The sequence below is a fragment of the Molossus molossus genome, unplaced genomic scaffold, assembly GCF_014108415.1.
Source record: "Molossus molossus isolate mMolMol1 unplaced genomic scaffold, mMolMol1.p scaffold_m16_p_2, whole genome shotgun sequence".
Classification (NCBI taxonomy): Eukaryota; Metazoa; Chordata; class Mammalia; order Chiroptera; family Molossidae; genus Molossus; species Molossus molossus.
In genome coordinates this window covers 104,248,163-104,383,476 of record NW_023425355.1, presented here as the reverse complement: position 1 = coordinate 104,383,476, position 135,314 = coordinate 104,248,163, and the positions used below count along the sequence as shown (strand labels likewise).

The 135,314-nt window shown below is 50.5% G+C and overlaps 11 protein-coding genes across 19 annotated transcripts in view; 4 read left to right on the top strand and 7 right to left on the bottom strand.

The window, feature by feature from the left end:
• CCDC120 (coiled-coil domain containing 120) overlaps window positions 1–5,474 on the top strand; it is a 9,910-nt gene extending 4,436 nt beyond the window's left edge. For all 3 annotated transcript variants that reach the window (XM_036270669.1, XM_036270670.1, XM_036270671.1), the window contains 6 exons: window positions 37–313; window positions 661–723; window positions 961–1,135; window positions 1,271–1,369; window positions 3,101–4,018; window positions 4,515–5,474. In XM_036270669.1, the coding sequence (XP_036126562.1) occupies window positions 37–313; window positions 661–723; window positions 961–1,135; window positions 1,271–1,369; window positions 3,101–4,018; window positions 4,515–4,629 (1,647 nt within the window). In that variant the 3' untranslated portion in view covers window positions 4,630–5,474. The remainder of the gene's footprint in view (window positions 1–36; window positions 314–660; window positions 724–960; window positions 1,136–1,270; window positions 1,370–3,100; window positions 4,019–4,514) is intronic.
• Window positions 5,475–6,156: 682 nt separating this feature from the next.
• On the bottom strand, window positions 6,157–9,311 carry PRAF2 (PRA1 domain family member 2). Its single transcript, XM_036270677.1, has 3 exons — window positions 8,746–9,311; window positions 7,473–7,690; window positions 6,157–7,024 (listed from the first exon to the last, which is right to left on the bottom strand). The coding sequence occupies exons 1-3, from the start codon at window positions 8,922–8,924 to the stop codon at window positions 6,885–6,887; spliced, it is 537 nt and encodes a 178-aa protein (XP_036126570.1). The 5' UTR covers window positions 8,925–9,311; the 3' UTR covers window positions 6,157–6,884.
• Window positions 9,312–9,407: 96 nt separating this feature from the next.
• WDR45 (WD repeat domain 45) lies at window positions 9,408–15,809 on the bottom strand. 4 transcript variants are annotated; one of them, XM_036270674.1, is made up of 11 exons: window positions 15,711–15,809; window positions 13,097–13,168; window positions 12,899–12,973; window positions 12,705–12,809; window positions 11,664–11,772; window positions 11,447–11,541; window positions 10,856–10,935; window positions 10,535–10,743; window positions 10,354–10,455; window positions 10,101–10,246; window positions 9,408–9,857 (listed from the first exon to the last, which is right to left on the bottom strand). In XM_036270674.1, exons 2-11 carry the CDS (start codon window positions 13,149–13,151, stop codon window positions 9,748–9,750), a joined length of 1,086 nt encoding a protein of 361 aa, XP_036126567.1. In that variant the 5' UTR covers window positions 13,152–13,168; window positions 15,711–15,809; the 3' UTR covers window positions 9,408–9,747. The 4 variants fall into 4 exon arrangements, with proteins under 4 accessions (XP_036126567.1, XP_036126565.1, XP_036126568.1 ...); XM_036270672.1 differs by having other exon boundaries at window positions 15,696–15,805; XM_036270675.1 differs by having other exon boundaries at window positions 11,664–11,769; window positions 15,696–15,805.
• Window positions 15,810–26,181: 10,372 nt separating this feature from the next.
• GPKOW (G-patch domain and KOW motifs) lies at window positions 26,182–36,471 on the bottom strand. The gene is made up of 11 exons (XM_036271723.1): window positions 36,289–36,471; window positions 34,915–35,069; window positions 34,691–34,815; window positions 31,726–31,835; window positions 30,752–30,965; window positions 30,081–30,213; window positions 28,146–28,272; window positions 27,831–27,954; window positions 27,668–27,737; window positions 26,825–26,910; window positions 26,182–26,729 (listed from the first exon to the last, which is right to left on the bottom strand). Exons 1-11 carry the CDS (start codon window positions 36,462–36,464, stop codon window positions 26,595–26,597), a joined length of 1,455 nt encoding a protein of 484 aa, XP_036127616.1. The 5' UTR covers window positions 36,465–36,471; the 3' UTR covers window positions 26,182–26,594.
• Window positions 36,472–40,860: 4,389 nt separating this feature from the next.
• Window positions 40,861–44,803, top strand: MAGIX (MAGI family member, X-linked). Its single transcript, XM_036271399.1, has 6 exons — window positions 40,861–40,909; window positions 41,722–41,868; window positions 42,882–42,964; window positions 43,045–43,281; window positions 43,392–43,563; window positions 44,290–44,803. Exons 1-6 carry the CDS (start codon window positions 40,861–40,863, stop codon window positions 44,595–44,597), a joined length of 996 nt encoding a protein of 331 aa, XP_036127292.1. The 3' UTR covers window positions 44,598–44,803.
• Window positions 44,804–47,763: 2,960 nt separating this feature from the next.
• On the top strand, window positions 47,764–50,666 carry PLP2 (proteolipid protein 2). The gene is made up of 5 exons (XM_036271448.1): window positions 47,764–48,006; window positions 49,084–49,236; window positions 49,343–49,438; window positions 49,937–50,027; window positions 50,249–50,666. Exons 1-5 carry the CDS (start codon window positions 47,911–47,913, stop codon window positions 50,269–50,271), a joined length of 459 nt encoding a protein of 152 aa, XP_036127341.1. The 5' UTR covers window positions 47,764–47,910; the 3' UTR covers window positions 50,272–50,666.
• Window positions 50,667–50,793: 127 nt separating this feature from the next.
• Window positions 50,794–60,434, bottom strand: PRICKLE3 (prickle planar cell polarity protein 3). 2 transcript variants are annotated; one of them, XM_036271445.1, is made up of 9 exons: window positions 60,327–60,434; window positions 59,095–59,180; window positions 58,191–58,374; window positions 56,111–56,224; window positions 55,654–55,791; window positions 54,744–54,947; window positions 54,467–54,653; window positions 52,358–52,657; window positions 50,794–51,475 (listed from the first exon to the last, which is right to left on the bottom strand). In XM_036271445.1, the coding sequence occupies exons 1-9, from the start codon at window positions 60,366–60,368 to the stop codon at window positions 50,904–50,906; spliced, it is 1,827 nt and encodes a 608-aa protein (XP_036127338.1). In that variant the 5' UTR covers window positions 60,369–60,434; the 3' UTR covers window positions 50,794–50,903. The 2 variants fall into 2 exon arrangements, with proteins under 2 accessions (XP_036127338.1, XP_036127340.1); XM_036271447.1 differs by lacking the exon at window positions 60,327–60,434 and having other exon boundaries at window positions 54,744–54,845; window positions 59,095–59,157.
• Window positions 60,435–63,326: 2,892 nt separating this feature from the next.
• Window positions 63,327–74,370, bottom strand: LOC118635607 (synaptophysin). Its single transcript, XM_036270250.1, has 7 exons — window positions 74,313–74,370; window positions 73,079–73,144; window positions 71,665–71,789; window positions 68,623–68,818; window positions 67,767–67,958; window positions 66,216–66,546; window positions 63,327–63,437 (listed from the first exon to the last, which is right to left on the bottom strand). Exons 1-6 carry the CDS (start codon window positions 74,346–74,348, stop codon window positions 66,220–66,222), a joined length of 942 nt encoding a protein of 313 aa, XP_036126143.1. The 5' UTR covers window positions 74,349–74,370; the 3' UTR covers window positions 63,327–63,437; window positions 66,216–66,219.
• A 4,288-nt stretch (window positions 74,371–78,658) lies between these two features.
• Window positions 78,659–104,324, bottom strand: CACNA1F (calcium voltage-gated channel subunit alpha1 F). The gene is given in 48 exon segments (XM_036270251.1): window positions 78,659–78,953; window positions 79,225–79,422; window positions 80,005–80,117; window positions 80,236–80,363; window positions 80,462–80,584; window positions 81,514–81,683; window positions 81,912–82,046; window positions 82,293–82,423; window positions 82,602–82,703; window positions 82,952–83,054; window positions 83,245–83,341; window positions 83,642–83,769; window positions 84,008–84,167; window positions 84,568–84,659; window positions 84,919–84,984; window positions 85,316–85,444; window positions 85,651–85,671; window positions 86,498–86,581; window positions 86,816–86,926; window positions 88,500–88,658; window positions 88,756–88,957; window positions 89,682–89,828; window positions 90,960–91,012; window positions 91,099–91,206; window positions 91,621–91,708; window positions 91,791–91,897; window positions 92,042–92,101; window positions 92,560–92,689; window positions 92,863–93,019; window positions 93,464–93,533; window positions 93,721–93,766; window positions 94,658–94,739; window positions 94,854–94,974; window positions 95,067–95,274; window positions 96,159–96,384; window positions 97,137–97,297; window positions 97,414–97,440; window positions 97,612–97,705; window positions 97,809–97,901; window positions 98,148–98,338; window positions 99,313–99,416; window positions 99,527–99,723; window positions 100,327–100,479; window positions 100,591–100,733; window positions 100,989–101,128; window positions 101,334–101,439; window positions 102,590–102,839; window positions 104,273–104,324. Coding segments are annotated over 48 exon segments (5,970 nt in total). The 5' UTR covers window positions 104,298–104,324; the 3' UTR covers window positions 78,659–78,722.
• Window positions 104,325–106,682: 2,358 nt separating this feature from the next.
• On the top strand, window positions 106,683–120,341 carry CCDC22 (coiled-coil domain containing 22). The gene is made up of 17 exons (XM_036270715.1): window positions 106,683–106,873; window positions 107,967–108,144; window positions 112,667–112,799; window positions 113,580–113,686; window positions 113,833–113,899; window positions 114,001–114,179; window positions 116,397–116,591; window positions 117,162–117,224; window positions 117,310–117,429; window positions 118,004–118,123; window positions 118,210–118,326; window positions 118,417–118,518; window positions 118,602–118,709; window positions 118,982–119,077; window positions 119,315–119,374; window positions 119,454–119,528; window positions 119,972–120,341. The coding sequence occupies exons 1-17, from the start codon at window positions 106,824–106,826 to the stop codon at window positions 120,083–120,085; spliced, it is 1,884 nt and encodes a 627-aa protein (XP_036126608.1). The 5' UTR covers window positions 106,683–106,823; the 3' UTR covers window positions 120,086–120,341.
• Window positions 120,342–120,966: 625 nt separating this feature from the next.
• On the bottom strand, window positions 120,967–134,296 carry FOXP3 (forkhead box P3). Of its 3 annotated transcripts, none has more exons than XM_036270931.1 (12): window positions 134,141–134,296; window positions 127,597–127,828; window positions 126,971–127,075; window positions 126,746–126,884; window positions 126,296–126,383; window positions 126,122–126,226; window positions 125,131–125,218; window positions 124,843–124,923; window positions 123,703–123,853; window positions 122,998–123,074; window positions 121,478–121,579; window positions 120,974–121,311 (listed from the first exon to the last, which is right to left on the bottom strand). In XM_036270931.1, exons 2-12 carry the CDS (start codon window positions 127,804–127,806, stop codon window positions 121,162–121,164), a joined length of 1,296 nt encoding a protein of 431 aa, XP_036126824.1. In that variant the 5' UTR covers window positions 127,807–127,828; window positions 134,141–134,296; the 3' UTR covers window positions 120,974–121,161. The 3 variants fall into 3 exon arrangements, with proteins under 3 accessions (XP_036126826.1, XP_036126824.1, XP_036126823.1); XM_036270930.1 differs by lacking the exon at window positions 134,141–134,296 and adding an exon at window positions 134,015–134,119 and having other exon boundaries at window positions 121,110–121,311; XM_036270933.1 differs by lacking the exon at window positions 126,971–127,075 and having other exon boundaries at window positions 120,967–121,311; window positions 134,141–134,184.
• Window positions 134,297–135,314: the final 1,018 nt, after the last annotated feature.

The window sequence follows — 135,314 nt, the reverse complement described above, 5'->3', positions numbered from 1 at the left end:
TTGGTTCTATCCCACCCTCTCTCGTGGGCCCTGCAGGAGCTGGCTCTCGAGGCTCTGGAACGCGAGGTGTCAGTACAGCAGCAGATCGCGGCAGCTGCCCGCCGCCTGGCCTTGGCTCCTGAGCTGAGTGCCGAGCAGCGCCGGCGCCGACGCCAGGTCCAGGCAGATGCCCTTCGGAGGCTGCATGAGCTGGAGGAGCAGCTCGGGGACCTCCGAGCCCGCCTAGGTCTCCCGGTGCTCTCACTGTCCACAGGGGCAGTTATCACCACCCAGGGTGTCTGCTTGGGCACACGTCTCGCTCAGCTCAGCCAAGGTGAGCCAGGCCCTGTCACCTCACCAGTGAAAACAAGGGAATAGGCATTAGTTAAGGGACTAGGTAGGGGTGGGAGAACAGCCAGTGAAAAGTGGGTAGCAGGTAGAACCTAAGGGACCTGAACATAAGAGGAGTGTAGGTTAACTGGCTCTGTGCAAGGGTGGGACCACTGGAACTGACCTATAGGCCCCAGGAAAGTTTGGAGCCAAGTCTCTGGTGGTCTGGGATTCAGGTAAAGGTGGATTCTTTGGGAGGGTACAGGGTAGGGAAGAGACTGGCCAGTGGTATAAGGGGATGGCCCCAGGCCCGGCATTGATGGGCCAGGGTCTCTCCCTTCTCCCTTGTAGAGGATGTAGTTCTGCACTCGGAGAGCAGCTCCCTCTCAGAGTCTGGGGCCAGCCATGATAATGGTGAGGACCCCTGTCACCCAAACCCATATATCCTTTGTTGCTTGGCCCCTCCCCTCCCCCTCCAGCCTCTCCTAAGCTATGTCCTGTCCTCCAGTGGGGCTCCCCTCTTCACTTTCAGCCTGCTCAGCCCTGCCCAGCCCTCTGTCCCTCCCTGCCTCCTTAGTCCCTGCCCTTTGCTTTGCCCACAACCTATCTGACCCCCTCTCATTGAATTCTCCCCAACTTTCTTCTACCTAGAGGAACCTCGTAGCTGCTTCCCTCTGGCTGAGCGCCCCTCGCCACCTAAGACCTGGGACCAGCTGCGGGCAGTATCTGGGGGCAGCCCTGAGCGGCGTACCCCATGGAAACCACCCCCGTCAGATCTTTATGGGGACCTGAAGAGCCGACGGAACTCTGTGGCCAGCCCCACCAGGTAAGGGCAAGCTTCTTTCCTCCTTTCCCCATGAGCCAGGAGTAGGGTCCTGAGCCTGGGCTGGCAGGAGAGGGTCTGCTGGTGGGGACAGTCTCTAATGTGGACCCCTACCCCGGCCTGCTTGTCTCTGTCTAGCCCCACACGCTCGCTGCCCAGGAGTGCCTCCAGTTTTGAGGGGCGAAGTGTGCCTGCCACCCCTGTCCTCACCCGGGGCACTGCCCCCCAGCTCTGCAAGTAAGGGGATTAGGGGGGTGGATTTGAGGACCAGAGGAGGGAAGCATTAGTTCTAACTGGGAGAGCCCCGGAAGGTGTGGCTTAGTTGCTTGGACGTTATTACCGTGCACCAAAAGCTTGCCAGTTCCATTCCCGATCAGGGTACTTGCCAAGGTTGCGGGCTCGATCTCCAGTAAAGGGCAAAGGGCGTGCAGGAGGCTGCTTGTCAGTATTTCTGTCTCTCTCTTTCTCCCTCTCCCTTCCTCTGTCTCTAAAAATCAATAAAATATATATATTTTTAAAAGTTCTAACTGGGAGAAAAAAAAAGTTCTTACTGGGAGAGCATTACCAAAGGGTGTAGGACAGGAATGGCTGGGCTTTGAAGGGTGAATAGGAATTGCTTGGTAGAGAAGAAAGAGGTGGGGATTTGGGAGCAGAAGCCCAATGATTAACAAGTCATTTCCCTCCCTGGCTGGTTTGGCTCAGCGGTTAGAGTGTCGGCCTGTGGACCAGAGAGACCCGGTTTGGTTTCCACTAAGGGCACGTACCTCTTTTGCAGTTTGTCCCCTGCCCTGGTTGGGTCGTGTGGGTGGCGACCAGTTGATGTGTCTCTCTCACATTGATGTTTCTCTCTCTTCCTCCCTCTTTCCCTCCCACTCTATCTGAAGATAAATGCAAAAATGTCCTCGGGTGAGGATAAAAAAAAGACTTTTTCCCATCTCTGAATCTTGGTCTCCTCATTTGTGAAATGGGAATAATAATATCTGCTCTTTGAAAGGGATCAGTGCATTGCATGGTATCAACTTATTTAATCAACACAGGATTCCTATGAGGAGGTGCTATTGTTATTCCTTTTTTACAGATGAGGAAACAGGCACAGAGAGGTTAAGTGACTTGTTAGTAAACCAAAGACCTGGTATTTGAACCCAGACAAGTTTGACTCTAGAGTCTGTGCTTTTAATCACTCTACTCTACCGCTTCTTTTTAAAAAAAATGTTTTTATTGATTTTTTAGAGAGATAGAAACATCGATGTGTGAGAGATACATCAGTTGGTTGCCTCCCACACGCCTCCTACTAGGGATCGAGCCCACAACCCAGGCATGTGCCCTGACCTGGACTCGAACCGGGACCTTTCAGTCCATGGGACGGATGCGCAATCCACTGAGCCACACCAGCTGGGCTACTCTACTGCTTCTTAAATACTAAGTGCCTGCTTTTCTCAGGCTGTGAACAAAACAAAATCCTGGTCATATGGTACTTGTATTCCATGATGGTGGCTAGTGGGATGATAGTTTGGGGTGGTTCATACACATGGGGGAGGGCGCAGAGAATTGAGGAAAGGCCTTGAATTCCAGGCCTAAGGATTAGTACCTCATTGTGGAGGAGGTGGGGAGCCACAAGAAGCACCTTAGCAGGGGTTGCTGGTCAGATGTATTCGGAAGAACCCTCTTCTGGGCCTTCCCCTGCCAGCATTTCCTCTCCAGCCCTACACACACTGACATCTTCCTTGGCACTAACAGCCCCAGGCCCACCATATCTTTTTAATCCCTCAGCCCTCCAGTCTGAGACAGGACCTCTTCTGCCCTTTACATGCCTCTACCTAACACCTTTATACACAGTTTCTAATCCTGGGTCCATTTGGGGGACAGGGAGGTGAAGGCTCAGAGAGAGGTATGGTATGGACTTAAGGCACTCAGCCCATCTGCCTATTTCTGACCTTCCTCCCATAACCCCCACCTCCTCTCCCCCAGACCTGAAGGCCTCCATTCTCGCCAGTGGTCTGGCAGCCAGGACTCCCAGATGGGCTTTCCCCGAGTGGACCTGGCCTCGGACCACCGCGCCTCGCTCTTTGCAGCTCGCACCCGCCGCAGCAACAGCTCTGAAGCCCTACTAGTGGACCGGGCAGCTGGGGGGGGAGCAGGCTCCCCACCTTTGCCTCTGGCTCCCCCTGCCACTGGTCCCCCAGTCTGTAAGAGCAGTGAGGTGCTGTATGAGCGCCCCCAACCAGCCCCTGCCTTCTCCTCCCGCACAGCTGGTCCCCCAGATCCTCCCCGGGCTGCCCGGCCAAGCTCAGCTGCCCCTGCCTCCCGTGGGGGCCCCCGGCTCCCACCTGTGTGTGGGGACTTCCTCTTGGACTATTCCCTTGACCGGGGCCTGCCCCGAGGAATTGGTGGGCCAGGCTGGGGGGAGCTGCTGCCTGCAGCTGAGGTCCCAGGACCCTTCTCCCGCCGGGATGGGCTCTTCACCATGTTCCCAGGCCCACCACCTGTGTATGCAGCGGACGGCAGTAGCCCCCTCCTCCGCAGCAAGGACCCCCACACCCGTGCCACCCGCACCAAGCCCTGTGGCCTGCCCTTGGAGGCTGCAGAGGGTCCAGAGGTGCATCCAAACCCTCTGCTATGGATGCCCCCACCCACCCGTATCCCTCCAGCTGGCGAGCGCAGTGGCCACAAGAATCTTGCTCTGGAGGGGCTACGGGACTGGTACATCCGGAACTCCGGACTGGCCTCGGGGCCCCAGCGCCGGCCTGTGCTCTCCCACATGGGCCCGCAACACCCACCCTTCCTCCATGCCCGCTGCTATGAGGTGGGCCAGGCGCTGTATGGGGCCCCCAGCCAGGCACCCCTCCCGCATTCGAGGAGTTTCACGGCGCCCCCTGTCTCCAGCAGGTATGGGGGGTGCTTTTACTGATGGGAAGGGGTCTCTTGAGGTAGATGGCAAAGGTCTCCAGGCTCAGGGGCAGGTAGTGTGAGCGTTAATGAGTTGAACCATAAGAGTGCTAGCTGCAGCTTTGGCACAGGGTCACTGGGCCTTGCCAGACCTACATTAATTAGTCCATGGGGTCTTGGTGGAGGGGTATCCTGGGCCCTGGTAGCAGCAGTTCTTTACTAAGCTATAGAAGAATTTTATGTTAACAACGAGTGCATGCCAGCTGAAAATGAACCTTGGAACCAGGGTACTGGGAGGAAGGGACATCCTGTGCCCTCGCCTTTCTCTCTCTCTCTCACCACGCCCCATGCCTGCGAGCCTCAAGGTGCTGTCCTGTGCCTCCCTCTACCTCTTTAACGAGCCTGTTTTCCTCTCTCTTTCTGTGTCTTGTACGTTTTTTCCTCTCTTCTCTGTCTTCCCACCCTGTCCTCCGGATTCCTGCTACCCCTTCTAAAGATACTACGCGGACTTCCTGTACCCCCCGGAGCTGAGCGCTCGTTTAAGTGACCTGACGCTAGAGGGGGAGCAGTCCTCCAGTTCTGACCCTCAGACCCCAGGGACACTGGTCTGACCCCTTCTGATATGCCCCTTGTTGGCCTGGGCATCACTTCAGTCTGGGGAGCACACAGCTGACCTCGCTGAGCCCTGGGGTATGGTTGCTCTTGGTCCTGGGCTGCGGGGGTGGGGGTGCTCCAACCTGATCTTCCAAGGGCCCTGGCTCCCTGTGGGCCGGTGTCTGATGTCCTGCTTCTCCTCTCATACTGTGCTGGGAACTGGGGGCCCTCAGCCAGCTTAAAGAGGGGGGTGTAATGGGGGCTCTAGGCCCCTTCCTCCATTTCTGTTTACAGTTGTGATTTAGGTTTTCACTGTCTTTCCCCAACACTAGATGTTTTATAAAAGGGAAACTGTGATCTCATCTGGTTGGGTTCATTCCTGTCCCATGCCCAGCCTGTTCCATTCAGGAACCCCCTCCATGAGACGGACCATATAGAGTCACAGGGTCCTGTTTGGGGCAGCTAGGGACTCTGGTGTGAACAGAACTACCACCCCCTACCAGGGCTGTTCTTGGGGAGGTGAGCTCTCCGCCCACATTTGGTGGGGGGCTTGGGTTTGTTTTCCCACCCCAGGGGTGCAGGAAGGAGCCCCAGTCCCTGTCTGCCTGTCTGTGCCCGCTTCCTCTGCCCCCAGAGTGAGATGGCCCAACCTTTGGCCTCAGTCTCTACCCTGACTATTCCTACTCTGGAGGCTCCACAGGAGGGCCCAAGGACAGAGCTATCGGGTGTGTTATGTCCTGGGATGCTGCTGTGGTGGAATCTGGCACCTGGTAGATGCCAGTAAAATCCTCAGGTGACGCCTGGCCACAGGCTGCGTCACATCTTCCTTGACTTTCCTTCCACCTACCACTTTTTAAACAAATCTACACAAGGTGTGTTTTCTATGATACCTGTCTGTGACTTTCTGGAGCTGGGGGTCCCCATACCCCCTTTACCTGGTGTTAAACTTTTCTTTTTGTATCAATGAATCTGGGCCCAAGACACTACCCACACTGGAAGGGGATTTCTAGAATAAATGTGTCAATTGAAACCACGTGTTGCTCTTCTCCCTGCCTTGCCTTGGGGCACACACTTGTAGTTAAGACCAGATATGTTTTTATAATACCATGTTATGAGAAATACAATACTGTGGAAACAGCCTGTAATAATGTCATCTGCTCTGGCTTTGTTTTGTGATGTGGGGCAACTTCTTTGCCTGTCTCTCTCTCTCTCTTTTTTTTTTTTGGTGGTACGTGCCCCTAGCGGGAACCGAACCCAGGACTCTCTGGTCCGCAGGCCACGGCTCAACCGCTGAGCCAAACTGGCCAGGGCTCTTTGCCTGTCTACGGTCAGATTTCTAGCCAATCCTGAACAAGAGCCCTTAGTAATACAAATGATAATGGGAACACTGCATGCCCTTAACTACCTGTGCATTAATGCCAGAGGTAACAGATTCCCAGAAGGAGAGATCACCCCATCAGCCCACATATTTGACAGAGAGACCCAGTCAGAAAGAGTCTAGCATAATTGAAAAACAGGCCACTATGATAGGCACAGTTGGCTTTGAGCGATGTAACAGCCTTTATTGTTGCAACAACACTGATATATATGCCTCATTCCAAGTCAGGGCTACCCTTACCCCACCCCGTGGTCCTCACCACTGTGAAACTTGGTGGGGGGGGCAGAATCCCTAAGCAGAGCAGGAGGGAGGCGAATGGAACTGGTGAGTGTTGGGGTTACTTGGGACCAAGGGTTCGACAGTATCAGGATAACTGACTTGCACCCAGAAGGGGAATGAGAACACTTGGGTCCTGAGGCCAAGATTTGGCAATGCCTTGTTCTGGGTTCAAAGCTAGGGTGTGGTCTGGAAAAGCCTTGGTCCAAGGTTCAAGATTTGAGAATGCTTTGGTCCCACACCCCAGCTTTGGGGCTGAGCATGGGAGACAGGTGGGTTCCAGATTAGGCTTGGGGGGAGTGTCTCCATCCAGAGTTTGAGGTTGGCCATGGATACTCAGGTCTCCAAGCCTGTTTTGAGATGGATGTGGGTGGCTCTTTGTCCCAAGTTCAGGGCTAGGGAAGACTCTGGTCCCTTAGGTTACGGGGACTAGGTATAAGGGATATCCCAGTTTTGGATTTAGGGGCAGGGGCAGGGGCAGGGAAGTGTTACAGATGCCCTGCTTTTTGAACTGGGCAAGGGGCTGCTATTTTAAGGGCTGGGAAAGGCTCTGAATCCCAGTTATGGGTCGGGGTTGGGGGAGGCATTCTCCAGGTCATAGGTACAGATACCAAGGCCCTAGGATCCAGCCTCCTGCTCTTGTCCCAGCGCCTCCAGTAGCAACCCCATTGGCGTCCGCTTGAGACCGATGCTTTCTATCTTATTCTCCAGCTTGTTCTTTAGGTTGCGCAGGCGCAGTGAGGCGTGCACCAGGATCACTGTGGGCAATACCGAAAGGAGTGGGGTCAGTGGAATGGAACATCAGCCTCTAGCCAATAGCAGTCCACAGAAGGGAACTGGACCACAGGCAGGCGGATGGAGTAGTCCAGTGGACAGGATACCTCTGATCTTGAAACTGTGGCCAAGAAACGCTTTGCAACAGGGGCATGGCCAGGGGGCGTGGCCAGGGAGGGCGCGGTGACCAAGACGTAGCTGATGGAAGGCACTTAATACCAGGAGTGAGGCCCCAAAAGGCAGTATTAATTAGAGGCGTTCCCAAAAGGGGGGGGGCGCTAAGCCAGGGATGGTGCTTTGTAAAGGGGTGTAGCCATGCCCGCCGGGTCTCCTAGCTCCCCCTCCGCCGGGGAACCAGGGCAGGGTGGGCCAGGCGCCACGCGAGCACGCTCTGGCCTTGTTTCCCGATGTCTCAGGGTAGTGGAGACTCACGAAGCACGGGCCCAGCAATGCTGAACAGGAAGGTGCAAGCGCCGCCTACCGCCCAGAGAACCAGGAGGCCAACGGCAAGCACTGCGGCCAGGCAGGCTGCGGGGTGACTGCGGCGGCAGCGGCGCATAGCAGCGCGGCTCTCAGCCGCCCACACCAGCACCCCGAGGGCCACCGCCACTACCAGTGCGCTTAGGAGGGTGTGCAGCGGGCGCACGTACCTGCAGGGACAAGAGAACTAAGCTAGTCAGCCAGTCCTGGAGAGGGCCGTCCAGACCAGCGTGCATCCGATCCCAGGCCCTAAGAGCTTTGGTCTCTTCTCTCCAGACCCTACAAGCCCGGCAAATACTCCCGCCAGTCCTATTTCCAACAAATCCACTCTCCAGGGCTTCCGACTCCCAGGAGTCCTGGACTCCCTTATAGACTTTTCAATCCTACAGCCTCATCTTCCTGAGCTTCAGGCCCTCCCATCCTGATGGGCTCCTTCCCTGCTCTTTCCTTCTGACCCTACCCCCGAAAGGCCCCACCCCATCCTGCCTCCAAATCCACCCTTTGAGCCCAACCAACCCTTGTAAATTCTTTTTCCTGGTCTCTGGTCAACGCATTTCCCTCTCTCCGAGCCCAGGGTCCTTAAAGCACCCCCCACCCCCCGCCCCGGCTTTAGATCCTACTCTCAACTTCCAATCCCACCCAGATCCCTCCTCCCGGTTCTCCAACTCTTTCTGGTCTCAGGCCTTCTGTCCCTGGGTCCTCCCTCTTGGCTCAAGTTCCCTAATAAGTACCTGCTCCTACTGCGTTCCAATCATAGACAGACACCTCTCCAAGCCCAGATCCTCCACAATTCCACCCTCTAAATCCCTCAACTTGACTACAAGGAAATCTCTGTCCCTGCCCTAAGGCCTCCAGGGCCGCCCCACCACCCCCAGACACACTCACGTCCCACTTTCAAGCCCTCCTTATCTTCAGGTCCACCTCCCAGCCGTTTCATCTTCAGTTCCACATTCTCCATTCTCCTCAGGTCTTCCTTCCAGTCCCACTAATCCCCTCAGCCAGGCTGTATCCAACCCCAGGCCCTTATAACTAGGTCCCAAGTCCCCACTCCCACGGCCCTTAGGCTTTCTATCTCTGCTGAATTTGCCCTTCCATGCCTTGCAGCCCCCCTTCACCCCCACCCCCCGTTACCCTCCCCGGTTCTCAGAATCCCGCGAGCCCACCCTCCATGCCTCGCAGGCTTCCCTGGCCAACTGGCGCCTCCCTGCCTCCCTCCCTCCCTCACCCAGCCAGAGCAAGACCGAAGCCGAAGCAGACAAGGTAGTTGGTTTGGTAGTAGAGGAGGTTGTTGATGACACGGTGGCACCATCGCTGCGGGTCGCATGGATCCGGGGCCGCCAGACGCGCCGACCCCAGAACGAAGTCATCCAGGGCGCGTAGCGGTGGCAGCCGCACCTCCGACATCCTGCGAGTCGTTGTAGCTGGACCAGCCAGAAGAGCAGCCGAACTACAATACCCGTTACACCCCACGCCACCGCGGCGGACACCGGGAAATGGAGTCTGGGCTGAGCCGCAGCAACCCTACCCACCCAGGTGGACGGCGCAGGCGCAGCAACGCACGTGACCGGATGCAAACGCCAGAACAGGAACTGCCGGAAAATTAAGTATCGGCAGCGGAGCGAGGCGTTGCCATCCACTCCCAGGTGGGGGCGCCAAGGGGCCCTGTTCCGGGCGGCGCTGGCGGCGCAATTAACAGTAGCCCTAAGCAGAGATGATGGCAAGGACTGTCAGAAGGACCACAGCAGGATTTCACCTCCTTCCTGTCCAAGAGGGTCACACCTTTCCTGGAAACTCCTGCAGTGCCTTTTCAGTTTCATTTCCCCCAGGCCCCACCCCCGAGGTCCAGCCATAAGTGCTATTAAGGGCTTTTTATTCAAATTCATCATCAGAGTTTGGCTCTTTCTGAGAAGTTTTCTTTTTTTTTTTTTTTATCCTCACAGGTTGGATTAGGGCATCCTCTCTGGGTCTCTAGTACTTTTCAGATTGGAAACCCCAGGGCATCTCCTGCCCCTCTGGGTCCCTGGCCTGGCCCTGTGGGCATACAGTCCTTAAGGACACAATCAAGAAGTGCTTGGGAGAAATGAGCTGTTTAGGCATTGCTCTGCGTGGAGTGGAAAGTGGGCACCTTCCCCGTTAGTGCTTGCTGGATGGTGGCTTCCAGCACTCCCACCCCCATAAATGCTTTGCACTTTGCCACTGCAGGTCCCTAGCACAACCCACAGGGTCCTTAAAAGTCATCATCATCACAGATGTCAAGGTACACATCGAAAGCCTCTCTGTTGCAGTTTCCATCAGGAGTGAAGACATATTTGTGGAAGGTCCCATCTACACAGATGGCTGGAGGAGGGGGGAAGATCAGTAAAAAGTTAGAGGCTGCCAAAGCCACACACTTGAATCCAGGTGTCCCATGGCCTATAGTCTCCTTCCAGGCCTTTTCCCACATGCCATTCCCCTCACTGATAACAGTTGAACCACCCATTCTAGTTTGTTCAGGTTTCCTATTTCCTAAAACTCTTTCAGGTCCAACCTGCAGGCCTTTGCCCATGCAATAACCCCCAGTCAAGGGTTAGTCCCACTCACCAATTACAGAGTTGACATTCTTGGAAGTGTTTCGACCAAAGGCGCAGATGCAGGCTGACTCAGCAGGCACGGTGAAGCTTGCCAGGCTCCACTGAGAGTCCACGTACTGTCCAATCATAGGCCCGACCTTGCCCACTCGAGCCAGCCTGTAGGCAGCACTGACTAAGCCCAGGTGTGGTACATGGGCAGGGGAATGGAGACATGGCAGGATGGGCAGGGGGTAGGGGTACTCATACAGAGCGAGGGTACTCACGCAGAGCGGCGGTTGAGGCGGGTATCCTTGAGAGCAAAAATATGAACCGTGCCCTTATCACTGGAAGCGCACAGGAAGGAGGAGTCATGGCTGAAGTTGATGCTGGAAGACAGATCAGCAATGATGCCCACATGTAATGTAGCATGGAGTTGTTGGCCCACCATGCATACCCTGTATTTACCAGTAGAGAGTGGCGGGGTCAGTGCCTCGGCGCAGTTCCACCAGTTTCTCCTTGGACTGTGTGTCAAAAAGGCGAATAAGGGTGCCCTTCTGGGAGGCTGAGGCCACTACGGTACCTGGCTGGTTTAGGGACACACAGGCCACATCGCTCTGATGTGCATTGATGGTAAACGGAGCAGATGAAGTGCCGGGCTTTGTGCTTGCCAGGTCCTATGGTGGGAAGGAGCAGTTTGGGCTTGGGGTAGTATGGAGGGCAGGGTCCCAGAGTCCACAGGAGAAGTAGCCCACCCACCCACCCACCCCTGCGCATTGGACAACTCACCACAAGTTGCAGACTCCCACACTTGTGTCCTGGGAACACTAGCAGTTGTTTCTCCAGGCTGGGGCAGAGGTCACAGAGCCCTAGGGTGTGAGGATGAAGTGGGGGTGGGTTGGTGAAGGGGAGACAGGGGCCAGGCAGTAGTCAGGCAGGGTCTCAGGATGGACAGAGCTGGATAAGGGCTGGTCTTTAACCTTCCATGATACATGTTACCCAGAGAACCCTCAGGGTGCTGCCCTCAGTTGTGCTCTCCACAGGTGAGGCATATTCCCTTCTTTCCTATGCATCTGTGGCAGCCCCAGGAGGCCCAGGGATCTCTGACACACCCACCCATGTGCTTACTAGGTGTTTTTGCTCTGCTATCAGGAGCACCCGGGGTGGGGCAGAGCTAGTAGCAGAAAGAGAGAACTGGTAAAGGGATGGAAAGATGGGGAATATGTGCACCTCAGGCCATCTGAGCATCTCTGTGCAGACTCTCCCTGCCTCTCTTTTCCCATTTCTCTCTGTGTGCCCTTCCCATTTTCTCTTAATATCCTGCCCTTCACCTCATCCATTGCCTCCTGCCCTTATTCCTGCATATCTGGGTCTTCTCACCCTTTGGGTTGTCCCGGGTGTCAAACTCAAACAGCTTTCGGGGATTGTCGGGGAAGGAGTACACATAGATGCGGTTCCTCAGCACAATCACGATTCTGTGAGCATCACATAACACAGGACAGTCGTGAGGAGAGAGCAGATGCCCAGGCAGAACTAACCCTCTCACCTACTGTGGGGACCTCCTACCTCCCCCAACCCCAGTCCACCTCAGGCTCACTTGTCATGGCGCATACGCACAGCCAGCACTGGCTTGGTGAAGGTGAACTCCAGCACCAGCTTGTCCTTGGAGTCCTTGCCTTCCCGAGCATCGTCCCAGATCAGCACTGCTGGGCAGATAGGTGTATTGTTGGGGCCAAGGTTTAAGGTGAAGGACAGCCCTGCTGACACAAGACCCATCTCTACTCCCCATGGGACCTCAACCCACTTGTTTAACCTTTCACTAACACCCAGTGTGAGCCTCACACAGCATGAGCATTTGTGGGAGTGATTCCTGAGAGAATGGGTTCTAGAACTGTTATACCCATTTACAGGTGAGGAAACTGAGATTCCAAGGGATTGATTATTTGGCCAAGGAACTCACAGCCCATCAGCAAGCAAGCAGGGACTTGCACCCAGGCCTGTAACTTCCTGTCACTATTTCTGCCTCCAGGGTCCTAGTCCCTGCACTCCTGAAATTTGTGAGAAATCCTAGGCTCTGTAACTTGCCTAGGCCAAATCTTGCCATGTTCCAATGGGATCAACAAAAACTCTTTAAAACAAGATGGTGCTTGAGGCTCATGGCGAGTGATCACTGGGGAGACAGCTTCAAGATGTTAAAACCTATTGGTTGTATGACCTGAGGTCGTTCAACCTCTCTGGGTCTCAGTTTCTTCATCTGTAGAAACTGAGTGGGAGTGATTCTTGAGAGAACAGATTCTAGAACTGTTATACCCGATATAGAGTATACTGCATAGAATTACTGGGAGGGGTAAATGAGTTAATACATGTAAAGTGCTTAGAACAGTACCAGGCTGACAGCAAGCACCCTATAAGTAAAGACATGGCATGCAGGAGGCAGTCAATTAACATTTGTTAAATGAAGACAAAACACCAAGCTTCTTAGGCTATAAGACCCATGACTTCCAAGCTGTAGGCTTCACTGTGTAACTCTAAGGTGCTCTGACATCTTCATCTGCCAATACCTTTGGTTGCCTGGGGGAGACCAGGATTCCAGGGAATCTGGTCTGGGCCAAGGGTGGGATGAGATGAGGGTACTTACCTGAGATCTCTGAGAACTTGGGGCTGCTACCACCGCCCACCAGGGCCAGCAGGTTGGAGCGGTACAGCATTTCCACCAGGCCCATGCTGCCTACCTGCTCATGGTCTAGACAAGAACCAGGGTGTCAGCAGGAATGGGAACCAATGCTCAGCCTGTCCCTTCTGCCCACTGCCTCTCTCCCACTGATGGCTCACCCAGATGCCCCTTCTCCATCAATGGCTCCACGTTGTAGATACGCACGCCTGTCTCCATGGCACAGCAAAAGCAGCCTGGGGAATGGGAGGAATCCATGCTGCCTCAAAGGAAGCAGCTAGGGCTGCTTAACACCCACCTCTGACCATTCTCTCCCTTCCTCCTTCCCTCCCACAGGGATACAGGCACAAGTCTCTCACTTTGGTCTTGGTTGAAACGCAGGCTGGTCACTCCTCGAAGTGGCTGCTGAGTCATGATCCAGGATTGCTGCCCTGGACACAAATGGGGTAGGGTTGGAAAGAGTCCTGGGGTCTGCCCTCCAAGTCCTAGAGCTCCTGTCCATAACTAATTTTTTCCTTCTCCTACTCTGCTACCTACTAACCACAGAAGGACTACAAATAAGACAAAAACAGGGAAAAGAGTCCTGGGGTCTCTAAGCTCCCAAGATCCAAACAACATGGACAGGAACCTCCCCATCTTCTCACATTTGGTTGACCCAGCTCAAGGGCTACCCTGAACCCCCACCTCCTCCTTACTACCCACAAACTGCTTGTCAGAAAGTAATAAGAAAGTAAATACCCAGTGATATCTCCTCCCTATCCCCACACAATCCTGACCCCAATGCCCAACACTGCATTTTTTTTTTTTTGGCCTGGAATCACCCCCTACCCACTTCTCATCTTCACACCTAAACGTAGCATGCAACTCCACATGTCAACAAATGGGGAGAGGAGGCTAGGACATTCACCTCTTCCCGTACCTCCACAACCTGGTCCTAAGACCAACTATGGTTGGTCCATCGCCCAGATGAACTCCCCCGCTCACGCCCTTCTGAACCCCCCAACCTATTCCATCACCCTAGAGTGCTTTCACACCTTCCTTCCTCACGGGCTTCCCCCAACTCCTCCAGGATCCCAGCCTACCTTGAAATGACGCCTTCTCATGCCATGCTAACTTCCAACAAGGACCAGCCTGGATGTTTCCCCAGATCCCCTTATGCCTAAAGACACTACCTCAGAATCCCCTATCACTCCAAATCCCCCAGCCCTGGGACAGCCTCTCCTATGTGCTCTGCTGTCCCTGGCTCCAACATGGGTTGGCTTGGACCTACCCCCAGGAATCCTGTCCCCCTAAGATTTGTGGAAAAAAGAGGGGTTCTACAGAAAGTAACCTCACAGGGTGATCTGATCATAAATTTCTAACTGGGCAGGTCATGGTGGGTAGTCACACCACAGGCATATAACTTTTTTTATTTATTGTTCCTCACCCGAGGATATTTTTCTATTTATCATTAGATAGAGTGGGAGGGAGGGAGAGAGAGAGAGAAATGTTGATGTGATAGAGCCACATCGACTGGTTGTCTCCCACATGACCCAACCAGGACTGGGGAGGAACCGAAACCAAGGTACATGCCCTTGACCAGAATTGAATCCGCGACTCATTGGTTGGAGCATCGGCCTGCGGTCCAGAGAGACCCGGGTTCGGTTCCTGCTGGGGGTACATACCTCGGTTGCAGTTTGTCCCCAGCCCTGGTTTGGTCGTGCAGGTGGCAACCACTCAATGTGTCCCTTTCGCATTGATGTTTCTCTCTCTCTCTCTCTCTCTCCCCCTCCCACTCTATTTGAACAAAAAATGGAAAAATGTCCTCGGGTGAGGATTAAAAAAAAAAAGCCCTGGCCGGTTTTGCTCAGCGGTTAGAGTGTCAGCCTGCCGGTCCAGAGAGACCCGGGATTGGTTCCTGCTAAAGGCAAGTATCTCGGTTGTGGTTTGTCCCCGGCCCTGGTTGGGTCAAGTGGGAGGCAGCCACTCAATGTGTCCCTTTCACATGGATGTTTCTCTTTCTCTCTCTCTTCCTCTCTCCCTCCCACTCTATCTGAACTAAAAATGGAAAAATGTCCTCGGGTGAGGATAAAAAAAAAACAACTTTAGTAAAAGGCTTATCTTTGCCTTAAGCAAGACCCATCCATTGTTCCTGCTCATCCAGGTTAACACATCTTTGAAATACTACCTTTCAGACCCCTCCCTCCTTCTAATCTGATCCCCACCTTGCTTTCTCCCACCTTGATGTAATTAATCTTCCTTATATTCTTGCCTTAAACTCAAATTCATAAAAGAAAGTGCACTGTTATTCTCCAAAGCATTTGAAATCTTGTTTCCTGGCAACTGTGGTCAGTTTTGCCTCAAATAAACTCATACAAATTTTCAACAGCTTTAGACGTTTCTTATGTTGACAGACTCATCCTCCAGACTCCCTATCCTCTTCCATGATCCTGTCCCAGGGCACCCCTACCCCCTTAAGACCATTGCCTAGGGCACACACCTCCCAAAACCCCTGCCTGGGATAACAACACCGCAGACTCCTGCTCAGACCTCTTTAAAATTCCTGTCTTAGAGCTCCCATACTCCCTTCAAACCCTGATTTTCCCAGGAACTTTGCCCAGGCATACCCCTCTCCATTCTCCAAGAGCCCACACCTCTTACCTCCCCCCAGTGCCACATCACTACCCAAAGACCCATTCTTTTGACAGCCCCACCTTCCAAGATCCCTTTTTTTGGATCCCATCCCAAAGATCTGCGCCAGCCAAGAACATTGCTCAGGGATGCTCACACAAAGCCCACATCTCCAGCATTTCATGTCCATGACAGCAGTCATACTCTTTCCAACAACACCCACTCACTCAAGATCCTGTCCTAGATCCCCTCATCCACCAAGACCCCTGCTCAAAAGGCCCCCCAGCCTACCCCCTAAACTCCGACCAATTCTGGAGTTATGCCCAGTTCCCCACCACCTGTACTGACCTAACTTCCACGCACCCCGATCCTTGGCCCAGCTCTCGGTGCCGCCCGCGGCACAGCTTTCTGACCCCAGGGGCCTTGACACTGCGCTCGCGTGTTTACATCAGGTCTCACTTCCGGGGGAGGGAGGCTGTCACCGGAAATGACTCATCCTGGCTGGAAGACGAGGCCACAGCCCTCCTTGTTTAGGTTTTTGGGTTTTGGAGCAATGCGAGTGAAAACTGCATCCTCCTAGGAGGGCGCAGAGAGCGGAGGAGGCTTCGCAAAGCCATGAGTGTCTGAGGGAAACGAAGCAGGGTGGGCGAGACAGTCTTCCCCTTGCTAAATGGGAAAAGGTCGAGGATTTCCTACTTCGGCTCGACCCGGAGAGGTAGAGGTGTTAACTTTCTGGGCTAACGAGACTTGGACCTCCGAGGTGGGCTAGAGTGGCCGCGCCCTGTTCTACGCTGTTCTCCCAGACTCCTAAAGCTGGGAACCCCACAGGCAGAGAGGGTCTTGGGGACCTTGAAAGCTGAAATTATTGCCCTGGCCGGTTTGGCTCAGCGGTTAGAGCGTCGACCTACGGTCCAGAGAGACCCGGGTTCGGTTCCCGCTAAGGGCACGTACCTGGGTTGCAGTTTGTCCCCGGCCCTGGTTGGGTAGTGCGGGTGGCAACCACTCTTTGCGTCCCTTTCACGTCGATGTTTCTCCCTCCCTCTCTCCCTCCCCCTCCCTCCCACTCTCTATCTGAACAAAAAATGGAAAGATGTCCTTGGCTGAGTTTAAAAAAAAAAAAGCTGAAATTATCCACCCTTGGCCTTGAGAAACCAGGGATAGGATTCTCCCACCCAGCTCTTTGTTATATTTACAAAATGATTTTTTTTTTTTTTTTTTGCTCTGGCCAGGTAGCTCAGTTGGTTAGAGCTTTGTCCAGATATGCCAAGGTTGCGGGTTCGTTTCTAGTCAAGGGCACGTACCTGAGTTGCAGGTTCAATCCCAGCCCCAGTCGGGGCGCCTGCAGGAGTAAATCAATGCATCTCACTCATATTCATGTCTCTCTCTCAAAAAAAGTATTAATATATAGTGGACATCTGTTTAACTCATCCTTTTAAACTGATTCATGGTATTCCGTGGAATAAATGTAGCATTGTTCAGCTGTTCCACCACTGATGGCCATCTCTCTAGATTGTTTTATGTACTTTTGTTGTCAACATCCATGGAGTGACTTCATTGCTATGCACCTCAGCAAAGCCAGTCTTCTGGCCTTCTTCATGATATATTTCCTTATGTCCCAGATCATATTTAACTTAATTCAGTTTGGCTTCTGTCACCCCCATGTCTCTGAGACTGCTCAACCAGATCACCGATGAATAATAATCTTGCCAAAGCAGCATTTACTTTCCTACCCTCTCCTGTGACTGCCCAGCACATTTCACAGTTTCTTGCTCACTCTCTAGGTTTTCTCCTACATCCCTGGCTAATCCTCCATATTTATCCAATTTCTTAATATTGTAGTATCCTTGGGTATGGTCCTGGTCCCCCTACTTTTGTAGTCAATATTGTCTCCCTAAGTGACTTTATCTTGTCTCATAGGCTTAATTATTGCAAATTTTTTGGAAGATCCATTAATTTAGGCCTCTATCCCAGACCTCTCCTGAATACCAGACACTTTTTTTTTTTTAAATCCTCACCCGAGGATATATATATATATATTTAAGATACAGTGGGAAGGAGAGAGAGGAAGAGAGAGAGAGAGAAAAACATCGAAGTGAAAGGGACACATGAGTGGGTGCCTCCCGCACGACCCAACCAGTGCTGGGGACAAACTGCAACCGAGCTACATGCCCTTAGCGGGAATTGAACCCAGGTCTCTCTGGACCACAGGCTGATGCTCTAACCACTGAGCCAAACCGGCCAGGGCCTGAGGCTATTTTTACATTTATCTTCAGACAGAGTGGGAGGGGGAGAGAGAAAGAGAGAAAAGAAACATCTATGTGAGAGAGACACATCGATTTGTTGCTATCCTCACAGGGAGGAACCACAACCGAGGTATGTGCCCTTGGCCGGAATCGAACCCGGGATTCTTTGGTCCACATGCTGATGCTCTAACCGCTGAGCCAAACGGGCCAGGGCTAAATACCAGACTCATATATACTATGGCCTGTTTGACATGTTCACACAGATGTCCCATAAAGCATCTCAAATTGAACCCATCCAAACAGATCTCTGGAATTTCCCTGGCTCAAATACCCTCTTGTCTCTGTCATCTCAACCAATTGCACCACAACATCCAGTTTGTAACTCAAGTCAAAGAGCAGATATATCTGCCCTAGCCGAAGTGGCTCAGTTGGTTGAATGTCATCCTATGCATCAAAAAGTTGCTGGTATCATTCCTGGTCAGGGCACATACCCAGGTTGCCAGTTTGATCCCTAGTCAGTGTGTGTATGGGAGGCAACTGATCAATATTTCTCTCTCCCCTCTCTCTCTCTCCATCTCCCTTCCTCTCTAAAATCAATAAAAAAATTTTTTTAAAAGAGCAGATATAGCCTAGTCAGTGTGGCCAGTGTGGCACCAAGAGGTTGCCAGTTTGATTCCCAGTCAGGGCACATGCCCAGGTTGTGGGCCAAATCCTCAGTGAGGGGCATGCAGGAGGCAGCCAATTGATGTTCTCTCTCATGGATGTTTCCATCTCTCTCCCTCTCCCTTCCTCTCTCTCTAAAATCAATAAAGAAAAAAAAATTTTTTTTAAGAATTTAAAAAGAGCAGATATATCATGCTTGATTCTTCTCTGTTGTCGTTGGCAAATTCTGTTGGTCCCACTGTCAGGAGGTGTCATAAATACAACTCCTCAGTCATGCAGTTTCAGTCAAGATGGAGTAATGGGAACCAAATTTGCCTGCTCACATAAAACACCCCCCTGCCTCTAAATAGACAAAATACATGAAACGATGGTTTTCAAGACATAGGCATCAGGCAATGAAGGACAGTGATTCCCTGAGAAGTGGGAAACAAAATGAGCCCTACAATTGCCCCAGCATATTGCTTCAAGAGTTTCCATGCTATGGCGATGGGGGGAATAATTAGCCCTAGACTTGGTACTGCTTTAGACACACTTAAATCATAAAAAGGAAGACCCTAAAAGATCAAAGTGTTTCCAAGTAACTATCTCAGTACAAAGGTCAGAAAGATATATAGGAATAATAACAATAAACCCACACCTAAAAGGTAACATTGACAATGTCTGTTATCCAAACAAAGACTAGGCATAGCAAGAAGCAGGAGGTACATATATGATAGAACCTTGAAAACAGTATGCTAAATGAGAGAAGCCATTCACAAAGAACCACCTGTATATTATATTACGATTTCATTTATATGAGAGGTCCAGAATTGGCAAGTCCATAAGGACAGAAAGTAGATTAGTGTCTGCATAGGTCTGGGGAGGGAAAGGAAGGGGAAACCAAGGCACAGCCTGATGGCCTCCCTAAGTTGAGATAGTCCAGAGACAAGCACAGCTAGAGTTCAAAGGACTGAATATCAGGAGAGAGCTGCACAGAGAGGGAAACAGAGATCTGCAGAGAGTCCACTTGAGTATTCAGCAGAGTACTGATCAGTGCATGCATATGAGGAAACGACCCAAGGCCAGGGAAAGAACCATCCAAATGGATTAGTGGAAATAGGGCCTAGCACACAGCAAAGAATCATGCCTTCTAACAGCCAAAATTCATGATTCACAGGACATAGAATACATAGGAAACTTCAGTCGTGGGGAATAATTAGCCCTAGACTTAGTAGGGAAGGTCTTCAAATAACGTCATTTTGTTCAATGTCATTTCATTACAATGTTGGTGACATGCCATAGGGACTTAACTCTTGTTTATAGCAATTAGTCTATGGTAAGACTGAGTTTTTTATACATTATTTTGCTTAAAGTTGCAGAACCAATCAATGATGTCAAGTGAGGACTTACTGTACTTCTCCAGATCCACTTAACAAATTATGAAAGGAAGACACTAACCATCAAACTGTTTCCAAATAACTATCTCAGTTCAAAGGTCAACAAGATTTATAGGAATAATAATAATAGTCAAGCACCTAAAAAGGTAACATTTACAATGTGTTATCCAAATAAAGGTGCCTAGGCATAAAAAGAAGCAGGAGGTATGTACTACAACATAGAACCTTGTGTGCTAAGTGAAAGAAGCCAGTCACAAAGGACCACCTGCACAGTGTATGATTCCATTTGTATGAAATGTGTAGAATAGGCAAATCCATAGAGACAGAAAGTAGAGTAGTGGTTGCCTTGTGCTGGGGTAGGAGAAAGAAGAAAAGGGCAATGACTGATAAGTGGTATGGGGTTTCTTCTGAAGGTGGTGAAAATGTTCTAAAACTGAGTGTGGTGATGGCTGTATAACTCTGTAAGTATACAAAAAAAAAACATTTAATTGTACATTTTCACTTAAAAAAATTTTTTTTTCTTTATTGATTTTTAGAGAGAGGAAAGAAGAGAGCGAGAGAGATAGAAACATCGATGAGAGAGAACATCAATTGGCTGCCTACTGAATGTCCCCCCCCCCCCGGGGATCAGGCCCACAACCTGGGCATGTGCCCTGATCGGGAATCGAACTGGCGACCTCTTGGTGCATAGGTCGACGCTCAACCACTGAGCCATACTGGCTGGGCCCAAGGATATTTTTCCATTGATTTTCAGATAGAGTGGGAGGGAGGGAGAGAGAAACATTCATGTGAGAGAGACACATCAATTGGTTGCCTCCCGCACACACTCCAACCAGGCCAGGGAAGAACCTGCAACCCAGGCATGCACACCCAACCAGGAACCAGAACCGCGACCCTTTGATCTGCAGGCTGACACTCTAACTGCTGAGCTAAACCGGCCAGGGCTAAAGGTGTTATTTAAAAAAAATTTTTTTTTGTTAATCCTCACCGAGGATATTTTTTTCCATTGATTTTTGGAGAGAGTGGAAGGGAGAGAGGGAGGGAGGGAGGGGGAAGAGAGAGAGACAATGATGTGAGAGACACATCAATCGGTTGCTTCCTGCACGCACCCAAAGCGGGCAGAGATAGAACCTGAAACCCAGGTAAGTGCCCTTGACTGGGATCGAACCATTGACCCTCTAACCTAAATAATATTACTTGTATGTATGTATCACATTTCCCCCTTTTTCTGTTTTTATTTTTTAATTTTGTATATATCATATTTTGCTAATCAGTTCATTCACTGATGGACACTTAGATTGCTTCCACCTTTTGACTATTGTGAATAATGCTGCTATAAACATGGGTGTACAGAATCAATTCTTTGGGGTATTTATCCAAAAGTGGAATTGCTGGATTATATAGTAATTCTGTTTTTAAATTTTGAGTGAAATGCCATACTATTTCCCATAGTAGCTGCACCATTTTATATTCCTACCAAGGGTTCCAATTTCTCGCATCCTCACCAACACTTGTTATTTTCCTTTTAAAAATAGTAGCCATCCTGCCCTGGCCTGTTTGGCTCAGCGGTTAGAGTGTCAGCCAGTGGACCAAAGAGCACAGGTTTGATTCCAGCCAAAGGCACATATCTCTGTTGCAGTTCGTCCCCGGCTGTTGTTGGGTCATGCAGGAGGCAACCAGTCAATGTGTCCCTCTCACATGATGTTTCTCTCTCTCTCCCCCTCCCACTCTATCTGAAGATATTTGAGAAAAAGTATCCTTGGGTGAGGATTTTTTTTTAAATCCTCATCCGAGGACATTTTTCCATTTTTTGTTCAGATAGAGTGGGAGGGAGAGAGAGAGAGAGAGAAACAGCGACGTGAAAGGGACACATTGAATGGTTGCCACCCACACGACCCAACCAGGGCTGGGTCCAAACTGCAACCGAGGTATGTGCCCTTAGCGGGAACTGAACCCAGGTCTCTCTGGACCGCAGGCCGACACTCTAACCACTGAGCCAAACCGGCCAGTGCCTTGGGTGAGGATTTAAAATAAAAATATATGGTAGCCATCCTAATGGGTGTGAGACCCAGAGAATTGTCATTCTTAACCTGTAAGAGCAGTTCCCTAGACACTCCCCTTACAGGGCTTGTCTTTATTTGACCTGACTCAGAACTCTGTTTAAATAGCCATTTTAAACCCTAAGAAGCCTGAAACACCAATCAGAAAGAATATGTGTACCCCCATGTTCATAGCAGCACTATTTACAATAGCTAAGATCTGGAAACAGTCCAAGTGTCCATCAGTAGACGAATAGATAAAAAAGCTGTGGTACATATACACAATGGTGTACTATGCAGCTGTAAGAAAGATGTCTTATCCTTTGAGACTACATGGAGAGACCTGGAGAGTATTATCCTAAGCGAAACAAGTCAAGCAGACAAAGACAAATATCACATGATCTCACTTATTTGTGGAATATAATGAACATAACAGTCTGAGGAACAGGGTAGACCTGGAGACGTGGAACTAGGGTATAGACTGACAACCCTTAGAAGAGGGGATAGAGGAGGAAGGAAGAGATAAACCACAGAACTTATATGCATGTATGCATAACCGTTGGACAAGGACAACACATCTGGGGACAGGGTGGGGTGGGGAGGATGGGGAGGAGGGTGTCAATGGGAAAAAAGAAGAGAAACATCTGTAACAAAAATTAATTAAAAAAAAAAAGAATAGCTATTTTAATAACAGTTGGTGGTCATTGTTTAACACCACAGTTGCCTGCCTGAGGTGGTGATAAGAGTTACAGCAAACAAGTTAACCAATAAACATGAAAGTAAAAGCTAGGGAATGGAATGTCCAGAGGGGGCTTTGAAAAGCTTTGAGGGCCTTGGCAGTTTGGCTTAGCAGTTAGATCATCAGCCTGTGGTCCAGAGAGACCCAGGTTTGGTTCCCGCTTAGGGCATGTACCTCGGTTGCAGTTTGTCCCGGGCTCTGGTTGGGTCGTGCGGGTAGCAGCCACTTGATGTGTCCCTTTCACATGGATGTTTCTCTCTTCCTCTCTCTCCCTCCCACTCTATCTGAACAAAAAATGGAAAAATGTCCTCGGGTGAGGATAAAAAAAGAAAAGCTTTGAGGCCCTAGCAGGGTAGGTAAGTTGGTTAGAGCACTGTCCTGCTATGCCAAGGTTGCAGGTTTGATCCCCAGTCAGGGCACATACAAGAAATCAATCAACGAATGCAAAAATAGGTAGAACAAATTGATGTTTCTCTCAAGCTCTCTAAAATTAACACACACACAAAAAATGTAAAAGTCCCGGCTGGTGTGGCTCAGTGGTTGAGTGTTGACCCATGCACTAAGAGGTCACAGGTTCAATTCCTGCACAGGTTGTGGGCCAAATTCCCAGTGGGGGGCATGCGGAAGGCGGCCTATCAATGTTCTCTCTCATCCATGTTTTTATCTCTTTCTCCCTCTCTCTCTAAAATCAATAAAGAAAAAAAAATTTTTAAAGGAGGGGAGGGAAGAGATAAACCAAAGAACTGATATGCATATATGCATACCCAATGGATACAGACACTAGTGTGGTGAAGGTGGTGGGGGGAGGGGTGGGAGGAAGGAAGTGGGGAGGAGGGAGTCCATGGGGGAAAAAAGGAGGGACATCTATTTTATTTTTTAAATCCTCACCTAAGGATATTTTTTCATCTATTTTGGGAGGGGTGTGGGGGGAGAGAGAGAATCATCGCTGTGAGAGAGACACATCAATTGGTTGCCTCTGGGGACGAACAGCAACCAAGATACATGCCCTTGATCGGAGTTAAACCCAGGACTCTTGGGTCTGTGGGCTGATGCTCTAACAGCTGTGCCAAACCAGCTAGGGCTGTAATACTTTTTTTTCCCCTTTATTAGTTTTTTTAGAGAGAGAGGAAGGGGGAGGGAGAGATAGAAACATTAATGAGAGAGAACATCAACTGGCCGCCTCCTGCGCACCCCCCGCTAGGCAATTGGTCTACAACCTGGGTATGTGCCCTAAAAGGGAATTGAACTGGCGACCTCTTGGTGCATGGGTCAATGCTCAACCACTGAGCCACACCGGCTGGGCAGGACTGTAATACTTTCAATAGAGATAAAATTTTTTTAAAAGCCCTGCCTTGGCCCATGTTGCTCAGTGGTTAGAGAGTCAGCCCGAGGACCAAAGGGTCAAGGATTTAATTTCTGGTCAAGGGCACATACCTGGGTTGCAGGTTCGATCCCTGGCCCCAGTCAGGGTGCACCTGGGAGGCAACCAATAGATATATCTCTCTTACATTGATGTTTCAGGTGAGGATTACCAAAAAAAATTTAAAAAAGCTCTGGCATATTCCTGGGAATCTGGATGCGCATGTGCAAAGCTGTAAGCATGCCCAAGAAAAAACTGAGGAGGCCCTAAGCACTCACCTTTGTGTAACCCTGAGGCTCTATGCAAGCAAGAGAGAAGGCTGAGGCAGTCTGTCAGGGGGACCAGGCATCTGCCCAGAGCTAGGTGTTTTGGACACAGGACAGTGTTCAAGAACTTCAGGCCCTGTTTTCAAAGGCAGGCTTAAGATAAATATTAACTCCAGGAAATCAGAATCTGATAAAAGATCTGAGTATCGTGGTGTATGGAAGAGATGAAAGCATTGTCCAAAACTGCCACGTTATGCCGTGTTGCAGGGCATACCCAGGGGACTAGTGCCCTTCCCCAGGGAGATTTGAGCCCTTCTTGAGGGTGTTACCAAGATGGATTTATTATGATTTGGAGAAAGGAATAGGCCTTCTTGACTGGACTAAGGACATATAGTGTAGGAAGGTGACTACTGGACATGCCAAATTGGGAACCTCTAGAATCCCAAACCTTCCACCTAGGATTAAAAATACAACCAAGCCTAGCATTCCCGGGATAGTGCTTGCAATGACAATGACTGGAGAACTGGAGGAACTGGGAGTAGGGGTTTGTTCCTGCTGTCTGCCTTGTAACAAGCCTGTTTGGCCCATCTTGAAAACAGATGAGTTCTGGAATTAGGGATGACAAAAAAGTAAATCAGTCTGTTCAAGTGTAGTTCATGTTGGGGTTAGTAAATATTGGAAGGTTTTGTAATCATCTCTTACCTTAGGGGCACATGGCCACTGATCTGTCCAGCTCATTTTGGCTTTAAGCAGCAGTCTGCCTCTGCTTGGCAGTGGGGACAGCAACTTACCTTTACTATCCTGCTCTAGGGGTGTTTAAGTTCTCCAGCACTGAGCCACGTCCTGACCCGTCAGGACTTTATACCAGGGGCCTAGATCTAACTCATATCCTACTTATTACATCAATGATTTAGTGACTGGAAATGATTTAGAAATAATTGTGCCACCCTGGCCAGTTGGTTAGAGTGTCGTCCCGATATGCCAAGGTTGCAGGTTTGATCCCTGGTCAGGGCACATACAAGGAGCAACTAGTGAATGCATAAATAAGTGGAACAATAAATTGATGTTTCTCTCTCTAGTCAATAAAATTTTTTTAAAAAGAGAGCCCAGCCGGTGTGGCTCAGTGGTTGAGCATCAACCCATGCACCAAGACATCGCCGGTTCAACTCCTGGTCAGGGTACATGCCCAGGTTGTGGGCCTGATCCCCAGTGGGGTGGCATGCAGGAGGCGGCCAATTGATCTTCTCTCTCATCGATGTTTCTATCTCTCTACCTCTCCCTTCCTCTCTCTCTCTAAAATCAATAAAAAAAAACAATTATGCATAAAACTCTGACTTCCTTCATTGATTTTGTACATCAGACCATTAAATAGACAAGTTTTAGGATTCTTTGACAATAACCTTTTTGAGAATCCAGTAACTTAGAGCAACCAGAGAAATTCTACTTGAGACAGAAAAAAGCTTTTCTTTCTTTAATGTTTATTTATTGAAAAAAATTTTTTTGAGAGGGAGAGAGAAACATGGATTTATTGTTCCACTTACTTATGCATTCACTGGTTGATTCTTGTGTGTGCCCTGACCCAGGATTGAACCTACAACCTTGGTGTATCTGGATGATGCTCTAACCAACTTAGCTACCCAGCCAGAGGGAAAGATTTTTTACCTTCAAACTGATGTTTTAGGACTATAATGGAGCCCACGAAATTAACTGGTTCCTCTGGAAAGTAGTGCCAACATATTCCATTCATGGGTAAATGCTACCCTTCCTTTCAACTCCCATCACCAGGCTCAAGATACCCTCTGGGTGTCCGCTTTGGACCAAGACTAGTAGCAAAGACACTGCTAAGATTCTTGCTCAGGAAATTGTCCAGAGATGTGGTGTTCCAGACTCCATAGTATCTTTCTTTTTTATTTTAATCCTCACCCGAGGATATTTTTTTTTGCATTTATGTTCAGATAGAGTGGGAGGGAGAGAGGGAGGAAGAGAGAAACATTGACACAAGAGACACATCGATTGGTTGCCCCCTGCACAACCCCAACCGGCGCCAGGGACGAACTGTAACCAAAGTATATGCCTTTAGTGGGAATCGAACCCAGGACTCCCAGGTCTGCGGGCCGACACTCTAACTAACTGCTGAGCCAAACCGGCCAGGGCCAGACTCCATAATATCTTTGTAGGGGACAGATTACATAGCTTCTGTGTTCCGAGAGTGAGTTCATGAGCGAATAGATCCTTTAAACTGTCTGGCAGCCCAAGCAGGGCGGCGGGGCTGAAAAAATGAAATGGTCCCCATTTCAGTTAGTGCAGCTTTCACCTCCACTCACAGCTTAGTATACTATTTATGAGCTCTTCATTTTACTAAGTATTTGAAACGTTTTTTATTTTATATGAACTGCAAGTAAATAGTAGGTTTGTTTCCAGCCTCCCTTTTGGTCTACCCATTTCCTGCCCTGTCCCTGTCCTCGGGCTGCACTGCAAGTGCAGGATGGAACTTCACAAAGGTGGGCTATTCACATTTTACAGAATTGGTAACTGCCTGGGGAACAGAATGGGTCCATGGGTTAGTCTTCGTCTGAGTCCGTGGGGCCCATGTACTCGCAAACAGCATCATAGTGAAGTTCCACCAGCTGATTCTCTCTCCGCAGCTGAACCACAGCCTGGCTCTTTTCTCTGTCCCAGCTCAGCAGATGGCCTACCTAGAGTAGGGATGGTTGAAGTCAGCTAGGCCAACCCAGACCCTGGGACATCCCTTGCATGCTCCCACCCCCCCACTTCCAGGTCTGGGACTCACCCTTCCAGCATGTGGCCCTAGCACCACCATCACCTGGTGGCCCTGGATCTTGGGGATGAGGGTCTCCACCATGTCTTCCCTGATGCCTGCAGAGAAAGAAAGGGTAGTGAGGTCTATAGCCAAGGGCCATCCCAGCCAGGGTCCTGTCAGAAGGATCTTTCCTGTATTCCCTGGGGCCACTCTGTACCCTGTTGACAGATGGAGTCCCACCACACCCATTTCACAGATGAGGAAACCTAAGGAGCAGTTCCCAGCAATAGTTGTACTAAAGGGAGCATTTCCATAAGATGATAATGGGTGGTGGTGATAACATACACTGCTTACTGTGACCATGTTGTAAGCCCTGCCCTGTATGGGGAGCTCAATACACATCCCTATAAGGCATCAGTCGCAATAGGGATAAACAGGTTAATTTTGCAGATGTGAAAGTGGGGCTCAGACAAGTGTCTAATGTTGTGTTAGAGAATGCTGGGCCTTGCAAAAAACCTAACTCTGCCCAGCCACCCAGCGTCCCAGCCTTTGCCTGAGCAGGCTCTTGGCCTAAGACAGCCTTCTTTAATATACATTTTTTCCTATTATTATCTAAAATCTCTAAAGAGAGGAAGTGAGAAGGAGAGAGACAGAAACATCGATGACCGAGAATATCAACTGGCTGCCTCCTGCACGCCCCCCACCGGGGGACGGGCCCACAACCTGGGCATGTGTCCTGACTAGGAACCGAACCAGCGAGCTCTTGGTGCATGGGTCAACGCTCAACCACTGAGCCACACCGGCTGGACTAAGACAGCCTTCTTGATCAGCCCTCAGGACGACAATGACCCAGTGGCCATCCCTCAGACTCACCTTCCAGGACCTGGCCTTCATTTGTCCGACATACACAAGTATCTGGGCTGAGGACATCTTCGATTATCATCTGGGGACAGGGTCAGGGACCATGAGATTGTTAGAGAGTGAAGGGGGCTCAGTCCCTAGAAGAGGAAGGGGACCTGGGCTGCGGGGTTCCCACCTTGGTGTTGTAATACTGTCCACCCTTGTGCAATTTGTCCACAAACCGCACACGCAGGTCCCTGTGCAACCAGTGCTGACTCCTGGAGGCTGCTTTCTCACTCTTGGATGTAGGTTCATCTTGTCTGTGGAGACAGGGCAGACACCAAGCTTAGTCAGATGTGTGTTCCAATCAACCCACTTTTGCCGATGCTGTAAAACCCACCCATAGTACCATTTCTAGTTTCTTCTATGCACCCGCCTTGCCCTGGAAGCCCTCTCTGACTGCTGGAGCCTCCCCGCACCCCTATCTTCCTCTGTCATCCCAGATCCCCACCGGTCTGGAAGGTGTTTCCACTTCCTTTTTTCCGCTCCCCGCCGGGTGGGAAGGTCCTGGTCCTGAAAGGTCTTCCTTGACGAGGCTGTTCCATTCTGTCGCTCTGAGGAAGTTTTGCTCACTTGGCCTGTTCAAGGGTTTGTGGGGAAAACCAGGAAAGATCTTCAGTATCTCACTCTTTCCTTCCAGGCCACACCTCAGGTTCAGGCCACCTCCCACCCACCAAAGTGTCCCGTCTTACCATCACACCTTTGCCTGGACTATTTGATTGTTTGTTTGTTTTTTTGTTTTTTTATCCTCACCCGAGGATATTTTTCCATTTTTTGTACAGATAGAGTGGGAGGGAGAGAGAGGAAGGGAGAGAGAGAGAGAGAGAAACATCGACGTGAAGGGACACATCGAGTGGCTGCCACCCGCACGACCAACCAGGGCCGGGGACAAACTGCAACTGAAGTACGTGCCCTTAGCGGGAACTGAACCCGGGTCTCTCCGGACCGCAGGCCGACACTTTAACCGCTGAGCCAAACTGGCCAGGGCTGCCTGGACTATTTGAATGTGCTCCCCTTCCTCTCAACTATTTCGGCCTCCTTCAGGAAGCCTTTTTCAAGCACCACACACTGTGCTGACAGTGACTACTTGAGTCAACTGCCTAGAATGGGCTAGGAGTCCTGCAGAGCTCTGCTGGCACCCATCTCCCATCTGCCAAACTACCCCATTCTACAGACATGCCTAAAATGCCTTCCTCCCTGAGACCCGGGTTTGGTTCCCGCTAGGGGCACGTAGCTCGGTTGCAGTTTGTCCCCGGCCCTGGTTGGGTCGTGTGGGTGGCAACCACTCGATGTGTCCCTTTCACGTCGATGTTTCTCTCTCTCTCTCTCTCTCCCCCTCCCACTCTGTCTGAACAAAATATCGAAAAAATGTCCTCGGGTGAGGATAAAAAAAAAAATGCCTATCTCCCTGGTTCTGCCTTCGTCCTAGCTGCTCTCATTCCCTAGCAAAAGAGAGGTTCATCATTGCCCAGCCAGTGTGGCTCAGTGGATTGAGTGTTGTCCCATGGACTGAGAGGTCCTGGTTCAATTCCTAGTCAGGGCACATGCCTGCATTGCCGGCTTGATCCCCAGTGGGGGGCATATAGGAGGCAATTGATCAATGTTTCTATCTCTCTCTAAAAAAATCAATAAAAACATATTTTTTAAAAAGATTATCCTTTAGCCCTGGCCAGTTTGGCTCAGCGGTTAGAGCGTCGGCCTGCGGTCCGGAGAGATCCGGGTTCGGTTCCCGCTAGGGGCGCGTGCCTTGGTTGCGGTTTGTCCCCGGCCCTGGTTGGTCGTGCGGGTGGCAGCCACTCGATGTGTCCCTTCACGTCGATGTTTCTCTCTCTCTCTCCCTTCCTCTCTCTCCCTCCCACTCTATCTGTACAAAAAATGGAAAAATATCCTCTGGTGAGGATAAAAAGATTATCCTTTAAAGAAAAAAAAAAAAAAGAGTTCATCACCCTAAATAGATATAGATCTCCTGAGGGTAGAAAATGGTTTCCACAACTGTTTCTTCTCCTTTAGAAAGGGCTAAAGAGCCATGGCCAGTTTGGCTCAGCAGTTGGAGCGTCGGCCTGCGGACCAGAGAGTCCTGGGTTCGGTTCCCGCTAGGGGCACGTACCAAAAAATAAAAAAATAAAATCAATAAAGAAAAAAAATTAATTAAAAAAGAAAGTGGCTAAAGACAGGGTTACTAGATCAACCTTTCCCTTTCTTCAGTCAAACTGAATAAACCATTGCCTCCATTCTCACCTCCTAACCTCTGACCAGGCATACCTGCCAGGCAGACCGATGCTCCACTCCTCTGCAAATCTAACACCCCCCACACCCCCCAAGACTGGCCCTATCAACCCCAGAAATGCTTCTCCAATTCCCCTAGCTAGGTAAGAGGCTCACTTACCGAGATCCAAGGAGTTCTTGTCAAATTCCTGCTGGGAGACAGGACGTAGGCAGTACTCACTAACAGTTACCATGCGGCTCCCCATGGCCAAACGAACCATGGCCCGAACATTGTCAGGATCGAGGCCTTCTACCTAAAGTGTTGAGAGGGAGAAGTTAGGCAAAGATTGAGTGGGCTTGACCCCCCCCCATTTCTAGGACCAAGCTGTCCACCCTTACCTCTAATTGGCCTGACCTGTGTCTCCCCCAGCAGACTGTGACCCAGGAGAGTGGGGAGCAAGATTGGTCCTTCTGTCTCTCCCAGCTGATTTTGACTCTGACGACTGGGACTGGTCCCTGTGTCACCCCCACCAGACAGTGACTCCTGGGGGCTGGGACCAGGCCTAGTCTATGTGTGTCCCCCACCAGAATATGTGGCTTGGACATATTTTAAGCATTTAATCCTCAAGAACTTGTGGCATGTGGCATTCTCTCCTCTTTAGTTAGAAACTGAGGCTCAGAAAGGCCCAGCAAGTGGTCCTGAGTTACCATATAAGGCAATGAGCTGGGAAGCCCTAAAAGACAAGGACTTCCATCCAGCCTTTCTACCCCAAACCCAATTCTTCATTCTGACCCTCATATCAATCTTTCCTGCTGCCTGTCTTGGGCTCCAGGCACATCTTGGTTCTTTACCTTCCCATAGAGGCCTCGGTAAGGGCCAGAAAGAACCACTACAGCTCCTCCAGGTACCAGTCCTTGAGGCTGGTCTTCCTTATCCTTCTTTTGCTCCCCATCTGGCCTCGGCAGGCGGTGGGTGCTGGTGGGGCCCAGGGCCTGGACCTCAGCCAGGTTGGCGCCCAGCCCTAACCCTTTAGGCCTCAGTGAGTTGACACGGGGCTTCACCACTCTGTTGGGAGCACAGAATACGGGCTTGTTGGGGGATGTAATGGTCTTAAATGCTCCATCGTCTTCCCCAAACCCCTACCCAAATCCCACCCTTTCAAAATGTTCAAGAGTATACTTTCCCATCTCATGTTAAGACTGCTTTTGACCAACAGAAATGGCAATTTCTTTGATTCAATCTAATAACATGATATATATATATATATGTCATCTATTACACAGGATCCATAGTATAACCAAATACACTAATATTTCTATAGGTTAAATCATACAAATATTCACACCAAACAGGAGAAACACATTCTAAAACACTCAATGTTAATTCAGGTCACATTTGGCTGCCAAAGGGTTTACGAAAAAAATGTTTGGTTTTCAGAATTCTTTGGTGTTTAGAACTGTGGAGAAGGAATTCTAAGTCTGTGTGATAATAGTCTATGCTTATTTGGGGCCAGAACCTACTGAGTGCTTCACATGTATAATTACACTTAACTCTCACAACAGACCTAGGAAGTCAATGCTGTTATTATCCTCATTTTTCATATAAGGAAGATGATGCCGAGAGGCAATCTTTCCATAAATGGGATCCACTTATGGAGTTTTAAAGGGCAAACAGGAGTTTGAAACAGTAGTGGCAGAGACTACTGAATTGGTTAGGGTGGTAATGTGCCCTTCCCAGGCCTAGATGGTTCTGGGTGGGCGGGTAACTGCAGTGGTCTCGTTCACTGCTCTACCTGTTGTCCCCATGGCCCTACCCCAGAACTCACTGATTGAAGGTGCGGCCGATGCCCTGGCCAGGTTTCCAGCCCATGCCCCGCAACATGGCCAGCCCATAGGCCTCCACAGGGACTGCCTCGTAATCAGCCTCCTTGGGCACCTACGGGTTCAGGAGGAAGAACAGTCAGGCTTTGCTTATGGTAGCAGGCCCTCTGAAGTGCATTTGTTATCACCTACCAGGTGACCCTCAATGCTTCTTTTCCAGTCAGCTTAAGGTAACTTTTGATTTCCTCTTGCCATCCCTCATTTTACTCCTCCAGTTCAGTCCTTCAACAAATACTTACAAAGCACCTATTCAGTGTCAGGTACTATTCTAGGTGCTAGGGATAAAGCAGTGAACAAAACTCCTGACCTTGTGGGGCTTATGTTCTAATCATAGGACACAGAAGCAACAAAATACATAAAACATATGTCAGGTAGTGATAAGTTACACAAAGGAAAATAAAGCAGGTTAAGGAGATGAGAAAGATGAAAAAGGGAGTGTCACTGAGTTGATATTTTGAGCAGAGACCAGAATGAGATGACAGGGAGCCATGAGGATATGAGAAAGAAGAGTGTTTCAAGCAGCCTGGATGGTGTGGCTAAGTGGTTGAGCATCGACCCATGCACCAAGAAGTCACCAGTTTGATTTCTGGTCAGGGCACATGCCCAGATTGTGGGCCAAATCCCCAGTGGGGGACATTCAGGAGGCAGTCAATTGATGTTCTCTTTCATCGATATTTCTCTCTCTCTCTAAAATCAATAAAGAAAAAAAAAATTTTTTTAAAGAGTGTTTCAAGCAGAGAGAACAGTTAAGAGCAAAAGATCTGAGGCAGCCCTAGTTGGTTTGGCTAAGCGGTTAGAGCATCGGCTGTGGTCCAGAGAGACCGGGGTTCGGTTCCCACTAAGGGCATGTGCCATCGTTGCGTTTTATTCCCGGCCCTGGTTGGGTTGTGTGGGTAGCAGCCACTCGGTGTGTCTCTCTCACGTCGATGTCTCTCTCTCTCTCTCTCTCTCTCTCTCTCTCTCTCTCTTCCTCTCTCTCCCTCCTACTCTATCTGAACAAAAAATGGAAAACTGTCCTCGGGTGAGGAAAAAAAAAAAAAAAGATCTGAGGCAGGACAAAATCTGGTATGTGTGAAAAGCAACATGAAAGTCAACCTGACTGAAACAAAGATGTGGAGGCAGAGAGGGGTGGTAAGAAAGTAATTAAGAGAGCCGGGCAGGAATCACAAGAGGGTGGCAGCCACACAGAGGACCAGCTAGTAAGTAACTGTAATAGTTCAGATGAGAGATGCTAGTGGTTCAGACCAGTATGCTGGTAGTGGTGATGGGAAGAAGTGGTCAGATTCTAGACATATTTTGAAAAGGGAGATGATAGGATTCTGCTGACAGATTATATATGGGGTATGAAATAAAGAGGGGAATCAAAGGTGATGATAAAGTTTTTAGGCTGAGTAAGAGGGAGGATGGATGGAACTGTGATCAATTGAGATGTGGAAGGCTGCAAGAGGAGGGAAAACGAGAGAAATGAGGCCAAAGCTAAAACAGAATGGAGAGTGAAGTGAAAGTCTTTTTTTTTTCTTTTTATGATGAAAGAAACCAGAGGACATCTGAAGGCTGATAAGAACAGTTCAACCAAAAGAGATGGTGATCTGGAGCTGTAAGAAAACAAGGCTCCAAAGAAGTACTGCAGTCCTGGCCAAGTAGCTCAGGTGGTTAGAGCATTGTGCAGATATGCCAAGGTTGTGGGTTCAATCCCCAGTCAAGGCACATACAAGAATCAAGCAATGAATGCATAAATAAGTGAAATAACAACTCAATGCTTCTCTTTCTCTCTCTAATCAATAAATAAAAATTTCAAAAGAAAAACAAAGCACTGCAAAAAAAAAAAAATTGTGAATGAAGCCCGGCCAGTGTGGCTCAGTGGTTGAGCATGGACCCATGCAGCAAAAGGTCGCCAGTTTGATTCCCGGTCAGGGCACATGCCCAAGTTGTAGGCCAAATACCCAGTGGGGAGCATGCAGGAGGCAGCCAATTGATGTTCTCGCTCATCAATGTTTCTATCTCTCTCTCCCTCTCCCTTCCTCTCTCTAAAAAAAATCAATAAAGCCCTGGCCAATTTGACTCAGTGGTTGGAGCGTCGGCCTGAGGACCAGAGAGTCCCGGGTTCAGTTCCCACTAGGGGCACGTACCTAAAGAAAAAAACAAAACAAAAAATAAAATAAAAAATCAATAAAGAAAACATTTTATTAAAAAAAATTGTGAATGAAGAGGTAAAAAGTAGGTCAATGGGTATGAAAGACAGACTTGGTTACTTTCGTAGATACAACCCTCACCTCTCATGGTCTCACCTCCCAACATTACTCCCTCAATTCTTTATACTCACTCCACACACAAAAGTTGCCTCACTGTTGGACACATACTACATCAATTTCCTGCCATCGTGCCATTATCTGGATTGTTGCTGCCATTAGGAGTATTCACCCTGCTGTTACCTTCCTCACTAAACCCTACCTGCCCTTCCAAGTCTCTACCACTCAGGTCTCAGTCTCCATCATCTGCAGCCTGGACTACTGGTCTCCTTGCTTCCATCTCTGCTTACAGTCTATTCTGCTCACAGGAGCCAGAGAAATTCTGTCAAATCATAAGTCTTGTCCCTTCTCTGCTCAGAGACCCCTCATGGCTCTCATCTCATTCAGAGTAAATTTCAAAGTCTTCACCATGGCTCACGAGGGCCTGCCTGGTTTAAGTTCCATTTGTGACCTCATCTACTACCCCACTCCTTCACTCATTCCATTCCAGTTACATCAGTCTCCTTGGTGTTCCTGAAACTCAAAAGGATGGAAGGAGGAAGGGATAGGCAGCAGGCCTCTAGTATATACACAGACTTTCCCTGCTCTGTGCAGGGAGACAAGCTTAGCAGATAGGGAAAAGAAAGACTGGGGCAGAAGGGGGTTAAAGGGACCAGCTCACTGTCTCAGCAAGGGGTTCGCTGCCTGCCCCTTCCTCGTTGGGGGTGCATCTTTTCTGGATCATGGGGATAGCGAGCGTGGGGTCGACACCCGCATTCTCTCTTTCCTCCAGAGACTTCTTGGATTCTAAGGAAGAATGGGAGGGAGCAATGAGGTCCCACCATACCCTTCCACTTTTCTACCATTCTTCCTTCATCAGGTCAAGGCAAAGGGGGAATCACTCACCTTCAATGAGCTCCTTCACAGCCTGGGACAGTACCCCTTCTGCCGTGGCCTCAATATCTGTGGATGAGCCAGGGGCCTGGGTTGTTGGCTGCCTTCGAGGGTCATTCTGGATCAAAGGGATGACGAGTTCCTTGGGGGCTTCTGACGGATTCACACTGATGTGGACACAGAGGAATGAAGTCGGGAGAGTAGCATGGTCAGTGGGTGCTGAGCCATACCCCTTCATTCAGAGAAAACACAAGAGTCAAACTCACCCCTAATCTCATGGACCACGCCCTTCGTTCTGTCTGGTTCTCCAGTCATACCTCTGATGGTGCCTTCTTTGGATTCTCTCCTCCACCCCCAACTTGTTTCCCCCAATAAATTGAACAATCATAATGTTTCTGTTTTTCCACACCCTTTAGCCATTTCTAGAAACTTCAGTGAATTTTTTTCTTTATTGATTTTAGAGAGAGGAAGGGAGAGGGAGAGAGATAGAGAACATCGATTGGTTGCCTCCTGCATGCCCCCTAATGGGGATGTGGCCCACAGCCTGGGCATGTGCCCTGACCAGGAATAACAGAACTGGCAACCTCTTGGTGCATGGGTCAATGCTCAACCACTGAGCCACACCGGCCGGGCTCCACCCCCAACTCTTAAAAACATTTTTTTAAAATTTATTTTAGAGAGAGGAAGGGCGAGGTAGGGAGAAATGGAAACATCGAAGAGAGAGAACATCAATGGGCTGCCTCCTGCAAGCCCCCCAACTGGGGATTTGGTCCACAAACTGGGCATGTGCCCTGAATGGGAATCCAACATGGGACCACTTGGTGCATGCCACCCCAACTCTTAACTGTGCCTTTGAAGAATCAGTCCTCAGTGCATGGCTTCCACAATGACCTATAAATCACCATCTTCAGCCCAGGCTCTCTTTTGAGGTCCAGGACAAACATCCGCCTCCCGATGGTTGATTCTCTTCTGGAAGTCCCTCCCTCAGGCTCTCTCCTTTCCAAATTAAGCCGATGATAGCCTCTCCCGACCTCAGTCTGCCTCTCTATCCCGTACACAAAATCGGAGAAGCCCCACCATTTCAGTGGAGACACTAGGAGTCCTGTCATTCTCCCCTCCCTTCCTTCTTCCAGAACACACACACCTCAGGGTTTCCAAATCCTAAATACACTCCCTCTCAGAATGTATTCTCTCTGGTCAATCCCCACAGCCATCAGGCTCAATTTTCCCTGTCCTACAAACTCCTGCCTTCTCGCCTCCACGAATTTCCTGATGCGCTACTTAGGCTCTCCAGGCCACTGTCACCAAGACAGTCAACTCAGATTGCACCCTCCCGCTTGCGCCCACCGCAACGATTTCCAAGGAATGAAAGACCCAGTCCTTCACCTCTGCAACTTCCTCCCTTCCACGGTCTTCAAAAAATCCTTCTCTTCCGGAGCCGCACCCAGGCCGTCTCCCTGGTCGGCCAGCCGTCTTCGGGCAGCCGTTCGACTGAAGCTGAACGAAATTGGGGCGGTGGAGGAGCCTGCGGGCCGCAAACCACCCTCTTCGGCGTCCGCCATCTTGCCCCTCTTCCCAGGCCCGTGCGCTGCTTGCTGGGAAGTTTAGTTTGGGCTCAGTTTGCGGGGGCCAGAAGATGAGCCCTAAAACTACCTTTCCCATAAAACACTGCGGCATCTACAGGCAAAGGCTTATGGGTAAGGGGTCATGGGAAGTAATTGTCAGTCTTTTACGTCAGAGAAGTGCGTAGCACCAAGTATACAGGGAAATGTACGTCTTCAGGGAGGTGGGCGTGGTAAGAAGTGGACTCATTCTTGCCCGGTACTGATTCCTTCGTGTTGACTTTTTTTTTAATCCTTACTCCAGGACATTTTTCCATTTTTTTGTTGATAGAGTGGGAGGGAGAAAGAGAAAGAGAGAGAGAGAAACATTGACGTGAAAGGGACACATCGAGTGGCTGCCACCCGCATGACCAACCAGGGCTGGGGACAAACTGCAACCGAGGTACGTGCCCTTAGCGGGAACTGAACCCGGGTGTCTCTGGACCGCAGGCCGACGCTCGAACCGCTGAGCCAAACCGGCCAGGGCTCCTGTGTCCTACTGATGTGGGAAGTGTAGGTAAGATAAATAATTAAGAAAAAAAAATCTGTGGTCCCCCTGGTATGGCTCAGCGGTTGAGCATCGACCCATGTACCAAGAGGTCGCTGGTTTGATTCCCAGTCAGGACACACGCCCAGGTTGTGGGTCCCATCCCCAGTGGGGGGCATGCAGGAGGCAGCCAGTGGATGTTCTCGCTCATCAATGTTTCTCTCTCTCTCTACCTCTCACTTCCTCTCTCTCTCTAAAATAAATAAAGAAAAAAAATTTTTTTTAAATCTATGAATGCCAGTTGTGTACAATAATAAATAATGGACATGTAAAAAATGAATAAATAGCCCTGGCCAATGTGGCACCGTGGTTAGAACGTCAGCCCACATGGAAGGGTCGCAGGTTTGATTCTGGGTCAGGGGCACTTAGCTGGATTGCAGGTTGGATCCCGGGCCAGGCCAGGGCACCTGCAGGAGGCAACCAATCCATTTGTCTCTCTCACATGGATGTTTCTCTGTCTCTCTCTCCCTCCCTCCCTCCCTCTCTCCCTTCCACTCTCTCTCTATCTAAAAATCAATGGGGAGCCCGGTGGTGTGGCTCAAGAGGTCCACCGGTACATTCTCAGTCAGGACACATGCCCAAGTTGTGGGCCTGATCCCCAGTGGGGGGTGTGCAGGAGGTGGCCAATCGATGTTCTCTCTCATCGATGTTTCTCTCTCTCTCTCTCCTTTCGTCTCTCTAAAATCAATAAAGAAAAAATAATTTTTTAAAAAGAACATCTTAAAAAACAAATAAAATAAAAATGAAAATAAGTGGGGAAAAAATCCTCCAGTGAGGATTAACAACAAGAATAAATAAATAATAGAAATGTAAATAATGCCTACTGATGTAAGATTTAATATTCGATAAACTCTGGGTTCAAAAACTAATAAAATAGAACTCCTCTCTAGAGGCTCATAGTCCAGTGGGGAACAATGACACGCAAGGTCCTTGGGTGACCCCAGCCCTATGTACCAGCGCCTCCACGTTGGCCACAACTGTGACCACCAGGATGTCCGAAGATCCAGAATGTCCCTCAGGATCTCCGGAGCCACCCCCCCCCCCTTCTGCGATGGTTCCGGAGGTCGCCAACTGTCCCTCATCTCCCTGGAGCCCCAGCCATCGTGTGTACATGCATGGACCCCCTCTGGCCTCCATGTATCCCTGGAGACAGCTCTTTGGCCGCAGTATTCCTGGACACTCCAAGACCCTGTGACTATCTTTGGAACTCTCCGACTGCCCCTTCATCACCCCCAATTTCAAACTCTTACCCCCAAAATACCTGATTTCCCCAGATGTCCCAAGAGAACCCGTCTGCGCCCCCCCCCCCAGGCCCCGGACTCCTGAGATATTCTCCAGATACCCTAGGCAATCTTCGAGGTCCGCGCAGTGGCCCCAGATTACCCCTCCACTTATCCCCAGAGGCCCCAGCCTAAGCCCCCGCAATTCACCACAGACTGACTGCTTAGGTTTTCCCAGTGACCCGGGGCAGACCCCTCAGCACATCTCCCCAGAGACCTCTGAGAGCCTCCGGAATTGATGCCCAGTCCTGTGGCGCGGGCGCGGGTGCGGGTAGGGGGCCTCGAGCTCAGCCTGGATCTCTGAGCTCCCGCCTGCCGCCACCATCAGCGAACCAGGCTGCCTTGTTTACCACCTGTCTGAAGGTAACAGGAAGGAGCAGACAGGAGTGTCAAGGTGTGGCTGGGACGTGTCACCCCACCCCCAATCCCGTACCTCCTCTGCTCCCCCTAGGGTCTGTGGCGTCCCCCGCTCGCGGTTCCATCACCCAGAATTACCCGGGTGCACGCACGGCCGTCAGCGACGTGTTTTGAACCCCTGCACACGCTTACCTGGCTGCCCGCCCGGGGTCTGGACGCTGTGAGGCCGGGCTGTCCGTGCCTGGCGCCCCAGCCCGCACGGTGACTTACCTGGCAACCTGCAAAGAGGCCTGGCCTTGGGCGCCAGCTCTTGGCCTCGTGTGCCTCTGTTATTCCCGGATCCTGGGCTGGGGTCCTCATTCCACCCAGGGGACGTTGTTATTTATTCCACGTGTGAAAAGAGGAAGTCGCGGTCCAGAGAACTTAAGGGCCCTGTCCGAGCCCTGAAACCTAAAAAACGGTATGCAGAACTGGAGTCCAAGTTACCTGGGAATTCTGCAGTCTCCAAAAGAGCTTTGCACATAGTAGGCACTCAGTAAACTTACAGTGAATATCTGCCTAAACTAGTCCCTACTGGGAAACTGGTGGGCTGGGGAGGGTCTGCCCTTGGAACCTTTAGGGCCATAGGAGGGCATAGACGCCTAAGCCTGATAGGGTTCGGGGAATCAAAAACCAGGACAGGTGCCCAGCCGGTGTGGCTCAGTGTTTGAGCATTGACCCATGCACCAAGAGGTTGCCGGCTGGATTCCCCTCAGTGCACATGCCCATGTTGTGGGCCAAAACCCCAATGGGGGGCATGCAGGAGGCGGCCCATCCATGTTCTCTCTCATCGATGTATCTATCTCTTTCCCTCTCCCTTCCCCTCTCTCTAAAATCAATAAAGAAAAAAAACAACAACCCCAGGAGAGTAAAGGGGCAGTTGGGTACTGGACTTGAGGAAGCTTTGAAGGCACCTGGGTGGGAGGGGACACCAGCCAATGAGAGAAATGAGGCCCTTCTGAGGTTTGAAAAGATTGGGTGAGGGTCTGGGGATGTAGGCCCCAGAGAGGGAGCACTTGGGCATAGTTCTACTGTAGTGGAAGGAGAAATAGGGAACACTGAGAGGCAGCCTGTCACTACCACTTTGTGGAGGAAGAAACTGAGGGCTGGAGGGGGTCAGGCACCTGCCCAGGGCCCAGCAGCCAGGTAACAACAGCATTGGTCTCAGGCAGCTCATCCACCACACTCACTTGGTCTGTGACTGTTTCACTATGGGCTGTGGATGCACTGTATCCTGACATCCATTCTGGCTGGCTGGGCAACCCCCCTCTCCTCCACCTTTCTGGGTCCCAGTGTTGTCATAGGTGAAAGGGGCTAAATGGTTTCTACCTTCATTCTTTCTGCAGTCCCCTGCCTCTCCCACCTCTGGCCTGACCTTGTCTGAGGGACAAACTGGATCTCCTTCACTGCTCCACCCCATTCTCAAGATTTCAAGCACTGCAGATTGAGAGGACAGCTTCCATTCCCGGGCTGGGGGTTTCCTGAACTGGTACATGGGGTAGGGAGGTTCTTAGAGATTGGGGAGCAGGAGATTGAGGTCCCGTAGATCCCTGAATATGACAGACGTGCAGATTGTGGCATTATTGAAAGTCCCGAAAGGGTGGATGGTGAGGGGAGGCTGCCAAACACTAGGAAGCTTCCATGCTTCCGAAATAGGGGAGGGAACTTGCCCACAGGATGGGTGCTCAAGGGTCGGCAGATGGGGAATATCTTCCAGACTGGGAGATGCTTAGTCCTGGGGAATTTCGTGAAGGAATGCGGTGTCCAAGGACAGCCTCAGGGATGAATTGTAGGGGCAGGGGCCCTGGAGATGGGTGGGAATTCCCAGAGAGCCATGACAGCAGCGCTGCAAATCTGGGGACAGTAACAGGATTGAGGCTGAGGGAGTGGTGATCAGGTCACCGAGAATACTGGCAGGGTTGGGTCCAGTCAGAAGGCAGAACGAGGCCAAGCGCTGGGGCCTGCAGCCAGTCCTCCTTGCCGGCCGCCAGGTAGGTCACCACGCGGGCTGGGGCGCCAGGCACGGAACAGGCCAACCTCACCGCGTCCAGGCCGGGCGGGCAGCCAGGTCAGCGCGCGCGGGCTCTGAAAACTCGTCGCTGGCGGCCGTGCGTCCACCGGCCAACTCTGAGTTATGGATCCGCACGCGGGGGGCGCCACGGACTCTAGGGGGAGCAGAGGAGGTACGGGGTTGAGGGTGGGGTGGACACGTCCCCGCCACACTTTACCCCTCCTGTTTGCTTCTTTCCATTCCCTTCAGACAGGTGGTAAACAAGGCAACCTCGTTCCCTGGCGGCGGCGGCAGGCAGGGGCCCAGAGATCTGGGCTGAGCTCAAGACTCCCCGCACCCGCACCCGCCCCGCACCTGCGCCCGCGCCACGGGACTTCGCATCAGTTCCGGGGGCTCTCAGGAGTCTCCGGGGAGATGTGCCGAGGAGTCTGCCCGGGGTCACTGGGGAAACCTAAGCACTCATAGTCTGTGGTGAATTGTGGGGGCTTAGGCGGGGTCCTCTGGGGGTAAGTGGAGGGGTAATCTAGGGCCACGGCGTGGGCCTCAAGGATTGCCTAGGGTATCTGGAGGATGAGTCGGGAGTCCCGGGGCCACAGGGGGCAGACCGTGTTCTCTTGGGACATCTGCGGGAATTGGGGTCGCCCTCGGTATTTTGGGTGTAAGAATTTGGAATCGGAGGTGATGAAGGGACAGTCAGATAATTCCAAAGATAATCACAGGGCCTTCGAGTGTCCAGGTATACTGCAGCCAAAGAGCTGTCTCCAGGGATACGTGGAGGCCAGCGCGGGTCCAGGCGCGTGCCCGCTAAGGCTGGGGTTCGAGGGAGATGAGAGGGACGGTGAGCGACCTCCGGAACTATCGTAGGAGTGGTCAGGGGGCTCCGGAGATCCTGAGGGACATTCCAGGTCTTCAGACGTCCGGAAGTGTGGGGGTTCGCCGAGGCTCGGGTCTGCGCTGACCTATTCTTCACCCCCTCTCGCGAAGGTCGCCGCGCTCGCCAGACTGCAGGCTCCAGCGCCCTGCAGCTCCTGGCGCGGCTGGACGCGCGCCCCCTGGCGGCCAGAGCTGCGGCCGACTTGGCTGCGCTGGTACGCAGGTCTGGGGCCACACTGGGCCTGCGCCCCAAAGACGGTGAGTGTCGGGGTCGGGGCATCCCCGGGGGGGTGGGTGCGGACTGCAGCTGGGTTCTGAGGTGGCAGGTGTGAGTTAGGAGGTCCGGGCTTGTAGGGAGATTCGAGGGGGAGGGTCCTTGGGGTTATCCTATCATATTCCTCTAGGAGGTGACACTAGGAGGGTTATTGTAGCAGATGAGTGTTGGAAGATTAGTTGAGGATGAGAGGATAGATGGTTATCCCCCTCAGGAAGGCTTTGAATGTCATTCTTGAGGAAGCAGGGCCTGGAGAATGTTGAGGTTAGGGACTTAGTTAAGGGTGGGCCTGGAATGCTGGTGTAGAGGGTGGAGCCTATAAATGCATTGTGGGAGGGTCTCAAACTGTCAGGATTGGTTTATTTATTTATTTTTTTTATTTTTATTTTTTTTATCCTCACCCGAGGACATTTTTCCATTTTCTGTACAGACAGAGTGGGAGGGAAAGAGAGGAAGAGAGAGAGGGAAACATCGATGTGAAAGGGACACCTCGAGTGGCCGCCACCCGCACGACCAACCAGGGCTGGGGACAAACTGCAACCGAGGCACACGCCCCCAGCGGGAACCGAACCCGGGTCTCTCCGGACCGCAGGCGGACGCTCTAACCACTGAGCCAAACTGGCCAGGGCTGTCAGGATTGGTTTAGATGTATAGGCCATATTAGAGGGTGGAACCTGGAATGTTCAGGAGTCAAATCCTGGAGTTGCACCCTCCAAGATGGGCCTATAGTTTATTTGAGGGGCAAGGTCTACATGTAATTAGAGGGAGGTAGGAAGGCATGGAGAATGATTCAAGTAGCCAAGCCCAGGATTATTATTTAAGGAGTTGAGATCAGGATAGTTATTTTAGTGCGTGGAGACTAGTTAAATGGGTGGACGATTCTGTTTGTGCAGTCTAGAACCAAGTCAATGAAATGAGACAAGAATGGCAACTCACGGGGCAGGACCTAGGTAGTTTACATGGAGTTCAACCCTGGATTCCCTCTTTCATTCCCCAGCTATTAGCGAGCTGGATTCTGCAGACATAGAGGTCACAGACAGTCGCCTGCCTAATCCCACTTTTGTGGAACACCAGACCCAGGTACCACCTAGTACTCCTGATCGAGGCCACCTGCCTCGAGACTGGCAATATATATATGTACACTTGTATCCTTACTCCAGCATCGTCGGTCAGAGACCTTGGGTACATGCATCGGGCCACCCCAGGTGACTCAGGTTAAGGCACGTTGTGCTTCGAAGCCACCCCAGGCCTATGGTCAGTTCAGTGTGGAGCTGGTTCGCAGTTCCGCAGGCTTTGGCCTCACACTAAGTGGAGGCCGAGATGCATCCAGGGACACTCCACTGGCAATACGCGGGCTGCTAAAGGATGGGCCAGCACAGCGCTGCGGTCGCTTGCAGGTGAACCATAAGGCACCCTTCATTTCATGATGCTAGCCCCTAACTCATCCTTTGTCGGGGTGCTCTCCATCAGCCCTTCCTGCAATATCCCTCACCTTGTACTCTTACAGGCTGGTGACCTTGTGCTGCAAGTCAACGGGGAGTCCATTCAGGGTCTCACCCATGCCCAGGTCGTGGAGCGGATTCGCACAGGTGGTCCCCGGCTCCACCTTATGCTGAGCAGGCCTCTTGAGACCCACCCCATTAAGACAGAGAAGGGGGGAGGACTCCGGAAAGGAAATGGTGAGTTTCCCAGAGGAGAAGTTTCTGGGATCTGTGAGGGGAAGGAGAGGGTCCCAGAGTAATAGGCTGGGGTCCTGGGTAAAAAGAGTTTGGTGGTCTCAGTGGGGAGGGTTTGAGGGGTTTGCTGTCTGTGAGGGGGTCATAGCATTCTCAAAAGTAGGAGTGGGAAAGGGAGGATCCCAGGATGAGAGTAAAGGTGGATTTCAGAGGGGAGACTCTGGAGATACTGGGAGGGTGGAGGAAGGAAAGGGTCTGGGGTAAAAACAGTTGTTAGAAGGAAGGGTCCTGGTCCTTGGAGGGGTTAGAGGGGAGGGGATGGGATGAGGATGCAGAGGGTAGGGGGTCTAGTTCATAAAGACAAGGGATTCATAAGGGAAAGGGTTGGGAGTAGAGGAAGGTGGGCTGTATAATGGGAGAGTCTGGGGACTTAGATGGGAGGGGTTTGGCATCGCGAGGGTCAGGGTTTGATTTCCTTTGGGGAGTGTGGGAAATGATTTCTGAGGGGTGTGTTCTGGATCTAGGAGGTGCGGGGTCTCTGGAAAGAATTGTTAGAGGTGGTGTCTGTTCCTGAAGGACGTGTCCAGTCCTTGATGGAAGGTTTTCTAAGAGGCGGGGGTCTCTGTCTCCCTCAGCACTTGGAGTCTTCTGGCCACCCTCGGCCAAGGGGCCCAGCTCTCTGTATCCCACCCTGTCGCCCAATCTAATCTGTATTCTTACCATCCCCAGATTGTAGTCCAGATCCTGAGGGACCAGAGGTGACAAGGTCTCGTAGCTCCGGCGCTTATGCACTTCAGCAACCTCGATCCCGTATGACCCCCAAGACCCAGGACAGCCCAGAGCCTAGCCCAGAGCGGGCAGCTGAGGGTCTTTCTGTTTCTCCTCCTGAACGCTGCATGGAGGACCCCGACGACGCATCCCCAGGTTCCCCAGGACCCTGGCTGGTGCCAAGCGAGGAACGGCTCTCGAGGGCCCTAGGTGTCCCAGGGTCCGCGCAGCTTTCCCTGGAGATGGCAGCTGGAAGGTGGAGGCACTGAGCATCATCTGATGGCTGGGTGCTCACTTGGTACTGCCCCACCTGGATTTGGCGTGCTCAGTGAGTCGCGCACTAGCATCACAAGCAGATCTACTACTTGGCCTCGTCCCCCCTCCTGCTGCTCAGTCAACCAGCCCGCGTTCCCCTCGCGGTGTCAGTGGTACGGCCCTCCCTGACCCGCCAGCCTGCACTTCTTGTTTTGGGCGGAGGAGGTAATAAATCGGTCCAATCCGTCTTGACTTGCCAGGTGCTCTAGGCTAGGTGGGGCTCCCGAGTCCACCCAGTAAAGGAGGGGGAGGGTCAATCCGGGTTTGAGAAGGGTCTCTTCTTGCAACCACTGATAGAGCTGTTTCTTTCATGCCTCTGGAGAGGTCTTTGCTCTGCCCGTCCTCAGCCCGACCTGCCTTCTCCCCACTCCATTTCTCTTTGCTAACTCCTGCTTCTCAACCCATTCATTAATTTCACTTTTTTGGAGGTGTTCAGGGCTCAGATAATTATTGCGCATGGCGCTGGGAATGCAGAGGTGGGCCTGTTGTGGCGAGAGTACAGCATATACCCAGAGCCCTGGCCCTGAATCATCCAGACCCTCCGCCATCAGCCAGTTGCAAGGCTAGAAGCCGGGTTGCTTCCTTAGCTGGGAGCCTGCGGTCTCTCACTTCCGTCCTGACACTCTCAGGGCAAGGGCTGGGCCCTGGGGCCCCTTTAGGGTGGAGCCGGGAAGGTGTGAGTCAGCGGGCCTGGCTAAAAAAAGCTGTTAGAACCTTTGGGCTTGCCCCCCTCTTCCATAGATGGTGACGAACTGCAGCTGGGCTTGTGTGCTCATGCCACACTCTGGGCGTTCCAGTCCTGGGAGAGGCCAGAGTTTCCTCCATCCTGGGAACAGAGCCCTAAAGTCCAGGCTTAAATGGCCAGTGAGACTCAAAGCTGGGTAGCCCTGAAGCCAGTGCTGGCAGAAGCCAGAAATGTCCAGTCACCACATCATGGGCACTTGGTCCCATCTCCCCAATGAGGGAAGCTATGGTTAGTGGGCAATTCTTACCCCTATGGGGAGGGACCAGGAATGGGGAGAAAAATTAAAGGACCAGAGTTTGAGCATCCAGGTGGTGCTGGGGAGGAGAGGACTGCAAAGCCAGCTGGCATTTGAGGTATAAAGAGGTGAAGAGGTGAACCCTTGAATGGTTAGTACTGTAGACATTGTGGGGGAGTGGGCTGCCCCTTACTCAGATCTTGGTGGAAGTGTGGCTCTACAGAAGTAAGGAAAGGGCTCCTGAACCCTAGTTCAGGAGACTAATAATAGTAACCCAAGCCACCATTTACTTAGCCTTATCCCTGCTACTGGCTTCACTTGCACTATTTCCATCCGGTTACACATCTATGTGATATGTCCATTTCACAGAGGAGGGAAATGAGGCCCAAAGAGTATATATAGCTGGAGGAGGGTAAAAGTAAAATTTAATCATGGCCTGATTCCCAAGCCTTAATCTCACCTGCATTTGACAAGTATTAATTGACTTCAACTATTTACCTTGTACTGTGTTAGGCACTGGGGGATGCTGGGGGGGGCATAAAGATTTTTATCCTTGTGTAGTTGATATATTGGGGGGTAGGTATGTTAGAACAGACAAGAAAATGAATACTATCAGAAAGAAGTGAGAGTTATGAAGATAGCAAAAGGAGGTTATGTTGGGGAAGGTAATTGTGGTGGGTTGCTGGCCTCTTTGAAGACATAACATTTGAACTGGGGCCTGAATTACCAGAAGCCGGATGTATAAAGAGCTGGGAGATGGGCATTGGCAATAGCGGGAATATCAAATGCAAAGGCCCTGATGCAGAGCAGAGTATGTTATGTTCTAGAAATTCAAGCACGTCTTCACAGTTGGAAAGCATATACTGAACACTGGGAAAAGTATGCTTCATCTCTTCCACTACCAAATCACTTTCACTGGGCTGAAAGAGGGGAGCCCCTTCTTTGGTTTTGAGGGGCCCAGGGCTAAGGGATGAAGAGCAGGAAAGCCCTTGGGTTGAGCTATCCTGGCCTTCCAGCCATGACTCTCCCCTTCTCAAATAAGAAGAGAATAAAACCAATGCCCAGTCTAGAGAGTGTGCCCCCAGCACATCTCGGGGGAGATCCAGATTCCCAAAACCAGGTCTCACACGCAGAAATCCAGGCTGAGTCAGGAGAAATTATTTGCTCAGGGTAACACATTCTCTAAATGTTGTCAGGCTTGTCACCCAGCCTGGCACCCCAGGAGCCTTCCTCTCATCTTGCCAAGCTCCCAGCAATAAAACCCATATTCCTTTTTCATTCTTCATCTAGGGCTAGACTGATAGCCCCTTTCCTCAGAACCAGAAAATTAGACTTCCCTAGGTTTGTAGAGCAGAGTATCAGACAGACTCTGGGCTCTGACACTGTTAATAATGTTTGCCCCTGCCCTGGCCGGTTTGGATTAGGATAAAAAAATAATAATATTTGCCCCATTTACTAAGCAGCTTGATGCTCACCAAGCCCTGTTGTCTCTGGGCCTGTGCACCACCGTGGTCTGATTCAAATCACTGCTCAGAGGTTTATTCCATCATCGACGATCCTTTATCTACAATTCTGAAGTCCCCAAACCTCTGGAAACCAACACTTTCCCCACAATTTGGAACTATTTATTACAAAACCTGACCTGACTTAATGAGGCACAATTTTTTGTCCTAGCTTACTCCATGTATTATGAAAGTCCACGTCTTTGCTGGAGAAAATATTAACTTTTTTTTTTTTTTAAACAGGGAAGCCTCACCCCCCCCCCCCCCCCTGAGTGTTAAGTAATACACCATATATGCACTGGGAAGTTTTTTCCAAAAATTGAAATATTCCAAAGCCTTGATCAATTTTTTTTTTAAACAGCTAAAGAAATTCAGTCACTCTCTCCCAAAGGCAAAGGCAAGCTCCCCTTGGTTCTGAGTTGAGGCTTCCCCGGGAGCATTTGTATTCTAAAAGGGCAAAGAGTCTCACCATTACCATTCAAAGTACCCCGAAGTGCCAAGTCTCAAAGGCTGGCGCCTCCGGAGATGGGACGCCCGAGTGGCTGTGCTCCGGGTGGGGACTATCCCTGGCGGGTGGGGCAAGGGGGCTTCCGGGGCGGCAGCCACCTGGCCCGGCCCCCTCAGGTCCCGCCCGCTTCTGCTTGGCTCGGTGATTCACTCTCTCCTTCGCCCCGGGGGCCCCCTTCCCAGCCTGACGGCGGGCAAGACGACTGAGTGTGCAGTGTCCTCGAACCCGCGAGAAAGCGAACAGATCGTCCGCGCGCCTAGGGACTCTGGCCCACACCATGGCGGATTCCGAGCGCTTCTCGGCCCCAGGCTGCTGGGCCGCCTGCACCAAATTCGGGCGTACTCCCAAGGGAATTCTTCTGTTGGCTGAGATTGTGAGAGTCCCTGGACTGGCGGGTGGGCAAAGGCGGGGTGGAGTGGCTGGATCGCGCGGAACCGGGAGGCCCCGGGTGAGGCAGGCGCGTGGCAGTGGACCCTGTGCAGTGGGACGGGGGGAAGTGGGTTAGTGGCGGAGGCCCGAAACCAGGGACGCAGGGCGAGTCAGGGAGGTTTGGCGAAGGTAGTCTGGAGCCGCTAGGCCACGGGATGAGGCCAGGGGTCCATGGTGCATATGGGAAACGCCATGGAGGGAGACCGCGTGGATTCATCCGTGGGTTCATGGAAGGGTTCCAGGGAGTTGGGAGGTGGAGGACCTCCCGTGGCAGGGCGTGGTGCGGCCTGGGCACTGTCTGGCGGGCTGGCGGCGCGCCCAGGGGCGGGACTTGTTGGGGTGGAGCCCTGAGCTTGTCCAGCAGGGTAGGGCACCCAGCCATTCTCCGGTTCTTTCTCTCCCTTCTGTGCTGGGACAGGAGGTCCCTAGCTGTCCAGCTTCCCCGGAGCCTCGGTTTCCCCGCCCCCTCAAAGTGGGTGCCACCTTTGGGTCAATTGTAAAAGGGGTTCGGTGCCTTTAATCGGAACCCTGCCCTCTGGTGTTGCTCTCACCGCTTCCCAAAGGGGTTGCTGGGGTAACTGCTCGTCCAGCCAGCCCTGTCAAGGCCCCAAGCTGGCTCCAGCACTGCTCACAAAACACCTGGTGGGGCTACTTCCCGCAGGTCTCCCCTATCTTAGAAGAGAAAAAAGGGGAAAACTGAAGCCCCATCTCTACTCCTTACTAGCTGGGTGACCCTGGGCAAGTCACTTAATGTTTCTGTGTCGCACTTTTCTCATCTATAAAATAAAGGTAGTGATAACAGTAGCCAGTTTATTAGGTTGTTGGGATGTTAAGTGAGTCAATACTTGTAAGCTCTTAGAACAATATTTGGAACACAATGAGCACACAGTAAGTGTTAAGCTGTGATTATTTGTCATCTTCCCAGTTCTGGTAGACATCTGAGTTTGAGACCCCTGATTTTAACCCAGTCTCCTCAGCCCAGGAGTTGATAGAGGCCCCCTTCCTTATGTCATCCTTCCAGATATTGTGCCTAGTGATTCTGATCTGCTTCATCGCCTCCACATCAGCATACTTCTCTCTGTCAGTGGTTGAGATGATCCTTGCTGCTGTCTTCTTTGTCATCTACATGTGTGACCTGAGCACCAGGATACAGATCATCAACTGGCCTTGGAGTGTGAGAGAGGGGCTAGAAATGGCTATGCTCGGGAGGGGCTCCAGCAGTTGGGATTGTCCGGGGAACTCTGGATACTGACTTAACCTCTTCTCCCTACCTCTTACAGGATTTCTTCCGAGGCCTCGTAGCGGCCATCCTCTACCTGATCATCTCCATCGTTGTCCTCGTTGAGAGAGGAAACAACTCCAAAATCGTTGCTGGGGTAAAGACTGTGGAGGCAGCTCCAAAGCAAAGAGATTTGAGGATCTAGGGGCCATTTCTGTCTCTACTTTTGGCAGAAAGTGTATGACCCACAGTAGGCCACACTTGTCCTCAGGGTCTGTAGGAAAGTCTGCCCAGGCCCTGGTTTCCTCCCAAGATCATTTGCTGTAAAGGGCCATCCCTTGCCTGACACAAGATCTTTGTCAACACTCTAGACTGCCATCTGCTAGCACTTTGTCTCAAATGTACACTGTGAATGGTGCCACTTGTATGTGGGGCCACCATGTGGTTGTTCTGTGTTGAGCAGTACTAGGAGAAGGGAGAGTAGGGGTAGAGTCCAGTTTCCTGACCTTTTCCTGGAGCTCTGGCTTCCCAACCTGGGGCTTTAGTCACCATCCCTGCATGGGGCAGTCACTGGTGGTAGTAGATATAAGGAGGTATGAAGCTGAATAGGCTGACCAGACTAATCCAACCCCCCTCACTCCCACCCCACCCCCAGGTGATGGGCCTAATCGCTTCGGGCCTCTTTGGCTTTGATGCCTATATCACCTTTCCCTTGAGGCAGCAAAGACATGCACCAGCCCCTACTGGTAAGTAGTGTGTGTGTGTGTTTGTGTGTGTGTCTGTGTAGGGGGGTGTTGTTGAGGAGGTAGAGGAGAGAAGGGAAGGGGTCTCCCAAGGGCATGAATGCTAGCTCTGTCCCTTATTGGTACTTATGGCTTTAGTGCCAATAAGTACCATAAACTTCAGTATTCTTGTTTGTAAGATGGGCATATGGATCCAAACTGCTTTCTCTCTTCCTCACTTGCAGACCCTGCAGATGGCCCGGTGTAGGTGAACCTTCCTTGATTTCTCTCTGCAACCTGCAAATAACACTTCCCTTGAAATCACTGCTCCCCACCCCTACAAACACTCCTAGCCAACTCCCAGCCCCCTATTGAAGTAAAAGTGCCTTTATCAGGAGATTGTCTTCCAGTCTGCCAATCAACCCTCCTGGGTGTGGCCACCTTTATGGGTGTGCCTAGGTCTCCCTTCTGAAGTGTCCAAATGCAGACATCAGTTCTGTCAGGACTATTCTCCCACCTAAGCCACAAAATGAGGGAGAATGGTGCCTCAGATTTCAGACTCCAGGCCCCAGGTTGTGACCCACTCCAAATAACCTCAGCATGGGGGGAGGGGGGGTTCTGTGGAGGTATAAATATAACTAAATAAATAAACAGATTGTTAGAATATATGATAATGAATAAATTAATCCTTTGATCAAATGTGGATAAATCTCAAGTATCAGGAGGGTGGAAATTGGGAAGGGACAGCTGGAGCAAGGAGGTAAAGAAACAGGCCTGTTTCACACCAAATATTAAGTTACTTCAATAGTAAAAACAGAGGGAGGAAGGAAGGAGATTTATTCTCAAGTCAACTACTGACTTGAGAATGGAGAAATGGAGCCCCCCAGAACTGCCTCGCCTTCAAGCTACTATGCAGTTCTTGTCTCTGGCCTGGCGAGACATCCCTGAGCCCGAGTTCTCAGGGGGCAGTGGAGATGGAGAGTTGGGGGTCTTCGTTACAGTGTCCTGAGCAGGCAGAGGCCTGCACAGGTGCGGGGGAAGCGGGATGCGTTCCCCCAGGAAGAAGCCATCATCCTCCGAGGACTCTGAACTGGAGCTGGAGGGTGAGCTGGAGCAAGATTCTGAGTCTGACCCCGAGCCCAAGTAACATTGATGGTGGTGAAGTCTGCCAGGCTGGCGGTGGCGGTGATGATGGTGGCGGCGACGTGTGGGGGCCCTGGGAGGGGGACTTCGAGGCCTTCGGCGCTGGGCTGGAGGCGCACTCAGGGTCCGCCGAGGGCCTCCCTCAGACACCAGAGGGTCCCGGAAGCTGACACGAGGGGCACTTTGGCGACTGAATGAACCGTCTTCAGGGTCCAGCTGGCTGGGGGTCCGAGGGGGTTGCTCAGGGGCGCTGCGGAGCCCCAGCTCAGGCATGGAGTGGCGGTGAGGGGCCCCTCTCAGAAAGCGGGTGGGCTCCTCGGGGCCTGCAGCTGGAAAGAAAGATAGATGAAGGGAGTCCCTATATGTATATGCTTCCTCCAAGAGGAGCCCTGTCTTCTCCTTTCCCCTTTCCCCTATCAGGACTGGGAAAGTGGGGCAGGAGTCAGAGAAGGGCAGAGAAGTTGGGAATCCGGGAAATATGAGGCCTGGGACAGACTCAGAGTGGAGGGGAGAGGGAGGTTGGAATGCAGGAGGACAGGATTGGTGTAAGGGGGCGTGGCTTCAGATGGAAGAGGCGTGGCATAGGCTGGAGCAGATTCGGGTTTTTTGTAATTAAAAAAGTTTTCTTTATGTTCTTTATTTTTATTTTTTTAGCAGAACCGAGCCGGGGTCTCTCTGGTCCGCCGGCCGACGCTCTAACCGCTGAGCCAAACTGGCCAGGGCTCTTTTCTTTATTGATTTTAGAGAGAGAAGAAGGCAGAGGGAGAGAGAGATAGAAATATCGATGAGAGAGAACATTGATTGGCCACCTCCTGCATGCCACCCACTGGGGATTTGGCCTGTAACCTGGGCATGTGCCCTTACCAGGAATCGAACCGGTGACCTCTTGGTGTACGGGTGGATGCTCAACCACTGAGCCACACCGGTTGGGCAGATTAGGTTTTTGATAGGATGGAGGGTCAAGGGTTTGGAGAACAGGAGGTGGAACTTGGGCTGAGGTGGGTACAAATTGAAGTAAGGGAGGGCCCTGCATAGAAGTAAGCAGACAGGGTTCATGAGGGGGTGTAATTTGGGTGCAAACCAGACCTGGGGTTGCTTGGGGGTGGGGCCAAGGTTGCAGCAGGTGAAGGGACTGGGCAAGTTACTCGCAAGGGGGAGACTGGCTGGGTAGGGACGCAAAGTGGCAGAGAAGAATTCGAGGGTTAACTCACCAGGTTCTACCTCAGTGCTGGTGCCTTTGGTGGCGGTCTCGGAAGTCCCCTCCGCAGCAGAGAAAGAGGCTGTGGAAGCTTCGAGTGGTGTGGAGACTGTGCCCGCACTCCAGCTTCGGCGGCCAGGCCCCGAAGCCGTGCGCTCGGACCCCACGCTGCAGGCTCGAGAGCAGAAGATTAGGCCACGGCGTGGCAGGAAGGGGCGGCCGAGGAGGGCTCGCCCACAGCGACTACAGCAGAAGCAGCGGTCTGAGGCGTGCCAATGCTGGCCCTCATAAGCCATCTGGCCCTGGTCCAGGCCTGCGGGGACACCGCCAGGGGGGAACATAAGTCAGAGCCAACACGCATGTCCCACCTTGCCCGAATGGGGCCCTTCTGCGGAAGGGGGCAGGAATCTGAGACAGGGTGCCCCAGACTCCTTCACCCCCCACCTCTCCAACATGGGACATTTCTCTGGAGAAAGAAGGAAATCCGAGGTTTGGTCCTCACAGCAGGGTTCTTCCTCCTCTCCTGAAAATTGGCTTTTAAATGTCTCCTCCTCCCCCACTTTCTTTCACAGGGTGCTCTCTCCCAGAGTGGGGAGTGGGCATTGGACTCAAAGACGTGGGTCAGGCTTAGGCAATAAGAGGTGGCTTCAGATGGAAGGAGAGTGGATTTCAAGAAGCCTGCGTCCTCCTAACAGGGCTTAGAAGGCAGGGCGTGGCCTTGGTGGGAAAGAAGTGGATTATAGGGGGTAGGGTATGGCTTAGAAAGTATGTTGGGCCCTGGCCAGTTTGGCTCAGTGTTTAGAGCGTCAGCCTGCGGTCCAGAGACACCCGGGTTTGGTTCCGGCTAAGGGAATGTACCTTGGTTGCAGTTTGTCCCCAGCCCTGGTTGGATCATGGGGGTGGCAACCACTTGATGTGTCCCTTTCACATTGATTTTTTTTTTTTTTTTAAATCCTCACCCGAGGATATTTTCCCATTTTTTGTACAGATAGAGTGGGAGGGAGAGAGAGGAAGGGAGAGAGAGAGAGAAACATCGACGTGAAGGGACACATCGAGTGGCTGCCACCCGCACGACCAACCAGGGCCGGGGACAAACTGCAACCCAAGTACGTGCCCTTAGCGGGAACCGAACCCGGGTCTCTCCGGACCGCAGGCCGACGCTCTAACCGCTGAGCCAAACCAGCTAGGGCTCACGTTGATGTTTTTTTTTCTCTCTCTCTCTCCCTCCCACTCTATCTGAACAAAAAACGAAAAAATGCCCATGAGTGAGGATAAAAAAAAAGGAAAAAGAAAGTATGTTGGACCTAGGCCAGGGATTTTCAACCTTTATCGTCTCATGGCACACATAAATTAATTACTAAAATTCTGCAGCACACCAAACTTTTTTCCCCCGATCTTACAAAAAAATAGGTATAATTTTGATTCATTCACACCAGATGGATATTGTGTTGTTGGCTGTTGTCCTTTTAAAAATCCTCAACTGAGGATTTTTTCTATTTATCTTCAGAGAGAGTGGAAAGGAGAGAGAGAGAAACATCGACGTGAGAGGGACACATTGACTGGCTACCTCCTGCAGGGACTGCAACTGAGGTATGTGCCCTTGACTGGAATGGAACCCATTACTCTTTGGTCCATGGGCTGACGTTCTACCTACAAACCAAACTGGCCAGGGCTATTGTTCTTTTTTTATTTGACGATCTAAGGGACAAAAGATCAGTGCCCCTGTCAGGTATTGCATGTTTTAAAAATTCTTGTGGCACACCGGTTGAAAATCTCTGACCTAGGCGGATGGAGGAGAGTCTTAGAGAATAGGATATAGCTTAGGGGCATAGGAACTAGGTTGAGAGGGCAGCCCTGGGGTGCTGGGAATTAGAGGGCACTCTGGAGGTGGGCCTAGATGTGTAGTGGAGCCTAGTACTGTGTAGGTAGGGTTTAGAAAGTACAGTAGAATGGAGGGTATTACCGATGGGACTTGCAGTGAAGGGTATAGGGCTATAGCACTTGGGCTAGACTGAAAGTATGGAGAGAATGGTGGATGGGGCCTGGAGGACAGGAGGAATGGTGAGGGGGCTGCTGTGTTCAGCTGTTCACCCACCCCCTGTCCAATGCCATGTTCACCCACCAATGTGCTCCCCACAGCCGTCACAGTACTCTGCATGGCGGGCCTCGTAGCAGGTGCAGCAGTGGGGACGGCTCTGACGCATGACATAGCGTTGCCCTCCTAGCGATGCCTCACACTCGAAGCAGCAGAAGTGACCCATGTGCCAGTGCCGGCCCTCAGCCTCTGTGCACTCAGGGGAGAAGATGATCTGGGGGGCGCAGGCCATGTGTGGCTGTCAGCAGGGCCTTCCCTGGCCCTGCCCACCCTCTATTCCCTCCCCTGGACAGAAAGGCATCACCTCATCACAGGCTTGGCAGCGTGGGCGCAGACGTTCGGCATGGTGACGACCACAGTAGACTTTGCCAGCATGGTAAAAGTAGATGAGGTCCACCAGCAGCTCCTGGCACGTGGAGCACACAAAGCACTGGGGGTGCCAGCAGGCACCCAGGCCTGCTCGGCTGGCAAACACTGCGATGTCCCCACCTCCAATCTGCTTCCCGCACTGCCAGATGACAGATAGACACTGTCACCCTCACCAAGATGGTTAGATGGGGATCAGCCAAGATGTGTATCATACTTGGGCCTTCCCCATGGTGGACCTTTGTGACTGGCCTTACCCATGGGGTAACTTTGAGACAGGACCTGCCTACATGGGGGAGGAAAGTACCTTAGAAACCGACGCTGCTCCTGTGAGAAACCTTCAGACAGGCCCTACTCATTGTGGGTGGCCTTAAAAGCAAGTCTTGCCCTTTTGGGGTTGGTGAAACCATAGAGATAGGCGAGGGCCAGTGGGGGAACCATATCAACAGACCTCACCTAGTAGGATATAAGGTCGGGCTCTACCCACCAGGGGGGTGCCTTGGAGACAAATTCCACCCATCAACAGGCTCTAGAGACAGGCCCTGCCACTGTGGCTGGGTTCTTAAAGTCTCTACCACAAGAGGACCAGACAGAGAGCCCCACATCCAGTGTGTGGAGGGCAGGGAACTAATAGAGAAGGTCCATTGGGGCCTCCTTAGAGACAGACTGCACCCAACAGTGGGATCTGAGGGACAGGCCCCATCCACCAGGGGGCCCTACACAGACATTGCTGGCCAGGAAGACCTTAGAGGTGGTCCCTGCCTAACAGTGGGATAGGGATATGGATCCTGCACCCCAGGGCTTGAAGCAAAGGCACCACTCACTTCCCGAAGCCCTCCATGACTCACCTCCTCACAGATGGCCCCAGTGATGGTCACTGGGAAGATGCGCACAGTGCCACGCCCCAGATTCTCCCGTTTCCGCTGTTGGCTGAAGGCTCTGAGCTCTTTCTTCTCCTCCTCTACCAGTGCGGTGCAGTACTGCGCCTGGGGTAGTGAGGGTCATCCAGGCTCCTCCCCTGATGTCTGCCCTCCGACCCTCTTTTAAATTTCATCCATGCTCAAAAAGTTTACTTCTATGCCTTTATATAGATTGTGCTTCCTGCCTGAAATACCCGTCTCTGACCTCCTCTCCCAAGTCCCAGCTGTGGTTTTGCCAAGGAATGCTCATTGACTGCCCCTGCCCTTCCAGACCTTTCACCTCAGATCAGCTCACCTCTGATCCTCCCATATCTTTCCAGCTGCAAGGCATTTGCCCAGTCCGTGTGCCCTACCTGGCATGCCTTTCCTGCTTCTCTCTCCTCACCTCACTGTCATGTGGGGGCAGCTGGTGCAGCAGCTGCTTGATCCTGTATTTTTCCCCGGGACTGTTGACGTAGGGGACCTTGTCCTCTGGGAGGCAGCTGAAAAATTGGTATACCTGGGAAGACATGGGGAATGGGAGAAAACAATTAAGACTAGGGGTGATTGAAATGCAATGGGATGGTGGGTCCCTACTTCTCTGAGAAAACTAGTAATCAGAAGGAAATGTCTACTGACTACCTACATCTCTTCTTCCTACATCTGGATAATTTCTGTCACCTCCCAAACATGCCAAGAGTTCCCTCATGTCTTGACCCCACTTTCCCCTCCAGCTAGTGCTCTACTTTTCTCCTTTCCTTTACAACAAAATTTCTCAAAAAGGTTGTGTGCACTCACTGTCTCCACTTCCTCTCCTCCCATTCTCTCTAGACCCCACTCCAGTCAGCCTTCCCTGCCCTTCCTCTAAAATTCCTGTCAGGGTCATTGATGGCGTCTACATTGTTAAAGTCATTGTTCAGGTCTCAATCCTCATCCAACTTGACCCATCAGTAGTACTGGACACAGCTGATGACTCCCTCTTCCTGGAAACACTGTGTTCCCTTGGCTTCCAGGACATCACACAGTCCTGGGTTTCCTCCTACCAAAAGGAAACCCATTGGCTGCTCCTGCTGTTCTTCTTTTGGTTCCTCTTCAACTAACTGACCCCTAAATGTGGGAGGGTCCTTCGGCTCAGTCCTTGGCCCTCTTGCCTCTGTCTCCCTTCACTCCCTTGGGAATCGCATCCAACTTCATGACTATAAATACCATCTCATGGCTAATGCCTCACAAATGCATGCCTACAACTCTATGATCTCTTCCTTGAGTTCCAATTAAAGTGGCCACTCAGATGTCTAACAGCATTTCAAACTTCAGATGCCCAAACCAAACTTACGCTCATAGACCTCAAATATGTTCCTGCCTTGGCCTGATCCATATCAGTCAATCCATTCATCCTTAAGGTAATATTTGACTCCTTTCTCTCTCACACCCACAAGTAAATCTCTCAGCTTTACTTTCAAAATATAACTGGAATCTGACCACCACTTATTACTTCCACTGCCAGCACCATCATCAGCCACCTAGACTACTGAAGTGGCCTCCCTTTCACTGGTACCTTGCTTCCAACCTCACTCCTCCAGTCTGTTCTACATTTGGCAGCCAGAGGGATCCCATTAAATCCTAAGACAAGTTATATCCCTTCTCTGCTCACAAATTTCTGTGGCTTCTCCCTCATTCAGAGTAGAAATCCAAGTCCTCTCCATGACCTTCACCACCTCTCTGACCTCACATCCAATCACTCTTCTTGTTGCTCACTCTACTCCAGTGTACTGGTATTTTCACTGTTTCTCACATACACCAAGCACACTCCTGCCTCAAGGCCTTTGCATTAATGATTCCATTTTCCTGGACCTGTCTAACCTAGGATTTCTGCATGGTTTACTCTTCACCTCTTTCAGGAAGCACAAACATCACATTCTCACAGAGGCTTACCTGGGCACCCTATTTACAATCCTAACATCTCTGTCTAACCCCCTCCCCATTTCCCTGCTTTTTTTTTTTTTTTTTTATTCCACAGACCTTACACCATCTGACATATTTTTTACAGGTTTGCTTATTGGCTGTTGTTCCCTTCAGGAATTTAACCTCCATGTGGGCATATATATACACAGTTTGTGTGTTTTGTTCACTGCTGTGTCCTCAGTGCCTGGAATAGTGTCTGACATGCAGTAGGTGCTCAATAACTGTTGAATGAATTAATCAATGGAGATGTGGTGAATGAAGTGCTAAGATAAGCCCTAAGGTAAGGGGTATAACAGGAGTGGGGTGAATAGGCCCTGAGGAATTGGCCCAGTGATCACTCAGGGTTTCCTGCAAGTTTTGGGGGGTTAATCACCCCTAGATCACAGATGGGTCAGAAAGACAGGCGCAGTCTGACCACACACCCTAGTGTTGTCCCAGAAATAGGTTTTCACTTGAGTGTGTGTGTGTGTGTGTGTGTGTGTGCACCCACTGGAGAGCAACAGTGGGTGGTGCCTTTTGGTCACCTGCTCTGGCTTGAGACCAGGGGGCACCCAGGCATACTCCTCTGAGGCACAGCCTGAGTCATCATCTGAGATGGAGTGGCGCTGGAAGTCTGAGATTAGCCGACACATGATGCGTTCCAGGTCCACAGGTACTGCGTGCACGGCATGCTCCTCCCGAGGGCATTTGCAGTGCTGGCAGATCTTTCTGAGGGGGCCAGGATAGGGGTCAATTATTAAGGGGTAACCCACTTGGACCCCTTGACAGCCCAAGGAAGTCCAACTGAGGGGCAGGGACATGCAGGTTATCACCACCAAAGGACTCTGGGCCTGGGTGGAGGAGGTGAAGAGATGGAGCTGTGGTGTCTCAAGGCCAGCCCATGACTTTCAGCTCTGGGACTTGGGCTTGAGTCTGAGATTGGAGTTATACATCTAGGGGCTTTCCCCTCAGGATGAGCTCTGGACATTTTGGGGAAACTTTCCTCTTGAGGTGGGCTCTAGCGTGTGCTGAGCCTCGGAACTTTCCGATGGGGCTCTGTCTGTAGTATGTTATGGGATGTTTTGGGTTACCGGGCTCCAGTAGGAGGATAGGGCACAGGGATCTGGGAGAGGAATTCCTAACTCAAGAAGATGGCTGGAGGTCGGTGGGCGGTGCTCAGAGCCCAGGACGGAAGACTTCCCTAGGTATAAGAGTCAGGAGGAAGGACACTTCTGGGGCGGGGCTATGTCGTGGGTGGAGCTCTCCTGGGAACCGGACAATAGGGAATGAGTCAGGTGGCTGGGCTCTGAATCAGAGCATGAGGCTCTTTTCCAGATTGAGCTTCCTCTGTGGATCGCGCTTCAGCCAAGGGGCGTGGTCTAATTCTCTAGGGGTTCCCCCCTGAGGGCGGAGCCCTGACAAAGGCAAGGCCCTGGAATGGTCACCTACCTCCAGCCATGCAGCAGGAAGCCAGGGCACTGCTCCCTGCAGGAGTTGCAGGGCTGTCCACGGTCTGGGTCCTCTGCCTCAGGAGGCTGTAGTGGGCGAGGGTAGACGCGGGACCCGGCCAGACGCGGGGCGGGGAGGGAGAAGTCAATGCCCGCCTCTCCACTTCAAGGCCCATACCGCACGCTGGGGCCTGTCTTACCAGGGCAGCGCTGGGCAGGCTGGGACAGCACCCGGAGCTCAGGGGAGGGGGACACAACAGAGATAGAGGTGGGGCAGCTGAGGCCAACTCCCTCTATGCCTCCTTTTCAAGGAGTGCCCCTCCCCAGGCCAGCCTCCTACTCCTCCCACCCAGCCAGGACACCTCCCCCCCAGCCTGACTCCTCCAGGCCTCAAACACCTCCCCCAGAACTCAGGGCACAGAGTCCCTAATCTGGGTGTCTCTCCCAGGCCTCATTTCGGCCCCTTCTCCACCCACGAGGCCAGCAGCACTCCAGTTCTATGGGGTAGTAGTTTGAGATCTCATTCTTACCTGGGATCCACACATGAACCCCTCCCCCAAACCCTGGTTTCACCCAAGGAGCTGGAGATCCTCCTCCAGGAACTCAGGAGGTCCCTGATCCATTCAGAAATGTTGCCTCAAGAAGCCTTGGCCCTTACCCCTCATATCTTAGGGCTATTCACTCCTCTGGACCACCAAACCCAGAACCCACCTAGAGACCCCCGCCAAAGGAAGAGATAGACCCTCCTATCTATGAAGTCAAAAGCTCCCTGCTCAAGTGAAAACCTGGAAGCCCTCTTACCCCATATCCAATCCCTGGACTGACTCTCGGTATTCCGGCACCCCTGGAGGGTAGGATCTCACTCTTCAGTTCACCTCCCGCCAAGGTCCCTCCCCTCAGAAACTCAAAAAGCCCCTGCTCAATCCAGAAACCCAAGACCCAATCTTTTGGCCCTCAGAATCCCCTCCTATAATTCACATGAGAGAAGCACACCAGGTCTTTGGGGGTGCTGATAAAGGTGTGCGGAGAGGTGACTAGGGAGCGTGGGCCACCAGATCTCCACGTTCCTTCATCCACACTCTTCCAGCAGCCCCAGCCCTTCAGGTCTGGGAATTCTGGGGTTAGGGGTTCCCAAACCCTCTGTGGAGTGCCTCCTCGCTATCCCTACCCTCTGCCCCTCTCCTGGGTCTCAGTTTACCCCCTGACCCCGCCGCTGCCCTGAATCTCGCTCACCGCGCGCCCGGAGCGGCGCCGCCGGGACCCACGCGCGAACATGGCGCGCCCGGACAGGGTCAAGACGGGCCGGGTCAAGCGAAAGGAATCCTCGCGGCCGTCAGGCCACCGCGCGTCCTGTCTGGAAGCTCTGTTCCGTAAACCTGACACCGGTGGGGGAGGAGCGCGCCCCTCAGCGCCCGCCCCTCCGCCTGCTGTCTCTCCCGGGCCAAGGCGCCCCCTGCCTAGAGGTGAAGGGCACGCATCCTAGGAGCGCTGTGCGGGAGAGCTCTCCTGCCCTGCTGCCACGCGCCCCAGAAACTCAAGGTGCCACGTGGCCTCTCAGAGGACATTCTAGGGCTTGAGAACTCTACAGTGGAGGAGACTTGGAAGTGGCGATCTGACTGCAAGGGGGTGGTGCGCTAGGGTACTTGTATTGGCGCTTCTCGTCCATTTATCTAGGATGCTTATTTGGAGGAGGGGTTAAAGTCACTTCTTGGCCTCTTCCCCACTGGCGATGTTCCGAAGGACTTTTCCCCTGGTATGAATGTTGAAAGAATGGTCCCCAACTCCATCGCAGCCCTAGCTGGTGCTCCCTCGCCCCCATCAGAGAGCTAGATCTTACTCCCCCCCCCCCCCCCCCCCCCCCCCCCCCGCCACAGCCTCACTCCTATCCCTTCAGAACTAGGATTAGTTGAGATTTATGAGGATGAGGTTAAAGTCACTGGCCAGGTTCCCATGCCTTGTTCCCCTCTCCCTCCCCATTCTTTCAGGCCCAGCTGTCATGACTCCTAAATCCTGAGAACGTCTAATAGCCTTCTCTCCCCTGCTCCCATTTTTCTCTCTCCAGTTAGATATCCCATTCCCTGAGTTCAGTCTCAGAGTTGGGAGTCTCTCCTTCGTGTTTTCAGGCTTTACTGTGCCTCGGGGCTGGTAGGAGGGGGTTCCCCGCCAGCAGTCAGAACTTGGGCGCCGGGCCGGGGTCTCTAATTAGGCACGGCAGAGGCGGCGGTCAGCGGGGCCTTTCATCGCAGGCGCCAGGGATTTCCAGGCCCCCCTCCCGCCCCATTACGCACATCTTTGTCACTTCCTGCCTCTCTTTGCTCCAGGGAGGATCCTGGGGGGGGGGGGCGATAAAAGGGAAGGAATGAATGAATAACGAGTCGCCCCGGCGCCCCACCTGCCGGTCTTGCAGCCTACCGGGTCTCCGGGTTTTTCAGCTGGGGACGGAGGCAAGGAAATAAGAGACAACAGGGTCTGAAAAGTTCGAGGGATGTGGGTAAAGGGAAGTCTCCCTGTAAAGTATGGGGTCTTATTCGAACCCCTTGAGGATTTGAGGACAGGGTGGGGCAGGCACGTGGCTAATGGACCAAACTTAGAACTGAAACCTTGAAAGACAGAGCTTTCTGTGGCCAGTAGTGGGGCATTGCTCAGGGCTACTCAGAGCATGATTTACAATGGTCTGCCGGCAAGGCTTCACCGACGATGCGGGCTTGGTCTAACACTGTTGGAGAGGCCTAAAATGGTGGGGTGACTTGAACCGCATCCAGCAGGTCAGTGGTGGAGCTTTCTCTCACCTCTTTTCCATCTCTTCCTTTGTGTCCCCCTAAAAAGACACACTAAGAAGTTCGAGGCCAGGTGTAATAGGTGGTTGAGGAGTTTATTTAGGGGAAGATAATTAATCATATTTGTTCTTCCTCTGAGGGAGTCTTCAAACAATACCAAAGGGCAAGGGAAAGGATGGGGGTCTGGAGGGGAGGGAGAAGGGCCACAGCCTGACTAAATGGCAACACACGGTCACAGGCACTACCAACATCACAGACACAGCAGAAGGTGTAGGATAGGGGCTCCAGACCGTCCTCCAACCATCCAGGGATGGGTGGGGGTGTGGAGGGAGGGAGGAGGCAAGAGAAGAGGGGGAGAGGAGTGGGCCAGCCCCACAGGCCCATTGGCTCTGTCCTCTGATTACCTATCTGTTCCGTCCTGGGGTTGGGCAAGGGTATATGTGGGAGCTTCTCTCTGGATCCCACCTCTGACCCTCGAAGCCATACCTCTCAGTCTCCCCAGGCCCCCTCAGTCCCTAGACTTTGCCAGGGATATTCTCCCTCATCCCTAACAAAACCCATCCCTCAGGCCCTAGCCACTGCCAAACCTGCCCAACTTTAAAACATATTTTCTTTACTGCTCCATTGTGAGGCGGTGGGGCAGGCTGTCCACTCTGAAATCCCAGGTGCAGCCTATTACTGAATCACCCTTCCAAGCAGCCTGCTTTAGAATCAAACTCAATCTCCAGAATGTTCCAAGCCACACCCCTTCCATAGACTCTGGTCCCAATCCAAGACCTGCCCACTCTGGAGCTTCACCCAAGCCTGGTTCAAACCCCACTCCCTCTAGAACTCTCAGGGTTCTTCCAAACTCTGTCCCCAGGTCCCCCAAGTCACACCCCTTCCATAGAACCAAGTCCTACTACAAGTCCTGACCACTCTGGATCGCAGTCAAAGCTGCAATCTTCCTAGAAACTCACCCACAGCCTCCTTCCAAGCTCCTTTCCAGAATGCTCTAGGGCTCCCCTCTCCTTTGGACTCCACTTTCAGTATGTCTGGAAATCAACCTCCCTGCTTACTAGTCCCCTCCACCCCAGAGCTCCTCTGCAAGACTACCTTGCGTCCCAAGTCCTTCAATCTCTGTCTCCCCCCCCCCCACTCAGGGTTGAATTTTTTGTAATGGCCATTGTTCAAACATTGCTGGAGAAATCAAGGCCAGAGAGTTGGGAGGAGGGGAGGGAAATAGGGGAGAGAGTCTGAAGTCAAGCCCACCCTCACCACACAGCCAAGCTCTGTCTCCTCCCTGTCCCTGTTTCAGATTCTTCCCCAACTTCAGGGCACAGAGAGGGGCCAAGGGATGCAGGGAAAGGGCTAAGGATAAGAGAGGCACCCACTAAAGATTGGGGCCCTAATGCATGAGGGGAGGGGAGTGGGGGCAGGGCTCAGACAGACAAATTATATATATATATATACAGTTAAGGGTCTCCTGGCTTGAGGGATGGAGACCTGGGGTGTAGGGGTGAGAAGGGGGGCAGGCCTTCTCCTGAGCTCTTGCCCCACCCATGGGGTCCTCCTGGGCTGCACTGACCTGTGGAGACAAAAGACACAGAAAGGAGAGGGGGTCCAGATACAGGTGGTACCTTTAAGGAGGGGCTGGGCTTCTGTGCTTTTGCCCTGGCTTTACCCTCTGCCTGACATGGCTTTTCTTCCTTTTTCCTTCACCCAGAGTCCTGGAGTCAACTTCATCCCAGCTGCTCCTGCTGGGAAGATATACCTTGCCCCACTAGGTTAGGTACCAAAGAAATTATGGTCCTCATCCCCCTAATCCAAAGAACTTTGTTAACGGGAACTGCTCTAGTCATTGGTTATAAACTATATTGAGGCAAACCAAGATTCTCATCTTTGTGGAGCTTACATTTTAGCATGGGAGACAGACTTCAAACAATAGCCATAATGTATAAAGTTATCTAGCATAACACAAGGTGACATAATAAGTAAAATGGAAACACAAAAAGTAGACCAGGGTGAGGGGTTTTGGAGTGCCAGTAGAGGAAGTAAGGTTAATATAGTAAGTAGGGTAGTCAGAGAAGACAACACTGAAAAAAAGACATTGGAATAGAGTTAAGGAGCCCTGGCCTGTGTGGCTCAGTTAGTTGGGTATCGCCCCATGCTCTGAGGGGTTGCAGTTTTGATTCCTGGTCAGGGCACATGCCTGGGTTTTGGGCTTGATCCCTGGTAGGGGGCATGCAGGAGGCAGCTGAATGATGTTTCTCTTTCACCCTTTCCGTTCTTCTCTCTCTAAAATCAATAAAAAAATGTTTTAAAAAAAGTTAAGGAGGGCCCAGCCGGTGTGGCTCAGTGGATGAGTGTTGACCCATGCACCAAGAGGTCACTGGTTCAATTCCCGGTTGGGGCACATGCCCAGGTTGTGGGCCCGAACCCCAGTGGGGGGCATGCACAGGAGGCGGCCAGTCGATATTCTCTCTCATCGATGTTTCTCTCTCTCTCTAAGAAATCAATAAAATAAAAACATTTTTTTAAAGTTAAGGAGGTGAAGGAATGAGCCATGCAGATAACAGGTGGGGGGGCATTCCAAGCAGGGGGAACAGCCAGTGCAAAGGCTCTGGGGTGGGACCATGTTTTGTGTTTTTGAGGAACAGCAAGGAAGTCAGTGGGGCTTGAGTGGAATGAGCTAAGGAGAGTGGTGGGAGATGATGTCAGAGAGGTAGGTAATGGGGTCACATGGGAATAGGTTGTAAGGACATCAGCTTTAACTCTGGATGAGGTGTAAATCATAGGAAGATTCTGAACAGAGAAGAATGAATAAAAAGTTATGTTTTTGCTATTATTTCCTCAATAAATGTTTCTTAACATTAATAGTGCTTTAAGTGATGTGTGTATAGCATGAATAAGTCATGGTCACATCTCCTAGTCTAGTGGGAGAGACAGTCAATAAATGTATAAACTATGCCCTGGCTGGGGAGTATAGTTGGTTAGAACGTCATTCTGATACACCAAGGTTGCAGGTTCAATCCTCAGGGCACATACAAGAATCAACCAATGGATGCATAAATAACTGAAACAACAAATTGATGTCTCTCTCTCTCCTTCTAAAATCAATAAAATATATATAAACTAACAATTACAAACTGTGGTGAAGAAAAGCACAGGGTACTATGAGAGAGGTAAGAAAGGGGACTTGTAAGGACCTGGCCAGGTGAGGTTATCAGTGTGTGTGGTTGTGAAACTCTAAGAGGAAAGTAAATACCAAGGTAAGGCCCTGAAGTTGGATTGTGCCTGGAACACAGAGGTGGCCAGTGTGGCTGGAGTAGTGTGTGTGTGTATGTGTGTATGTGTGTGTGTGTGGGAGGTGGTAGGAGGTGAGAGGTCAGAGAAATGAGGAGGGCCCTGTGAAGCCTTTGACTTTCAATCTGAGTGAGATCAGAACCCTGGCAGAGCTCTGAGCATGAGGAAGGTGGCCTGACTCAAGATTTAATGGGATCCCTCCCAATACGGTGAATGGAACAGAACGGGAATGGAGTTAGAAACTTTAAATGTCTGGGGGAGATGACAGTGAGAAGTGGGAAGATTATAGATTATATTTTGAAGGTAGAGCCAAGGATTTTTTGATGAACTAGATGTTGGATGCGTAATACACTCCCTCCCTGCTCGTTCCATCCTGGCCAAGTGCCAGAAGCTACCTCCACCCACGTGTTGCCAGCTACTTACCTTTCCCCTCTCACGCCATCCACCCCGCCCCTTCTTCCCATTTCCCCCCCCTCATGTATGAGGGAAATCTCTTTTTATTTTTCAGGTCAGGCAAGAAGGGCAGTAAGCCTTTCCAATGCCCCCGCCCATCTCTTTTTCCTTCTTTGAAATTCCACACCACCTCCCCCCACCTCGAGAGTTTGGGAGAGGTGGCAGATCTATCACCTCCTCCCGGATTGATGAGCTTGTTTGACTTTCATGATCCAAGCCAGTTTACCCTCACCATCTATTGGCCTTATCATAACATACTGGCTTATCAATCACTTCTAAAACCATTTCCTCTTCCCTCCACCGCTCCTATGCTCCGCTGATTCGCCACTATGTTAAGTCCCCTTGTTATTCCCTCCTTTCATTGGTTGCTCTGCTGGTTTCTCTGTCCTCTGCCTTCCCGCAGAACTGCACTTCTACCTCTCCCATTGGCTCTTCATTCTTCCAGCATGTAGCTAGCTGCGCCTCTGTGTTGGCTCCTTCAAATTCCCACCCGCACTTGTCTGGCTAGCGTCTCACATACTGTTTACTGCGGACTCTTATTGGTTCACTGATCCGCCCATCTTCTTCCAGGTACCCTCATTGGCCACACAGCCCGCCCGTCACTCACCAGACTACATCTGATTGGAGAAGGAGGTGGGCGCACCCTGAGGGCCGTAGCCTTGCTGCCCGTAGTCGCCCTGAGGCCCGTAGCCACCGCCACCGCCGCCGGCGGGTTGCCCGTAGTCGGGCTGGTAGCCTCCCTGGGGCCCATAGGAGTCCTGGGGCCCGTAGCCACCAGGGCCTTGCCCGTAGCCTGCCTCCCCGTAGGCGTCCCCAGGCGCCGGTTGCTTCTCGGGGGCACCGGGAGGCGCGCGTAGGAATGGGGCAGCCCAGCCTGTCTCCTTGAACACGAACCACAGGTTGCCGAACCAGAGCACCAGGTTCAGGAAGCCGAACACCTGCGGGGAGATAAAGCCCGGCTGTCGTCCCAGGCCCATTGCCTCGGCGGCCTCAGGTAACGTCGAGACAGCGCGTGTTGGACATGGATCTGCAGGCCTCCAAAAGGTGGTTGTTTTTGAAACCCAGACCGCCAAGTCCCAGCGCATGAACATCAGTGTGCAGAAAAATCACCTCGAGGGGAGGGGTAGGGCTTGTTAAAATTCAGATTCCTGGGATGTTGAGATTTAGTAATATTACTTACATTTGTTTATATATTTACACATTTATGTGTTACATATGCACGTTTATACATGCATAAAATATAGTAAACAAATCTAAGTTTGTGATACAATAAAATATTAAGCATAAACTTTGATTAAATATATAAATGTACCCCTAATGAATGTGTAAGTGCGTATATATGTATACACAAATATATGTATAACTACACATGTATACAGTATGCAAACATACTATTATATTAAGTACGTGTTTTATAAATACAAAATATGTTTTATATGTATATAAAATAAATATATACAAGATAATCCAATTTTGGGACAGGAAGTAATAACTCCACTTTACAGTTGAGAAACTGAGGCCCAGAGAGGCTCAGTTGCCTAAGGTCTCACAGCCAGCAAATGACAAGAGAGTTGGGATCTTTAACTGTACCACTTGTATATGACTTATATATGCCAGGCCCTTTTAAAAATATTCTGTATTATTAGCTCACTAAATACTGAACTTTGGAACAGGACCTAGTCTTAGTTTTCAATTTACATGCTGGAACTGAGGCCAGAGAGGCTGAGGAACTTGTTTCAGGTCACAGAACTTGCAAGTGGCAGAACTGGGATTTGAGCTCAGACAGACTTCGACCAGTAGGGGGCGTCCAGGTGGGAAATATTTCAAGTTACTCATTCATTTTGCATATAAGAAAACAGGTTCGAGAGGGTATTGAGTTGCTGGAGATTTTACATGACTAGGCTGGAGCTGGGATCCAGGTCTCCCAAATCTAACTGGACAGAAGATCTCATGTTCCCCTTTTGGGGACAGTTTGTGGTGTCACAGTAGTTACAACTGCTATCTAGTCCTTCAAGGCTCTGTTGTTAGTATGCCTTCTCTGGGGAGCCCTCTTGGATATCTGAATTCTCTCATTCTCTCTCTCCACCACACTCCATGCCAGACTGTAAGTGACCCAGTCCCCCTCCCCAACCAGCCTGGCCAGTGTCCCAGGGCTCACCACAGAGGTGTTGAGGCCGGAAGTCACAGGGTCTCTAATCTCCTTGCATGTATTCTCCTTCTGTTGGCAGCTAGGTATCCCCTTGATAACGGTCTCTGGGTCCGTGGCCATCTTCACATCTGACAGCCCCTTGGCCCATGCCGACGAGCTAACCAGCCACATGAAGGCAAACACTGCAGTGGCCAGGAAGTCCTAGGGTGGGCAGGGGAGAGGAAGATGGCACTGTGAGTGGGCTGCTTCATGCTGGGTCGTGGGGCCTTCTCGGACCACAGGCTTTCTTGGGAGGTAGGGGTCCCTCAGAAGAGGTCTGTCTATCCCCTGCCTTTTCCCCAACACTCACTTGAAGGTGGCCCTCCTAGCTTGAACTTGTGCATGACACAGAGGATGTGGGAGTGTGATTGTGATATATTGGTGTAGGTGTAGTGGGATTCTGGGGGATGGTTGTCGAGTCTGTGGAAAGTACTGTGTCTTTCCACTTTCGTCTGAATGTGGGAATATGTGTAATTTTGTGTCTGGGATGAGGGTGTATGAGTACAACTGTGTAGGAATCAATGTGTCTGTGTGGCCTAAAAAGCATGACTGTCACAGTGAACCTCTGTATGCTCCTTCTTTGATCTAGACTGTGTGGTTGTGTGAGAGGGGACAGGTTTCCAGGTGTAAGCCTGTCTGGGACTCTGTATGTGTGTCTCTGTCACTCTGTGGTTTAGTGTTCAGCAGCAGCAGTAACATGTATGGCTGTTATGGTGGCTGCTTGCATGTGGGCCTGTCTGGGATTTGGTGTGACCTATGAACATGGCTGTTTCCCCAAGGCTCTGGATCCCCTGGCTCCCGCATACAAGTGGCTGTGGGGGCTCACCAGCACGGGCCCTTTGTTGTTTTCTCGGTACTTGTTCTGCAGAAAAATGTAGGTGGCCAGAGCCCCCATGGAGTAGAGGAAGGCAAACACAGCCACGGTGACAAAGAATTCCGCTGATGAGGAGTAGTCCCCTAGTAGGAAGACTTTGGAGGTGCCTCCTCTGCAATCAGGTGCATCAAAATATACTTGGTGCAGCCTGCAGAGAGAGGTAGGCAGGTATGGCCCAGACTTTAAGAACCCACTCCTCCCTCCCCACTCCCCCCTGCCCAATCATGAGTCCCCCAGATTGACAAGGTTCCCGGAAGAGGAGGAAATAACCATCCACAGAGCACCTACTATGTACCAGTCACATTTCATTGGTTGCCCCTAGTGTTCCATGAAATAAGTTTTATTCATCCCTCATTCCAACAGAGGCACCTTGGCCACTTGGTTATTCATAGAACATACCAGGCACTCTCCCACTCTAGGATCTTTGCACTGGAATGCTCTTCTAGATATCTTTATGTCTTACTCCCTTCATCTCCTTCATGCTTTGCTCAATTGTTTCTTTCTCAGCGAGGCCTTTCCTGATCTTACTATTTAAAATTAAATTCAACCATTCCCTGTCAGCACTCCTTAGCCCCCTTCCTTGCTCCATTTTTCACTGTAGCAGTTATACCCCGTCTGACATACCATTTTTTTTCTTGATTTTTGCTGTAATTACAAGAAGGCAGGGCTTTTTCTTCTGTTTTGTTCACTGTTGTGTCTCTAGGGCCTGAAACAGTGCTGCTGCATAGTACACACCCAATGTTTATTTAATGTAATGTATAGAGGCGGAAACAGGCTCAGTGAAATGCATTAACTTAACTAAAGTCACACAGCTGGCGAGGTAATGGTAGAGTTGGGATCTGAACCCTTTGTTTTCCCCTTATATTACATTGACTCTTCTTCCATCCTCCTTCAGGTCCCCAAGAGAAAGAAATGTATGCATTGCAGAGAACCCAGAGACTACAAAATAGGAAGAAATAGACTGATAGGAGGGTAGAAGGAATCCTGGAACAGGATGTGTGTATTTGAGGGGGGAAATGCTGATTGGTAAGGCATGGGGCTAAGGCCTTTCTTGTGGTGTGATGGAGGAGGGGGTCACAGGTAAAAATGTGTGTGGGAAGGACTGTGGTGAGGTCACAGAGCTCTCGCCTCAGATTGGGGCACAGGATCCTGAGACTGAGCAAATGGTGCCAGTGCCCTTGTGTAGCAAAGGTCCCAAGGCTTACACTTGTTTATCCCCCACTACTTTGCATAAATGCCTCATTTAATGACCCTCCTCTTGCAGTTCTCTAAAGCAGACATTATGATACCCATTTACAGATGAACAAACAGAGGCTCGGTAAGATTAAGTTACTTGCTCAAGGTTGTGCAGCTGCTAAATGTTGGAGCTGGGAGTTGCTGGGTTTCTAGAATGCTAGGTTGGGAGCGGGAGTATCCAAGGGGGAATGAAAGGCCCTTGGGGGTATTGGGAGGGTGGTGGGTTGGTCAGGGGGACCCATGGCACAGACTTTTTTCTGGGAGACTTGTGGGTAAAGGACAGATCCTCAGGATCTGAAGTTGTAGGCATGGGAGGTGTTGGGGGAATGACCAGATTTTTGTGATCTTCTGGATTCTCCAAGGGCCTGCTGTCAGCACTATTCCATGCTGCCGACTCCCTCTCCTTCCCCAAACTCTCATTCCTGGGTTCTGTGAACTGTGAATCCTTGGTTGCCCCCTTGCCTCTCAGGCCACACCTCTCTGGTACCTCCTTTTCTTTTGACCATTGCTTAGGGCCTGTGCTGGGCTTTCCTGTCTTCACTCTGCCCTTTCACCCTGGGTGATCTTCTGAGCCTCCATTTAGCCTTAGTATTCACCCCTCTCCAATTTCCAACTCAATTAATGACCTCTTTCCTGAGTCCCTTGAACTTATTTATTTTCTTTATGTTAATAAACACGTATGGAGTGCTTATTGTGTGCCTGGCATTGTGCTAAACACTTTACAAGTATTAATTTATTTAATAATCATCATAATGCTATGAGTATTATCCCATTTTACAGATGAGGAAATTGAGATCCAGAGCAGTTATGTGATTTGTCCAAGTAGTGGAGGAGCCTCAGAAGCCTCTATTGGAATTTTGTCTATGAGTCTCTGTCTCCCTACCAGCCAGGAGGTAAACATCTCCTTGAGGGGAGTGACCTTGCCTGCTTGGGCTCACTCTCATGTATCTAATACCCAGCACAGAGTATGAGCTCAATAAATATCAGAATTGTTTAATTGGGTTTAATCATCCCCTATAGCTAAACAGCATCCCCTCATTATTCTCTATCATAAAACCCTGCATGAGGATCCCTTCCTTGAATTTTTCCCAATTTGCCAAATTATCCTCTTTATTAATTAATTTGTTATTAGTGTTGGCTCCATGAGGGTAGGGAGCTTGGTCTGTTTTGTTTACTGTTATGTCCCCTGCACTTTGATCAATACTTGGCACATAACAGAATCTCAAAAACATGTGTATGGAATGAATGAATGGGTATTAATATTGGCTAACATTAGTTGAGTACCTACTGTGTTAAGGTTATATATATATATAAAATATATAATATATAAGGATATATATATATATATATATATATTTTTTTTTTTTTACTTTTACTTTTGAACCTTGTTTATTGCCCATCACCTGCCCCTCCACCTCACTAGAACGTAGCCAGAGGGCAACAGCCTATGCCTGTCTTATTATTATTTTTTTAAAAGTGAAAGAGAGTTTATTAGTGAAGCAGTAGGACAGGAATAAAGCTACTCCACAGGCAGAGAAGCCTATGCCTGTCCTGCTCACCACCTGTCATAGAGGTCCAGAGCAGTGCCAGGCAAAAGGTAGGTGCTCAGTGCATATGCAGTGACCTGACTGGGTATGGTCTCCTGAGGTAGGGGCTGGGCAGGAGCCATTGGGGAGGAGATGTTGGCAGGTCCCACCTTATCTCCATCCTCTCCCAGGTCTGTTGGGGTCCCAGGGGTGGGCTAGGGTGGGGGCACACCTGAAGGGGTACTCGAATTCAACCTCGATGTTGAGGAGACTGTGGGTCTTGTTGGCACAATCCACGCTCAGCTGGAGCTCCCCACTGTAACTGCCGCATGTGGCAAAGGCGAAGATGGCAAAGACCTTGAGCAACAGGGATGGGGATGGCCACGGTGAGCCTGTGTGCACCTGGGATGGGGGTGCCCTCCTCTGGACAGATTGGGGCCCAGCACAGGCAGCAGCAGATGGAATGGTCCCCGTCTCCACCCCCTAATCAGGGCTTGTCAGGCCCAAGGACAAGCTGATTACAGGGGTGTGACTGTCTCTTCCTGTCTTTCTCCTAGTGTCTCTCTCTGTCTATACCTCTCAATGCTCTGACCCCCCCCCTCCTTATCTCTCTTTTCTGTCTCAATCTCTCTATTTCTTTCTTTCTTTCTTTTTTTTTTTTTTTTGGGAACGTGCCCCTAGCGGGAACCGAACCCAGGACTCTCTGGTCCACAGGCCAACGCTCCAACTGCTGAGCCAAACCGGTCAGGGCTCAATCTCTCTATTTCTATGTCTCCCTGTGCATTTCCATCTGTCCCTGTTCTCTCTGTCTCTGTTTCTCTCGGTATCTTTATTTCTTTATGTGTCTTTGTTTTTCTCATGTCTTTTTGTCTCACTGTATCTCTGTTTCTCTGCCACTGCCTCTCTTGTATCTCTGTCTCCCCGCCCCACTCTCTGTGTGAATGTATGTCTCTCTCTATGTCTTTCTGTTTCTCAGTCTGTCTGTCTCTATCTCCCTGCTGTCTCTCACTTGGTCTCTGTATGGTGCTCTCTCTCTCCCCCTTGTGACTCTCTTTCTCTGTGTATCAGTCTCTCTTCTCCTTTTTTGGAGTGTCTCTTTTTCTCTGCCCCCCCCCCCATTTTCATTTTCTGCCTCTCTTCTTATGTCTATTTCTCTTTGCATATCTGTTCTTTGTGCATCTTTCTCTGTCTCTTTTTTCTTTGTCTCTTTCATTTGTCTCCTCTCTCTTATATCTCTGGTATCTCTCTTTCCTCAGTATTTCAATCTCTATCTCCATCATTCCCTGTCTCTCATTCTATCTGTCTTTTTCAGTCTCGGGTTTTCTCTTGGCTTTGCGTCTCTCACACAGCAACCTGCTTCAAGCTCCACCTCCCCTGCCTCTCTCTCACCTCAGGAGAGGAGATAGGACGTCACAATCTTCCACTTCACAATGGGGGTAGTCTTGGCCTTATGTGATGTCACTTCACAGACCATCCATTCTCTGGTCCCAAACCCCCAGGATTTCACCCTGGAGTACAATTCTACCATCCCCTTCTATCCCCAATCCACCCATCCATTCCTTGCTCCCCACCCTAACTCCACCCCTGCTCTTCCAGATCCCACTACCTCCCTCCCTCTCTCTCCCAATGGCCCAGGCCATACTCACCCATTGCAGAATCTTCACAAAGCCAAGGGGCTCCTTGACCACCTGGAACTGACCCCCAGCCACCAGCTAAGAAGAGAAATGGTGGGGAGGGGATGGGGTTGTTGGGGGTGGAGAGGGAGGTGAGAGGTGCCACTAGGTGATGACCCCTGGGGATAGGGCATGTGACCTCCAAGAGGGAGTGAGGACATTCGTTTGGAGAGGGGGTAAGAAGGAGAAAGTGACATTTTGGAGAAGGTGTGGGTACACCTTCTCTGAGAGAAGATCCTGGGGGTTCACAATTGGGGAGGTCTGGGGAGATGGTGAGATAGATGGTAGAGGGGTTCAGGGATGAGGAATATAGGGTAAAGTCAGGATGAGTTAAGGAAGGGGAGAAGGTCTGAAATGGTAAAGGTGAGTCAGATGGAGAAAGGGATTGCGTAGAGCGAGTGAGGAAGGAGTGAGGAAGGAGTCGGGGTTCATTAGGGTGGGGGAGGGGGTCTTGAATGGTGAAAATGAGTCAACAAGGAGGGAGTCAGGTTGGTGGTTGGCTAGGGTGGGGGAAGGGTCTGCAGCGGTAAACGTGAGTCAGATGGTGGTAATGGTGGGGTCTGAGGTGATGAGGGTGGGGAGGGGTTGGTACTGGTTAGAGAGGGGTGAAGTTCTAATGTGTTGAAGAGTGAGATGGCAGAGGGTCTAGGCTGATTAAGGTGGGGGAAGGCTGGGACAGGGCTTCATTAGATATATCCTGGGGAAGGGGAGATTAGGGGTTTTGGAGAGGCAAAACCTGATCAACCTCCTTGGTCTGTTCTGGGGGAAGGAGTGGTTCTCTACCGGGTACCATTTCTGTTTGGGAGGGGCAGCTGTCAGCCCCCCCTCCCCCGCCCTCAAGCCTTCTGTCGCTCTATTTCCTGGCTCATCCGAAGCACCCCCATCTTTCTTCTACTCTCCCCTCCGCTCCCCATTGCTGTACCCGAGCCCCAAGACTCTCTCTTCCTCCAGTAAGGAACCCAGCTTGTGGCGGCTCCCCGCTGCGGCAGTGAGGACCCATGGTCTTCGCTGCGGCAAAGGGCGCACTCCTTTTCTCCACCTCCCTCTTCCTCCCCTGGTCTGCCGCAGACCCCAGCCCCAGCGTTGGGGTCGGGTGTCTGTTACTAGGACCCTGGTCACCACCTCTCAAGAGTCTGCGAATCCGCTGCAACCCCGGCTGGGGAGGCCCTGCGGCATCGGGATCTGTCCGCGGTGCTGGAACCCGTACCTGATTCACCACGTCCATGTCGGCCAGCAGCAGCATCAGCAATGCAGGGGGCGGGAGGAGCCTGCTAGCAAGGGCGGGTACAGCGAGGGAGGGAGGGCACGCAATCGTCAGAACAGCAGAGACAGCCGCAGCTCCTCCTCTTGCGCCCCCACCTTATTGGCCACCACGCTTGCGCACAGTGGCCTAGCTTAAGTCTGGCCGAGCTTAAGTCTCTGGCGGCCATTCCAGCCCTGAGGCTGGAACCCTGAGAATGCTCAGAGAAGATCCATCTCTGAAAACACAGATAGAGGACTAGGGAGAGGAGGACCATGGAATCCTACAGTATGATATTTTACCAGGCCCTTTACTGAGTTTGTTGAATGTGTTCACTCATTTAATCCTTACAACAGCTCTATGTATGTGGTAGGGACTATTAGCTCCATTTTTACAGATGAGGAAAACAAGCCCCCAGAGAGGTTAAATGACTTGCACAGCTGGTAATTGGCAGTGCCCAAAGTCCCTGAAATTTAAACATAGTTCAAAGTCTTGAGGCTTTTCTGCATTTTAAGCACATCTTAAAACCCCTCCCCCTTCCAACCATCTTCCCTATTTCTCTCTTCCTCTTAAGTTAAATTCTTGCCTACTCTAACTCTACACTTTTTGTTGTTGTTAATCCTCACCCAAGGATATTTTCCCATTGATTTGTAGCGGGGGGGGGGGGGGGGGGGGATGGAGATAGAGATCTCTCACAAGGACTGGTTGCCTCCTGCATGACCCCAACAGGTGGTGATTGAATCTGCAACCCAGGTACATGCCCTTGACTGGGATGGAACCTGTGACCCTTTGGTCCACAGGAGGATGCTCTAACCGATAAGCCAAACCAGTTGGGGCTCTATTCCTCAGCTCTCTATTAATTGCACTACCCCTTTCTCCATGCTACTAAAACTAGGCCCATGAAAGTCAGTGGTGATTGCCATGTAATAAAATCCAGTGGGGGAGGGGGGGAAGGGGGGATATCTGTAATACTTTCAACAACAAAGACAAAACAAAACAAAACAAAAAACCCAAAATCCAGTGGACAAATACAGTTGGAATTTAAGATGATCAACCTCACCCATACTAAAAGAAGTGTATGTAAAACTGCTAAGATAGCCCTGGCCAATATGACTCAGTGGCTAGAGTGTTGGCCTGCGGACTGAAGGATTGCACGTTTGATCCCAGTCAAGGGCATGTGCCTGGGTTGCAGGTTCATCCCCAGCCATTGGGAGTCAGCCAATCGGATGTCTCTTTCTCACATGGAAGTCTTTCTCTCTCTCTCTCTCTCTCCCTCCCTCCTTCCCTCCCTCCCTTCCTCCCTTCCACTGTCTCTAAAAATCAATGGAAAAAATATCCTTGGGTAACATAAAAAAACTACTAAGATACTCCTTTTCATCTTTGAGGATGGTGAATATAAAAAAGTGTGATAGCCCTGGCCAGTTTGGCTCAGTGGTTGGAGCATCGGCCTGTGGTCCAGAGAGACCCGGGTTCGGTTCCTGCTAAGGGCATGTACCTTGGTTGCAATTTGTCCCCGGCCCTGGTTGGGTCATGCGGGAGGCAGCCACTCGATGTGTCCCTTTCACGTTGATGTTTCTCTCTCTCTCTCTTTTCCCTTCCACTCTATCTGAACAAAAAATGGAAAAATGTCCTCAGGTGAGGAATAAAAAAAAGTGTGATAATGCTCAGTATTGGCAGGTTGCCCAGAAATAGATTCTCATAAGTTGCCCATGGAAGTTAAATTGGTATAACCTCTGTAGAGTGCAATTTGGCAAAGTCTAGCAAACTAAAAAATCCATATACTGTTTGGCTCATCATTTACATTTATAGGAATTTATCTTACAGATAGATTCATACATGTGCTAAAAGATGTATGTATAAGATGATACACTACACTGCAGCACTGTTTATAATAAAGAGTAGACACTCCCAAGGTGTTCATTACTGGTGGTCTGTTCAGGTAAACTCTGATACAGCTACAAAATGGAGAAATATACAACTGTCACTAATAGTATGGTGACATGGGCCCTGGCTGGGTAGCTCAGTTGGTTAGAGCATCATCCCTGTGCCAAGGTTTCGGCTTTGATCCTCGGTCAGGGCACATACACGAATCAACCAATGAAAGCATGAATAAGTGGAACAACAAATTGATGTTTCTCTCTCTCCTTCCCATTCTCTCTAAAATCAATAAAAAAATAATATGGAGGTATGGGATGATCGGCAAGATACTGAGTTAAGATATGCAAGATGCCAAACTGTGTGGTGATTGTGTGCAAAGAGAAGGGAAGGATTATATCATACTTATAGAGAGAATAACTAATATCAAATTGTGGCTCTTCTGTGTTAAGCACTGTTCTGAGATCTTCATGTGTATCACTCATTTAAATCCTCATGGCAACCCTATGAGGCAGGTACTACTACTATCTTCATTTCACAGGTGAATAAAATAAGGTGCAGAGAGGTGAAAGAATTTTCCTAAGGTCACACAGCTGGTAAATGGTGAAACTAATATTTGAACCCAGGAAGTCTGGCTCCAGCATCTGTTACTCTTAGCCACTAACTTATCAGAACAGCATCCTATACATGTATAAAAGATATCTGATAACACTGGTTGCCTCCAGAGGGAAGGGAAACTTTTCATTGTGTATCCCTTTGTACCTTTTGAATTTTGAATCATCTGAATGTATACCTATTTTTTAAAAAACACACACTCAAATTCACACAAATATGTAATGGATACTTCTCAGTTATTGTCTGTATCCAGACAGGAGGGGAGAAGAGCATGGATCTTGACATTTGATTGCTTGAATTTAAATCCCACCTCTAATATTTATTCTGTGTGACTTTGGACATGTAAGATATTTAAAATGATACCTATAGGATTGTTTCACTGATTAAAGAAGATCATCATTGTAATGCATTTAGCACAGGGCCAAATAAATGGTTCATTTGACCTCCTACACATCTCTGGGATCCACTCACTTCTCACCATCTCCTCTGCCACCTCCCCTGGCTAAGGTGACCATTGTTCCTGTCAATTTTAGCATCTCCAGTCTCTTTCCCCTCCCTTCTGTTTTCAGCACTGCCATCAGAGCATCTATTTAAAATGCAAAGTTAACCATGTCACTACCCTGTTTTTAGGAAAAGCCCCAGGGTTTTGGGCCTGGCATTGAAAGGCTCTGCATCATCTGGCCTCAGGTGGCCTCTTCCACCTTATCCCTTAACAGTTTTCTTTCACTTTCTATATCCTGCCTATGACTTGCTGTCCCCACAATACACCAGCCCAACCACTCCAAGCCTTTGTTTCAAGGCCTAGTGCAACTCTATATTCTGAGTCCCAGTCTCCAATTCTGGTTTTCTTCACCTTTCAGTAGTGGCTCGATTGACACAGATTATACAAATGAGAAACTCCTGCTTTGACTGCTGGGAGGAGATCCTAGGTCAGGCCCTTCCCAGTGGTGGCCCCATCCCATGCCACTCCCAGCACTGCCTTCGGTTCCTTTGGAGTGGGGCTGGCTGCCACTTTGGACAAGCCATATCACATGTCTAAGCCAGCTCAGTTTGCTCTGAGGGAAACCCAGAATAGTGCCTGGTACAAAGTAAGTGTTAGATAAACCTTCACTGAATGAATGAGATGCCAAAGGTTGGGGAATGACTAGAGGTAGGGCAAGAAGCAGAAAGAGGAGCTCTGGGATATGTGTGAGAGGAGAGTGGGTTACTCTTAGCTAGTGTCAGGAAAACTTAGTGGGCTTTGAGTGGGTTCTGGGCAGGGAGCCCCATCCTTTGCTATCACCCATATCTTCTGCCAATGGATTTAGGTTTTCTTTTTCTCAGGCAGAACATGGGATGTGGAAGACAGGGTGATCACAATTTAGCCACCCTGAAATTCCCGATGTGATATGTCTGCCTGACATATCACACACCAGGCTAATTCTAACCTCCAGGTCTTTCTACTGGCAGGACTCTCCTCTGGTTTCCTTATCCTTTCCTTCTCATCCATGTGTCCTTCCTCAGTTTGACCTGACTGACCCCTGTGGGATCTCTGAATTTACGGCTCTCCTTATCCAAGTCCCCTCTCTTCTTTCCCCCATTTCTGTCCAGTGCCGTTCCCCTCCCCCACTGCCTCCACTCTGTCTCCAGCTTTTTTTGGCTGCTGTCTCTTCCTCCTCCTCCTCCCTCCTTCACTGACGCTGAATAATCAGACCTGGCTGTCCTGGTTTCCGGAAATACCCGTGTGTGGGCAGCGGCTCAGTGCTGAACCAGGGATGGATGGATGGATGGGGGCTGCCGGGCAGCCTTAGGCAAAAACATCAAACTCCAAGAGTGTGGTCCATGCCTGTCTCTCTCTGGGGAAGGGAGGGCAGGAGGTTTATTGAGCAGAGGGGTAGGGGTGGGGAATCAGAGGGCATGGACACAGGCCATCTCATCTCCCAGATCCTCCTCATCAAAGTGGGAGAGGATGGACTCCTCATCACTATAAAGTGAGTTGGTTCCCTGTGCCAGCAGGTCACTGGCAGCACTGTCCATCTCGTCCAGTGTCAGGCGACAGGCATCCGCAATCTCCTGCTTGGCCAGCGCCACGAAGCGTGGGTCTTGGGCAAAGAGGCCCAGGCCCTCAGAGATGAGCACCTGGAGCACAGATAGGATCAGAGTTGACAGAGGGCACAGTATGGAGTCGAAGTGGCATGCACAGAGAGGTCAGTGTGGATAAGTGATATACCCACGAGGGTGTGCAGGGAAGTCAGTGGGTGACAGTGGCACACACATCATGCTGAGCAGAAGTTACAGAACAAAGGGAGAGCTACATGCACAGCACAGAGACTGGGGACCCTTTTCCCCTCCTTCCCAAGCTCCCCTCTCTTCTCTCCAATCCCTCTTGCCCACACCCCTCTGGACTCACAGCTTCCACCAGGCTGTCAGCACTGCCCTTCTTGCCATGGCTGGGGTTTGAGTGGGTTCCAGGCATGTGCAGACAGGTGAAGGTGCAAAGTGGACTGCTGGATTTGCTGACGTATCTATCCCCTGCTGCACCCTCCTCCACCAGTAACAGTGGGGCATACAGGAGCCGGCCACGCTGAGGAGGCGTTGCCCAGGAACCCTGGAGGGACAGTGATTGATGGGTGGAGCATGAGGGTATAGGACTCATTTCTGTGCCTACCTCTTACCCCCCAAACACAACTGGAGTCAAACTGAATGTGTGTAATTTAGACTCGAGTTTATTTAAGAGCGTAGAATATCTGAGTTTATTTGTTTTTTCTTTATTGATTTTAGAGACAGAGGAAGAGAGATGGAGAGAGAGATAGAAACATCGATGAGAGAGAACATCGATTTGCTGCCTCCTGCATGCCTCCCACTGGGGATCTGACCCACAACCTGGGCATATACTCTGACTGGGAATCGAACTGGCAACCTCTTAGTGCATGGGTCGATGCTCAACCACTGAGTCACACGGGTCGGGCAGAAAATCTGAGTTTAAATCTCAGCTCTGCCACTTACTGTGTGATCTTGGGTAAGCTTTTCTGGGCCTCAGTTTCCTTGTCTGTAAACCGGGCCTAATAACAGTACCCACCTCACAGGCACAGTGAGGAATGAGTGAGTTCATATGTGCCTGGTTCTTCAGAAGGTCCTGACATGTAGTGTGTCTGATAAATTCAACCTAATCTAACCCACCCCACCTCACCTGTGCCCTATTGGGCCCTGAGTTGCGGCCACGATGATAGGTGCCTGGGATGGGTAAATCTTCACAACTTCCTTGGCGCCGCAGACACTGGATGGTGAAGGAGGGCTTCTGACCTGGGGGTGAGGGGGGTAGGGGGTGCCGGAGCAGGGAGCAAAGAAGAATGTCAGTGCTTCCCCAGCCCTCTGCCCTGCTAGCCCTTGGGGAGCCCCCAGGACCCATGCATGCTTTCACCTGCAGGTGTCGGGGGCAGCAGACGGCGCCGTGGTGCATGGTGCCCATCCACGTATCTCTGGGGTTTGTGAAGTGGCAAAAGGATGGGGTGAGGGGCAGTCCCTGCCTGCTCATCTAAGTAGAAGAGCCTGAATGGGAAAGAGGGAGGGCTGGGGGTGAGCTCAGGCTTGGGCATAGGTAATGGGGTGCCATCAGTCCTGTCCTCCCATACACGGGCTCATCCTACTTGTGGTTAGAGTACTGGCCCGGGACTTCCTCTTCTTCATACTGTTTCTTTGGCCGTTCAGTTCCCTTGGGCTGAAAACTTCCTTCTTCTGGAATGGTGAACATGAGAGCCCCAGAATTTCTCCTGGGGAAAGTGAGCCAAGTTAGGCAGATCAGATGCCCAAATATGTGGCCCTGGGCCCCTGGTTCTTTCTCATGCTATGCCCTCTCCCTTGCAGAAACACCAGGCTTCTATTTTTTTTTAATTGGGGGAAAATACATAACAAAATTAACCTGTCATTTTAAAGTGAACATAGATTTTCTTTTAAGAGATTTTTTTTGCCCTGGCCGGTTTGGCTCAGCGGTTAGAGCGTCCACCTGCGGTCCGGAGAGACCCGGGTTCGGTTCCCGCTAAGGGCGCGTACCTCGGTTGCAGTTTGTCCCCGGCCCTGGTTGGTCGTGCGGGTGGCAGCCACTCGATGTGTCCCTTTCACATCGATGTTTCCCTCTCTCTCTCTTCCTCTCTCTCCCTCCCACTCTGTCTGTACAAAAAATGGAAAAATGTCCTCAGATGAGGATAAAAAAAAAAAAAGAGAGATTTTTTTTTTCTCATTGGAAAGATTCAACATTAAAAAAAAAAAAAATTGAAGCTGACCTGTTAAAGAGACAACTTCAACATAAGAATTGGGAGTGTGTTGGGATATAAAAGCTAGGCATGACCTCATTTTATTCTTCCATTATCCTCATGAAGTAAGGTGCTATTCCACTTTCACAGGTGAGGAAACTGAGGACCATTAAAACTAAGTGACTAGCGCAAGGTCGCTTAGCAAATGGCAGATTCAGGATTTCAACTTAAACCCATTTAGTTCCACATCATGTGCTTTTTGCATCAAACCTTTGCATTGCCTTTCTCTGAATCTCTTATTACCCTTTATTCCCACCTGAGCCCTTGAATTCTTCCAATCTTTCCCAAATTTCCATTACAAGGCCTTACTCTTATGCTCCCTGAGTTATCCCCATACTGTGGCTAGTTCCTGCCTTCCCTCACAATCTTCCCCAGACTCCTGGCCATACCTGTGGGTGTGGGATTCAACCTGGGGCACACTGGACTGTCTGGAGTTGTGAGCCCCTGCATTGTCATCACTGTGCCCAAGGGAGGTTGAATCTGGAAGTTTGTCCCCAGAAGGCAGAGACACAGAAATCACGGAGCTCCTACGAGACGGGGGCTGGGAGCCCATGGGGGCCTGTGGGAGTCACAGGACTGAGTGTTACATCCATGTTATAGCTGTCACTTGATCATATAGTGTGTCTCCAATGAGTTCCCCAGTGACTGGGCTGAATCTGGGTCTTGCCTTCCAACAGCAGATGTAAACATTTGTCTACAGCAAGAGGGCGGGGGTTGGGGGTGGGAGGGCTTCTCCTTAGAGGTAGTGTGGAAGTCACTCGGGATTGAGGGGGTACTTTGTCCTCACTTGGTATGTTTCTGGGTCCTTCTCATCTTCCTCCCCCTCTCTCTCCTGCCCCTCTTCCTCCTCCTCCTCATCTGTGTCACAAGTGAGGGCTTGCCGGATCTCAGGAACCAAGTCCTGTAGGCTCCTCAGACCAGCCTGTGAGGGTGGAAAAATAGGGAAGCAGGACAGCTCAGGGTCCAAACTCCCCTCTCATTGAGTCTGTTTTCCATTCAGGAGTGTGGGGTGGGGGAAGGAGCACCCTCAGCCACCCCTGACCCTCTGTGGGTCTTGGGGCCTCAGTTTTCTCATCTGTGACATGGGCTCCATGAGATCAAGAGGGCAGTCAGCCTCTACCACAGTGGTCCCACATACCCCCACCCACCCAGACTCCACTCTGAAGACCTGAAGGGCAGAGGAGGTGCTTGGGGGTGCCTCAGTCCCTAGTAGCCCCTTTTCTTTCCTCCGCCGGAATTTGCGGAAATAGTCCTGGATCAGAAATGTGGCATAGAATTTGCCCACGGTGACCTCTTCCTCTGAGGGCAAGGGAGAGGAGGCAAGGTCACATAGGGATCCTCTATTCTTCCCACCCTTCCCACAGCATGGATTGCCCATTGACCCTCCCCCCACCCCTCAGCAGTGCTGGTTTTGTGGTGGTGAGCAATCGCCTGACATTCAGAGACCAGCTCCAGAAATGGGGTGAGGATAGCTCACCATCAGCAGGGGGGATGACCTCATCTAGCAGCTTCTGTTTCATCCGCTTCCAGATCTTTTTGATGACAATCCGCAGCTCCTGATTGGCTTGCTCCAGGTTCCCTGCACCAGGGGCATGAGCCAATAGGAAGAGCCCTTCACAGCCACTCCCTCACTATTGGAGGGGCTTCACAAGCTTCTACTGCAGTCACACACCACCCCTATTAGACAGGTGGGGACATGGTCCTGGAGAAGCCAGTCACCCATTTTGAGGTTCAGAGCTAGGAGTGGGGCCCATCACTCCAGTTTGCTCCCTGCAGCTTCTCCAGGGACCCGCCTACCTCCCCCCTCTCCCCTCCCCCCACACGCACCTTCTGTCTTGATCTTCAGGGATGTCCGAACCAGGGCAAAGAGTGTGGCGTTGAATGTCACCGTCCCATCTGAGTTGAGGGGCATGTTCATTGCCACAAGTCTCTGTGCACACCAGGGACATGAAACCCACTTTGGGCAAATGCCTGAGACACAGGCCTGAATGCCCAGGGGTAGAAATCTTTAATGATGCAACCAGACATCCCTCCTCGCCCAGGGCCAAGTTTCTGCCCACCCGTGCCAGATGGTGGACAGCTCTTTCAGAGGCAGGATGGGGGTGGGCAGGTACACAGACCTTGCAGGCCACTCGGTGTGGGCACAGCTTCCCAAATCCCAGTGGTGGCTGGATGCGTCTCAGCAGGGCAACCACATCCAGGTGCTTGATGTGGCCCCTTGGGCAGGTGGGGGTGGGTGGGAGACACCACTGGATTGGACATACCCCCTTTCGCCCTTTCTCAAGGCCCCACCAGATTATTACTACCTCTCCCCCCAACCAACACCCCAGGGCCTGCCAGGGCAGAACTGAGTGGCAGTCATTGGTGGTGGGGGGGTAGAAGACAGGGGCGGTGGGGACCTTGGGACATGTACTGACTGGGTAATGGGAGGAGTCGGCCAGAGGTTCTGGGGCTGGGAGACTGTGTGGGGTAGTGCACTGTTCCTTGGGATACCAGGTATGGGGTTAGAGGGCATACTTGGCCCCAGGGTCATATTCAGACCAGATCCTCTTGAATTCATCGAGGTGATGGGGGCCCAGGATGGACCAATCTCTGGTTAAATAATCAAAGTTGTCCATGATCACAGCCACAAAGAGGTTTATAATCTGTGGGCCAGTGAGCAGGGAGGTTAGGTGAAGGGCAGAGCAGGGTGTAGGGGGTTAGTGGGAGGCTGAAGTAAGCTTATGTGGTCACTGGGTCACACATCTCTGAACTGATATTGTTAGCAGGCCAGGCCTTTCACCTACTCTGAAGATCTGGGCTCCCCACCTTATTTGACATCCCCAGACCCTTCAGGGCCAGCCCCTTTGGCAGTGGTGGTGGTTATGGGAAAATGGTCCTCACCAGGAAAGCACATAGCATGAAGAAGCTGATAAAATAGGCGATGGCAAAATTGCTACCACAGGTAAACTCCTCGCCAGGGCCAAAGTCAGACTCAGGGTCACATCGATTCCCGGGAAGGGTGGCAAGCATTATCTCCTGCCATGCTTCACCAGTGGCACACCTGGGGATAACATGGGAGTGTCATCCTGGAGGTAAGACTATGAAATCATGGCAAGTGGCATTATGGGGACTGGAGAGGTTAGGAGAAGACCCACTTCCTGCCAGGGGCTACATCTGGCACAAATGGCATTTCTACATTTAAAAATCTGGCATACCATGTTTATGACGGTCATGTTTACATTTTACAGATGGGACACTGAGGCCTAAGAAGGAGATACATCTTACAGCCAGAAAAAAGGAGGACTGAGGCTAGAACATTCTCAAAGACTCAACTGACAGCCAGAAGAGGTTCCAGGCAATATGGAACCCCGTGCTGCCCTGTTATTTCCACAGTTCAAATAATCTGGGGCCCACAAGGGCATGATGGGGACCAAGATGGCAGGGAGAGGGTTAGATGTCACCTGAACAGAAGCAGCACAGCCTGTGGAAAAGTCTGAAAATTGTTGTTTCGGTTGATCTGTGTGCCATCCTGAAGAGCCACCTTGCCAAACATCTGTGGGCACACAGGGGCTGTGTCAAAGGGGTGAACCCATGCCCCCACAGGTCACCACCCATTTTGCAACTGCTAATATCCAAAGAATCCTTACAACCTTGACAAGCAGGTACTGCTGATCCCATTTCACAGGCATGTAGACTGACTCAGGGTCATCCAGTGTGTCTTTCCACCCACCAACACCACTTTCAGGCTCTTTTTATCCAATCCCCCTCAGCATAGAAGTGCCTGAAGGATGCTTCCTAGGGTCCCAACTCACCTGCATCCCAATGACTGCATAAATGAAGAATATCATTGCGATGAGAAGAGCAACATAGGGCAAGGCCTATGGGGGTGGAGAGGAGGATAGATACTTAGGTCCAGGCAGAGAACTATAATCATCAGAATGCACTGCTCCCTCAAGTCTGGGCCTGCTGAGAGATGTGGTCTATCCTCCAAGTGCCTATGTCATGACTACCAGTATATCCCAAATGTGAACACAGTATTAAATACAGTAGAGTAAGTTTAGTGAGGCCAAGGCATGTTGGGAATTGAGAACCTAGAAAAGAGAGAAAACTGGAAATGGTAAGTTGCAGGTGGGTGTAGCACACTAGGAAATATGGTTCCTGAGAGGTGTGAGGTGGGGGCAAGGGGTGGCCAAAGTGATAAGGCATTACCTGGAAGGACTTGATGAATGTCCAGAGCAATGTGCGAATCCCTTCACCCTTACTGAGAAGCTTGACCAGTCGCATGACTCGGAAGAGGCGAAAGAAGGTGATGGAAATGCGGGAACTGTCCTCAGAGCTCTGGGGTTGAGGGTGTGGTGGGTATGCTCAGCTCACATTTGCCCCAGCCACCTCCCTGCCTCATGCTTTGGCCCTCCCAGCCCCTAAATCCATCATAAGTCAGGCCCCAGGGTGGTCAGGGAGCATTTCTAAGGATTGTTCGGGAAAAAAGGAAGGGAAGGTTGGTGTGAAAAGAAGCAGAATCCCTGTTAATGATGGGGGGCTACCTCGCCAAGATGGCCACCATTCTGGAGGGAGATATGGCCACAACAGAGATGATAGAAGAGATGATGTGATTACAGGGGCAAATGAACAAAGGGAGAAATGATTGAAAAATTATAGGGGATAATGGATGGTATGGTCATTATGCAAGGGACAATGGGGAAGGTTATGTGGTAGTGGACCAAGATGGTTGTGGGAAAAACTAGTAATGAGGGTGGATGGAGAGGAGAGGGTACAGGAGATTATGGAGGAGAGATATTGGAGCCAGTGGAGGAAATGATGGAGCCAGTTGTTTTATGGAGATGGTGGAGATGAAAGAACCCATGGGGGACCCAGTGGAGAAACCAGTGATGGATATGGAACCAGCAGCATTGTCAGTTGAGGTTATACAACCATATAAAACCCAATGGAGGAGATTATGGAGCCAATGGTGCAGTCAGTGGTAATGACAGAGAGGTGAAAGATCCAGTGTTGGAGACGATGGAGTCGGTCGAGGAAATGCAGTCAACGAAGGAATTAGAAGAGATGATGGAGCCGAAGCAGGAGTTGGTGGCGATGATGGAGCCAATGGAGGGGTTTTTAGAAGCAATGAAGGAAATAATAGAAATAACAGAGTCATGTTAGGTGATGGTGGAGCCAGAGGATAGGCTGCAAATGAAATGAGGGAGCTGGTGCAGGAGGACTTTAGCTGAACCTAACAGGGACTCAGAAAGGGTAGAGCTAGAATGAGGAGCACTGAATCTCCATGAGTGAGGCGGATGGGAATGTGAGCCACCTACCCATTTGATAAAAAGCCCTGGGGTTGAGGTGAGGAAAGGTCAGTAGGGGGAGAGTGGAGAGGCCAGTACTCACGTTGACTTCAGTGACAGCAATGTCCACTACACTGCCCACTACAATAAGAGCATCAAATGTGTTCCAGGCATCGGCAAAGTAATGCTGTAAGCAGGAGGAAAGTGGAGACTTGTCTTCTAAGATCTAGGAAGCTAGGGTAGGGGGCCAATATGGTGGGGAAATTGGGGAGACAGGGCCCAGTTTAAATCATATGATGGACTTGCATCTGGATCCCTCTGACTCTCATGAATCTCTGGTTGCTGCCCCCTTGAGAGCCCTGCAATGAGCTCCACCCCAAGGAATTCACACACTTCAGGTGGGTCTAGGGCCAGGGCACACCTTAGGTTTGAAGGCGATGATTTTGAGTACCATCTCAACAGTAAAGAGGCCAGTGAAGACCATGTTGAGGATGTCCATGGCATAGTTGAAGGGAGCAGTCTGCTCATAGTGCTGGAGGAGAAAATCAGGTGTAGGGACAGTGCCTGAAGCAGAGATCCTCCCACCCCTAACCAAATGTTCTCTGGCTAGGAGCAAGGGGAATCTGGGGATGTGCTAGCACTATGGGTTGGCCTAACCCCTCACAATATCTGCCTCCCATTATGTATATTGGGGGAGACCAACTCTTTTTTTAATATGTCAGTTACAGTTGACATTAAATATTATTTTATTGATTTTTTTTCGAGAGAGAGGAAGGGAGAGATAGAAACATTGATGTGAGAAACATCGATTGGCTAGACATTTATATAATTTACAAAGTGATCCCCTCAATAAGTTTAGTACCCACCTGGCACCATGCATAGTTATTACAATATCATTGACTATATTCCCTATGCTGTACTTTACATTCCTGTGATTATTTTATAATTATCAATTTGCACTTCTTAATGCTTTCATCTAGCCCCCAACTCCCCTCCCATCTGGCAACTATCAGTTTCTTCTCTGTATTAATGAGCCTGTTTCTGTTTTGTTTGTTTATTTATTTTGTTCTTTAGATTCCACATATAAATGAAATCATGTGGTATTTGTCTTTCTTTATCTGACTTATTTCACTTAGCATAATGCCCTCTAGGTTCATCTGTGTTGTAGCAAATGGTAAGATTTTATTCTTTTTTATGGAAAGTCCAGCTCTTAATTTTGTAGCTTCCCTTGCAGCTAGTTCTGACTGAGACAGAAACATAAATCTGCTGCTGTGAAAAATATTTTTGCTACCCAATAAAAGCCTCAAATGAGGAGAATCCCTGGTGCAACCTTTCCTCTTTTTTCTTGCCCTGAATGTATTGCTCATGCTTGGAGCTGTGGCAGCCATTTTGTGACCATGAAGCGACAATCATGAGAATGAAAGCCAACTCACTAAGAATTGTGGAGCAGAAAGATAGAGCCTGGGCCCTGGCCAGTTTGGCTCAGCGGTTAGAGCGTCGGCCTGCGGTCCGGAGAGACCCGGGTCCGGTTCCCGCTAAGGGCACGTACTTCGGTTGCAGTTTGTCCCCGGCCCTGGTTGGTCGTGCGGGTGGCAGCCACTCGATGTGTCCCTTCACGTCGATGTTTCTCTGTCTCTCTCCCTTCCTCTCTCTCCCTCCCACTCTATCTGTACAAAAAAATGGAAAAATATCCTCGGGTGAGGAAAAAAGAAAAAAAAAGATAGAGCCTGGGTCTTTGATGAGCAACGAGCAAACAGCCTACCTCTACACTTCTTGTTATGTGGGGTAACTACCATATTTCATTGACTCTAGCATGCACATCTTTTCACATTTTAGAATTTCTAAAATTGGGTTGTGCTTCACAATCAATGGCAACTTATAATTGCCATCTGCCATTTGTTTTTCATATGTTTAGATTTCTGAAGTCAGGATGCAACTTACAATTATTGGCCTTATATTTGAAGAAATGTGGCAAATATCTTTATAGCTTAAGTCTGTCGATTGGGGGTTTTGTTACTTGCAGCCTAAAGCATTCCTAATGGTTCCCAAGGGATTGCATGGACAGAATAGGGTGTCTGGCAGGGGTCAGGGTGGGGAGCTCAGACCTGCATGGCTAGTGCAACCGTGTTGAGCAGGATGAGCAGGAACATGAGGTACTCAAAGGCAGCAGAGTTCACAGTGGCCCACACATGATACTGATGCGGGTTCTTGGGGATGTAGCGGCGGAGAGGCTGGGCCTTGAGGGCGTACTCCACACACTGGCGCTGCATATGGGTGCAGGGAAAGAGTGAGCAGTGGAGTCCCGAGACAAGAAGGTGTATGTGGGGAGTTGGTGGTCATGGATCAGGGGTCAGAGGTCACCTGGTTCTTGTCCAGCTCACAGTTTTGGTATTCCTGCTCGCCCTGGGCACGAAAGGTGATGATGACGAAGCCCACAAAGATATTCATCATGAAGAATGCAATGATGATGATATAGACAATGAAGAACACTGAGATCTCTACATGGTAATTATAAATGGGGCCCTGGTCCTCAGCATGTGCATCGATGGCCTTGTATAGCAGCCTAGAGAGCCAGTGGAGGCAGGTGAGGGGATATCCCAGGCTCCTCAGACCTTCCCCCAGACTACTTATCACAGACACCCTAGAATCTCCTGCTTGGAACCCCAAAGACCCCTAAATTCCTTTACCTAATCACTGGAGACCTCCATACATACCCTAAGAGGCCTCCACCAGGCCCTCCAAGTCCCCCAAATCCCTTAAGCTGCCATAGATCCCAAATCCCTTTTCCATCCATTTGGATATCCCCATGCAGTTACCCAGAACTCCTCCACCAACTTCCAAAGTTCTCTAAATCCCATCTCATCAATTTGAATTCCCTACTCCATCCCCCCTAGAGACATCCAACTACTATACTACCCCAAAGACTTGCTCAGCTCTCTGGAAACCCCTGAACCCCCCACTCCATCTCCTCTGAGACCTCTAACCAGTCTCCCCAGGCATCTACCTGTTCCCCCATAAATCCTACTTTTATCTAGTCCCTCAGAGACCTCTACCTAATTCCTGGAGACCTCACCCACCCAGGTCTCCAAAGCACCTCAGTCAGCTGCTGGGAGACCCCCACCCCATCTTCTAATATGCCCACCAATCCCCAGAAATCCCTATCCAGTCTCAAGAGACCGCTATCATATTCCAGGATACCCTCCCACCCATCCTTCAGCAGATTCCAAGCCAGTCTCCTAGAGACTCCTTCCCTGTTCCCTGCCCATCCCTGGGGCCCTGCCCCTCACGCAGGCCAGCCTTCAAAGGTGGAGACAGTGAACAGAGCCATCATAGCTGAAAGGACATTGTCAAAGTTGAAATCGCTGTTGACCCAGAGCCGCTCCCGGACCAGGGGCCGTGACACATCTCCATCAGGATAGACCAGGAAGGAGCCCCTGTGGATGTAGCAGACAGTCTGGGTGGGTAAGGAGGGGTGGGGAGCTGTGGAAAGGAGACTCCAGCATGGAGGCAGCAGGGCATTGTGGTGGAGCTGGGTAGCCCGGGTTCAAATCCTGCCCCTCCATTTACTGGCTGGGTGACCTCGGGCATTTAACCTCTCTGTGCTTCAATTTTCCCCATCCATGAAATAAGAATAATAACAGAATATATTTACTGGCTTGTCACAAAGATTAATTACATCAATCAATGAGAATAGTTGAGAATAGTATGTGGCGCATAGTTGGCACCACATACAGGGATAGGCAAAAGTAGGTTTATAGTTTTGAATATGTGAAAGAGTTTATTTTTATATTATTATTTATTATTGTATTGTTTATTTGTATTACAACTGTAAACTTACTTTTGCCCATCCCTATATGTTAGGTCTCATCACCATTATCATTGCCACCCAGAAAAAAGTAATAAAAATAATAGCCAATTTGATCAGCACTAAGTCTATGCCAGGCATGGTGCTAGGCTTTATACATAGTAACTTTACATTGTAGTACACTCTCCGTGTAGTAAGTCATTTACTCCTCACAAAAAAATCTTGTGAGTCACATATATTTTTTAATCACCCTTCTTCAGTTAAGGAAAATGGGACTCAACAAGGTTAAGAAATGTAAGAACTTACAAGCTTAAGAAAAGTCTCACAGGTGGATTTGAACCAGGAATGATTGACTTCAAAGCCCATGCTTTTAACCACTACCCTCTACAGGAGTCTCAAGATGGAAGGTGAAGATTGGGTGGTGCTTGGGGGCAGTGTTTGGGGATAGCTGGGAGGTCCAGAGTGGAATGTTGGTAATTCTGGGGGATGTAAAGAGGGATTTGGGGGAGGTATTGGGGGTGGTCTCTTAGGGTTTAGTGAAATCTGAGGGCTTTTGCAGTGCTTGGGAGAGTTCTGGTGGTATAATCTTGGAGCCTTGGGAAGTTCTGGGAGTCTTGGAGGCCTCAATAAAATCTGGGGTGTCTCTGAAGTTCTTGGGAGGAAGCTCTAGGGGTCTCAGGGGCCTTGGTGAGCTTTAGGGGCCTCTGTGGCCGTTGGGAGGGGTTCTGGGACCCATGAGGGTAGGGTCTCGGCTACTCACTTGCATTCTTGGGGAGTATGTTTGGCCTCATCAGTGCAACTGTAGAATTTCCCCTGTAGGAAAGATATTTGACAAGCAGGTGAACCCTTCACCCCCACCTTGACCCATGCCTGGGCTTCCCTCCAGTGTTTCTTCCCACCTTGAAGAGCTGCACACCAATGCAGGCAAACATGAATTGCAGGAGTGTGGTTACAATCATGATATTCCCGATGGTCCGGATGGCCACGAACACACACTGCACCACGTGCTGCAGGTACCCACAAATACAACTAATGGACACTGCAGGCTACAGCAGCCATGGGGCATGGATTCTGGGCATGAATGAAGCTTAGGGACTTGGGTCAGAGACATGTGGTTGTGGGTTAGAGATGTGTGGTCAGGAACACATGGTCAAAGGTCAGTGATGTAGGCCAGGGACATGTGGGCACCAAACAGGAATAAGTGTTTGCTAGGTAGGGATATGTGGCCACATGCCAGGGACTCAGATCAGAAAAATGTGGCCATTAGTTAAGGAGCATGGGTCAGGCCACATGGCCAGTGGTCAGGCATGAGTGGTTACATGTGGTCATGTATCAGTGCAAATAGTCAATCTGATCAGTGATTCTGGCCCCAGGGGCTGGGCAGGTCCTGGATCCTGTGGGTTTGGGTGGGGTGGAGTTACCTTGAGTCCCTTGGCCCGGTTGATTGCTCGTAAAGGCCGAAGTACTCGGAGTACTCGCAGGATCTTTACTACCGAGATGGCGCTGGAGCTGGGGAGGGGGCAGTCCTCAGGCCCTGGTTAGGGCCTGGCCTCAGCTCTGGGAGGAGTAGGGGGGGTGAAGGGTCACTTACTGGATGCCAAAAGAGATGAGGGACACACTGACCACCAGCAGATCCAACAGATTGAACCAACTACGGCAGAAGGAGCCTCGGTGCAGGAAGGCCCCGAACACTGTCATCTGGGGGGCAAGAGGTAATCAAGCTAGACCCAATATTTGGGGATAGAAAGGGTAGGAGGGAATGGAAACAGGGGAGGTGGGCTGCAGGGGTGGGTGGGGAATGAGTTGGGGCAACTGGGGTGTGATTGGGGGCCCATTAGCTACCTTTAGTAGAATCTCCACAGTAAAAATGGAAGTGAAGGCATAATCGAAGTACCCCAGAATCTGGGGAATGAGAAAGATGGGGAGTCACTGAGTCATGCATGAGGGGTATCCTAGGTGTGTATATGTGTGTGCATGTGCACACGCACGTTTACTTCTCTATGTAAGCATTGCTGTCTCTCCCTTCCTCCTTCCTTCTCTCTCTCTCATGATCATCAAGAACTTCTCTACAAGGCAAAAGGCTTGGCCTTCAGAAAGACTAGAGTTCAAATTTGGGCTTCTCTGCCTCTACCCAGCTGCATGGGTGCCCTCAGCCTGTTCAACCTCTCTGAGCACAGCTTCCTCTTCAGCTGAATATACTGATCTCCCTCCCGGATCTTCCACAAGTGTGCTGTACACACAGTAAAGGCCGCCACTCTTGCCCCTCTCTTTCTGCCTAGATAGGAGTTTTCTCCCTGTCTCCATCCTGGCCCAGCTTGTGCCCAGTAGGACATTCCTGGGAGTGCCCCCCAAAGGCTCACGTGGTTGCGGAAGGAGTGGGCTCGGATGGGGTCCTCAGCGGCCAAGGACACACTGCTGAGGATGATGAATACCAGGATAAGATTGGTGAAGACATGATGGTGGATGAGGGTGTGGCAAGCCTTCCTCAGTCTGGTGAATGGGGAGTGGGCCATGGTTAGAACCCAGAGTTGATTGAAAAGGCCCGAAGGATGCAGCTCAGGCCCTTGTATCAAGCTGTGCACCCCTCCTGCGAGAGCCTTGGCTACTCCCTGGCCCTCCACCTGCCCCAGCTCCTCTTGCCCCACCCTCACCCCAGCACTCACGGGTTGGTTTGGCTGAGGCAGAAGAAGGCACTGCCCTCAGGAATGGGCACCACCTTCTCCTTGGGTACAACTTCCTGTAGGAGCTCTACACGCCCTGCACCCCCTTCCTCCTCCTCCTCTTCTTCTTCCTCCTCCTCCTCCTCTTCTTCCTCCAAGCCTGGCACCAGAAGATCAAAAGAGAAATAATTAATTGAGAAAATGTAAAATACCTAGAACAGTGCTTGTCACAATTCTTCCTATCTCTTTGCTAGAATGTCAGCTCCTCAGAGAAGGAATTTTTGTTTTGTTCACTGTTGTGTCCTCAGCACTAAGAAGAACAGTGCCTGGGACACAGTGAAAGCTCAGTAAAAGTGTGTTGAATGAACACCGCCACATTCACAATCATATACACACTATTATAAAATAAAGGTTCTGAGAAGTTCTGTAGTAAAACAAAACATTGTAAATCTTCTTGAATCTCAATGTCCTAAATGTTGATGGCCACACACAAAGCCCATTATTTTCAAGATGATCTTGGAAACAGCTGCCCTCTAGACAGGAGCATCTCAGAGTTCAAGAGCTCTGCCTGGGTGCTGTCCCTAGGGTCCCACACCTCCTCCACCTGGCCCTGGTCACTTGCCTGCTCCTTCATTCTTTGCACCCTCCTCTTTCTCATTCTCCCCACCAGGCACCTGGGGATAGGAAGATGGGGGTCATCGATGGTAAGAGAGACATCAGGAGATGGACATAGGGGAGGCACAGAAGGGATGCAATAATGAAGGATTGAATAGGCAGAGGTTGGGGGTTAAAAACACAAACACATAGACAAATACTGGTGGTAGTAATGAGGTGTAGACAGTGCCCAGGTTTCTAACTCACCAATGCTCCATTCTCCTGTGGGGGTTTCCCTTCAGTGCTCTTCTCTCTGTGTGAGGAAATGGGAGTGATGGTGGTGATTGCTAAGGATCACAGCAGATGGGTGAGGCTGAGGGGGAACACTGCAGTCAGAACAGACCTTTCTTAGACCCCACAGAACTTTCCTGCTTCCGCCCTTGTCCCCACAGTCTGTTCTCACAGTAGCCAGAAGAATCCTGTTAAATCCTATGTCTGGAACATCCTTCCTCTGATCACACTCCTCAATGGCTCCCACTCACTCAGAACAACAACAAAAAAGTCTTCACTGTGGCCTTAGTCTGGCCTCACTATTTCCCCATTTGAGCTCATCTCCAACCACTCTCCCCTTTGCTCATTCCATTTCACTGGTATCACTAGTGTTTTATTGAATGTGCTAAGAATATCATTACCTCAGGACCTTTGCATTTGCTGTCCCCTTGACTTGAACATTCTTCTCCCTGATATTTGCAAGGCTCACTCCCTCACTTTATTCAGCTCTCTGTTCCATTGTCACCTTCACATAGAGAACTTCCTTGACTACCCTAACCAAAATAGCAATCTCTATTTCTCTCTATTCTTTTATTTCACTTTCTCTTTTTTTGCCACACATTATTAACATATAAAATATATTATATACTCATTTATTTGTGTTTTGCTTGCTTTCCCCAATTCGAATGTCAGCTCCCTGAAGGAGAGGATTCTGTATACCTTGACTCCTGCTGTCTCCTCAGCATCTATAACAGGGCCTAGCACAAAGTAGGTGCTCAATAAATGCATGCTGAATGAATGAGGACTGGCAGATTGGCTATGGGGGTGGGATTGCCAGGGTGACCAATTCAGCTCTGGTGGTGTGGGATGTGTGTGTGGGTTCCCAGGAAGGGATCCAGGGAGAGACTTTCTTGGCGCTGGAGCCAGACATCACCTGCCCTTGTCCTTGGCAGTGCCTGCATCTCCGCTGGCTAGGTTGTCCACAGCAATGGCAAGGAACACATTCAACAGGATGTCTGGGGTGAGCTCAGGCTGCAAAGGATGAAGAAGCCGCCTGCCTGTGGACAACCCAGGTCCCCCTATCCACCCCACCCTGCCACCATCCAGACCCCCCAAGGCTCTGAGGATACAGTTGCCACAGATGAAGAGAATGATGAAATAGATGCACACCAGCATCCCTGGGAAGAAGGGGCCGCCATAAGCCATGATACCATCATACATGACCACGTTCCAGTCCTCACCTGTCAGGATCTGGGGTTGGGAATTCACCGTGAAGTTCTTGGGATGCTCATTGCATCCCAAGGCGCCCCTGACCCACCCATCCCATGGTCTCCAAGCCCCACCTGAAAGACAGTGAGGAGGGCCTGGGGGAAGGTGTCGAAGGTGCTTCGCTTGGTGTGGGTCTGGTCGAAGTTGAACTTGCCCCCAAACAACTGCATGCCAAGCAGGGAGAAGATGATGATAAAGAGGAAGAGGAGAAGCAGCAAGGATGCGATGGATTTCATTGAATTGAGCAGGGATGCCACCAAATTGCTCAGAGATGCCCAATGCCTGCAGCAGAGATGGAGGGGGCAGGGTTGATATGTCCAGGACAGGGCTTCAGCTTGGGATGCACTGGGGTGGGCTGGGTTAGAAGTGACTTTGGAGCTGAGGTGAGGTGAGAATAAGTGAGGGGAAGGTTGAGATTGAGGTTAAGTGTTAGGGGGGTAATGGAAGATGAGGTTAGGATGGAGGGTAAATGAAAATTAATGGAGGTAGAATTGAATTTCAGGTTGGGATCATGACTGGGATTGGGGTTAGAAACTGCAGCTGAGGTTGAGGTTGAGGTTAGGGATTGGGGTATATTTGGAGTTGTAGATGACCAACTTGGGGATAAGGCTGGGGTTGAGGGTTGGGAAAGAAGAGAGGATGAGGATAAGATTGGGGCTGGGGCTGGGAACAGGGTGTTGTTGGAGGCAGGCTGATGATTAGGAGTTAGGAATGTGGAGGTTGTGGTTAGTGATGGAGATGAGGCTGTGAGTTAGTCATGAGGCTGTAAATGGGGTTGGGGTTGGGTGTTGGGTTGTAAATGGGCTTGTAGATGATGAGTGGTTGTGGGTTGGGTTAGAGATGGTGTTATAGTTGGATGTTGAAAATGGGGTTTTGGTTGTGCATGAGTGTGGGGTTGAGTTCAGAGACAGGGTTGAGGTTGAGGAAGCAAATGGAAATGGAGTGGACACCCTCCCCACTGAACTGAGTCTCCATGAAGGCAGGACCTTGTGTCTGCTTTGATTTTGGTGTTTCCCTAGGGCCTGGAAAGGTGCCTGGCACATAGTAGGCACTCAATGGATATTTACAAATTAAATGGTGATATAGATACAGTTATCATTGGAGCTCGGGTAGAGACTGTTGGCACTGTGTTTGGGGCATCAGTTTTCCCCCCTACACACACACACCTAGTGACCTTAAAGATTCTGAGAAGGCGCACACATCGTAGCACCGAGATGCCCAGGGACTGCATGGCACCCATCTCCACCAGTGTGGTCTCCAGGATGCCCCCACAGACCACAAAGCAGTCAAAGCGGTTGAAGAAGGAGGAAACATAGGCGGAGGGGCCCAGACCATACAACTTGAGAAGCATCTCCACCGTGAATAGACAGAGCAACACTTTGTTGGAATACTCTGTGGGAAAAGGGGGGAAAGCTGATCAGTTTCCGTGGTGACATGTGGGGAGGTAGGGCCATGGAGTGATCTGGGGTAGCTGGTATCCAGCCAGGCACTGGCTGAGGGTGGGATTAGGGTTAAGGATTGGGATGAGTTTGTAGGTCAGAGTGGTTGAGGTTTTGAAGGGCTTGGAGCTGGGGTGAGAGGCAGACTTGGGTGGGGTCTCCATCAGCTTCTATGAGTCCAGAAAAGCTCCAATTCAAGGGTAGAGTTAGAGTCTGGGTTTTAGTTAGGATTGGGACTGGTTTGAAGGTTGGGGTTAGAAGTGTGCTCAGTATTAAGGTTGGAGTTGAGATAAAAATGAAAACTAGTAAGAGCTACCACTTATGGTGTTAGCTTTGTGTGGGCCAGGCAATGTTCTAAGCACTAAAGTTGCCACTCGCTAGCTGAGTCCTGGGATTAGTCACTTAACTCTTCAGTGCCTTGGTACTCAGTACTCTGTGCCTTAGTGCTTAATTCTCATAAAGTTGTGGTGAAGAGAAATTGAGTTTCTACATGTAAAGCACTGAGAATAGAGCTTGACACACACACAAAGAGCTACGTAAGTGTAAGCTACAAGGTGGAATGGGACAGGCTAAGGTTTCTGTATTTACTAGCATGGGAGGCAGTGTTTGGGGAGTCTGAGGCACCTGAGGGATCCTGAATTGGAGTTTCTGGGGTGGAGGGAATTGGAGGCTGGGGGAGAGGGCAGGCAGGCTAGGGGGGCACACCCTGGGTCTGGGTGAGCCATATGGGCTGCCCGTGGTGCTCTGAGGCGATGGTCAGGGTGTTGAGGAAGACGAGCAGCAGCACCGCCCAGTAACAGGCGTTGGACTTCACAGCTCGCCGGCAGCATGCCCGAAAGCCCCTGTTGGCTCGACGGAGGCGGCGGCTGGGAGGAAAGGAGAATCCACTGGCTGAGATCACCTACCTCAGGCTGCCCTGGGGCACTCAGGTGGGGATCACAATGTCATGGAGTCCAGGAGTCACATAACTCGCCCAACTTACCAGACCCTGGTTTTCATGATCTTGTTTCTGCAAAAGGGGGAGATAAGAGGTGCGTGTCATAAGGGGTTGAGGGGCAATCAGTGGCTAGGGTCAGAAGTCAGGGGCTGAGGTCAAGGTTGAAAGCTAAAGTAAGCACTGAGGTCAGGGTCTGGACTGGGTTCTGGGCTGAGTCAGGGGTCAAGGGCTTGGGGCCCTCACAGGCAGTGTGTACAACTGGCCAGCGCCCCCTCCTCCTCTTCCTCATCGCCTGGAGTCTCTGCCATTGAACCCGTGTCACTGGCTGGCAAGCTGGCTGTGAGCAGGGTAGGAACAGAGGTCAGCACATGAAGACCCCTTGACTTTCTCCTCTGTCTACCCCTTCTGCCCCTCTTCCCCAACCAGGAAGGATCCCACACCATGGCTGCTGGTGGAGTGTGTGGAGCGCGTGGAGTGGCTGAACCAGCGCAGATGTCCACGTCTCCTACTGGTCAGCTCTGCCAGGTGTGGCCCTGCGGAGATAGCGAGGACAGTTGGGGAGCATGGCCCGAGGTGAGGTGTGTGTTTTGGGGGGGTATTTGGAATCTGTTCTGGGTACAGTTGAGAGGGGGATCTGGATCTGGGTTTGGGTTCTGTTTCCTAGGCCACAACTGAGGGCTGGGCTAAGAGGTGCTGCAGGTGGGGACTGGGTTTCAGGAGGGCAGCCCACATCTGATGCCTGCATGGAGCAGGAAATGGGCCAGATTGGGGTTGCCTACGGTGGCCAGCCCTGCCCTCTTCAGCCACAGAACCAAAGTTGTCATCAGCTGAGGGGTCTTCGATATCCAGCTCCTCTGCCTGCGTGATCCAGTCCAGGTAGCCCCGCAGGTCCTCCTCCAACTGCTGCTTCTCCCGAAGCTTCTGGAAGTCCCCTCGTGCTTTTGCCTTCTCCCTCTCCTTGGAGAACTCCCTGAGGGTTGAGGATAGAGGGTGAGGTGGAGGAACCACCCTGGCCCCCCTGCCTTCCCCATTCCAGCCACACTGTCCTCCTTGCTGTTCTTTGAATATGCCAAGCACATTCCTGCTTTGGAGACTTTGCACTGTCTGTTCTCTTTGCTTAGGACATCTTTCCTCAGATAGCTACATGGCTTATTACCTCATCTCTTTCACATTTTTACTCAGACAATACCTTCTCAAGGAGGCCTGTCCTGACTGTCCCTATTTATAACTGCAAGATATATTCCTTTTTTTTTTTGGCATTGCAAACATGCCTTTATTATCCACAGTAATACATACTAAAAAAAGGCATAAGCTCAATTAATGTAATTAATTGTTAAAATTAATGCATTTTTTACAAATGTGATATAAATCCAAAATATACTGTAGATTTAATAAAAATTGATATGCAGGCTTTTTTTCCTCCCTATTCTGCCAACTTGGCCAGAAGCCTTCCCATTCCTATTTGCATCCTTCCTTTCTTTCCATATCACATATTCCATATAAAACACTACATATAGCCCGGCTGGTGTGGCTCAGTGGATTGAGAGTCATCCCATGGACTGAGAGGTCCCGGTTGGATTCCCGGTTGGGGCACGTGACCTGGTTGCGGGCTTGATTCCCAGTAGGGGATTGACGTTTCTCTCTCACATCATTGTTTTTATCTCTCTCTCCCTTCCTCTCTCTCTAAAAAAATCAATAAAAGCACATTAAAACACTACATATATGTTATTTATTGTGTGTTGCTACAGTCTGCCCCCCCCCCCCCCATTGTAATATCCAGGATGGCAGGAATTTTTGTCTTTGCACCCAGTAAATGCTCAATGTTGACTGAATGAATGGAGTATTTCAGATGGGTTTTGAAGGTTGCCTAGGAGTTTTCCAGGAGCAACAACAAAAGAGACAGAGGCTGAGGGGCAGGATGAAGGGAGTGTTTAGGTTTCTCACCCACTCAGGACGCCAAGTACAAGGTTGAGGACGAAGAAGGACCCAAAGATGACGAGACTCACAAAATACACCCAGGGCAGCTCATACCCCATGGCATCCTGCATCTGAGGAGAGAGAGGACATGCATCCCTCAGGGTATCTAGACATTCCTGCCTGAGCTCAAGGAGAAAAGGCAGGTACAGCCTCTGAACTGTGTGCCCGCCTTCCACCTCACCCAGTAGAGCACGTCGGTCCATCCTTCCATGGTGACACACTGGAAGACAGTCAGCATGGCGAAGAAGAAGTTGTCGAAGTTAGTGATGCCTCCGTTGGGCCCTGCCCAGCGCCCGCGGCACTCGGTCTGGTTCAGCGTGCACACACGCCCAGAACCAGAAGATGCACAGGGCGATGGGTCCTCCTCTGCTTCCACGTCTGCGAAAAAATGGGTGCTCTGGGCTCTGAACCACGCCCACGTGCATTAGCTGCCACCCTGTACCTCCGCCCACCTGGGAAATTCAACTCAGGGTCCTAGATTTTTCTAAATCCAAGACAACCCTTAGACCCCGACTCTACCAGGTCAGGACGCTGAACCACTGGGAAGCTGAGTCCCAACCACAAGCATCTGGGAGTGGGACAGTAAATCTTGGGGAAGAATTTTGTAAATAAGAGTGGGGTATCAGCCTGGGGGCGGAGTTTTGTGCATTTTGGAGGGTCTCTTAAAAAGAGGGTGGGGTTAGGGTCCAGATGAAAGACCTGAACTTAGGGACTAGTCCTGGAGGATGGAGTCTTAAATGCTGGGCTGGGCCTTGGCTAGAGGGTGGAGTCTTGTGATAGGGTGGAGGTATCAGCGAGGGGGCGGTTGTAGTCTGGGATAGAGGGCGGAGTCTTGAGTAGACTGATAGGGCTTGTTTATCAGAGGTGGAGCCTGAGCCTGGGGGCGCAGTCTTGTGAATTTAGGTTTCCTTGAGAACAGGGTCGGGCCTAGGAGCCAGTAGAGGGGGCGTGTCCTGTCCCTGGATGGGTAGGCTGGCTGACCAGATCCCAGGAAGTAACACGTTCTGTGCATGCGTCCGAGGAACAGCTCGAGCCCGATGATGGCATAAATAATGATGACGAAGAGCACGAGCAGAGCGATGTGCAACAGCGGCACCAGCGCCTTCATGATGGAATTGAGCACTATGTGCAGGCCTGCGGGGAGCGAGGGCCAGATGAAGTAGGGGCAGGGTCTGTTTAGTGCTCCTCCTGCCGCTCCCCTCCTTTCCCTCCAACCCGGGGGGGGGGGGGGCGCGTTACACTCACTCGGGACCCCAGACACCAGCCTCAGAGGCCGCAACACTCTAAATGCCCGCAATGCCTTCACATCGAAGCCCCCTGGCTTTCCCCCGGTGTGCGGAGCGTCCCCAGGCCGTCCAGGGCCCTGCTCCAGAAGCACGCTGAACAACCTGATGGAGGAGCAAGGTATGAGGCGGCTGTTTGGGGGGGGGGGTCAGGCTTTGGCACCCCCTCCCATCCCTCCCCTCTCCTCAGGAAAGCACAAGTCTCTGTACCGGAAATGCAAATAGGCTTAAAATGTTAATATTCCTGATTCTGGCTGCCAAAAGGGAGCAATCCAAAGCTGTCGCTTCCCTGAGCCCCGAATTCAGCGGGCTTGGGGTGGGAAGTTGAGCTAGGGTAGGAGTGTGCCCACAGACGCGCACCCGACCACAACGATGATGAAATCGAGTAGGTTCCAGCCATTGCGGATGTAGGCGCTAGGATGCAGCACCAGCCCGTAGGCCACGATCTTGAGCACGGTCTCCACGGTGAAAATCACTAGAAATACGTACTCCACCTGCTCCTGGGGGCGGAGCAGGAGATCCGGGAGTTATTTGGGTTGGGAACTGACAAGGGCTGGGGTGCAGGGGGTGAGGGGGTAGTCAGGATAGAGGGTGGGACTGAGCAGGGGTGAGTCATCTGGATTGGAGAGTGGCGAGGCCTGTTTGGAAGGCTTGAGGTGTGGTTCTACTGGGGTATTATCTGACTGTGGGTGGAGCAAACCTCACCAGGTTGTGGTTGGCAGTGTTGGAGTCATCTTCTGGGAAGGGAATGTAGACCCCCAGAGCCACGCAGTTGGCAAAGATGGTCAGCAAGATGAGGATGTCGAAGGGCCTCAGGTGGATACAGTCAAGGACCCAGACAAAGCAGCCTCAGAACCCCCACATTCCCTTGGGGCCCTCCCTACCCAGTGCTCACCCTTGACCCCAAGGTGACCAGCCCTGACATTCCCAGCCCCTGCCCTGACTAAGGCCTTGACTCTGAACTCCCTGGAAAATTTAGCCATCTTCATGGAGGGACCTGGAGAGTTTTATCCTAAGCGAAACAAGCCAATCAGAAAAAGACAAATATCACATGCTGTCACTTATTTGTGGAATATAATGAACAAAACAAACTGATGAACAAAATAGACCCAGAGACATAGAACTAGGGTACAGACTGACAAACCTCAGAAGAGGGAGTGGGGGGAGGGAAGAGATAAACCACAGAATTTATATGCATGTATTCGTAACCATGGACATAGACAACAATGCTGGTGGGGGTGGGGGTGGGGTGGGGGGTGGGATCGGGAGGAGGGTGTCAATGGGGAAAAAAGGAGAAATATCTGTAACAAAAATAAGTCAATAAAAAAAAAATTTAGCCATCTTCAATTCTTGCTGTGATTTAGTCTTTGACTCTTGACGCCCCTGGTGACTGACCTTCACTTTTCTCAACTTCACCTTGAAGCTAGTACTTGACCCTTGATCCCTGGTGATCTTAGCCCTCCTCCATGTGTAATAACTCCATTCTGACCCTCAGTTACTGCACGTACACACCCTGGCAGACTCTTTCTTGTAAACATAAGGGTCTTGAGAAACCCAAAAAAAACTATAAAGATAAAGGGTGGCCTTGGGAAACTCAGGAACCATGAGAAAAAAGAGATTAATGGCTGCCCTAACCTCTAACAAGCTCCTCTCTCCCCCTTCTCTGTATCAGCCCCCCTTAACGGTGCCAAAAGCAGCACCAAAAGAATATAGTGTTGTTGTTTTTTTTTTCTGTAGTGTGTGCTTTTAAAAGCGGGCAACAAAGAAGGCAGGTTGCTGTGAATTTGGGGAGAGCCCCCCCCAGCCCGCCCGTGTAATAAAGTGCTCCTTTACAATTCGGCTGTGTGTCTCTGGTTATCTCGCTGACACCTTACAACACATGCTAGCCCTGACCCAATCCTTGACTCTTGGTACCCTGGTGACCCTCACCCCTAAGGCCTGCCCCTGGCCTTCCAGGATGCTTCCATTCCACGATGCTGATGCAGGACCGCCGAAGAGGATTGCCCAGGGTGAGGCAAAAGAGTGCCCGGGGTGACCGCTGGGCACTAGCCATTGCCACTGTCTTGTGCTTACTGTGCTGAGTCCTTCGCTTAGGAGTCCCCGGACCCAGTGCCCCGCTGATTTCACCCCCTGATTCTGGGGGCCCGGGGCACAGCCCCCATTCAGGACCAAGGCCTGCTCCATTGGCTGGACTGGGCTCTGGGGTGATATCTATGTGGAGAAATTGAGTCAGGAGGGACAGGATATTGGGGCAATCAGGACTGCCTTCTACCTGATCCCATCCCTCTGAGGGAAGGAGAAAGGAGCATGTAAAATGAGAAAAAGTTAGGGATACCTGAGTTAAGGATCAAAGGGTAAGAGTTGGTTTTGGAATTGATTGGGGATAGAGTGGGAGTTTATAGGGGAGTAAGGGTGAGATTACATTTTTAAGTGAAGTGGGCTTTGCTGTTAGACTGGGGGTAGAGTTTAAATTGGTGTGGGGTACCAATAAGTTTATAGCTAGAGGCAGATTTAGGGTTAAATTCAAGTGGTGGATTTTTGGGTTGGGTTTAAATATGGGTGGGAGTGGAATGTGCTTGAGTTATGATTTAGGATTAGGACTGGGTATTTGAATGAGCTGGGATCAGAATTAGGATCAAGATTGGGGCTGAGGTTAAATTTGGATGGGATCTGAGTTTTGCATTGGGATTTTCAGTAAGGCCATTCCCAATTCCCTTGGCCTGTATCAGCCTCTGAGAGGCATTAATTGATTGACATGGTTAAGAGTCCCAGCTTGGGAGGAAAGAAGCTGTCTGAGTTTACATCCTGACTTTATCACTTAATAGCTGTGTGTGGCCTTGAGCAAGTTACATAACACCTCTGAGCCTCAATTTCCTTATCTGTATAATGGGATCATAACAAGAGAACCTATATTATAAGGTTGTTGTGAGGATTTAATTAGTTCAACATTCAGAAGACTGTCTGGCACATAGTATTATTCCCATTTTGCAGGTGAGGAAATTGATGCAAAAAAGAGAGGTTGATTTGATGAAGTGGCTGAATTGGGAGTCAAACCCAGGTAGGCTCTGACTGCAAGTCCTCACAACTTACTACCACCATTAAGTGTGTGTTGTCCCTTTTTAATTTTTTTGTCCTTAAAAATGGATCTGCACTCTTTCTGGAAAATCAGAGAACCACTGACTAACAGTATTGAAATTCAGGGGTTGGGATTGAGGTTAGGTGACTTTAGAGCTCATGGTAAGGTCTGTATCTGTGTTGGAGTTTGGACTCTAACAGAGGTTTACCCTCTGGTTGGTAAGGTTTGTGTTAGGAGTAAGCTTGGGGCTGGCTTTGGAGTTGGAGATGGGTGGGCACTAGGATAGGGGTCAGGGCCAGGATTGGGGTTGGGTTTCAGACGGAAACTATGGCTGTGGATGGGGAAGGGAGGCCATAGGGAGCAGTGTCTGGGTCAGGCTGAGCGTCATGGCTTAGTTGGAGGTAAGGCTGTGTTTGGGGTTGAATGGGATGGAAACAGGGTGATTCTAGTCACTGGTGGCTCTCCAGGGGTGGGGTCCCGGTGGGCAGCGGGTGAGTCAGGGGGGCCAGGGGTAGAGCAGGGCCCAGGCTTACTCAAAGGGTCTGCAGGGGTGGAAGGCTGCTCTCACCTTTCCCTCCTTCAGATGCCGACATCCTCCTTTCGAGGTTGAAGAGCCATCTGCAAACAGCCCCCCTCTCTTCCTCCAGCTTTGGAGGGATTAAGGTCACAGGGCGGGCCCATAACAGGGTGGGATGGGAGGGTGAGCAGGGATGAAGATGGGACATTTGTGGGCCAGAGCCTGGCAACAGAAAAGGCACTGACTAAAAAAAAATATTTTTACAAAATACATGCCAGCACCAGTCAGAAACTAAAATAAGAAAAATGATATTCCCCCCAACAATATCTGAAATTTGAAGTACATAGAAATAGATCTAACATAATATATGTGCAAGATCTCCATGCAAAAAAAAAAAAAAGATCAAATATCATCAAGTGATTAAAGGGGACCAAAATAAATGGACAGATATATTAAATCAACCAATTGAAATAGTCAAAACTGTGAAGATGTCAATTCTTTCCAAAATCATCTAAAGATTTAATGCAGTCCCAAACAAAGTCTCACAAGTTTTTATCCATGTAATTTGACAAAATGATTCTAAAACTTATATTGATATTACAAAGGACCTAGAAAAGCCAAAATCCTTTGAAAAAGAACAAGACGGGAGGACTTACTATAACAGATATCAAAGCTTGTTATAAAACTACAGTAATTAGCTTGGCTGGTGTGGCTCAGTGGTTGTGCATTGACCCATGCACCAAGAGGTCGCTCGTTTGATTCCTGGTCAGGGCACATGCCCAGGTTGTGGGCCAAATCCCCAGTGGTGCACATGCAGGAGGCAGCCAATCGATGTTCTCTCTCATCGATGTTTCTCTCTCCCTCTCCCTTCCTCTCTTTAAAATCAATAATAAAAAAATAATAATAAAGCTACAGTAATTAAAAACAGAATAAAGGTCCAAACCTGAGACCCACAGATATGTACCCATGATTTATGACATACATGGCACTACTGAGCAGTGGAGACAGGATAGTCTTTTTTTTTTAATCCTCACCCGAGGATATTTTTCTATTTATCTTCAGATAGAGTGGAAGGGAGAGAGAGGGAGAGAGAGAGAAACATCGACGTGAGAGGGACACATGGACTGGTTGCCTCCTGCATGACCCCGACCAGAGCTGGGGAGGAACCACAACTGAAGTACGTGCCCTTGACCAGAATCGAACCCGAGACTCTTTGGTCCACGGACTGACGCTCTAACTGCTGAGCCAAACCGGCTAGGGCCAGGCTGGTCTTTTTAATGGTTATATAGATGTTTGCTGTGTAATCATTCTTTGGATTGAATACATATGTATAACATATTAAAGCATTTATTGAATTCATGGTTACTTAGTAACTACAACTTGCACACTCTTTTCTTACTTTATTATGCGTCAGGCACATAGTACAACTGTGCTTTACATGAATTAATTCTGTTTTAATCCTAGGAAGCAGGTACAGTAGTCTCCCCTCCTCTTATCCATGGGGGTACATTCCAAGACCCCCAGTGGATGCCTGAAAGAACGGATGGTACTGAACCCCAGATATACTGTCTTTTTTTCCTTATGTATACATACCTTTTCATTAAAGGAAGCAATTTATGGCTTCTTTTTGGCATATCCGAATTGCCAGCATTATCACTCTTGCACTTTGGGGCGGTTATTAAGTAAAATAAGGGCTACTTGACCACAAGCACTGCGATACTGCGACAGTGTTTCTGATAATGAGAAGGCTGCTAAGTGACTAATGGGCAGGTAGCCTATACAGCGACAAAGGGATGATTCGTGTGTGTGTGTGTGTGTGTGTGTAGGGGGCGGGGGGGGGGCGGAGCCGGGTGGCCCGAGATTTCCTCATGCTACTCAGATTGGCATGTAATTTAAAATTTATGAATTATTTATTTCTGGAATTTTCCGCTTAATATTTTCAGATGGCGGTTAATCTTGGGTAACTGAAACAGCAGAAAGCGAAACCGTGCACAGGGGTGGGGAGACAACTGTAGTCCTATTTTACAGATGAGGAAACTCAGGGAAGTTACATAACCTACCCACGATTACACATTTAGCAAGTTGAGCTAAAGACTTGAGCTAAAGAGCTGAGACTCAATCCTAGACCCTTTGTGCTAAAGCCCCTGCCCTTAATTTGTACACTTTTACAGTCTATAAGATGAATGTCGCCTTAAATGAATGAGTCAAGAAGTCACTCTCTGTCCATCCCCTCCAACACACACACACACACACACACACACACACACACACACACACACACACACACACAGAAAACATGCGCGCGCGTGCACATACACAAGATAGACTCCTTTGCACACTTGGAAGAGCCCGCTGGAAGGTAGGCGGAAGAACTACAACTCCTAGCAGCCACTGCTCATTCACGCCTGCGCTCACATCCGCACCGAGACGCAAGCCTTGCGCTGCACTCGGCGGTTGAAACTACAGTTCCCAGCTCTCCAGTGGCAGCCCGTGACACTCCTCGGACCGCGAGCGCGTAGCTGGGTTTCAGCAGCTTGCTTCTCTTGTTCGCTTGCTCGGATCCGGTCCTGGACCCAGCCCCAGACTCGGACACAGCTTCACCATGGAGGAAGCCGACCGAATCCTCATCCATTCCCTGCGCCAGGCCGGCACGTAAGGACACAGCCCCCGCCCACCCCAGAATGCCCATATCCGGGACTCCAAAACTCGGGACCCAGTCACCGGGAACCTTAAAACCCTGGACCTTGATTGACATCCAGGGCTCCGACTTAGAGGATCCTAATCTCTCTTTACACACACACACACACACACACGCGCGCGCGCACACACACACACACACACACACACACGCTGACATCAGGGGCCTCCCAAACCCTACATTTGGTAAACCCCAAACTCAAGGACCCAGACATCTTGAGACCCTAAAACCTTGGAACCTGAAGACCCGGGACCCTGAAATCTGTGAATCTTGAGATCACTATCCTGGGACCCTGATCCCTGTAGATTCTAAGACACCTGTATCCCAAGAACCAAGGAACTTAAAACCCCAGGACCCTAGCACCCAGCGACTCCAAAAACCCTGGAACTGGATAGATACTTGGGAACCTTCAAACATGGTTTCCCAACACCTGGGACTTTTAAAACCGTAGGAGCCTAAAATTTGGCGGCCTCAAGGTTTGATGTCCCTGTCACACAGGACTTCTGCATTCGAGGGCCCTAAAAACCTAGAATGCCAACATCTAGGGAGCCTGATTTCTTGAAGCTAGGTGGACTTAATATCCAGATATCTTGAATTTAGGGATCCTGATATTTGGAACTTCTGAAAACCCCAACTTCCAACATATAGTCTCAAAACCCAAGCAGCTCAATATCTAGGGGCCTCTGACATTCAGGGAATATGATATCTGGGGACCCAGAAACCCAGAGATCATACCACATGGGCCCCTTGCCCTTCCCAGACCCCAGGAATTTGGGGCTTTTAAGCATAGGGAAATTTGAGATTTTTCTCAACTCAGATCCCTTCCATCCACCGTTCTCCTACACCAAGTTCTTAGGACCTGAGGACATCCTCAGTTCTTAGTTTTCCAAATGGAAATCACATTTATCAACACCCAGGATCTGTCTGAATTGAGGCCATCCTCCTCACCCCCACCCCAGTACTAGGACTTCCAGAAGGCAGCAAAGCCAGCTTGATTCCTGTTCTCTGACTGCTCCCCACATCAAGCCTGGCCCCTTTTTTCTTCAGGGCGGTTCCTCCAGAAGTGCAGACCCTGCGAGCCTTCACCACTGAGCTGGTTGTAGAAGCTGTTGTCCGCTGCCTGCGTGTGATCAACCCTGCTGTGGGCTCTGGCCTCAGCCCTCTGCTGCCTCTCGCCATGTCTGCTCGTTTCCGCCTGGCCATGAGCCTGGCTCAGGCCTGCATGGTGAGTGCCCTCCTCCCAATACACACAACCTCTTCCTTCCTCCTTCACAAAGTCACCAAGCTCCTTAGAAACTCTTGCTTTTCCTCTCTGCCAACTCCCTTTGTGGCTTAGCATTAAGGCTCTGGCTCCCTGGTCAAACTGCCTGAGTAGTTCAGACCCTCACTGTACCACTTGCTAACTGTGTGACCCTAACCCTTCTGAGTCTTAGTTTTCTTATCTGTGAAATTGAGATGATTAAATTCAGGTTGTTATGAGCATTAAAAGGGTGGATCCAGTTTGTGCCTCTGCTGCCCCTGGCTCCCACATTTTCAGCTTAGCACCAAGAATTTTGCCCCCTGTACTATCCATTTACCAGTTTCAGAAAAGGCCCTGTTTGGTTCACATGCTCATTCCTGAATTAACCACTGTGTATTCTGATTGGCCCAGCTGGATCACATGGTCATTCATAAAGCACTGTGATTGGCCGCTTCTTTAGGATCACATGGAGTTGGGGGAGGGAGGGCTACCCAAAGGAAGATATGTTGGTTAACTCAAAACAGTGTCTTTGCACTAACACTGAACTCTGACCTATGGCAGCCACATATATCCTGCCTCTCATGAGAATAATTCCAAAGCTGTCTCTACCTGGATAATATGCCTTCTGACGAAGCACCCATGCCTTTGCAGTACCAACCTATGTCTAGTTAGTAATGTAAGAGCTCCCAGTAATGTCATTTCTCCTGGTTCACTAGTTGTGACTTTGGGTCAGTCTCTCAGTTTCTCTTGGCCTAAGTTTTCTCATATGTAAAGTGGGTATAAGAACTGTACCTACCACATAGAGTTGCTGCAAGGATTAACGAGTTAATATATGAAAAACTGGATTATAATAAGCTTTGTGTAAACGGTAGTACTATTACTGGGTAGGCCTGGTTTGGCTGCTTGCATCCCAGCAACCTGTGGCTGCATAATGAATGTAAATACATCCAACATACCCAGTATATGGTGGTAGAGGGTCAATAGAGTAACTACAGTGAACACTTCCATTTAAACCCAGGAGACAGAGTGGTCAGATTTCTTGGATTTAAACCCTGCTTGTGCAGTGTCTGTCTCTTAGCAACAGGCCTCAGAGCCCTGCCCATCCCTTAGCTCTCAGGTTCACTTAGCTCTCAGGAGTTCTCAGGTTCTTCTGGCTGGGGGTCTCAGTGGCATTATGAGGCAGGCTGTCTGTCCCCTGGCCCGGGGCCGTATTCTCAAGGATGGCACTTGATAAGGGAGAAGTTCTGTCCTCTGTTTGGCAAGGAGAGTGCATAGTGGGAGATATTGAGGGGGGTCTGGGGGGTCAGGCTTCCCCAGTTCTCTGTTCCTCTCTTCTCTCAGTGCTGTCTCCCACTGGATTTGATGTTGACTTATTTTTGCTCACACCAAATTTAGTGTGGGGCTGAGAGGATGGCTTTTTCAGTGATCAAGAGCTTTCTATGATTGTCTGGCCCCTGAGCCTTGGTGCTTCTGCAGCAGACAGAAAGTGTCTCTTAATTCAGCAGTGTGCTGCCCTGGACCGCCCCCCCCCTCGGCTCAGCACTGCCGCCTTCTGGCGTCTGCCTCTTCATATGCCCCACTCCTCTGCCACTTTCTGCGACTCAGCCACCTCCATATTTTGGTGTCTGTCACTTCACACACCCCACTGCTGGAATGAGTTTCTGTATTAGTCACAACTCTTTGATTGCAGGTGTCGGAAAAAACCCAAAGTAAAGTAGCTTAAAAGCCAGTGGTTTTCACACTTTTTTTGACCGTGACCCTCTAAAATAAATATATCTCACATTGTGACCCAGTACACACATTGCATATAATAATGATATTTTCTGAGTGTTTACTCTGTGTCAGGCACTGTGGTAATATGGTGTGAACTCATTTAGTTCTCATGACAACTTTCTGAGGTAGGTATTGTTGATACTCCTTTTTTTCGGATGAGGAAAGTGAAGCATAAAGAGGTTAAGTGTTTGCCTAAGGTCACACAGTTGGTAAGAGGCAATGCTTAGGTATGAGTTCAGGAAAGTCTGATTTCAGAGTCTATGCAGCTCCAGACCAATGCAACTCTGGCAGAAAAAGGCTTTCTTTCTGGGCCCATTTTTCAGATAGGGTCCTTTTATCTCTTAAAGCAACTCTATCAGCTCTATTTTACAGCTAGGAAACTGAGCTTCTAGGTGTTAAATAACCAGTTCAAGGTCTTACAGCTAGTAAGTAGCACAGGCTGGATTTCAACCCCAATCTTGTTTCCTACAAAGCCTGTAGTCTCTTTTAAAAAAATTGTTTTGTGTAGTTATTTTATAAATAAGGGTCCATCTGGAGACAGAAACCCCGGCAGTAGTGTGAGCAGGGATATCTTAATATAAAGAATTATGAACTAGTGATTAAGGTGATTAAGTACTGAAATGGTAGAAGAGATCACCAAGGTGTGACAGAAGTAGTGTGATACCTTGAGATATCATATTCACACATCCAGCCATTCATCCTGTTACCCCTACCTGTCTGCTATAAAGGCATTACTTTTATTAGTTTTTTATGTATCTTTCCAGTTTTAAAAAAATGCAGATATAAACAAATATGAATATATACTCTATTTCCCCTGTCTTATACAAAAGAAAACATATACTTAGTTTCTTAGCTTTTTAAAAATATGTTTTTATTGATTTTTTAGAGAGGAAGGGAGAGAGAGATAGAAACATCAATGTGAGAAAGAAACATCGATTGGCTGCCTCCTGTATGCTCCCTACTGGAGATCGAGCCCACAACCCCAGGTATGTGCCTTGACCAGGAATCAAACCAGGACCTCTCAGTCCATGGGACAACTCAATCCACTGAACCACAGTGGCTGGGCTCTTAGCTTTTTTTCTTAACCTAACAGTATATCCTGGAAATCATTTCATATCAAATAGTAGAGATCGTAATAATTCTTTTCCTTTTTACAGCTGGAAAGTAGTCCATTGTATGTATGTACCATAGTTTATTCAACCACTCTCCTATGCTTGGACATTTAGGAAGTTTCCAATATATTACAAAGAATGCTGTAATGAATAATCTTGTCTTGTGCATATATATTTTTGAATTGTTGGAGGCATATCTATTTCTAAAAGTGGATTGCTAGGTGGAAGGGTAAATGCATATGTAATTTGATTAGATTTTGCCAAATTGCCCTCACTGGGGCTTTAATTATGCATCCCCACCAGCAGTGTATGAGGGGATACCTGTTTTCCCTCAGCCTCTCCCACTGAGTGTATTGTCAGATTTTTGGATTTCCCTCCACCCCCATTCATTAGGTCAGAAATGCTATCTCAGTATAGTTTCCACCAGCTTTGTACCTTAAAAAATTGTAAAATTTAAAGAAAAATGAAAAAAGAACAGTGAATACTTATACATCCTTTTCCTAGCTTCCCACATTATAACATTTTGCTCCATTCTTTATACACACATACATGTACATACATACATGCACTTTTTTTTTGCTGAACCATTTGAAAGTGGCTTATATCATGACATTTCATACCTAAAACTAAATGTGCTTCTCCTAAGCAAAAAGACATTCTCTAACATAACCACAATACCATAATCACACCCATGAAACTTAATAGTACAGTATCTAAGGTCTAGTACATAGTTAGATTTCCCCAGTTGTTACAAAAGTATCCTTTAAGTTACTTTTTAAAACTTCACAGAGTCTAATCATTCATTGTTACACCTTTAATCTTAAATACTGAACAGCCTTCCTTTGCTTTTGTTTCTTTGTTTCTTTTGTGATAACAAATGTTTTTGAAGCACCCAGGCCGGTTGTTTCATCGAATACCCCGCAGCCTAAATTACTCTGAGTGTTTTCTCCTGAGTAGATTCAGGTTTGGGGCAGGAACACTACTCTAGTGACAGTACCTCCCTGTCAGTGCGCACTGCAGGGGAATGTGCTGTCAGGTTGTCCTGATCGGTGATGCTTAATGTGAAGTCTCTCAGTGTGCTTTCAGTTCATGTCTCTCTTATAAGCAAGGTTGGACATATTTCCATATGTTTAAGGGATATTTTCATTTATTTTTCATTAAACTGTTTGTTCTTCCCTTTTGCCTATTTTTCTGTTGCATTGCTGACCTTTTTTCCTTGTTTAGTTTTAGGCACTCTGTATTTCCTATGACATGAGTTCCGAATATTTTTCCCCAGCTTGTTATTACTCTTATGACTTGGATTATTATATTTTTCCATGAAAATTTTTTATTTCTTTTCATGTATTCAGAAATACCCATCTTCTCTTTTATGGTCTCTGGATTTTGAGCCATAGTTAGAAAAGCTAGAGCTTTAATCTTACTTCTTGCTCTTACTTCTTACATTGACTAGAATCACTCTGTGGCTCCTCCCAGAGAAGCCTAGAGGTCTTGAGGAGCCAAGGAGAGATTTGGAGGGCCGTAGTTGGTGAGAGAGTGGGAATATTTAGGGTCTAGGCCCAGGGCTCCCAGGGTAGGAGGAGCCTGCCTGCCTGGCTGATAGGGGCCCCCTCCCCAACCCCCAGGACCTGGGCTATCCTTTGGAGCTTGGCTATCAGAACTTCCTCTACCCCAGTGAGCCTGACCTCCGGGACCTGCTTCTCTTCTTGGCTGAGCGTCTACCTACTGATGCCTCTGAGGATGCAGACCAGCCTGCAGGTATGGGGTACCTGAGGCATGAAGAGGGTGAGGGGAGAGGGTGGCATTCCTGGGTATTATAGGGGCTGAGAGAGGTGGAGATGATAAAGATGTTGCCAGACAGGGGGTGAGGGCATGTGTCTTTGGGAGAGCTAGGCGGGAGGATTAGGGCTGGGAGAGGGGATGCAGGGCAGGAGGAAGGGGCTACGACTTGGGCTGAACCAGATGGTGAGTTGGTGCTTGGAGGGGCTTCTCCGCCTCAATTCCTGCCCTGCTTCCCTCACCTACTCTATTCTAATCCCACTGGCCTCCTCGATGCCCCTCACATATGCTATATGTACTCCAGTGCCAGGGCCTTTGTATTGGTTGGATTATTCTCCTCCCAGATAGCCTCTTGGTTTCTGAGCACATGTCACATCAGGGAGGCCTGTCTCGAACTGCCTTGTTTAAAATGACGTCCTCCTCTCAACAGTCCTTATCCTCCTTTCCTGATTACCACCTGACAGTTTTCTGTATCGTCTTTATGACCTTAGTTATGATCTCCTCTACCAGCCTGTTGGCCCCAGGAGAGTAGGATCTTTATCAGTTTGTTCACTGAGATAGCCTGAGAGTCTAGAGTAGTGACTGGTATATAGTAGGTACTCAGTAAATGTTTGTTGAATGACTGAGTGTGAGTCTGGTAGCTAGATAGATATGCATCTCTTGGGGGGTGGTCAGGGAATGATGGCTGTTTTCCCATGGTGTGTATTTTTGAAGTTGTGGTATTGTTACCTGATTGGCATTACCTCCCCACCCCCACAGGTGACTCAGCTATCCTTCTCCGGGCCATTGGGAGCCAAATTCGGGACCAGCTGGCCCTGCCCTGGGTTCCACCCCTCCTTCGCACTCCTAAGCTGCAGCACCTCCAGGTGGGATCCTGCAACTCATTTTGATCTTTGCTTGTCTCTGCCTGGATTTCTTTGTCCCCATCTGGGTGCTCAGGTTTTTGGCCCCCTCCCACCAGTACCCTTCATGACAGTTCATCCTAGAGGCTCTGATTTTTCTCTCCCACCAGGGCTCAGCCCCCCAGAATTCTTTCCATGCCAGTAGGCTGTTCATGCCTGAATTGAGTTCCAAAGGAGGTGAGCATGAGACTTGTGGGGAGATGCTTGGGAGAAGGATAGAGGTGAGCCTGCCTGTGTGTCGAGGTGGGAGGGCTGGCTGACTCTGTTCCTGCTTCCAGAGCCCCGGGAGTTCCAGGCAAGTTCCCTGTTACTACCAGCCCCCACCCAGGTGCCTCAGCCTGCTGAGAGGGTGGCCTCGCTCCTCGAATGCCATGCCATCCAGCTCTGCCAGCACACAGGCCGGGACCACCCTGGGGACAAGGACTGGGTCCACCGGGCATCCCGCCTCCCTACCCAGGTACCACCCAATGCTTGGCTCCCTGCTCAATGTTGCTCCCATCTTATCTCCCATTGGTCCTCTGCCCCTCTTCTTTCCCCACTTTGCCCCTCTCTTTCATCGTCTCCCCTCTGCATGCATCTACCCAGCTCTCCACCTGCAAGAACATTGGAGTCAGAAAGGTTGTGGATCTTGGATAAGTCAGTATCCTTTCTCAGAGTCTCAATTTCCTGTTTTAAGACATGGGTAGTGGTAGTGCTCTGCATCTGACTGAAAAGGTGCATGAAGTTCCGAGCAACCAGAGCAGTCAGATCTGATTCTGTCCTCTCTGTTTCTACTACCTCTTTCCACCCCGGAGGCTCTCACTCTTTCTCTGTCTCTGCTGTTGTCAGTGATGCTCATTCCTTCTGTCTCAATATCTCTGCATGTGTCTTCTAGTCACTTTCTCATTCTGTGGTTTTGCTGCCCCTCTTTTTATCTTTTTCTTTTTAAATATGTTTTTATTGATTTTTTTTTAGAGAGAGGGGAAGGGAGAGATAGAAACAATGATGTGAGAGAAATACATCAGTTGGCTGCCTCCTGTATGCCCCCTACTGAGGACTGAGACCACAACCTAGGCATGTGCCCTGACCGGGAATTGAATTGGGACCTCAGTCCATGGGAAGATGCTCAGTCCACTGAGCCACACCGGCCTGGCACTGCCCCTCTTTTTTACCCTTCTGTCTCTTCATTTCTGTGCTGTGTCTCTCCCACTCCATCCACCTGTATCTGTCCCCTCTCCTCTCTGCCCATCTCTTCAATTGTCTTTTTCTATCTCCCCCCACTGCCATGTGTTCCATCTTTACCTCTGTCTTTTTTTTTTCTTTTTCTTTTATTGATTTTAGAGAGAGAGGAAGGGAGAAGGAAAGAGAGATAGAAACATTGATGAGAGAGAACATCCATTGGTCGCCTCCTGCATGCCCCCCACTAGGGATCGGGCCCACAGCCTGGGCATGTGCCCTGATTGGGAATCAAACTTGGTGCATGGGTCAACATTCAGCCACTGAGCTGCACTGGCTGGGCATTATCTCTTTCATTTTTAAACTTACAGAAAGTTTTCCTGGCTGGTATGGCTCAGTCGATTGAGCATAGTCCCATGGACTGAGAGGTCCTGGTTAGATTCTTGGTTAGGGCACATGCCCAGGTTCTGGGCTTGATCCCCAGTAGGGAACGTGCAGGAGGCAGCCTCATATTTCTCTCTCACATTGATGTTTTTGTCTCTTTCTAAAAAAATCAATAAAAAATATTTAAACTTACAGAACGTTTCAAACACAGAAGTAGAGAGAATGTTCTAATGAATCCTATGTACCTATCACCCACCTTCAACTATAAGCATTTTGCCAACCTTTCTTCATCTAGTCTTCCCCAACTTTTTTTCTGTATTAATTTTAAGCAAATCACAGACATCAATCACAAAATTTAAACTCTAAATATTTAAGCACATGTCTTGTTTTTTTTTTAATCCTCATCCGAGGACATTTTTCTATTTATCTTCAGGTAGAGTGGGAGGGAGGGAGAGAGAGAGAGGGAGATGGAGATGGAGATGGAGATGTGAGAGAGACACATCAATTGGCTGCCTCCTGCACGAACCCAACCAGGGCTGAGACGAACTGCAACCGAGGTACATGCTCTTGACTGGAATTGAACCCATGACTCATTGGTCCGTGAGCTGATGCTCTAACCACTGAGCAACTGACCAGGGCAAGTGCATGTCTTAACTCATAAGGGCATTCACTTTTTTTTTTTTTGTTGTTGTTGTTTTTTTATCCTCACCCGAGGATATTTTTCCATTTTTTGTACAGATAGAGTGGGAGGGAGAGAGAGGAAGAGAGAGAGAGAGAGAAACATCGAAGTGAAGGGACACATCGAGTGGCTGCCACCCGCACGACCAACCAGGGCCGGGGACAAACTGCAACCGAAGTACATGCCCTTAGCGGGAACCGAACCCGGGTCTCTCCGGACTGCAGGCCGACGCTCTAACCGCTGAGCCAAACCAGCCAGGGCAAAGAGGAGACCTCTTAATGGGGGAGCTCTCAGAGCTGTGGGCCAGGAGGGCAGGTCCAGGGCCCCCTCTTTGGGAGAGTCTGGAGAGTGTGATTCGTCAATTGCACCTTGTCAGGTGGCTCCCTGGAGGGGGAAGGGCCTTGGGTGAACAGGAGACATCTACATTGTCTTGTTTGCCCCACTCTCTGTTTTCAGGAGGATACTCGGGCTCAGCGGCAGCGACTGCAGAAGCATCTGGCTGAGCATCTGCGTCAGACCTGGGGCCGGCTGGCGTCCCCCCAACAAGCCCGAGACTTGGGAGAGCTGCTGCAGGCCTGGGGTGCTGGAACCAGGACTAGTGCTCCCAAGGGCTCCCGCTTCACACATTCGGAGAAGTTCACCTTCCATCTGGTGGGTGGGCCTGAGTGGACATTGGGCATGCTGATGGGGCCAAGTCTGGCTTGGGGAGTTGCTTTATGTACAGGCACACCACTATCCACACAGGTGCCCGTGTTCCCACCGGGTGTGGCCTCTCCCCACCAGGGGCTATTACCCAGAGGATTCCACTGGCTCCTCGGGGACTTCAATGGAGAAAGGGTGGAGGGGTGGGAACCATATAAGGGTGGAGGGGTTTCTTTATGCAAACTCCAGGCTTCCCCAGGAAGTTTCCTCTGGGCATATCTTCTCTCCTTGGATGGTCACCCAGAGGGGCACTCATCCTTCTCATGGGCAGTTCGGGCTTCAGAGATGGGGTAGGTGAGCAGGAGCCATCAGGATCAGGGGGGCTTCTTTATGAGCAAACGTTCTAATCTGAGGTCGCAGAGAATGCCTTGATTCTCGTATAGTCACAGTCTGATAGTCATCAGCAGTTGAGTGGGCATGCGTATGATGCTGGGAGGGTGCTTGCAGGGGTGCTGAGGCTGGGCTGTGAGGGGCAATGCCTTCCTTGACAGTCAGGATGCTCTCTTCTCCCTCCCCCAGGAGCCCGAGGCCCAGGCAGCCCAGGTGTCAGATGTGCCAGCCACCTCCCGGTGGCCTGAACAGGTGGGTGGAACAGTGAGTGATGTCCTGGGCCCTTGCCTGTCTACTGGGCCTGACACCCCCACCCTGACTGGCCTGTTCCTTCCAGGACACATTGGCAGCTCAAGAGCAGGAGCTGGAAGCCCTTTGCCAGCAGCTAGAGGGAGTGAAACGCAACATTGAAGAGGTTGAAGCCAACATGAAGACGCTGGGGATTGGCCTTGTGCAGGTGGGGGTGGGGAACGGGCTGCTGTCTGGGGTCAGGTCACAAGTCTGGTCTAGAGGGCTTTGGGAGACTTGAGAGGGATGGGAGTTACTCTGTAGAGGTCTGCAGATATCAGAAGTGTTTATGGGAGCCTTTGGGGATGTGTGGGACTCTCGAGGGTTCAGGAGAATCAGTGGGGATGAGAGGGGCATGTTTGGTTGTAGAGCTTGGTGGACCGGTAGGGATCAGGGTGCCTGTGAGCTTTAATCAGGCCTGGTGAGTGCCTGTGAGAATCAGGGAGTGTGTGGGTATCTCTGGGCATCAGTGGGGCATGATGGGTTTGTACAGGCAGGAGTTTGTGGGGCTTGTCAGGGCTTTTGGGGGTCAGTGTGGAGGTGGAGGAGTCATGGGAGCCTGTGGGTGCTTGTTATTGCTTATAGGTCTCTGTCACTATCAGGAGGGGGTTGAGGAATCGATAGGGGCTTCATCTGTGGGGGCTTGGGCTAGGCCAGGGCTTTCCAGGCTTAGTGTGGCTGGGAGCCTGTGGTGTGTGTTTGAGCTCCCCTAGTGACTAGGATTGAGGGTTCTGGGTTACCAGGTGGAAACCGAGTGTCGGCAGACTGAGCTCAGCACGGCGGAGAGGGAGCAGGCCCTGCGCCTGAAGAGCCGGGCAGTGGAGCTGCTGCCAGATGGGGCTGCCAACCTCGCCAAGCTGCAGGTGGGGCTGGTGCTGGGGCTGGACCAGGGGGGTCAGAGGTGGAAGGACCCAGCGTGTGACATAAATCCTCCTACCACCATTCCCAGCTTGTGGTAGAAAGTAGTGCCCAGCGGGTCATCCATTTGGCGGGCCAGTGGGAAAAGCACCGGGTCCCGCTCCTTGCTGAGTACCGCCACCTCCGAAAGCTCCAGGATTGCAGAGAGGTAGGTGGTAGGGTCATGGGCCGTGGGTGGGGCAGGTTTGGTATCTTCCTCGGGGGCTATACCCATGCTCTGCTCATGGGGTCCTGGCAGCTGGAATCTTCTCGACGGCTGGCAGAGATCCAGGAGCTGCACCAGAGTGTTCGGGCAGCTGCTGAGGAGGCCCGCAGGAAGGAGGAGATCTATAAGCAGCTGGTAAGGCCCATGCTGGGGCCCTGGGTGGCTCAGAGTGGGCGGGGTGTGGGTCCTGGGGGAGTATCTGCTGTGTCTCTGCCTAGGTGTCTGAACTAGAGACTCTGCCCAGAGACGTGTCCCGGCTGGCCTATACCCAGCGCATCCTGGAGATTGTGGGCAACATCCGGAAGCAGAAGGAAGAGATCACTAAGGTGTGCTACCATGGCCGTGGAGGGTGGGTCATATGGGCAGACATGCCCAAAGGGCAAATGTATGTAGCATGGGTACACAAGGACCTCACACCCTCTGACAGGCAGAGCCATCTGGGAACACCATGACCCAGAACAGGCCCACACAGTCCACTCCAGCCACCCCTGACTCAGTGACATAGGCCCTGTCTGGATGTGAGTGCATGCACATGAAAGCCCTTAGCCGGTCAGCCGCCCCACCCTGGACATAGGCTCATGGCCCTGATCTCTGCCAGATCTTGTCTGACACAAAGGAGCTTCAGAAGGAAATCAATTCCCTGTCTGGGAAGCTGGACCGGACGTTTGCGGTGACTGATGAGCTTGTGTTCAAGGTATGGGGCAGGCTGGGTCAAGTGGAGGGGTGGCATGGGGCTGAGCGGCTGCCTGCCCATCTGCTCATGGGCTGACTTAGGCCTGGGTCTCATGATGGGGACTGGTTTTGTTCCATGGAGGATGAAGTCATGGGGGTGGGAGAGGGTGGCCTTGTAGGGTCCTGGAGGTGGTGTGTAGGGGGGGGGTGGGGTGGGGGAAGCTATTTGATACCTTTGAGGTTCTTTCTGTCTGGTCAGGATGCCAAGAAGGATGATGCTGTTCGGAAGGCCTACAAGTATCTAGCTGCCTTACATGAGGTGAGGGGAGAAGCATGCCTCAGGCTGGCTGGGGAAGGGCCAGGTTCGGGTGCAAGTCTTCTCTTCCTGTTGTCCCCAGAACTGCAGCCAGCTCATCCAGACCATTGAGGACACGGGCACTATCATGAGGGAGGTTCGAGACCTTGAGGAGCAGGTGAGGCCTGGAGGTGGCAGGGGAAACCAAGGCAGCCCAGGGGACAGTTCCTCAGTTTGTGCCAAGACAGGCAATGGGACCAGACACAGCTTATGGCTAGAGTCTCTGCTGTGTCCCTTAGCCATGTACTTTACCTGGGACAGGCCAGTGGCCTACTCTGAGTTCCAGCTTCCACCCTCAGGGTTCCCATGCCTCCCTCCCAGGATCGTTGGCAGAAGCTTCAGCTTGAGTATGTGGTGGGTAATCCTGCCACATAGCAAATGATGCTTTAGGTGCAGGGATGACACATGCGAAGGCCTGGTAGTGGGACAGAGCAGGCTATTGCTGGGGGTAGGGTGGGAGGAGCCCAAGAAGGGCCTTGAGTGGCTATAAAGGAGGAGGTGACAAACAGGAGTTGGGAAAGAGGCCCTGTTTGCTGAAGGGATGTGATTCATGTTGCCTAGATCGAGACGGAGATGGGCAAGAAGACCCTCAGCAATCTGGAGAAGATCCAAGAGGACTACCGGGCCCTTCGCCAGGAGAATGCTGGCCTCCTGGGGCGGGTCCGTGAGACCTGAGGGGCCCCCAGCAGAGGTCTCCCCGACCCTAGGCTTCAGCAGGGGTTTGGAAGCAATGGCCAAGCTCTTTCCCTAGCTGTTCCCTGTGTTTTGCCATCTAGTCCCTCTTGCTGTGGCGACTCCTGCCCATCTGACTCCAACCCTCATGTGGAGTGAACATCCAGAGACTGGCAGTGTGGCTACAGTTTATTGGGGACAGTACTGGGGATTGGGGCCTTGTATCCCAAATAAATGAGGGGCTCTGTCTGCAGACTAAGCTGAGGCATGGATGGGGGCACAGGGCTCAGGGAGGGGCAGGGGGTGGGTGGCAGGTGAGACACAGGTACATTTTGGTGAGTCAATATATGTGGTCATGTGTGTCCACATGGGATTCAGGAGACCAACTGGGGCATTGTGTGGGTGTGCGTGTGTGTGCATTGTATGCAGGTGAGTTCTAATGGGCTGTGTGACCAAGCGTATGTGGGAGGAGCTGTGTAAGATCGTGTGTGACTCGTATGTGTCTGTGTGGCTTTCTAGGACCTGAGACCCTGAAGGCACTAAGGCTGCTTTGTGTTGGTGTGTGGGCACACTCCAGTAACTCTGCACCTAGGGGCCTGGAGACTGGCTGTGGGTGTGTGCTTCAGGGTATGTGGGTTGACAGGACTACTTGAGTGTGACTGACTGTGACTGTGCAGATTTGAGGTTGTCCGAGTGTGCTGAGACAGGCTTTTTGTATTTGGGGTTTGTATGGAGTCCAAGGGACAGGATTGTGACCATCTATGTGTTTTTTCCAGCCTGAGGTTTTCTGTGAGTGACTGAGGCAGGCTGTGTGTGTGGTTGATTGTGAAGGCTCAGTTTGCCTGGAGAGCCTGTCTTGGGGCTGGGTGGGGATGCAGGGCTGCGCCCCTCTGAGCAGCCTTGGTGCAGAGCATATGATCCAGGGTAATTGCTTGGTAGTAGGGTCCTTGGCAGGCAAGACAGTGCACATACTTCTTGGTCCCTGCGGGCATGTCTGGGGCCTGTGACCCCTGCCCCCAGCCACTTCTGCCCCCCATTTTGGCCCCTGTCCTTGCTTCCTTCTTTCCTTGGTTTTGTGGTCAGGGGCTGGGTATGGGGTTGGAACACCTGCTGGGCCTCTGGCTCCTCTTCTTGCGGAACTCAAACTCATCCACGGTCCACACAGCCCCCTTTTCGCTCTCCACCCGCACGAAGCACTTGTGCAGACTCAGGTTGTGGCGGATGGCATTCTGTGGAAGGAGGACCAGCCAGTCAGGCCGGGGTGGAGGGAGCTGGTGGGCAGCCATCCTTTGAGGTCAGCAGTCTCCACCAAAAACCAGCCTCCTGCTCCTTCCCATCATGTTTGCAAGCCCAGCCCCAGGCCATCCCAACCCTGCTACCTCCAGAGGCGCTCACCTTCCAGGTGGCAGGGTGGTTTCTAAAGAAGGCGAACATGCGTGTAAACCAGTGATAGATCTCATTGAGTGTCCGCTGCTTCTCAGGAGCCTCCAGAATGGCCTGGAAGTTAGGGGGTGTGGGAGTAAGGGGAGCTGCTCCTCCAAAGTTGGGCTGAGAGGGGCAGTGGCCTACCCTGGACCATCTGACATGGGATAGAATTGTGGGGGCAGGGGAAGGGACAAAGGGCGATGGTGGGGTGATGGATCAGAGACAGGATCAGAAGTGGAGGGAGGGTGGGCCGGGATGGGATTAGGTAAAGGATCACGGCTGAGGTTGGAGCAGGGTCCGGCTCAGAGTTAGGGCTGGAGTTAGGTTAAAGGTCGGATGGAGTTGGAGTGGGGGTTCTCTGTAGGGGGTGAGGTTTCAAGGTTTGGGAAGATTAAGGGCCAGAAGTGGGATCAAGTTAGGGATTTCAAAGGGGTAAAGGGCCAGGCAGAGCTAAAGGTCAGGGAAGGGGTTGATTAGATTCAGGTTGGGGATGGACTAGGACTGTTCAAGGGGTATGTGACAGGGCGATGTGTGACTAGGTCAGGAGTCAGATGGGCCTAGTTATCTAGTTATTTTATGGATCAGGGAAGTGGTTAGGTTCAGGTTCAAGAATGAGGTTGTGAAATTGAGGTTAGTTGTGTATAGTTGTTAAGGGGCAGGGCTGAGGTTAGGTGTGGAGTGAGGCTAAGGGTCAGGAAATTAGATTCTTTTGGATTTAGGAATAGGATTAAGTTAAGGGGCAGTGATTACAGCTGCAATGAGGTTTGGGGTCAGGATGGGGTCAGGTAGGGGACTGTATGGCATCGTGTAGAGGTTAGGTTAAGGTTCAGGTTTAGTGTTAGGTGTGGGCCTAGGATGAAGGTCTGGGTGGACTCTGGTGAGGGTTCCGGGAAGGTATTAGGGAGATTCTGATGCAGGGGTTCGGATAGGGTGAGGTTAAGGGTCAGAGGTGTTACAAGGAAAAGGTTAAGGATGAACTTTAGCTGGGGGATGTGTTGACCTACTGGGTACATCAGGGCTAGAGAAGGAGTTAGGGTAATACCTGGAAAGGGTTGAGGGCAATGGGCAGAGTCAGGTTAGTTTTTTTTGTTTGTTTTTTTTCGTATGTGCCCCTAGTGGGAAGCAAACCCGGGACTCTCTGGTCTGTAGGCCGACACTCCAACCGCTGAGCCAAACTGGCCAGGGCAAGTCAGGTTAGTTTTTGGGCGATTTTATAGGTCCAGAAGGTGGGGCTATGGAGTTGAGGTGGACCTCAGGAAAGGAGTGGGTTTAGGGCCAGAATTTGGTTTGCCCTGGCATGGATGATGGTTATGGTTTGGGTTTGGGGGCAGGTCTGAGGTGAAGCCAGCATGGGGGATCACATCTGAGGCATGGGTTTCTTCATGCTGGAGCCCTCCCTGAGAGTGCTCAAAGGGAGGGCAGGAGTTTGGGAGGCAGGTTCCCATTCCCTCTTTCTCTTCCTTCTCCTTGGCCTGAGCTGCCCTGCTTACCCAGCGGATGAGGGTGGCATAGGTGAACGGGGGCCGCATGTTGTGGAACTTGAAGTAGTCCATGTTGTGAAAGAACTCTGTTGGAGAGGGGAGAGGATTCAGGCTCCATCTGAACCTCCTCATTCCCTCTCCTACCCTCCACTCTTTCTATGATCACAGTTACTGTTTCCTGAGCATTTGACATAACTCATCACTTAACTCTTTGTACCACTCCCACCAAAATGGGGCTTATTCTCTCTGAGGTTTAAAAGAAGAGAAGTAACATGCACACCAAAAGGATGTAACTGGTTAAATAGCAGAACCAGGATGATACTCAAGGGCCCTGATCCCTGTTAAACCCACAGCGCAGGCCTTTTGGATAGTAGGGGATTGGTGAACTTGGGCAGGTCACCATACTTTCCCTTGGAGGGGACAGGGAGAGTCCCTGGAAATTACATACATAGTTCCCTGCCCTTTCCCCTCGGATGTCCAAATGGAATAGATGAAGCCCCAATGTCCAGGGGAGACAGGGCTAGACATCTGAGGCTATAATAGGAGCTTGCAGGCCATGGAAACCCCGAGAGGAAGCTTTTGCAAGCAGACGTGTTTTCCCAGAGGCCAGGTGGTTTTGGTGGGGAAGAGTGGTGTAGAACCCCCTCCCCCATCGCATGCCAGTCTGGGGATTAGGGGTTTAGGGACACCACGTAGGGCAGAGACCATCCTTACCTGGGAATGTGCTATGTCCATGGCTGCCCCAGAGGTGCCTTCGCACAGCAAACAGGCCATTGGGGCCCTCCTGGGGGCCAGGCCAGGCCGGAACAGTGGAGTCCGGGGTGCCAGCAGCTACAATGCAGCAGGAACCCTTGTCAGATGACACCTGGGTGGGGTGAGGGAGAGGCTGGTGACTCAGAGGCTGAAACTTTCCACTTTAATTTTAAATAAGTAAGTGTTTTTAAAAGCAAGGGTGCCCTGCCCTGGCTGGTGTGGCTCAGTTGGCTGGGCATCGTCCCATGCACCAAAAAGTCACCAGTTTGATTCCCAGTCAGGACACATGCCCAGGTTACAGGCTCAGTCCCCTGTTGGGGTGCGTACAGCAGGCAACTGATCGATGTTTCTCCCTCTCCCTTCCTCTTTAAAATTCAACAACAACAACAACAACAACAACAACCACCACCGTATTTAAAAGCAAGGGTGCCCTCTTCTCAACTCCAGTCTGATGTGTATTTCCGTAAAAGAGCATGAGCCATATTTTTCAGAGTGTGGTGTGGACACTAGTGTGTGTAGCTCACCAATGCTGGGGCCACGAGCTGGGGTCAAGTTGGGCTCCTCTATGATCCAACCTTGGGAAAGTCACTTAACTCTGCCTCTCCTCAATTTCCCTCATCTGTGGGTTAGGGATGATAGCAATGCCTACATTACAGTGGCATCATGAGGACTGAATAAGTTCGCACCAGCAAAGTGATCGGAAGCAGTGCTTGTCACCCAGGGCCTGCCTCGTGGGCATGTGACCTGTGCAGCCACACAGGGTCCTGCACTTTGTTTCATGCTCTGTAGTTGCTATCTTGAAATTCTAGCCCCGCATTTTCATTTTGCCCTGCGCCCTGCGAGTTATACAGCCAGTCTGGCCAGTGACACGTGGTCTGCATTCAGTAAGTGTCTAGCTATTTGATGTTGCTTTGAAGACAAGCTTATGTTTCGGGAGCTTAGGATTAGAGAGTTTAAGTGGAGGGAGATAGATTCTCATGTTTGGATGTGGGAACAGGGGTCCACAGATCCCAGGGCCTGGGTGTAAGGATAGGTCCCCTGGACACTGCAGGGCCCCTTCCCCCAGCAGCTTGTGCTGCCATCAGGCCTGGGGTAGCTTACCATAGATGGAGCCTTAGTCAGGGCCATTTTCCCAGCCAGGTGGGCCTGCATAGCACCCAGCTTCTCCTTCTCCAGCACCAGCTGTGAGGACGAGCACAAAGTGAGGCCTCAGCCTGGCCTTTTCCCACCATGATTTTGCCCAGGCTATGGTCTTCTCTAGGAGTGCCCTTCCCCCTTCCTTCCTTTATGTGAGCCCCCATCCTGGCTGAGCTTGGCTCCTGGCACAGGGTGGATATAAGGTTTGTCCACTCCCCCCCCACCCCACCATCACTCCCTGACCCACATCACCTGCTGCTCCAGAGATTGCACCACCTCCCTCTGGAGGAGACACTGCGCCCTGCCCTTCTCGTCCAGGAGATGGTCTGCTTGGCAGTGCCTGGAGAGGGTGAAGATTCCCTGCAGGTGACCATGGTGGACCTGGCCTCCTGGCTCAATGTTCTGAATGAGGAGGTCTCAGACTCTCTGGAGGTCTCTCCTCAGAGCCTCAGCCTTCCACCCCTCTACCTCAGTCTCCCTCTCACACTATCATTCCTTCAACACATGCTACTTGGCATCTCCTTTATGCCAGGCCTGAGCTCACCACCTGAGCCTGGCCAGGGTGTCAGGGTGTTGGAGATGATATTGGAAGGGTGGTAAGCTGGGAGCAGCCAGGTAGGTGAGAGCAGGAGAGGCATTCCAGGTGGAGGGAAGGCCTGGTGGTGTAGAGGACAGGATGCATTGAGTTGCTACTGATAGTTGGGTAGGGATGGAGAAGGGGTGTGTGTGTGTGTGTGTGTGTGTGTGTGTGTGTGTGTTGTATCTGTGTGTGATGAGGCTGAGAGGCAGCAACAACCATTTTGAGGAGCTGGGACTTTGGGGATCAATAAAATCAGGCTGGAGTGTTGGCATGAGGGGTAGCAGTGCAAAGCAGTTAGACATGTGGATTCCGGAGCCTGGCTGCCTGGGTTCAAATCTCAGCTCTGTCCCTTAGGAAGTGGGTGATCTTGATCAAGACACTTAACCTTTTTGGCCTGTTTATCTGTAAAATGGAGGTAAATAATAGTACACACTATTATGCCCCATATATAGATGAGAAAACCAGGGCCCAGAGAGGCTAAGTAACTTGCTCAAGGTCTTTCAGCCAGTGAGTAACTGAGCCTAGATTTGACTTCTCAGTCTCAGCTTTGGCCTCTTTTATCTTACCACCTATCAGGGTGAGGCCTGAGTTGAGACCTGTACCCCAGACCTCCTCCCACAAACTAGGGACCCCCCTAGACTGGAATAGGCCTAGGCCACTAACTTGAGGAAATCCTCTGGCTCCTCGAAGACCTTCTCACATCCGGGCCACTTGCAGACGCCATTTGCCAGCAGTGAGTAGGAGCCCTGGGGCACGGTCGAAAGGGTGCTGGGGGGACAGAGGGTGTCAGGGGAGGGAATGGCAAGGCAAGGGTCCTTCCAAGCCTTGCTCACTGACCTGTCTTTCCTGGGTGCACAGGGGCTTGGGAAGGTGCAGAACAATGCTGGTTCCCTGGATACCCACTCCAGGCTGGCCACGTTGATCCCTGTGGATGGGAACAGGGTACCTCTGGAGACTACAGGCTGGGCTCTGGAGCTTGGCTTACAAGGCCTCCTCTTTTTAGCTTCCAACCCTCCTGAGCTTCTGGGGTCCCTAACATCCAAGGCTTCTGGTAGAGCTGCTCAAAACCTGCCATTTGCAAGTGCTGACATTTTGACTAACTCTGCAAAGATCTGGTTCCGTGATTTTGATGTTCTGCATCTTTCAGGTTCTGAGCCTGACATTTTTTGGAGGTTGGAGTTTCCAAGATGATAAAACCTAACACCCGAGGGCCACGATTCAGCAGTCTACACTGCCCACATTCAAGGATTTGAGGGGATTCTGTGGAACTGTGGGGTGTGGTATTACCAGGTGGTAGGCCGGGCCGGGCCTTGAGAGAGAAGACCCCAGTGGCAGCGGTGGGTGGCGGGAGGCTGATCATAGCTGGACTGTCCAGTGGGCGCACCTGCAGCACGGGGGTCTGGGCACGGGCATCCACTGTTGAGAGCTGGGAGCACATATGAGCTGTGGTTCAGCCTAGTCCCCTCCCTAATTCCCCCCTCTGCTCCCTCCCTGCCCGATCAGGGTCGATACCTGGTGCATGAAGTGTGGCCTATCCTGGAGGAGTGCCTGCAAGTGGGGTGAGGGACCCAGCCGTGCTCCAGAGGGTGCCACCATGACAAGGGGCACTGTGGGAATCTGGGGGGAGAAGGCAGACAGAAGAGATGCCATCCTCATCCTCTCTGTTGTACATGTTGAATTTATATGCTTCTCATCACAACCCCACATGGTAGGTATCATGACTATTCCCTTTATACATATGTAGAAACAGGCTCAGAGAGATTGAATGACTTTTTCAAGATCAGTCAGCTAATAAAGGGGCAGAACTGGCCTCAACTCTGTCCTCTCACCTCCTTGAGCCCGTCCTCTCCTCTGTCACATGGGGATGGGGACACATGGCCATGCCTGTGGGACGATGATAGGGTCTCCTCTCCTGAGACAGGTATTGGAGTTTGGGGAGAGCCTCAAATCTCTGAGACCTGCTAAGTGGGGACTTTCTTGGCCCTGTGACATCTGCATAAGTCACAGACTTGCCTGGGACCCAGAAAACCACTTCCTGTGCCCTAGTCGGGCCCCCCGCCTGGTGCCACAGTAAAGGTCGGCACCTGTAGACCCAGGTACTCCACCCTGCTTGCTCCATCCTGGGCCCTGGGCCTCACCTGCAGCTGTGATGGTGGCATGGGGTTCAAGCAGGAGGAGGAGGCATGGGCCCCGGCTCGAAGGTCCCGGCCCTGGAAGGTTGCTGCTGGGCCCTTGGTCCCTAGAAGGTCTGAGGCCTTGGGTGCAGCCCTCCAGCTGGGCGAGGCTCCTGGGGATGGACTGAGCACCAAGGCAGGGACCAAGGGCTTGACTGGCCTGGGGTTGGGCATTGGGTCCTTGTCCGAGGTCAGACTGTGGAGACATAGGGGAAAGGAGTTATACATGTGCTGGGATGTATGCAAAATACTCAACCACCAGAGAGGGGGGACACCCTCTCTGGTCAGAGCAGGCATGGGCTGGGACATGTCTCAAAGGACCCCACAACTAGACCCCAGCTCTAGTCATATGTGCATGTACACATGCATGAGTGCACACACACATTGGTGTCAGGAACATAGGTATGTGTGTCTGCACACATGCCCCATGTGAAGACTTGCACGGGTCAGCACATGGCTTGCCTGTGCATGCTAGCACAACCCTAGTGGGGATGTGTCCTCCAGAGGACAGTTGGGAGTTCAGAGTGATTTGAGGGGCTTCAGGCAAGGTAGGTCTCAACTCCTTTCTCCACAACTTGAGGCTTGTCTTTAGGCCTCAGCTCTCTGGTCCTTCCTGCACCTGGCATAGGCCACACAACCTTTGCTGATCCCACTGGGGCTGGTCTCTGATTTTCCCCTGGGAGCATTATTTTACCCCAGTGACTTGGGCATATCTGGGAGTGGCAGGGGGCATGGACTCAAAAGATCCCTCTGTGAGAGGGACAGATTCTAGGAAGGCAAGGGCAGAAGCAGGGACCAGTAGTGAGGATGCTACCTGTGATGGTAGCACAGATAAGGACGGTGGCAGAGGAGATGGTGAGAAGTGGGTAGATTCTAAGCATGTTTGGAAGGTGGAGTCAGGAGAATTTTCTGGTGGCTTGGATCTGGAGGTGAGAGAGGGAGAGTCGAGGTGACTTCTTTGTATTAGCCTGAGCAGCTGGAGGGACAGAGCTGATGTGACCTGAGCTGAGGGAGATGAGAAAAGCTGGCGGTGTGTGTGTGTGATGATTCAGGTTGGATGGATATGAAAAGTTTGGCATTAGATATATGAGTGGAAATATATGAGTGAAAATATACAAGTAAGTAGTCTGGAGCTCAGACAGGGGCCGGGTCTGGTCATTTCTGGGCTCTTCCCTGCTCAGAACTGGCATAGCAGGTGCCAGAGAGGACAGACCGGCTCTCTTGGGCTGAGGCCTGTGGGAGGTTCTTCGATTCAGCCTCCACCGAAATTTACTGCCAGCCTGCCTCGAAGCCTTTGCACATGCTATTTGGCTTGCCTGGAATGCCCGCTCTTCCTCCTCTTCCCCTCTCCAAGACCAATCCAGAAAGCCCTTCATAGTGGCTCCAGAATCCTATACTCCCCAAGAGGTGGGGCCTTGGTTTCTCAGAATCCTGCAGTCCCAGACTGAGAGGAAGTCAGAGCTGGAAGGGACTGCCTAGTCCAACATCTATTTTACCAAAGGGGACACCCAGGTGCAGCATTCCATAGCCCCATGGCGACTTGAGAGCTCCGCTTCTTTCTCCAGAAAGCGTGTGTGCGCACATTTCACAGGCCCCCTGCCATGGGGCTGTGTGTGTGTGTCTCCCCACCCCACCCCACGGCACAGGGTTGGGCATAGAGCTGCTGACAACAGCCTGAGGGAGTATAAGGAGGGTTCTGGGGGAGCACTTGTTCCTTTCTTTGCTGTTAGTCCATGGGGGTTATCAGAACTGTGGTGCTAAGAAGAGTGGGGGTAAAAATCCAGATATTCAACCCTTAGTCTCCCCTGGGGGTTAGAACATTACTGTGTGAGAAACAGGAGCCTGCATCTATGGAGGCTCAGGACAAGGGCCTGAGAGAATGTCTGTGACTACGAGGAGATGAGTGAAGGAATGAGTGAATGAATGAAGGTGGAGATCAGGGTGATGCTTCTATAAGCCAAGGAGTGCCCAAAATGGCCAGCAAACCATGAGAAGTTAGGAGGAAGGCATGAACACTTTCTCCCTCACAGCTCTAGAAGGAGCCAACCCTGTCATCACCTTGATCTAGAACTTCAGGCCTCCAGGACTGAGACCATAAATTTCTGTTGTTTAAGTCGCCCAGTTTGTGGTACTTTGTTACAGAAGCCGGAGCAAACTAGTACCAATTTTGGTGAGTGGATGTTTTCTGTTTTCTGGCTCGGTCCACACAGCTGGCCTGTGGTCACTTCTAAAGCTGCCTGGACATTTGGCCAGAGCTTATAAGAAATCTCTTCCCAAAACACATCTGGAATGGCCTGACTCAGGGAAGCAGAGATGGGTGCTGGAGGGCCGGGCTGGGCAGCCAGCTTCCTGCACTGTCTGTTGGGGCGTCCCTTTCTGACTATTTCTCAGAAGATACATGGAGGATGTTTCTGGGACATAGACTGTGTTTTCATATCGGGGTCTGCATCTGGGCCCTGTTGTCAGAGCCTCCGACTTCCCCAGATTTTTCCGCCATTGACGTCATGGCGGCCGGATGCGCTGGGCTTCATCGGCACAAAGGAGGAAGACAAAGGGGCAGGCACCTCACCCCACAGGTTTCGTTCCGAGAATTGGCTGGCCCATCCTGCAGCCGACTTGGCTTAGGTGGGGCAATGTGGGTGCTGGCGGATGTGGTGAGTGACGTCCATCTGGCTACCATGACAAGCCCTGGGGCCTGTAGACCTGGCCCTTCTCAGGTAAGAACAGGCCCAAGATTTGATGCCATGCTGATCTCACAGATACTGGGACCCTTGGGGTCTTCAAATGATACTATGCCAGAACCTTAGAGTCACAGAACATCATTAGTTAGATTCAAAGACTCCCAGAATCTGAAACCCACAGACTCTCTGGAGTCCGTGGGTCCAACTTCTCAGTATGTGAAAGCAAATGTCCCTGGTCCAAATTTACTGGAACTCCCCCCAAAATAGAGAGCTTACTACTTGATCCCACCTCCCGTCTACCAGGCCTAGAATTGCAATAAACTTCCCCTTAGCCTTCCTCCTAAGTTCTATGAAGGCGGGGGGGGGGGGGTGTCAGCATTACCTCTTTACTTCCCTCAGCCTGGGACAAGTCTCTGCCATTAACTTGCTACAACTCTCCTCAGGCTCATGTGAATTGGGACAATAACAGTACCTATCTTCTAAAGTTAATGTACAAAATGCTTAGCAAAATGTCAGTGACTTGTGAATGGCCACTGTAGGGCATTGGTCTCCTGTCCATTCTGGGACAATGTTCCCAGATTCATAGCCACTCTGCCAGAGATGGGGAAGGAAGACAGGGGAGGTTGAGGCTGACGCACTTTTGGTGAGGGCCTCATGGTGGGGAGCAGGAAAAGCCCTGGCCTTTGCCAGTATAGATCCACCATAAGACTCTCTGGAAAGGCCCTGGGATGGAGGTTCCCAGAAACCAGTGCCAACTCTGGGGACATGGCTGAGCTCTGTCCCTAGCCAGACCCAATGACTGCTATCATCCCAGTAACACCACCCTCTGCCTATGAGGCCTCCTGACCCATGGGCCATGGGACCCCACCCAGCCTAGCTCTTGGGAGGCTGAGCCCCACACTGTGACCATGGACTCTCCTGCCTTAGTGAGGGTCCCCTCTGTGAGAAGGCAGAATGAGGAATGGCAGCAGCTGGGGGACAGCCCAGGTCCCCTTGCCACCCTCATAGGTGCTGAGAGATAAATTGAAGTCCATAATGGGGGAGAGAGACAGAGCCATGGTCCCACTGAGAGTCCTAAGATCTGAACTTGGGTCTCAACTCTGCCACTGCCTCTCTGTGAGGATTTGGGAGAGGCCCTCCCACCCATCTCTGGGCTTCAATGTGCTTCTCTTGTACACTGGGAAGGGGAGAGGTGTGGAGTAGGTGAGGGCCAGGGCCCTTCCACTCTGTTTCAGGGTGAGGTGTTAGATAGCTTCAAGTCGATAACTGTTCCTCAATCCAGGGGACTGAGAGACTGGGACACATAAAGACAAAGAAAGAAGGAAACAAAGAGACAGACAGGGGAAGAGAGAGACACAGAAAGAAATGAGAGAGACGTGAGGTGGGACAGAGATAGAGTGAAAGACAAAGAGAACGAGACAGACAGTGAGAGACACTGAGAGAAGGAGAGACAGAGAGAGTGTTTGTGTGTAACCCATAGGAAGGATATATATATATGGAGAGAGATCTGACCCAAGTAAAAACAATTGCTGGCCTCTGGCTGGAGGAACTGATGCTTCCTGAAATGATGAGGAATAACAAGATGGGGTCTGCACCAACAAATAGCAAAGCAGTGTGGCTCTGGTACAAGAGCAGACACTGAGGAACAGAACAGAATAGAAAGCTCAAACACAGACCCACAGCTAGAGGGAATGAAGTTTGTGATCGATGTGACATTTCAAACTGGAGGACAGTGTAGGATAGATTGTTTAACAAATGTTTTGGAAATCATTAAGGGGAAAATAAAATTATTGAATGGATGATCAGTCCATTTTCCCACTAACTTCCCTGCCCAGTTTGAAATGTCAGCATCATTATGGACCCTAAAAAAATTCCAGATCCATTAAAAAGATAAATAATAATATCTAATATGGATCTTGGGTTTATTATATTCCAGGCCCTGTGATAAGAACTTAACATAGTTCATAGATTTAATCCTCACAACCACCTTTGAGGTAGGTACTATTATAACTATCAAAGTATGTATGAGGAAATGGAGGTATAGAGAGTTTTAAATGCCTGGCTAAAAAAATCACACATATGGCTGAGGCTGAGTTTGTCACAGACTGTCTGGCTCCAGCACATGTGAACATTTATATCATTTTCAAGTGGGAAAGGACTTTCTAAGCACAAAACCAGAGACAGTAACCACAGGAGAAAAGACTAATCTATTTGACTATATAAAAACATCACAAGTGTCACAAAACACCAAAAGCAAATAGGAAAAGCAAATATCACTGTATATATATGGTGATAGAAAGTTAATATCCTTTCTAAATAAAGAGCTGTGATAAATCAATAAAAAAAGATGAACATCCTATTAGGACTAAGGACACCAGACCCCCATAAAAGCACAAATGGTCAACAAACAGTAGAAGTAATTAAAAAATGTAAATTTCAACAATGTGGTAATATTTTTTTCTTACCTGTTATGTTGAGAAAGGATTAAAAAATGATAATACCCACCCAGGGTTAGCTTGAGTAGAAGGAGCATAGGGCAACCTTTTGGAAGAACAGTTTGCAGAGAGGGTCAGAAGCCTTAAAAATGCACACACCTGTTGCCCCAGTAACTCCATTTTCAGGAATCCAAAGAACTAATCAGGGTTGATTATGGGAAAATACCAGAAACAACCCAAATGTCCAGTGATGGGTATTTGGTTGAACCAATCATGGTTCATGCCAATGTGAGGTCAGTTTTGACAGCCATGAAAAATTATACATTGAAACAATTTTTAGTGATCTACAAAAATGCTCCTATTAATTGAATAAAGCAGGAACAAAGCCAATAGATAGCATGATTCTAATTTAGTTAAAAAAAACAACAAAAACATCACACAATTAACTGCTGACACTTAGTGAGCACTTGCTAAACCTGCAGAGATGAGCTCACCCCAGCCTTGGACAGCCTGTTCTGTTCCTGGACATGGACACACACACAACACACACACACACACAGTACTGGGAGTAGGACCACACAGTTAAACCATGGTTGACAATGGCATGAGGTGCCCCTCAGGAAGGTCTCCTTTTAAAGTCCTCAGCCTGACCCGATAGCTCATAGTCCTCCGTTGAATCTGAACAAACAGAATTGATACTCATTCTTATAGAATGTAAATGTCCTCATCAGCATTATTCAACACACTATTATTGAGCACCAACTGTGTGTAAAGCTCTGTGCTGTATGGTGGGTGGGAAGGCAGGGAAGGGGAGGCAAGATAAGAGAGCAGGTGAGATGGTGGGAGAAAGACTGAGGAAAGGAAACAAGACAGAGTGTGGTCAAGATGGAGGACAGAGACAGGGAAAATGGTCATACCAGATAAAGATAGAAGGATGGAGATTTTGAGTGCCAGGGAAAGAGATGAAGAGAGGGGCAGAGAAACACGGAATGAGTGAGACAAGGTGAACAGAGACAGAGGGATGAGAGATAGTGAGAAAGAAGAAACAAAGAGAGGTGAGAGATGTAGTTGAAATTTCCAGTTATACCTGGACAGTGTTTAAAGCTCTGAAATTCATACAGATTGGCAGTTGACATATTTAAAAAATCCTACCCGTTTACATATCAATTTAGTTACCTTTGCCTCCACCCAAGCATTGATTAAGTACTTTACCTATGAGTCTTCTGGCATTTATTATTACTATTATTATTGTAAAAAATACCTTACCTGACCAGGACCACAGTAGCTGCATGCATTTGGACTATACTGGAGGACCCCTGGCCCTCCAGTGCCTACCTCATTGCCATCTCTGCCACTGGACCCGCATCTGGTGAGAGGAGCGGGGACACTCACCTTGGTGAAGTGGACTGACAGAAAAGGATCAGACTGGCTTGTGGGAAACTGTCATATATCAAAAACAACTTTGCTTTTATACCGAGAAGAAAACCCACGGTGTGGAAGCCACAGACCTCTCTCTTCTAATAATCCAATTTTTTTCGATGACTGTGTACGCTGATAATCACGAGGTGGGGGGGGGGGTTCTCATAGTTCTCTCTCTCTCTCTCTCTTGCTCTGTTTCTCCTCTTCTTGATTATGAGACTTAAACGGAAATTTTGAAATTTTGGTTTTTTTCTTTGCCCTTTACGAGTCATCTGAAAATATGATTTCTTCCCCTCACCACAGAGGTGAGAGGTATCAATGAGATAACAGGACTCATGAGAAACCACAGTTTTTTAAACAAAAGTGTGTAGAGTTAGGGAAAAAAAAAACAAAGGAAAAAAGCTTAAATAAATCACAGGGGTGTCCCAGGCATGCAGAGATACTACTCTGAGTGAGAGGATATTTGAGGGTCTCTGGGAGAAGAAAGAGAGGCACTGAAGCCCTATGTGTGGATAGAAAACACCAGGGAAAGAAATGGAATAGGGCTGAGTTTCCAGAGGCTTTGCCCTGCTCCAGGCCTCAGTTTCCCCTTAGGTAGAATTGATAAGGTCATCACCACTCTTGATGCCCAGGGAGGGGGAGCTCTGGACACCCTTGCAAGCCATTTCACAGAGGGTGAGGGGCATGGAAGTTACTAGATGGAGAAAAAAGCAGGGAGTCCTCCCCATCCCCCATAATTCACAGAATCAAAAAGTCTAAGAATCACTGGCTCCCAGAATCCACTGAACATCACTGAGTGAGGACAGGTAGAAAAGTCTCATCTCATCATGTCTTAGGGCCTGAGAGCTCTGACCAAGAGGCCACCCTATAGAGAAGGTTCTGACCAGTAACCCAATATTAATGCATCCATCCCCACGAAGCCCAACCCTCCCATAGTCAGGGACACCATAGCCTGATGCTTCTGAGGCCCTCAGACTTAGCAATTTTCTTCTTAGAAAAATCCCAGTTTCCAAGGTTTTAGGATTCCAAATATCTGCCAACGTCCCCGTAGCTGACATTTATCTCGAATTCTTCATGTGCCAGACACAGTCCTGAACACTTCTCAGAAATGGTCATATTCAATCCTCACCAAAGCCCGCTGAGGTCC

Excerpts from the sequence above, each read along its gene's own strand:
- PRAF2 (XM_036270677.1), bottom strand. The coding sequence starts at position 8,924 with ATGTCGGAGGTGCGGCTGCCACCGCTACGCGCCCTGGATGACTTCGTT. Across the intron at positions 7,691-8,745 it reads TTCGGTCTTGCTCTGGCTGG|GTACGTGCGCCCGCTGCACA; the intron begins GTGAGGGAGGGA and ends TTGTCCCTGCAG. Across the intron at positions 7,025-7,472 it reads CATTGCTGGGCCCGTGCTTC|TGATCCTGGTGCACGCCTCA; the intron begins GTGAGTCTCCAC and ends TATTGCCCACAG.
- WDR45 (XM_036270674.1), bottom strand. The coding sequence starts at position 13,151 with ATGACTCAGCAGCCACTTCGAGGAGTGACCAGCCTGCGTTTCAACCAA. Across the intron at positions 10,744-10,855 it reads GTGGGAGTCTGCAACTTGTG|GACCTGGCAAGCACAAAGCC; the intron begins GTGAGTTGTCCA and ends TTCCCACCATAG. Across the intron at positions 10,456-10,534 it reads GACCCCGCCACTCTCTACTG|CATCAACTTCAGCCATGACT; the intron begins GTAAATACAGGG and ends TCTGTCTTCCAG.
- GPKOW (XM_036271723.1), bottom strand. The coding sequence starts at position 36,464 with ATGGCGGACGCCGAAGAGGGTGGTTTGCGGCCCGCAGGCTCCTCCACC. Across the intron at positions 35,070-36,288 it reads GAAGGGAGGAAGTTGCAGAG|TGTGAATCCGTCAGAAGCCC; the intron begins GTGAAGGACTGG and ends TGTCCACATCAG. Across the intron at positions 31,836-34,690 it reads GCGAACCCCTTGCTGAGACA|GTGCCCAAGGAGGCTGATTA; the intron begins GTGAGCTGGTCC and ends CTGAACCCGTAG.
- MAGIX (XM_036271399.1), top strand. The coding sequence starts at position 40,861 with ATGGATCCGCACGCGGGGGGCGCCACGGACTCTAGGGGGAGCAGAGGA. Across the intron at positions 42,965-43,044 it reads TTGTGGAACACCAGACCCAG|CATCGTCGGTCAGAGACCTT; the intron begins GTACCACCTAGT and ends TCCTTACTCCAG. Across the intron at positions 43,282-43,391 it reads AGCGCTGCGGTCGCTTGCAG|GCTGGTGACCTTGTGCTGCA; the intron begins GTGAACCATAAG and ends GTACTCTTACAG.
- PLP2 (XM_036271448.1), top strand. The coding sequence starts at position 47,911 with ATGGCGGATTCCGAGCGCTTCTCGGCCCCAGGCTGCTGGGCCGCCTGC. Across the intron at positions 48,007-49,083 it reads TTCTTCTGTTGGCTGAGATT|ATATTGTGCCTAGTGATTCT; the intron begins GTGAGAGTCCCT and ends TCATCCTTCCAG. Across the intron at positions 49,237-49,342 it reads TCATCAACTGGCCTTGGAGT|GATTTCTTCCGAGGCCTCGT; the intron begins GTGAGAGAGGGG and ends TACCTCTTACAG.
- PRICKLE3 (XM_036271445.1), bottom strand. The coding sequence starts at position 60,368 with ATGTTCGCGCGTGGGTCCCGGCGGCGCCGCTCCGGGCGCGCG. Across the intron at positions 58,375-59,094 it reads TTCCTGCTGCATGGCTGGAG|AAAGATCTGCCAGCACTGCA; the intron begins GTAGGTGACCAT and ends TGGCCCCCTCAG. Across the intron at positions 54,948-55,653 it reads CTGGGGCCATCTGTGAGGAG|TGCGGGAAGCAGATTGGAGG; the intron begins GTGAGTCATGGA and ends GTCATCTGGCAG.
- LOC118635607 (XM_036270250.1), bottom strand. The coding sequence starts at position 74,348 with ATGCTGCTGCTGGCCGACATGGACGTGGTGAATCAG. Across the intron at positions 73,145-74,312 it reads ACATGGACGTGGTGAATCAG|CTGGTGGCTGGGGGTCAGTT; the intron begins GTACGGGTTCCA and ends TTCTCTTCTTAG. Across the intron at positions 66,547-67,766 it reads CCGGCCTCAACACCTCTGTG|GTGTTCGGCTTCCTGAACCT; the intron begins GTGAGCCCTGGG and ends ATCTCCCCGCAG.
- CCDC22 (XM_036270715.1), top strand. The coding sequence starts at position 106,824 with ATGGAGGAAGCCGACCGAATCCTCATCCATTCCCTGCGCCAGGCCGGC. Across the intron at positions 112,800-113,579 it reads GGATGCAGACCAGCCTGCAG|GTGACTCAGCTATCCTTCTC; the intron begins GTATGGGGTACC and ends CCACCCCCACAG. Across the intron at positions 118,519-118,601 it reads AGGAGATCTATAAGCAGCTG|GTGTCTGAACTAGAGACTCT; the intron begins GTAAGGCCCATG and ends GTCTCTGCCTAG.
- FOXP3 (XM_036270930.1), bottom strand. The coding sequence starts at position 134,043 with ATGCATGCAGCTACTGTGGTCCTGGTCAG. Across the intron at positions 121,580-122,997 it reads ATGCCACCCTCATCCGCTGG|GCCATTCTGGAGGCTCCTGA; the intron begins GTAAGCAGGGCA and ends CCTAACTTCCAG. Across the intron at positions 121,312-121,477 it reads ACCACCCTGCCACCTGGAAG|AATGCCATCCGCCACAACCT; the intron begins GTGAGCGCCTCT and ends CTCCTTCCACAG.